This window comes from Papaver somniferum, chromosome 4 (genome assembly GCF_003573695.1).
Source record: "Papaver somniferum cultivar HN1 chromosome 4, ASM357369v1, whole genome shotgun sequence".
NCBI classification, from domain to species: Eukaryota; Viridiplantae; Streptophyta; class Magnoliopsida; order Ranunculales; family Papaveraceae; genus Papaver; species Papaver somniferum.
In genome coordinates this window covers 4,664,229-4,805,633 of record NC_039361.1, presented here as the reverse complement: position 1 = coordinate 4,805,633, position 141,405 = coordinate 4,664,229, and the positions used below count along the sequence as shown (strand labels likewise).

The window sequence follows — 141,405 nt, the reverse complement described above, 5'->3', positions numbered from 1 at the left end:
ACATATCTGAAGTAAAGGAAGAACAAGAGGAATCAATGGAGCATGAAGAAAACTGGAAAAGGTATGGTTTTCTTAAGCACTTCACCTGTTATATAACCTATCTTATGTGAAAAATGAAAGTTGTGAAAATTAGAAAATGATAAAGGTGACCAGAAAAAGGGACTTTAGATTTTTGTTATTCAGGCGGCCTATTTTTTTACATCTTATTGATATAATTTCAGGCGGCCTCTTATATGAAATTTCTATTCCTCGAGTATCTGTTTGAATTTTATGTGGCATTCCTAATCACTATTGTTGGTATTTAGGAAGTCAGGTGTATATGGCTTATAATTTGTCTCAGAGTCCTCCAAGTCGGTGGTGATGCTAGCATCAAAATTTGATCTTATAACTCTAATGAACACTAACCACTTAACATTTGAATTCTTGACTAATGTGGTTATGCTTTATAAATATCTTTGTTTAAGTACTAAGGTGTAGTCGATTACAAATCAAAATTTAATTCTGCATTGATGAATAAGTGGCGAAGCTTAGCTGTTAAAATTGTTTGATCCGCTTTTTAATTTTTATCAAAGACCAATGTCGTCATCACCAGCTACCTAGCAGTATACACATTATTTAGGTCCCCCTGCTACTTTGTTACTATGCTGCTACACCATTTGCACACATTACCATCTATTCTTATTCTGCTTTAAACCTTGTCTAGCACAGCAGTTGCTGGTACGTACTTGTGCTAATGTTTCATACTTTTAAATGCAATAGTTGGACTTGCAGATTACTGACGGAAGATCCAGTTTCGACAGTGGAGGTGTTGGGAGTTTTGTCATCGGACCACATATTGCCCAGGTCTTGCTTTTATGGATTTTGGTCTTTTCCCGTTGTTATTATTTTGGACGACATAAGTTTCCGGAGGAAAGGTGTCCTGAATATTGATATCAACTACTTGTTGGAATATCTAGTACTATACAAGATAACCGAGCGAGGTGACTGTGAAGACCGTAGCCGTGCATCTAGTGAAGATAAAGTCAAAGATATTTAGAAGACCAAGTCATTTTAATCTAGCTAGTACATCTATTTACTCTAGTGATATTACCTAGTCAAGATACGCTAAGTTTGTTATTATCTTCTAGGTTTTAGGGTTTACTAATAACCTTATCATTCCTATAAATAGGAATTACAATGTAAATGTAGAACATCTCAGTATCTACCGATGATCAATCTAATTTCACCTTAAAGGTACAGAGCAGAACCACTTTAATCGATGTCTTCCTCTATCGATCTATAATTTCCACTCTCTTATCATAAACCTAACATGGTACAGAGCAGGAAAAGATCCTTGCTTTTGTTTTTCTCATTGATGATATTTAGTAGTAAAAAAAAAAATCTTTTTTTTTTCCATTGCTTTCTCTATTCTACATAACAATAACATCATCATTATTATAATGTTTAGTAACAATCGCTTCCGCAATTTTCGTTTGTGTTTCATGGGTTTCAACCACTACACAAATCGTTAGCCATAGTTTCTTGGAGATTAGCTTCTCCAACAATGCTAAAATCAGTGTGTGTTACTGATTTTTCCCAATTTTTCTTCTCACATGACAAACCTTATTGGTTTTATGTCTATCTCATTTTTCATCAGCATTTGTTCAGTACGAGTAAAAGAAAAGAACAAATCATTATTTCTTTGTCTTCATTAGCAACAAGTTAGCATTGATTGTCAAAACAATCTTTGTTGCTCCAGTTCAGATTTTCCTGGATTGATCTTCATAAATATTCAGGATATGATTCTTGGATTTCATATCACATACGGTAACCACGTTAATTATCTAAGTCATTGTTGACCGATATTATGTTGGCAGCCAACATATTAGAACATTTGTATTCTATTTTATCGAATATTATTTGCTCATTATCTTCTCTTTAAGATCAGCATTATCTGATACATATATGTTCTAGTCCATTAATTTTCATGGACTCTGAACTGTTCCCTTAATAGGCGATCAGATTAATCACACAGAATGGTCCTGATCCCATTTTCTTTTCAAAATCCTAGTTGCCTGGCTATCTTTCATATAATTTAAATTAGGAAAACGATAAGTTTTCTGATATCCTCCCATTTCCGAAGATCACTTTTCATTCCAAATACGGATTATATTCCATATCTTCGAAATCTATTATATTTTTGGTTTTCTCGTTCAAACTCAGTATTTCGTCATTATGAGTTGTCAAGCGGATTTTATTGAATTTGTTGCCATATTGGAAATGGAATTTATTTCCAAAATAGTTTTCTTATTCCAAATATACGTTTAGTATATCTTATTAATTGAATCCCAATTCCACTAATTTCGTACTCATCCGTTTTAGCCTGTTTCTACGATGGTACTGTAAATGGTGGTCATCTTGCACAAGATGTTTCTGTGCTTGCAGCTTCATTATTGCACAAACTCATTTTTTTCAAAATAATTTTTTTTTGTTCGAAATATCGAATGTCATTTTTTACATGGTTTCCCATTCCAGAAACTCTATCTAATATTTATTTTTTTAAGAAATATCAATTCTGAATGTATGATTCCATCTTCGGGTCATCTTCTGAAATATCAATACACAGACCCTTCTTTTTATTTCCCACCAAAGATGGTTGTTCTCTTTTTTTATCGGTGCATTCCTCCAACTAATATTATTGTTGTTGTTGGTACACTGTAATTTCCCTGCATCAACAATTTCATTTTCGTCCAAGTCGGTAATCTTAGGTTTTTAAGATCAAAAATGTCATTTTCTTTGGGTATTTATCCGAAGTCAATTTTAAGACCAATTAGTCTTTGTGTTCTTATCAATTTAATATCTTGACGATCAAGCTTTCTAGAAAGTTTCTTGCTATTCTAGAAAACAAAGTATGGTCGATTCCTTTTATCGTGTTTTCTTTCTCCTAATCAGGCCAGTCCGTTGATTTTCATGTCGGATAAAATTTCAATTTTAATTCCTCGTTCAAGCTAAAATTAGCTTTTCAATCGATTCTCATGGGCATGTCTGTTTTTCCGAATCAAGCCCATCCAATCCATTATTGTTCAAAAAAAAAAAAAAAAAATTTAAGTAACTACTGTGGAGTTCTGTCGCCTGCATTGTCTATGCACATCATCATCTGGACAATGCTGAATGGTGGAGTTTAAGGCTTCTGCTACAATCAAGGTCCGTTAAGTCAACTTTCATACACCAGTGGTGTTGTGGCATCTCAAATAACTACTCTGATGATGTTCAAGTTATAAAGTGAAGACCGTATAGATGAAGAGAAGAAGATGATAAAGATTCCTTCGCATTCATCTACTTCAACAATAGTTCAAGTTGAACATTTCAATTCTCTCCATGTCCAACTTGAGGGGTGTGTTGGAATATCTAGCCCTATACAAGATAACCGAGCGAGATGACCGTAAAGACTGTAGCCGTGCATCTAGTGAAGATAAAGTCAAAAATATTTAGAAGACCAAGTCATTTTAATCTAGCTAGTACATCTGTTTACTCTAGTGAGATTACCTAGTCAAGATACGTTAAGTTTGTTATTATCTTCTAGGGTTTAGGGTTTACTAATAACCTTATCATTCCTATAAATAGGAATTACAATGTAAATGTAGAACATCTCAGTATCTACTGATGATCAATCTAATTTCACCCTAAGGGGTTTCTCAGTGGACGTAGGCGATAGTGCCGAACCATTTTAATCGCTATCTTCCTCTATCGATCTATAATTTCCACTCTCTTATCATAAACCTAATACTACTTAACCATGTAGCTCCTAAAAGCACTGCTGAATTTTGTTGATGGGTAAAACCTTAGTGTACCCAGCTTTTAGTACTTTTCTTTACCAGAATTGTGATGAAAACGGTTGTTTTTAACTGAACAGTCTTATTTTCCTCTGGAAAACTGGAATATATGCGATGAAAGTGTTACTTAAATCTGGGATTCCTAGCCAGTGTGTGCTAGTATGTACAACTCGTCCGTCATGCTTAATGATTCCAGCATAACCCTCAGTAATCAGTTACTAAAACAAAACTAGCAGCTAGTACTTGACTGGTTATCTCCAGAGGTATTGTACACTCCAGATTTCAGGAGGTTTCTCACCATCAAAATTCCGAAATTGAATTACCAAGGTGGAATAGCTCAGCTGGTTAGAGCATGCGGCTGTTAAATCAATATAGCATGTGCAAATTGTATTTGATGGTGATTATTACATGGAGGAATAGATTGTTCTGTTGAATTCAGCGATTAAGGAGTTTAAGAAAATATACATTCCACGAATAGGAAGAGGGCATTGATAAGAAGTTAGTTTTGGTTTGGTTATGATTACAAGTTGGTTAGAGTTGAAAGATTGAAGTTTATACTGACTGAGCTATGGAACTCAGTTACTTGAAAAGTAATGTCCTTCATTCTGCTTTGTTTGATGGAGTACAATCCAGATATTTCAGGCAGTTCTGACAACATCCATATCAGTATCTTCCTCCTAGCGTGTTCAGGGTAAGTAATGTGATCACGCATCACATTCTCAAGAATAAACATCTTACGAACGCCACGAGTCTCTTCATAAATCAATCCACTGATACGTTTCACTCCACCTTTTCATGTTAATTAGTCTTCTTTGCCGATCCTTTTCTTCCTCCTGACATTTTCTTAATACTATTATTATTTTTAAGGTCGAAGGATATCACTGTCCTTCGCTATCCATAATATCAACCTTGATGAATCTTCACCTTCCTCAATAGGTAGCACATCCACCTCAAAACGACGGAAAAAATAATCTCTATCTAGTAGAATGCCGCGGTATACAATTGTTAATGGGCTAAGATCAACGTAATACTTGATATTCCATCCTGTATAATCCATACGCATCTCCTAAATGTCAGCAGACTCAGCACGGGGCATAAGAAAGAAGCTATTAAACTGGACCGGAGAGACTAGATGGATGCGTGTCCACAGAATGTCTATAAGGCATTCGGGTAGGGTTTAATAGGATCATTACCGCTAGCTCTTAATTTCAAGTTAGGGTTTTACATAAGTTGCCTACAAAAAACAAAAAAACAATTTCTTCCTCCTCCCGCAGCAATGTCAAACTTACCTGAAGACATTCTACAAGAGATCTTCATCAGATTGCCGGTGAAGTCTCTTTGCCTATTTAAGTGCGCAAGTAAGGCTTTGTTTTCGTTAATTCATAGCCGTAATTTTATGAATATGCACCATAATCTTACAAGTAACATAGAAAACAATGCTAGTCTTCTGTTTTGGACGAACGAATGCATGTATTCAGCAGATTATAATTCGCTGTCATCGTTATTGCCGTTGTCAATGCCAATAACTGTCAATCGGATTGATTACCCTTTCAAATTGCAAGCTAATTATGAAGTTGATATTATATATTACTGTAATGGCTTGCTTTGCATATCTTGTAGTGATTGGAGTGTGAGTGTCAGTGGTGACCATAAAGATGAAATACATGTTTGGAATCCATCGACTAACGAATTCAAGAAAATACCGTCTGCGCCACAAAAAAAAAATTCGCAGCCTTGAGTTAGGTGTTTACGGGTTTGGTTATGATAACAATATGGGCACTTACAAATTGGTTCGGGTTATCGATTTTGATGGTCATTCAGATAGTTCGAAAGTTGATATATATACATTAGGATCAAACTCATGGAAAAGCATTCAAAACACACCTTACTATTTTGAGTATCACTACACATATCTTCAAGGGGTACTCTACAAAGGAGCTCTTCATTAGCATGCACGTACCATTGATGAACACTCAAAAGTTCTAATCTCTTTTGACATCACCAATGAAACTTTCAGGGAAGTTGCACCAGTACCGAAAGAAACTTCGGAAGATAATAAGTACAACGATATATGTACCAGTGTGTTAGGAGGTTGCCTTTGTGTACTTTTTCATTTTCATGATGTTCGGATTGATGTATGGAAGATGCAAGACTATGGCGTAAGAGAATCTTGGACCAAAAGTTTCTCCATCGCCCAAGAGAGTGTCCAGGTTCCTATTGATTGTTATTCTGCATCATTTTGGAGTTTCAAGAACAATGAGATTTTAATAAAAGGTAATTCGAGTTTATTGATATATGACACGAAGATTAAAAGATACAAGGAACTGATGCTACCTGACATATTAAAGGGAAGAACCTTTATCGTAATTGGGAAGTATATTCCTAGCCTAGTTTCACTTAATTAATGAAGGTACACAAGGGGGCAGAAAAGTCAGCGGTAATATGAGCAGAAGAAGCTTGAGAAGAAAATGGTTTGATGCAGAATCCAGAATTTAGTGATTTATCATAAGCATATGTTAGAACAACAAAGCTGGAATAGCTCAGCTGGTTAGAGCGTGTGGCTGTTAACCACAAGGTCACAGGTTCAATCCCTGTTTCTAGCGTTTTTTTTTTTATTTGTATTCTTTTTTTTTTTGGTTTTCCTTTTTGAAAATGCTACTCCAAACCCCTTCAGCAATATTTACACATTGGCGCAACTTAACTAACTTCTGGTGGCATATTTGCAGAGAATGCCAATCTTTAGTTTAAACAAGAGGACCTTAGCTACGCAATTGGATTCAATCCCTGTTTCTAGCGTTTTTTTTTAATTATTTGTATTTTTTTTTTTGGTTTTCTTTTTTGAAAATGCTACTCCAAACCCCTTCAGCAATATTTACACATTGGTGCAACTTAACCAACTTCTGGTGGCATATTTGCAGAGAATGCCAATCTTTAGTTTAAACAAGAGGACCTTAGCTACGCAATTGGATTCAGCTTTAAAAGGCACGACAAAGATATGCGCCGTGGCGTTTGGATCTGTATGATCTAACAATTTAATACCGGCTACTCCGCGTTTCAAAAATTCTTGCGCGGCTAGATAATCTTTGTGATTTTTTTCCAAATCTATCCAAGACTCGTAAATACATACGATGATTCATGCATACTGTATTTTGGTTGTTTTACCATAAATGACTTGCCATACAGAATGATTCTTGGAACCTTATATAAGGCCATTACACAGAAGATGGAATCCACAGCCTCATTGCATCTTCACATTGAAAAACTTCTCAGAAACCTTCTTACTTCATATTACAGTTTGCAACAAGTAGAAATCTAAAAACAAGAGATGTCAAGTCTTCCAACGGAGGTGGATCAAGAAATCTTTGTTAGATTACCCGTGAAATCTATCTTTCGATTCAAGTGCGTATGCAAACCTTGGTGCCATCTTTTCTCTTCTCCTCGTTTTATTAAAACGTACCGTGCCCATACTATTAAGAAAAACGACACTTTCCTTATGGTGCATTACAAGTACGGTAGTAATAAACGTAGAGCAATATACTCAATGGATTACAATTCGTTATCTTCAAAGTTATCATCTGCAGCAGGTTATCTTGTTGATGAGGCTGCAGAGATGGATTTCCCGAAGCTAGCTTCAGATTCTCTAACTCTTTTGGGTTCCTGTGATGGTCTGGTTTGCTTATCAGACTATGACAAATCCAGCAGTTATGGTGCGGATGACATTTGCATTTGGAATCCATCAACCAAGGAATACAAGAACATACCTACCCCGCCAAATTCTGAACACAGTAATATGGATCAGGGCTTGTACGGGTTCGGTTATGATGACAAGATTGCTGATTTCAAATTGGTAAGGGTTGCTGAAATTCCTAAACCTGTTGGTAGTTCTGATGGTTGTGAGGATGGGTCTGTAATGCAGATATTAACCTCAATTTCAGATACTAGTTCTGAAGTTAAGGCTTCTTGGGTCAGTTCACATTCAGTAGTTCAGATCTACACATTAGGGTCAAATTCGTGGAGAACTTGTCAGTGTCAAGACATGCCTTACTACTTTCCTGATGGAATAAAGCCTGGGGTGCTTGTTAATGGAGCTCTCCATTGGTATGCTGTTGATAAGCGTGAGTACTACGAAGCTATAATATCTTTTGATATGACTAACGAGATATTCAAGGAGGTTGCAAGAATTACAGGATCCATGCTACATCCTGTAGTTTGTGATTATAGTATTGACTACAATAATGTGAGTGTGTTAGGAGGGTGCCTTTGCATACTTCATAAAACTTATGGCGTTAAAGTCGACGTGTGGGTGATGCAGGAATATGGAGTAAAGGAATCATGGACGAAAAAGTTCACAATTACGCAGAAGTCTATTACTGAAACCGGTCGTTTGAAAATAGTATGTGAGTTTCAGAACAATGAAATTATTTTCGATACTGATACTTGTTTAGTTTATTATGATCCAAATAACAATATTGATAAGAGATTGAGGATCCATGGTGCCAGCATGTATCAAGGAGTGGAGCAATATGTGACCAGCATAGTCACACTAGGTTCTGGTACTTATGTGGAGAAGCCAAAGACAAGAAAAAGGAAATCAAGTGAAATATGAAGAAGATCGGCCTCATAGAGAGTCTTGGATGATTTATGATTCTTGTTATTTCTATGTGTTTGCTTTGAGTTTGATAACCTTGTCGAATTCATATTCGTTTCAAGTAATAATGGGATTTAGATTTGTGTTTTAATCTTTCTGTAGGCTTTCCAAGTAATATTTTTTTGTGTTGTTGCTTATTTCTGAAGGAACCTGTCAACCTGAAGAACCTTTCATGGAGATATAAGGTAAACTTTTATACATGTTTCAACTGGAATATGGAGTGTTCGTAATCCAAAGGACAAACTTTACACCGGCATATATGAAAAGGTGAAAAAGTAGTTGCAATTTACTACAGGATGGAGTGCTAATTCACGTTAAGTGCCACTGCAAGCTATAGCAAATAGCAACCTTTTTTTTTTAAGAAAACTTAGGCGGAGCCTAAGGATTTGGATTGCTAATAATGCAAGTGTGGTCATTGTTTAGACAAACATTAGACCCACTGCTAAGATTCTTACAAGTTATAGCCAAATTCAAAGCTTGGAGATTTTGGGTTCTATGTAACAGTTTAAGACCCAATAAAACAAAAGTTACAGGTTTGATATGTAATAGGGATTCTTCATTCGATGTATGTTTTTCCTTGTGGTAGTTTCTACTGAATCTTCTTTTGATTGCTTGGATGTAGAGAGTGTTGAAGTGCTCCAGGATTTCACTTGTTTCAGCATGTATTTCTATGTTCATGCGCTGCTTTTCCTCTTCCCAGTGAAAGGCTAAGTCTAGGGCTGCACATGGGACGGGACGGTACGGGTTTTTGCCTAACTCAGTACCTGTACCTCCCTATGGTCGGTACCTTACCTGTGTACTTGTACCTGTACCCGTGAAGTATGGGACGGGACGGGACCTGTACCTGTTTAACTCGGTACGGGACGGGACGGGACCGGTTTTTACCTATAACGTATGTAAAAAAAAAAAAAAATCTTGAAAGTTCTAAGTTTAACAACTTCCAACTATTAGGACCTGAATTCATACTTTAAAAACACTACAATAACAACACCAATACATCCATTGTAAACAATTTGTTTCATTTGTGTCAGCTTCAGCAATTTGTTTCAGATCAACACGACTTAACATGCAACCATTCCCATTTTACGCACTCAACAACACCATCAGCCTCCTTCCATATCAACCTTACCAGCTTCATGGCTCTATCTGTTGCGGCTCAATACTACCTGCAAGTCAGGTTCAATACTAGAATTAATTGCAGCTGCATAATTCCACCAGAACCCTGCAAACCTATATATTCATCTAGTCACAATTCATTTTTTTTTCAACTATCCAGCCTTGACAGCAAATCAATCTCAAACTGATGACCAACTCATTGTTCTCATAATCATGACCCTAACTGCAATGTCATTGGCTCCATCTCCTGAACCTGCACTTTCAGCTTCACACTCAAACCACAAAATCCATTGATTCTTAATCTTCTTCTCAAACCCTCAGCAACGACAACACAGATATCGCTCTAGATTTGCAACCGCCACCAATAGACCAATATCTCCATTCACCTGCCATATCACTCCCCTGCACTTGATCTAACACCACAAGCTGAACCCTTGATTTCAACATGAGAGATCCCCTTTTCTTCATTTCTGTCACAGTGAAACCAATCACACTCATGTTATTGAAAAAATTAGAAAACCCATCACTCAAAATAACAAACAAAATCAAACATAAATTGATTCAGCTCAGATGCATCAAAACCCTAAAATCAAAAATTAGATTCATCAACAGAACAAATCAGGACATGTGTCATGCATCAATAAATTCAATATTAATCTTTACCTGTTGTTGTTTGTTATTGACCAAACAATCATCCCATATGAATTTATGAACCCTGAACGATCAGTAATCTAAAGAAATATACAAAATTAAATAGAAATTGACAAAAACTAATTAGTTTTCAAAAACCCTAACTATTATTAGGATTAAAAATATCAAATCCTGAGAAGGCCACCTTTAGGGTTTATCTGGTGACGACGACTAGAAGATGGTGGCTGAGAAGTTGGTGGTAAATCTGGTGATAACGATTAGAATATGGTGGACGATGGTGGACGTATACGTATTTCTCTTCTTTGAGTGGAGAGGAGCCTGAAAGAGGGAAGAAGAAGAAGAAGGAAATGAGGAGAATGGGGGAGAGAATACGATGGATAGGGTATAGCCCCTACTATCAACGGCTGGAATTAATCCCTAATATCAACGGATAAAGATTCCCGGTACTACGGGACGGGACGGGAATAGCCTAGGACCGTTACTTGTACCTACTCTAGGCCCGGTACCAGTTTTTGTTACTTGTACCTGTCCCATATGACAACGGTTCCGGGACGGTACCGGTACGGTACCTTCGGTTCCGGTACGGTTCCATGGGATGGGACGGTTCCTGTGCAGCCCTAGCTAAGTCTGCTCCTCATGTGGCTCCTTCTGCTCCCCACTGTCCTATGTGTCCTCTGCTATCAACATAGTTTCCTGCAAAATCAGTAATAGTTAGTGCAGAGAAAAACTGATAAGTGTTGGGATCCTGAATAGTACGGATTTTGATTAAGAAACCAAAGCTCTGCTTGTGTTGTTGGATCCCAACAATAGTTCCAGGAGTAGCTATATGGGATTCATTCGCAATGATATGCCCCTGAGTATTCAAGGCATGGCAATGTAACTTGTGAATTCTGTTATGATCACAGAGATGTTGTTGAATGCTGAGAGTAGTATTCTTAACATTAGGAGAGATGTTTTGGAAAACTAGATCACATCTAGCCTTCCAAATGAACCAACAAGTGGTAGCATAGATGCAGACATTATGACTGATGTTCGCATTGTGAAACCAGTCCATGAAAACAGTATGGTGATCAAATAAGCCATGATTTCCACCTAACATTTGCTGCCAGACTTCAGTGGCGGCAGGGCAGTTGAGGAACATGTGTGTCATAGATTCCTCCCCACAGTTGCATAATTTGCATATGGGATCAATATAGTGGAGAATGCTTGCAGTTTTGACATTAGTTGGCAGAATTTCATGAGCACATTTCCAGAGAAAAATTTTGACAGTTGGTGCCACTTCCAAGTTCCATATAGCTCTCCAGTCTCTTGTTGTTTGATCATTTCTATAGAGATTCTCTATTTTGGCTTTGTATAAAGATTTAACAGAGAATTTTCCTGTGTTGTTGAGTTTCCAGTGAATATTGTCTTCTTCTCTGGGGTGAATATCAAGATTAATTATGACTTGAGAAGTGTCAGAGCTAAAGATTTGCTGAATGAGCTGAATATTCCATTTCCTTTGATTTTTCATTAGGTGAGCTAGCAGTTGGATATCATTGGAGCAATTAGCAGGTTTGATGAGTTTTTCAGTTGAAGTGGGTATCCAAAAGTCCTCCCAAATTTTTATTGTGTTGCCATTTCCTATTCTCCATTCACAGTGTTGCTGAATGTTCTGAACACCCTCTAAAACCCCTTTCCATATCCAGGAGTCTCCATCTTTAGCTTTGGTGTTCATGCTGAGAACATTTCCTCCCAATAAATATTTGGCATCCATCAGTTGGTACCAGAGAGAATCCTTGTCCTGCTCTAATCTCCATCCTATTTTTGTTATCATGGCACTGTTGAAAAGCTCCATATTCATAAAACCTAATCCACCAAGCTCCTTAGATTTGCAAATGGTTGTCCAGGATTTTGGGTAGTAGCCTGTGGGGTTTTCCAGGTTCTTTCCCCAGAAGAAATCTCTTTGGAGTTTGTTCATATCTTGACAGGTTTGCTTTGGGATTCTGAAACAATTCATTTGATAGATGCTCGTTGTAGAGGTGACAGATTTTATTATAACTTCTCTTCCAGCTGGGTTCAGTGGGGAATTCTTCCATCTAGACAGGTTTCTCTTCATCTTATCCACTCCTGGTTTGAAAGATTGGATCTTGCTTTTATGGGTAAATAAAGGAGAGCCTAGATACTTGTCATTTGTAGGTAGAATTTGAACTCCAAGCAGCTTGCAGATAATAGGCATAAGAGCTGGATCAGTGTCCTTGCTGAAGAAGACTCCTGATTTGCTGAAGTTGATGAGTTGGCCAGAAGTATATCCAAAAATGTTGAGGATATCCTTGAGATTTTGTGCTTCAATAGTGTTTTCCTTACAGAAAACCATACAATCATCAGCAAAGAGGAGATGATTTATGGATGGGGCATTTCTACAAATTTTTACTCCAGAGATGAGACTCAACTCTTCAGCATGAGATAAGGTTCTGGATAGAGCCTCCATGCAGAAAAGAAACAGGTAAGGAGACAGGGGGTCTCCTTGCCTGAGTCCTCTAGTAGGGTTGAAGAATTTGTCAGGGGAGCCATTTAGAAGGACAGCAATAGAGGTAGTGGATATGCATTGCATAATCTTGTTGCTCCATTCAAAGTTGAATCCAATTTTGACCATAATTGTATGCAGAAACTTCCAGTCCACTCTGTCAAAGGATTTAGCCATATCAATCTTGATCCTCATACTTCCTTTGGTGCCTTTAAGACCTCTTTTGGTTCTCATGTGGTGAATAATTTCATGGGCAATGGCTATATTATCAGTTATTTGTCTTCCTGGTATGAATGTAGATTGGTAGGGAGATATGATTTTGTTGAGGTATGATTTCATTCTTTGGGCTAGCAGTTTGGATATGATTTTGTAAGTGGTGTTAAAAAGGATAATGGGTCTGAAATGGCTGGGACTAGTAGGGTTATCAATTTTGGGTATCAAGGATATAAAGGTTGAGTTCATTTCTTTGAGAAGGTATCCTGACTTGAAGAAATGTTGGACCATTTTAACTAGGTCCTCTCCTATAATGTCCCAATTCGCTTGGAAGAAGTTAGGTGGGAAGCCATCTGGTCCTTGAGCTTTATCTTTGGCATGCTGAAGAGAATAACTTTTACCTCACTATCTTCAGGATTTCTATTGAGATTTTTGTTATCTTCAGTGGTTATGACTGTAGGAATGAGGTTAAGGATTTCAGTATTCATAGAAGGGGATTCTGAAGTAGCCATTTTTGAGAAGTGGTTGGTGAAGCATTGCTTTATGTCTTGGTATTTTTCAATCCAGTTTCCAGAACTATCTTGGATGGTATCTATCTTGTTCCTCCTTAATCTTCTTTTTGTAGTTTTGTGGAAATAACTTGTATTCTTATCTCCCAATTTGATATATTGGTCTCTGCTTTTGATTTTCCAAAAATTTTCTTCAATGTCTTGCCATTCTCTGAGAACTTTCATTGCAGTTTGTAAGGCCTTACTTATGTCCTGATTGAAGTAGTTTTCTTGTAGCCAATGTAGATGTTGCTTACATTCTTCAATGTTTGTCTTTATGTTGCCATAAACTTCTTTGTTCCAGATTTTGAGTTTCAGCTTGACCTCTTTGAGTTTTCTAGCGATTAGAAAAGCGCTAGAACCAGATAAGTTCTTCTGCCAACATTCAAAAATGATATCCTTACAATCCTTATGGTCTAGCCAAGGACCAAAAAACTTGAAAGGGATTTTACTAGTATTCCAGTGCGGATTAGTGTTAAGTAAAATGGGATGGTGATCAGAGCCAATAGCTAACAGATTAGTGATAGTAGAGTTTGGATATAGGAGGAGCCAGGACTCAGTGGCTAATCCTCTATCCAATCTCTGCTCAGTGAGAGCAGGCCCACTTCTCTTATTTTTCCGAGTGAAAGGGCAGCCAGTGCTGCCTAAATCATTTAGATCCAGATCAATAATCTTGTTGCTAAAAATGTTAGCTTCAGCATTGTCCAGTAGTTGGGTACTGTATTTTTCAAAATGATGTAAAATAAAGTTGAAATCACCAATAACCAACCAAGGGAGGGAGTTCTTGGAAGAAGTATACTCCAAAACTTTCCAGGAATTTAGTTTACACTGAGTATTATTAGAATTACCATAATAACTAGTGAAGAGCCAGGGAGGGCCACTAGTAGGCTGTATTTTAGCATTGATATGGTTAAAATAACAGTCTAGAATCTCAACATCAAGATTGTTCTTCCATATCATTACTAATCCACCAGCTGTACCACTAGCCCCACCAGGATTAACATGCCAAAATTTTTGGATATTAAGTTGTTTCATAGAATTTAAAAGTTTACCATGTTTCTGTTTGGTTTCAGATATGAAACAGATATCAGGATTAAATTTGGTCAGCATATCATTAAGATAATTCTTAGTATATTTTTTCCCTAAACCTTGGCAGTTCCAGGCTATAGAAGTAAAGAATTGCCAAAAATAGGATACAGGGGGGTATTTAGAGGTTGGTCTCCTAGCTATAGGATCATAGTAGCTTATGATGTAACAGTATGATGAAATAAAATGTTGGTTGCAGTTTAATCCAAGATAGAAGATTGAGAAGGAAATTACCTCAGGGGTTGGTGTTGATGAGCCAGAAGCACCATTAGTCATAAGGGGAAAGCTTGAAGCCAGAGGTTCAGCATAGTTTTCTGGGAATTCTTTGAGTCTTTTGTTGTTGTCAGTTTCATTGGTTTCCATAGTCTCTGCACCCTGAGTTGATTGTTTCCTTTTTGGCATGACTTTCTGCTTGTCCAAATCCTTAATACTGTCATTATCAGAGGGAGAATCTTCTTCAATGAAGACGTGAATTGTCTTTCTAGCTTTCCAGGCCTTCTTTTTGAACTGGACAGTTTCAGCATCCATTCTTTCCTTGATTTGAGCAAGAGTTATGGTGGTATGGGAATGGATGATTGGAAAGATACCAGTGGTGTCCATAGATTGGTTGGTATTAGTGTTTGAAGGATTTTTAGCTTTAGCTGCTTCCTTGATCTTTGTTTTAGCTTGGTGATTCCTGTAGTTGGTGGAGATTTTCCTTGAGAGCTCAAGTTTTCTGTGCCTTATTTGGATGGCAATGACATCCGGATGTGGGGAGTTGGGATCAGCTCTAGCAGAGGCTCCAAAAGTGAGGTGTTATGAAGATGAGGGGGCAAATTTAGCAATTGTTTTTTCCAATTCTTTCTGTTTTGCATTCCTCATCTTGATTCAAAGACTTGAGCAGCATCAGCATCAGAGTATCCTCTATGAATGATATTTCTTCCTTCTTGAACGGATTTTTGGCAGGCATTTTGGGGTGGTGGGAGGGATTGAGGTGTTTGCAGGCTTTTGTGATTTGAGTAGTGGGATTTTGAATGTGTGGGTGGGATGGGGCAGGGTGGGGATGGATGATCTAATATTCTACAAACTTTGCAGAATTTGATTCCATTGAGAGCATAAGCAAACTCCAACCAATGAGAGATTGTTGGGGTTTCAAAATCTTCTATACCAAACTTCAAGGGTTTGGTAACATCAATGGTAAGTTTAACTTCTAAATTTTTTCCAAATCTGTCTCTTCCATAAGGTTTCTTGGCAGTTTGAAAAACTCCAACAGGTTGTAGAATATTTTTGATATCTGGTATGATGTGAGATGGGATTCTTTTGATGAGCAGCCAAACCATTACCTTAGTAAATTGTTCTTCATGAATTAAGTCTGGGCCTCCAAGGGGGATACCAACAAGAACCATAAGTTTGTCAAAAACTCCTCTGGTTCCTCCATTCCTCAGTGTTGAGTAATCATCTTCATGAGTGAGTCTGAGGATGAAAAAATTCCTTCTTCTATTCCAAATATCAAGTTCAACTCTACCATTAAATTCCCAGTTGTTGTTGATGAATGTACTGATTCTGGATGTTTCATAACAGATATTGTTGCAGAGTTTTCCAATGAAACACCATTTCCAATCTAAAGGTTGCTTGGCTCTAATATTGTCAGGATTTAAGAAAACCTTAGGATAAAGATCTACTTCAGGCATATTAAGGGTTTTGTTCATCTGATCAACAAGAATTTCAATGGTTGGGTTGGAGGGATTTGATGAGGAAGCCATTTGTGGGTAGTAAACGAATAAAAACCAGTAGGTATATTTACTAAAGTGTATTCTAACAAGGCAGGACCAGCTATGGTAGTGTGGGGCATCCACCCAAGCTTTAATTTGAAAATGATTCTTGCAAATGTCAATAATGTTGGTCGTTGGAACATAGTTGTGTGTTGTACTCAAGTTAGTCCAAACTGGTTTTGATAAGCACTGATCTGTTGGTGTGGACATCACTTTGTAGTTCAGTTGGTGATAGTTGTTGCTGGCTCTCGTGACTAATGGGTTCTGGCTCATGTACCTGCATACAAGGACAATAAAAATGTTATTTAAAGTGTTTAGAGTCTTGCCTTGTCCTTCCCATTGGGGGTAGTAGATGGTAATTGTGTAGTCTTCATAATGACTGAGAACGACATGTCTAGCTGAATTTTGAAATGGTGACGCAAGTTGGATTTGTTCTTTGTCTTTGCTGAAGAGGTTGTCTTTGAATTGGTCCTTGGTATTGCAGTTGAAATGGTCCTTGTACTTGCGGCTGGAAGGATTTGAGTGGTTAAAGGTGTCTGAGTCATTTTGGAACTCATGTATCTGAGTGGTTAAAAATGTCTGAGTCATATCGAAAGTTTGAGGTAGTTTTTGTATCTGGGCTTGTCGGGTGGGAATGTTGCAGATCCAATTACTCAAAATCTGGCCCTTTGACGTGGAAGGAGAATTCTTTCCAGGTGTCTGTTGCCGCTTTGCATGAGCCAATGGTGGGTCTTTGCTTGTAGTAGGCCAAATAATAATGCCAGTAGGCTTGATCATGCGCCTCAAGTTGCAAGACCGGAAGTTACTGCTGCAAGTCTGGTAACTCCCGAGGATTTTTGACGGTTGTGATTGAGAGGCTGTTGCTCTTCTTAAATTGATTAAAACCGCTGAGATGATAATTTCAATCAGTTTCTTGATCAGTTTCTGCTGAAAGAAAAAGAGTGTTCCTGTGTAATCCTTTTGTTGAACAGCATTTCTAGAGTAATCTCCTCGTTTAAACCTCCAGGCAAAGAGAAGATGGATGCAAATATGCAACTCCTGAGAGATGAGCATGAGAAGCAGAGAGTTGCCGAAGTCGAGCCTCAGATAGGGCAGACTGTTGAAATCCCTCAGATAAAGCAGATAAAATTCTTTGTAAATCAAGCAGTTCTTGGGTGAGGTTTTAACTTCCATGCATTTAATCAATTTGAGTGTTATTTGCATCCTGATAATTGAATTTTGTAGGTTGAAACTGCAAGGATAAGTGAAGGTTTTTCTGGGTATAATATGCATGAATTGCATTATACTTCTGATGCAATGTATGGGAGAGCAGGTTCTGGTAGTAGGGTGTCTGGTTTTAGAGGTGGGAGAGCAGGCAATGGGGAAAGGGTTGTGTATGCAACTGCCAGGCGAGGGAGACCACCGCAACATGTCGAGCAAGGCCGAATTCAGAATGGGGAACTTGTGGGTGCAAAAGATGAGTGGGTTATTTTTGCACTGCACCCCACAAAGGGCCGCCGGGTGATAAAGGAAGACATTGTATTGGTAGATGATGAGCAGATTGTCTGTGGGGGGACTCAGCAGGGCTTCTTTTCTGCTCAAATACCAGATCCTGCCAAGGATCAGATTCGGATCAAAGCTACAATGCCACCTGAACCAGGTCAGATCACATTTCCCAATTTGTTCATTCTTGCTCCCACTCTCATGAAGATGGCTCAGGATGTGGCCGAGGTGTCTCAGACTGGTGCAGGATAAGTCACACATCCACTTGAAGTTCCTCGAGATGAGCATGTAACTCCTGGAGTTGATTCTAGGATTGTGGGTCAAATCTACAGATCTGCAAAGGCTAGTGCTATGCGAGGTGAGGAGCCCCAGCTTCCTGAGTTGCCGGCTGATGACACTTTGCCTCCTGAAGTAGATGCATGGGCTGTAGAGAGGGTGTATAAGGCAGTGATGGCCAGGGCTGTGAGAGATGTTGCACTTGAGTCTGAGGGCCAAAAGCAGACAAAATTGGTTAGGATTTGGCAAGCTGCACATGCTGAATTTAGTAGTACCAGACATTCTGAAATCTGTTCTTTTAGTTTGATACCGGAAAAAAATGATGCTACCATGTTTATGGAAATGTTTTATGCATACTTTGGAAATTTGTAGTACTATGTTTAAGTTTTTATTTCTATTTAAAGAAAAGGTAGTGCAATGTAGCTGATTCCTAGTTAAAAGCATGCTAATAAAGAAGCAATAATCCCAATAGAAAGGATCATGAATGCTAACAAGGTTCAAGCAATAGTCAGGTTTAAGGGACTTGGTAGTACTAGCAGGCAATAGAGAGCATATGCTATTGGAAAATAGTAGATAGATCAAATTAGGAGTAGAGGGTAGAGAAACAAACACTAAGAGAGTCAAGTACTCACCTCCAGAAGGTTTAACCAAACTAGCCAAGATAGTACACTGATACATACCAAGGGAAGGAGGTGTAGAAATCCAGCTGATTTCCCAAGGAGCTTTGCAACTAGAGAACCTCAGACTAACTGGTTGAGATTTCTGTCTCAAAAAAATTCCTTCCATTGCTAGAATAAAAATCTGGCTTTGAGAGCTTGAACAGGATAATTTAAATCTAGGCAATGGGAGTTTAGTGGCAAGTTGTTTTTGATAGGAATGTTCCAGTAAGACTGAAAGATGCTGAGATAGGCTAAATTGGGTATGTGTTTTTGTAAAATAACCCAGAAGAGCTTTTGTGTCGTAATAATCGTGAGATATGCCAGAATAGCCTTTGATGGTTTGGGCATTCATTCCTGTGTGATTCTTCAGATTGTAAGTTATGAATTCAGTGATTTGTGTGTTGTAAGTGATTTTTGAGCTTTTTATGATTTGGGTGGTATTTGTGATTTGTGTTGTGTAATTGATGCAATTGCAGTTGCAAATGTAAGGCTTGTGAGTAGTGTTCATGGATTGAGCTTGAGATTAGTTGAGAAGCATCAAAAGCAGAGATAGATTGGAGAATTCCGACAAAGAAATAGGGATCGGCGGCTAGAGAGAGCCGTTGGGAGAATGGGACAGAAAAGAAACGGTAGAAAGTAGCCGTTACCGAGAGGGAAGAAAGCTCAGGTGAAGGGGAGAGAGAGGAGAGAGGGGAGAGCCATTTTTTTTTTTAAGACTATGTTTAGCAACCAAATACATGTAAAATTACTGAAGCACCTACGGAAACACATAAAAGAACGGAAGACCTTTGGAACAATCCTTGCAGATGTAGAATCTAGAACACACAAAATACATGGCTTAGCTCACGGAGCTGGTCTTTTTTCTTTTTCTTCTTTTCCCGGGAAAAATCTTGTGCTTTACAGACAGACAGTAGGAGTATTATTGTAGCTTAGCCAGATCTGATTTCACTTTCTCCTCTGCTTAAGGATGTAGAAGCTAGAACAACCAGCGCATGGCCTAGCTCCCAGCAGTTGTCTTTTTTCTCCTTCGTGTTTTCCCTGGCAGTAGGAGTAGCTTTAAAAGTTAAATCCAGATTCTTGTGGCCGAACTAGTTCTGATTTCACTTTCTCCTCTAGCACCACCATTATTATTTAACAGCTCACAAAGTTCCAGCATAATTTATCAACTTGTACTACAATAAGCAAGCAATAGAAAGTATATGACTGAATCTAGTGGTCATTCAACTTCAAGATTCAACTTCAAAAACAGTGGCGTATTCCTTAATTTGTTTCAACTTCTGGTTCAAGGGGAAGCCTGAATCAGAGAAGAAGCATGGGATGATTAGCGAAAGGTTTTTGCTGTTTCGCTAAACAATTTAACACAAAACAATCTCGGCCATTGATATTTTAGTGGGTAGAGATCAATGGGCAGGAATTGTTGGCGCTAAATGGTTTAGCGCTTGGAATTCTTCTAACCACTAGACACAGTTTCCAATTCAAGCTGATGTGGGGATGGGTAAGTTGAATCTTGAATTGGATGACCACTAGACTCAGCGTAAGAACAGGTTCCTTTGTCGATTTCCCAATTAAGTTGAATCTTGAATTGGATGACCACTAAATGTTATCCACTCCTGAGTTAAGGTAGTTTTTCTCTATTTGCAGATGGCCAAGGAATTCTTGCATGACTAAAAACTAAACTTTTGGCAATGAGTTTTAGATATTAAGGAAGTATTCCCGGCTGTGTAAGTTCATTCTAGGAAACCCCAAAAATCTCTCTAGAAGATTATGACATTGTTAATGACAAAAAGTTTTTCTTTGCTGATAAATCAAACACGCGGAATAGGATTGAGTTCATTACCTTTATGTAGTGCAGACAGATATGTATTACACCAACTTCGGAGGTAATTCCAGCTGGATACAATACCAGAAAAGGTCCTACACCTGCATTAGCATCAGTCTAGTTAATGAAATGACGAAATAATTGGTAGAAGAAAAGAAGAAGGATCCTTCTCATGTTCAGAGTTGAAGAAATTACTATACCTGAGCCACAACCATGAAGGTTAAACCCAAGTGCTTCTTTTGTACCAAATAAAGAGTATTGGTAATCTACACTCAACATTATACAGTAGAAAATTAGAATGACTTGAAAGAAAAAGCACAAGTAAACTAACTGAATGAAACCATAAAAATTCTTCTTGCAAAACTAACCAAGTACCGCGGTGATATACCAGTTTACAACCAAAGGACTAAACCAATATTTTTCACACCAAAATAACCAAAACCAGAACTAATCATATGTTCAGATTTAGTTATTACACTAGCCTCTAGAATTCTTGGTGATGTTGTTAAGCCACACGAGATGTCTTAGACAGCACCCATTGAAGAAGTCGAGAATGAGTTGGGATTTTTCTTTCCCTTGGGTTGACATTGCGAAGTTTACATTGGTGTTGTAATTTCAAAAACTCCAATTTCTAGAATTTAAACAAAAATGAATTTCTGGATCTCGAAAAACAAAATCCATAAAGTTAGAGAGAAGCTTAAGTTTCGATGTTGAGCAAGAGCTGTCCAGGCAATCATTCTTCCATTATCCCCTATCCTGTAAGATAATTACTGAAGCACCTCAGGAAACACGTAAAAGAACTGAAACCTTTTGGATTAATCCCTACAGATGCAGAAGCTAGAACAGACAGAGCACGGCTTAGCTCACAGAAGCTTGGATCAGAAATTGTTTGGCTAAATCACTTTGCGCTTGGAATTCTTTTTAACCACTAGATATGGTCTCCAATTCAAGATGACATGGAGTAAACCAGCTAATAACCAAAGGACTAAACCAACATTTTTCGGACCTAAATAACTTTACAACCTTAACCCATTACCAAAATGAACATTTGAACTAATGCTAGCCTCTAGAATCCTCGATGATGTTGTTAAGCCACACAGGAAGTCAAGACTGTGTTGGGATTTTTCTTTCCCTTGGGTTCATATTGTCAAGTTTACATTGGTGTTGTTTTTTCAAAAACTCCAGTTTCCAGAATTTGAACAAAAACCCGTTGATTAAAAATGAAAGAAATTTCTGGATCTCATAAAACAAAACCCATAAAGTTAGACAGAAGCTTACATTTCAATTTTGAGCAAGATCTGTCCAGGCAATCATTCTTCCATCAGCCCCTATACCGATGCTCAACAACTGCTTCTGATATTAAGGAAGAAATGTTAATAGAGAGGGATCTCATATTTACAATGAGACAGACGTTGGTTAGAACATGTTAGTGGGAACCTAGGAACAGATGAAAAGGCATTATTATTATGAGTTGTAATGACGAGATGCTGCAGACTCGGTTTGATTGCGAAAATGACTCATTGGGGTACTCACCTATATCTGACTTGTTATTATGAGTCTTGACAGACTGCAGTCCAATTTTAAAGAATGCACATTCCCGTTTCTACATGGACACATTACCTTACTTTGATTTTTGAGCTAAATGCAGGGTAACCAGGAAATGATGGGACCAATACACCCAGGTTCGCTATTAGTTGAGAGACAAATTTATCTAGCTAAATGCAGGATAGCTAAGGGTCAAAAAGACACCACCAGCACGAAGGAGAAATCTATTGAGATAAATATGCGCTACTAAGGAATGAAAAGTTGAATCTGCAGCTCATTCAAATCCTAATAACCGAATTAGCTCAAAGAAAAATAGAAAATTTCTCACCTCCCTTGCAATCTCAATGGCATGAGACGAAGTTGAGGTCAAACGTTCACAAATCTGCTCAAACAAGTAGAAATTAACAGGCAGCAGGTTCCATCACCAACTATGTAAAATCTAAGATAATTCTTCTCCATCAACCACCAATTTCACACTAATCATACTAGTGAAACGAAATTCATCCTGATTAAAACCCATATCTTCAATTTCAAAACTTTTTTTTTTTTTTTGATCGGTAATTTCAAAACTAATTTTAAAGCTCAAACCCATCAGTATCACCCAATTCGAAAATTACAACCCATTGATTAAAATTGAAAAGTTAAAATTTAAAACTTACATTTCTATGTTTAGCAATTCCTTACCAGTTCTTCCATTAGCACCTACAATCCAAATTCAATCAATCAGAATAAAAATACAACCTTTATAGGAAATTTTTTATAATAGAGAGACATCAATGTAGAACCTTTAGGATTGACAACGAACACGGGCGAGGCGAGTGGCAGAAACAGTACTGCTGGTGCTTGTTCTCTGAGACATATTTCCATAATCAAAATAAATATCACTGTTATAGTCTTCAGAATGGAGAGACTGATGAGGAAGGAGATGGATTTTTCATCCCATTTTCTCATCAGACTAAAGAGAAACAGAAAGAAAGGAAAGAAATGAGCTTCGTGACAAACAATATGAAGCCTTGACGGTCAATGAAACGTGTGGCCCTCACCCACAAGGTCACATGTTATAATCCCCGGTTTGTATCTTTTTTCACTTTCGTTAGGGCCGGGGATTTTTGGATCAAGGGAGTGGTAAACTCGTACTTGACTCACCTCATACGACCTAGTACGAGTCGGGCAAAACAACCCCTTTACAAGACCCGTTTCAAAACAAAAGATAACCATCGTCTTTTTTTCTTTTTCTTTTGTTATTATTATGTAAAAACTACAGACAGACTCATTTTACAGATTCTTTCCACTGTGAAACCCATGCTCAAAAAAACACAGGCGCGCACCCATTTTCTACGACAAAATATCTCCCAAACTCATAATTTCTGAAATTATGTTTCAGTCTTTTTTCTTCTTCTTCTCTGATTCGTATCTCCCTACTGTTTTCGTCTCAGTTCTTCATTGGAGCTTCAATTCACGGGTAAATCTCAACATCTTCGTATTTGGGGGTTGAAAGGGGATCTGAGCATCATTTTGAGCTTCTGCAGTTGAACTGAAATGGAGACATGAAGGATTGATTGAAGCAGCGATGACGAGAATGGATCTGTGGTGTTTGGGGGTTGAATTTCAAGCCAATTGCTTCAATTCTCTCAACAACAACGATTGAATTTGGGTGTGATTGCTTGTGGATTGATTGCAGGTGGTATAATTTGGGGTCTGTTGATTGAAGAACTGGTGTTGTTCGATGATTTGACTTAGGGTTTCTTCCATTGATTCATGGATATATACGAGAAGTTTAAGCAACAGATTTTGGGGATTTTTGAAGTTAACTGAAACGGGTTTTATAAGGAGTTGTTGGATAAATGAAATGGATCTGTTGGGGTTCAGTGTGGTGCTCGATTGAGAGACAAATTATGAAGGTAATGGTGGTGTTTGCAGGTAAAATTGGTGTTGATTTCCGTCGAGTGTTCTCTGGATATAGACAGAGTTTGGTGGAGTTTTGGTTATGCCAGAAAACCAGCTGAAATAGATGCCACTGTTGTTGTCATCTGGGGTTTTGCTGTGGCCTGAAATTGGAGGTTTGTATTTGAAAAATCAACAGTACCTAGCAGAAACTAAAATGGGATTCTGGGGAATTCTGGTTTTGAACCGAAATTGGGGGTCTTTGGTTAATTGAATCGATTCCGTGGAGATGGGTTCTTACCCATTTTTTTTCTTGATAAAATAATGGTTGTCGACTTGTCGGGCAGAATTGCAGATACAAATGGAGAAGACTCGAGCTTCAAAGCCACTGGTGGTTGTGCTAGACAGATCTTTAGACGTTGTGAACACGGGGAGTTGAAAAAGATGGTGTCTGTCCTTCTCTACTACATTGCTGATGGAGACTGGAGTGAGCAACGAAGAGAGACTTCGGCATTTCTGTGCTTCAGAGACCAAGTCGAAGATGCAATGAAGCTGTAGCGACTCGATGGGTGATTGCAGGCAGCAGTGGTCTACAACAACAGCAACAACACAGATTTGCGGAGGATTTTTAGATGTGGATTAAAACTGGGTTCAATTGAGAAGTGGAGGAATGTGATGATATGAGTGCTACAGCAAAATGTATATGTTGTTAGCTATAGATTGTATGGATGAGTTGTGAAGAAGGTTTAATTGCAGATGATGGTGTAAATACATGAAAGAAGATGATGGTGTAAATACATGATTTTGACCAAGAGCCCCCGAATAACTGAAAGATAATGGTTTGCGTGGGAGTTAATGAAACATGAAAGAAGATGATGATGTGGTTATGACTGCATAACATGTCATTCAGTCGAGAAACTGTCTGCATAACATGTTATGCATTTGTGAAAATGGATGCATAACCTGTTATGCATCTACAAAATTTGTTGCATAACTTGTTATGCAGTCCAGAAAACCTGCGTAACCTGTTATGCAGGTTTAATTGCAGATGATGGTGTAAATACATGAAAGAAGATGATGGTGTAAATACATGATTTTGACCAAGAGCCCCCGAATAACTGAAAGATAATGGTTTGCGTGGGAGTTAATGAAACATGAAAGAAGATGATGATGTGGTTATGACTGCATAACATGTCATTCAGTCGAGAAACTGTCTGCATAACATGTTATGCATTCGTGAAATGGATGCATAACCTGTTATGCATCTACAAAATTTGTTGCATAACTTGTTATGCAGTCCAGAAAACCTGCATAACATGTTATGCGTCCGAAAATATGGCTACATAATGCATTATGCATCGAGAAAATAGATGCATAACCTGATATGCATCCGTAAATATGGATGCATACTGCATTATGCATCAATTTTTTATATGTACGGCTAAAATCAACCAAAACAATGGTTACATAACTTGTTATAGATGCATAACTTTGTTATGCAGATACATAACTTGTTATGCAGTCGAAAATTCGTAATGGCACGGGCATCATCAGTATCACCCAATTCGAAAATACAACCCCTTGATTAAAATTGAAAACTTAAAATTTAAAACTTACATTTCTATGTTTAGCGATTCCTTACCAGTTCTTCCATTAGCACCTACAATCCAAATTCAATCAATCAGAATAAAAATACAACCTTTGTAGGAAATTTTTTATAATAGAGAGACATCAATGTAGAACCTTTAGGATTGACAACGAACACGGGCGAGGCGAGTGGAAGAAACAGTACTGCTGGTGCTTGTTCTCTGAGACATATTTCCATAATCAAAATAAATATCACTGTTATAGTCTTCAGAATGGAGAGACTGATGAGGAAGGAGATGGATTTTTCATCCCATTTTCTCATCAGACTAAAGAGAAACAGACAAAAAGGAAAGAAATGAGCTTCGTGAAAAACAATATGAAGCCTTGACGGTCAATGAAACGTGTGGCCCTCACCCACAAGGTCACACGTTATAATCCCCGGTTTGTATCTTTTTTTCACTTTTGTTAGGTCCGGGGATTTTTGGATCAAAGGAGTGATAAACTCGTACTTGACTCACCTCATACGACCTAGTACGAGTCGGGCAAAACAACCCCTCTACAAGACCCGTTTCAAAACAAAAGATAACCATCGTCTTTTTTTTTTCTTCTTTTGTTATTATTATTAACCGCGAAAAACACTTATAAACCTTAAAATCCAATTTCATCTACGATTGGTGTAATGTCAAACCATCGGGATTTTGAACATCATCACCAGAACTATATCTTCGAAAAAGTCTCAACGACAATGATGGGTGAGTATTTAGATTATGAAGGTTCGGAACAATTTGCAAAGTGAAGAAAATAGAATGAAACATTTGTCGCGGCTGAGATTTGTCTAGGAGGGATAAATCTACGGTCGTGGTTTTTTCAACTAACCATTATAAATACTTTGTTAATTAGTGTCCTATTAATTGCTCATGATGAATGAATAATTAATTTTTCATGATAAATGTTCATTTAATGAATCTAATAAATATTTTTTTTAATAAATAAGTTTATTAAAACTTATATACATATATTGATCGGTAAAAAATTTGGTGCTGGCGAGTTTCGAACTCAGGTAACTGGTATCATCACGCAATGACTTTACCACTTTACTACAGTGACCCCGGTTAAAAATTATATTAATAATTTTTAATGGTGGTAATGAAAGAAGCAGTGGGTGGTGGAAAAAATGGCGGTATTTGTGAGTGGTGGAGGTGGTAACATTACTGGTGGTGGAAAAAATAGTGGGTGTGGATAATTTTTACGTATGGTGGTGGATGTTAGTGAGTAGTAGTGGACAATAATACTTTTGTGTCTTTACAAAATGGGAAATATTTTATTGTGATAGATGTAGTTGGCTATTTTTAGCACAACTGGTAAGGATAACACAAATATTTTGAGGAGGATATTAAATAATATAAGACAATATGATCATGACCGCTAGATCACCCAAATGGGATCCCAGCTATTTATAGTACCGAATCGAATAAATCACGGTGTTTAGTATTAAAATAAAATTGATTACATTTCCAGAATACAAAACAAAATTTGGACAAGTTAGGCTAGATAAAGAACGACCGAATTTATACTTGCAGAACATAAATCTACCAGTATAAATGATCACGTTTAATTAAAATTTAATAATAACTGTTCTATTGATATTTAATAATAAATTTATTTGATATTAACCATATCAGTAAGCACTTATGGTGGTTGTGATGGTGGGAAGTGGTGGGGATAATGGTGGTGGGTATTGGTGAGACTGGTGGAGTAATGAGGATAATATGGTGGTGGAAGAAGTAGTGGTAGTAGGGTGAGAAAAGGGGTCCTAAGATGGTAAATTAAGCACTAACGGTGGTTGTGATGGTGGATCTGCGGTGGGGGATAATTGTAATGGGTATCAGTGAGACTGGTGGAGTGGTGACGATAATATGGTGGTGGAAGAAGTAGTTGTAGTAGGGTGATAAAAGGTGTCTTAAGATAGGTAAATTATTTAGTCACCCTTGGTTAATTTTTATTTGTTTTGTTTTAATTTTATTTTAGTTTTCAAATTACTTTTTTTATTATTTTTTAAAATTAAAACAATTTTTAAAGGCCAGATTTTTCCAAAAATGAAGATGTTGTGATTTTAAGATTCGTCGAGTAGGGGACAGGAAGAAAAGTGAAACTTATAAAAGAAAATTGACCAAACACAAGGCTACATGCGAATTAATTGTAATCGGTTCAGTTTATCACATCTCTCTTTATTCCCCTTTTTTGTCATGGTTTCTGTTTCTGTCATTATTTCTCCCCTACTTCATGGGGATTATCACTACACCAATAACAGACGATTTGGGACGGATATAGGTGTTGCAGTGAATTTAACAACGCCTATATCTGTTGGTAATATGGCGTAGCAAATTTCTGTGCAACGCCAAAATCGGTTGCATAAATTAATTTGTACGACATATATAAAAGTTGCTCAACCTGTTTAGCAACGTTTTATTTTTCAATTTGAGCAACGAATTCATAAATTTGAGCAACGCTTGCCTTAATTTAACCAACGTATTACACCCATTTGAGCAACATTTATATTTGTTGCAAAACTATTTACAGGTAAAAGAAAAAATCCGACGATAATTCCGGCAGACTTCTGCAGAATATATAATGAGAATCAGGAAAAAATACAGAATTTCAAAATATGTATATTTTATTGTGTATTCTCGTATAAAATATTCCTATTAAAAAAAGTACTACAAAAACTTGCACTAGCTACATTGTCGGTGAAATGAAAAGAGAACAACCCAATATACCCGAAGAAGAAGGCTAAATTAACTTAGAAATGCTTAGTTTCTTACACCGGGATTGTCGGTATGTGTAGCAACAATCTTCATGTCCTGTGGCAGCTTCCTGATCCTGTTGACCTGAAAAGTGAACAACTAGTAGAGACGATAAGCACATAGATTGAGATGGTTTAAACCAACATTTTATACCATCCACATTGAGCATAAAAACAGAAGTCAATGTACCCTACAAAACTAAAAGAAGTATTTCGTAGAAACGACAGAAGTGTCACAAACCTCTCCGAGATGAATAACTGTTACTGTATTTCTTGACAAAGGGGAGACCGCTTCCTCGTCGAACTGATAACACAAGAAAGTAAGGCATTACATAAAGCATGAGAACAATGTTCATGAAAAATGTGATCTTTATACTTATACGCGTGGATGGCATAATGATTCTAAGGTAAATACTTCATGCATAATTCTACAGGACACAAAGATCAAATATACTGAGTTGAGCTTTAAGCCTTAGTTGCGCCTAAAGAATTTAAGCTTCATTCTGCTGTTGATCGAGTACTGTGCATACCTAACCAATTATCAAGTATACATACATAACCAATTAGCATTGAGAATTGCACAGGTGATCTAACCAAACTAAACACATATAGTAATAACCAATACTGAAAGTCACCTGAAATTGGTGATACAAGCAGAGCGAATTCCAACATCTGCAGCTGCCTGACATGCAATAGGAACAACATCCGACACATATTTCCAAAAAACACCAAAGAACTCATATTCAAGCAACATAGGAATGTAAATTCATATTCAAGAAGGTGGTATGCAATATAGAAAGATTCATGTTGTTATGCAACAAGGAGCAGATGTCAAATTCAACATTGCTAGTATTTTGAAACAAAATAAATAAGGACTCACTGAATCAGCATTGATTTAGGTAATCCACTCTACTTGTTGCCAAAATAGAAGCCCGAGGCAAGACTACAGTCTGTGAATACTACATTATCCAACAAACAGAGAAGAATAGATTAGTCGAGAACATTGAAAAAACAAGAAATGAAAAACACAAAGGAAGTTACACATATACTTATCATAACCAAGCAAATAGCAACAAAATTCAGGTGATTGACATTTAACAGCAAATTCTGACTAAATCTTAACCATACTTCTGTACTGAGTAAAGTATTCAATTTGTACCTTCTCTAGCGAAGCCATAGGATCCACTGATAATGCATCTGCTTGAACAACTCCACAATCTAACAAGACCTTCCATATAAAGAGTCTGGAAGATTTAAGTTCACAAGAAAAAGATAAGGACATGTAACTGCTCGAATCCGCTAGAAATGTAGTCCAAAAAACTATTGTGTTTTCTGGATAAACTTATCCACAAATAGTTGACCGTTCAGCTTCTGCAGAAGAACAAAAACGAATGAGCGAATTTTGGACACGAAACCCTATCCTAGAAGTGGTTGTTATGAACATGTTTATACAACTATATGTGTACCTTTATATTTCCCTTCCTGGAAGATTTTTCTCCATATACTGTATCCTTCTAAATCACGTCCTACTTTACACAAAACACACATCATTCAATGCTCACAGGACCATGGCTAATAGATGCACAGACTAAAGCATACTACTTCAGTTACGGCAACACTTGGTTAGTGCTCAGCTTACGGACCTCCTAGCAACTCCAGATTCCAGCCAAGGTTAACTTATTTTCCCTCCTTGCCTTCAAAACCAGCTCCAAACTCCGTAAAACAGACCACCTGCGACATGGCAAACAATCCACCATCTCATGGAAGCAACACAATATCAAAACTCAACCAAAACTCCCGCAAATTCCAGTAACTTTGCTGCCATTTACACACCCATGATAGCAATGACATAAACCTCATTGTCTTTGTCTAAATTACTCTCTTCTCAACTGAGTTTTAGTAAACTCCACCGGACTGCCACAAGTTTGAATCACAGCTCCACTACGGATAGCATCACACATCAACTCTCCTTGGTTGATTTGACTTCACAGAACAAGCTCAAACCAAACCGCCCTTTTCAGATTCAAAAACCCATTTCAGCTCAGTTGTCCTTCTCTGTATCGACTACGAATAACCCTCTTCCTTCTTACCAACTTCTAAGACTCAGCTCAATCCAGTGCAGACACCAGAATATAAAAAGCAGCCACACAAACCATTGCAGCAACAACCCTTGCGGACAGATTATTGGGTGACAAGAAGATGACGATTCGGGCCTTTTATCGAACAACCAATGTGACATTCTCATCTTGTTGTAGCATTTAATTTCTATAGCTTTTAAACTCACCCAAACACCTGCAAATTCAATTCACAGTAAACCCATAATTCAGAAACCATTTAACATTCATATGTATTCACATCAGGTCCTCATTTAACCACCGGCAGCACCATAAAATTCTCTAGTTCAATCTGCAATCTCGAGTTACAACCACTACGCAATCTCGAGCTACTGATTCACCCCAAATACCTAACGGAATCCATGTCTTCAACAACTTCTCTCGACTGATTCTTAACTCCAGCATATGACCCAAATCTCCATTGAAATCTGTAGCACAAGCCACACCACCAACACCTGCTACCACCACCAAACAGTTAAAACACCAAAAAACTGAAATCAAAAGAAGTACATGCTTTAAAACTACATCAAATAGCAAAAGGAAAGAAAAATTGCAAAATCTTTACAAAATACTACTTAAGAAAAGACGTTATTCACAAAATCAAGCAATGATAACAAAAATAGGTAGAAGAATAGGGTTTATACCTGGTGCAATGTTCTTCTTGTACTCTCAGCTCTATAGGGTTGCTTTGATTTCAGGACAAAATTAACTAAATCTATGGTTACAAAATTAGGGCATATAAAATTCTGATTATGAGATGGGTTTTGATTCAAAGATGCGGTTAGGATTAGATTTCGAAATCAGGCGTGATTTGGTGATGAGAATTGTATGGATATGAAGGCTATCAATCTCCCTCTCATACAGAAAACAAGTTAGCTGAAATGAGATAATGTTTTTGGTTAAATCCAGGGTTATAAAAGAGGGTTTTTCTTTTAGATCTGATACATGGGTTTGATATTGAGATGGGGTTTGGATTAGTCTTTGATTTTTAAGAGTTGAGATTGGATCTCTGAGATTTTCAGAAGGGAGTTTAGGAGGAAGATAAGAAACAGAAAAAGAGATCCGCAAAAAATCTCTTCTCAAATCTAACAGGGTGTTAGTCCTCGAGGGAGTTGGGTGTAGTTGTGTTTTTTTCCGTCGTGAGGGAGTTCGAGGGAGTCTCTTAAAATCCCCGTTATTCGTGGGAGAGTTTAGAAGAATCTTCCCAACTCCCTAGAAAACCCCGTTAGTCGTGGGGGAGTTTGAAAGAAACTCTTAAACTCCCTGTTAGTGGTAAAAATTAGAATGATATGGAGTTTGTTTTTTCTGGGGAGTTCTAGGGAGTTTATAGTGTATTTTTGTCTCACTCCAAATCTCTCAAAAAAGTAGAGATTTTGGAAGAGTCTCTCAAACTCCCTACACTCAACACACCAAACTCTCTCAAACTCTCAATACTTTCTTACACTCCCTCAAAATCCCCAAGATTCAAAATACATTAAACTCCCTCCAACTCACTCGTGAACTAACCCCTGTAAATAAAATATTTTGAAGTTAAATAAAAAAACGGATAAATAAATAAAACCCTTGAAAATAACCCAATTTAGAATAACCCTTGGATCGCAACATATATCAAAGGTGCATAAATTACTCTCAATTATTATGAGTTAATTTATAAATGATGCAACAGATATTTTATTGTGCAACGTATATTATCGTTGCTATGTCTACAAAGTTTATATCCGTTGCACATCAAAAAATTTGGGCATTGCAAATACCAGGATTTGGTGTAGTGTATGCAAGGTTACGCGTGAATTAATTGCAATCGATTCAGTTTCTCACATATCTCTTTATTCCCCTTTTTTGTCATGATTTATATTTTTGTCATTTCTCCCCAACTTCGTATAATTATGCATGCTTGAGAAATAGTTCATGCTAATAGGTAAAGAGACAAGAAAAGAAATGGATCAAGAATTAAATATTATTATAAATTTAATGAAAATGAATAAACACAAATTTATGTAAATTGGGAACCCAACAATTTATATCAAAGAGAAAAATTAAATTCTAATGCTAACAAATTTTGCAAGATTAATCTAATCGATCTTAAAGTAATTTTAGGTGTTTTTAGTTTTATTACAAGTTTGGTGAATGACGTTTGATGATATTTTTTTGAAGTAGTGAACGAAGTAATGTTCTACTTCCCATAGGATTTGCTATAACGATTAACTATGTTTGTCCCAAAGGGTTGTATGACTTACATACACAATATTAAAAGATTCGAAGATAAGGACATGTTTATTAACCAATTCATCAAAACATTTAGACCTGGATCGATCGGTTCGATTCTTCTCAGACAATTACGACATGTATGAATCGATGGATACATTTGAAACACATATCCTTGCCCGTGCCGTTACGGCAGGGGTTGAGACCTAGTATCTTTATAAAAAACAAAAATGAGTCTATAAAACCTTTGTTCATTCATACGAATAGAAGAGAAATAAATCATTCACTTTCTCTTTACGGAACATAATTACCAAATTTCTCTACCATGCAAATGATGGGAAAATGTAAGATTTCACTACCAAAGAATGCCGGTGAAAATACAGTAAAGTGTTTTTTAATATTATGGTGGTGGGAATCGTTGTTATATGATAGAACAATAACTCGTTGTCTAAATCAGCTAGATCATCTACGATGAAAAAGAATTGGGGATCGGATACTGACAAAATTCCCACAAGTTTTGAGCATTGCATGTAGTAGAAATAGTTAGAATGCAAACTTTTAAATGTGATTTCTTTTTTATTCCCATTTTATACCTATTAATTTGTGTACCGTAATCACATCCTCGGCTTCATGGTGGGATTAGTGGAGTTATAATTAGAGTTAGACAGTTGTCGAAGGAGTTAATTATTCTTCACCATGATTTATGGGTCACTATCAAGTTTACGAAGAATGGGTAAAACTTGCAGGTCATTGTATTCCTAAGCACGTTAACGTACAGGTTTTTCTATTGATGTCATAGAAAGCTTGGTTTTGCAGAAATCAACAACTCCTGACGATCAATTATTTTTCATAGATAAGAATTAAGACAACAACAAAGAAGAAAACATACACAAGTTGTTGATGATAACTCCAAATTCAGATTCACATTCACACTTTTCTGACGAGACAAAGAACATGGGATATCCAAATGTTACTTTTTCAGAGATTCTGCATTGCGTAGTGAGGAGTTCACGAATGCTGGTGTTGTTCATGGTACCATTTTCGTGAATGCTAACATGACAACAGTAAACAAGTAATATTACAAACCCCGGTTGCAATATTCAATGTAATGTATGCATATTTTGTACCTTGAAAGACAACACATATTCGTTCACCCTGGATAGCGTGGTATGTTGGTTTCTCGTTTTCCAAAGTGAACGAGAATTCAAGAAGTCCCTGGAATTTTTACTGAACTTTTGAAACTCTTTTGCCCAAAATCTGCACAATGTTTTTGCTTAATGAAAATGCTTTAAGCTTGAAGCTCGTAAGAAACCTTTTCCAATTTATTATTAGACCTTGAGGAATTTATATTATGAACTTTGGGTGTATGATATCAGAATTTGTAGGTTTTGCTACATGAGAATTAAGATTATCAAGTGACAAGACAAACCTTGGTTAGTTTGCATCAATGGATTTCAATTGCTTGTTTTATGTTGTATGCCCATGCAGTGATGTTGCAAAATCACAAAATGTGATGACCCGACCTAAGACCTTCTCCAATTCATCAAAGTAAATAAGATTTGTTGTGATTCTTGTTGAACCAAACTACTACCAAGGTGAGTATGTTGGTGTACTAGTATCAATATCCCTTAGTGGCTTAATGTACTTAAATTTCAATATGTTCGAAGGACACATAACATAGCAATTGGAAGGGCGAATTCTTTAATTCTTAGGAAGAATTTCTTCATTCCCAGGGAGAATTGCAATTGGAATAACTTTAAGTGAACATCAATTTAAGGGTAAAATTAGTAAGACTAACCAAACAAATGATAATGAAATGCAGCCTTCACCATAATATGGTGGTAGGGAAAGGTTACATTTCACCACTACTATGTTGATAGTGAAATGTTGTGTTTCATTTCCCTCTATACGGTAGAGAAATTTACAATTCACGTTCCGAATTATTAACGTGAATTTTTTGTTTCTCTTCCATCAATGTGAATGAACCTAGGTTTTACATATTGATACTATTTTTTATCCATACCTAGAAAGAAGAGATATTCTTGACTTAAACGTTTGGGTTCCTCGGATTCTTCATAATTTCCGACAAACTCAAATGCATTTTCAAAACAGAAAATCACAAAATTTTACATTTGATTCTCTTAGCTTTGAAAATGGAAAAGGAAGTATTAAAGGTTTAACTCTTTTTGATTTTACATCTAACGATCATAGATGATCAACACTAAACATAACTCATTCATGTATCTATACTATGGTTTAGGGTAATTTTAGTGAGTCGGCCTTCAAGGATTTTTTGGTTCAAAAAATATTGAAATTTGACTCATTGATAAATCAGTGAGTCAACTACGAGATTATCATTCCCTTGATCCAAATGCCCCCTCCCTATAACAAAAGTGTTTTCTTTTCTTTTTTTGTTATTTTTGTGATTCTCAAGTTTTTCACTTTTGTATTCTCAAGTGGGTATGGCTACTTATCTTCTTTTGCAATGACCGTTTGCAGTTGTTATATGTTTTCATTTTTTACCCGGTTGTTCTTCTACGGTTACACCTCAACACTCTGTTACTGTATGGTTGCAAGGATGGAGTGATTCAGACACTACTTTTAACTTCAAAGATTTCCTAAAATAATTTTGTTGTAGTTATTTTGTGGCATATTTGCTTTGTATGGTTCCTTAAATAGTGTGTCGTGGATTGACAAGTCTTTGTTGTTAGCTTGTTGTAGTCTCTTAAATAGTTTTTCTAGTGTTTTAATTCAATATTTTGGTCGATCCCAAAATAAAGCAGCTAATACACTTGCTAAGTCTGCTAGGTATGATGTTAGTACTATGCAATGGTGGTATGCTCCACCTAATGTTATTATCAGGTACTTGTTTCGAAGGTATCTATAATATATTTGAGTAAGAATGAAAGTTAGTTTTTCAAAAAGAAGAAAAAAATCAATCCCCGGTTAATTTGTATATTTAGCGTTCCTCTTTTTGTATTTGTTTTTTATCTCATCTTCTACGAACAACAAAGTTGGAACAGTTCGACTTGTTAGAGCATGTGGTTTCTATATTAGTCCCCATGTCACAACTCAATCCATGTTTGTAGCTTTTTGGTTCTCTGGTTTAATCTTTTTTTTTTTTTTTTTTTTGAAAATGCCACGAACTTACAATACTCACTTATTTGTGCAACTTGTAGTGGAATATACTACAAAGAATGCATATGTTTAGTTTAGAAAAGAGGAGTATGATGACCAGTAGTGTTGTCGACACACGCGGTCTCATTGTTAACCAATAGGTGAAATGGACATTGAAGTCATCATCTACAAGAATGTTGGAGGACTGGATATCACCGTGAATCACAGAGGGATTCCAATCATGGAAGCCGGTCCCTTGGCATTTCCGACTAATGTATTTAATCTCGTGCGCCAATCAGGCTTCCCTTGATTTTCAAATCTTGATACAAAATATGCAAACTAACTGTGAAGAAGATCTCTGGGGGAACCCTTCGGCATGTAATCACATAACAGTAAATTCCCATGGGACGAGATTAAGTATCAAAATAAGTTTACCATATTTTGGTGTTTAATGTTGTTCCTCACTCCAAATTCTGACACAAATTCCATCGTGTTGCGGAGATGCATATGATAGAGAGGCATAATATCAATATGATCTTGGAGTTCTTCAACACGCATCTATAGGAAAAAAATACACAAATATAAGTACAAACCGAAAAAAAAAAAAAAAAACCGAGCAAATTGAGAGATGGAAAATAAACCAAATCTCTTACGGAAAGTGAAACACTTTCAATACTATTTAGTTATTCAAACCTATAATGGCAGGTAAAAAAATTTCTAATATGCAAAAAAAAACTTCGATTAAGCTTTTAATACAATCGTGTTTTTAAAAGCTGAGATACAATTTCATTGATTTAGTATTACCACAGAAAGTAAGTAATTACGATATTACAAAAGCATAATCATTTTTTAAAAATAATTTTTGTAATGCTTTATTTATTACACGTACACTATTTTTAAATAATCATAAACAAAACCAAACTTTATATTATAAAAGAAAACTTACATTCAAAACCACATCCATTTGTATATTATATTCAAAATAAAAGTATCCACCATAAAGTTCGTGTATATATAAATTAAAATCCAATATATCATTTTCATTTCAAAAATATGAAAATAGCAATCCATAAGCCTGTAAACAAACTTAATTGGAAACGGGTAAATGCTTTGAAAAATGCGGGTAAATGCTAGTTTGAAAGAAGTTTAATGTGTAAATACATGTTTAAAGTTTACAATATAGGTAAACGCATGTTTGATCAACATTGTATTGTTTTATTTTATTCTTAAAATCCTTGTTTCCTTTTATCGATGTTTCTAGCGTTTTTCTTTTTCTTCTACTTTTTTGGGTTTTAAGTACTAACTAATAAATCCAAAATATAAACTGAAGAAAATTAAAATATGAACTTTAAGATCATACAACTTCAAACTTTCTTTGGAAAACATATATCTTTGATCTTCTTCTTCACCACCACTTGATTCTTGTCTTCTTGATTGCTTTCATACTTTGTAATAAATCAAAAGTCTATGAAATCAGAAGGAAAATAAAAAACCCAAAGAACAACAACATTTTGACAGTGGGCTTGTGAAGAAAAACCAAACCTTCTTCAGAGAATGAAGAAGATACCACAAGTGATATTAAGCTCAAACACAAAAAGAAGAAGATAAATCTGTTCATGGTAAGAGATTATGGGGCCACCATATAACGCCGAGCGACGAACGGTTCGGCGCTTTAAATCTCAGCCGTTAGATCAGAAAATTTTCTCCCAGCACTGAATGGTTCAGCGTTTAGACCACTTTTTGAGCGTTGAACGGTTCAGCATTTCAATATCGCTGATAGTTGGACTGCGAGCAACTGGTAGGAGAGAGAACTATCAACTATCACTGTTAACTTTTTTCCAACACTTATTTTTTGATTTGCAACACTTTTTGGCCAATCTAGCCTAAGGCTAACCCCTATGGGCTAGATTGGAGTGCTAGATTGGCCAAAAAGTGTTGCAAATTAAAAAATAAGTGTTGGAAAAAAGTTAACAGTGATAGTTGATAGTTCTCTCACCTAGCAAGTGCTCGCAGTCCAACTATCAGCGAGATTGAAACGCTGAATCGTTCGGCGCTGAAAAAGTGGTCTAAACGTTGAACTGTTCGGCGTTTCGCGAATATTCCCTGGAATCTCTGCCGAACCGTTCGGCGTTTACATAAACGCTGTTCCATTCGGCGTCCTATTTCAACGTCGCACCATGCGACGCTTGACTGTTTTTCCTCCAACGACTATTTTTTTACAGAATTCGATTTTCTAAATTATGAGAATTTCCAAATGATTTTCCAATTTGTTCCAATGGTTGCTTGTTTCAAATTTGAGAATTTATCAAAGTAAGGGAAATTTTTAATTACATTGCAAAACGGTTACAATGTTTTTTGAAGAAATTGAAAAAAATATTAAAATTAAAATAACTTAGAACATAAAAAGATATATTGAAATTGAAATTCTACAACTTAGAACACAAAAAAAATACATTGAAATTGAAATCCTACTTCTAAATAACTTAAAACATAAAAAAAAAGTACATTGAAATTGAAATCCTACTTCTAAATAACTTAAATTATTACTAATATATCATTTTAATTTAGGGGATAAGTGGTAATCCATGACGGGCTAAAATCTCGTTCTTCCATATTTTGTAGACGAGTTTCTCCCATTCTTGTAATTCATCCAAGGGTTGACGTAGGATCTTCATGTCCGATTCTCTTTGTTGCGTTTGTGCCAAAATTGAAGAGTTTTCCATGTCCTTCTTCAGATACTCTTCCTCTGTTTCATATCTTCATGTCCCATTCTGATAATACTTTTCAACATCTTTCAAACTACCTCTAAAGCTCACACTGCGAGAGTCTTTCATAACATCTTGACATACATGTCTATCACAATTCTTTGACGAAACTATATCCAACCGGTCTAGCAATTCATCCATACTCGTACTACAATCAATAACAAAGATGAAAAAAAAATATCATTATCATTCATTTTCATCCATACAAACTAAATAATCACATTACCAATTCATCCATACAAACTAAATCATCATTATCATTCATTTTAATCATACAAATTATCATTATCATTATCATTCATAATCGTATAAATTTACCTACAAACAAACTAATCATACAAATTAATTCATTTTTATCACAAAAAAGAAACCATTTTTTGTTCATCACACATAATCAAATTAAATCCCCAAAAATGAAAATCATCACAAATAATCAATTTAAATCATACACATATCATCTACATCATCTAAATACCAAGTATCAATCATCAATTTGAATGAAATCGTATCAAAAATCAAAAACCCTTAAAAATTCAACCTAAAACTTAAATTTCTTACCTCGGATGACGTCGTGGATGGAATCGCGCCAAACCACCTTCAATCGATCACAAATCCAATGAAGCACAAACCCACGGAAGGAATTTGAGAAAAAATTTCTAGAACTCAAGATATTTGAGTTCCATTTTCGAGAGAGAAAGAAACCATTTTTGTGAAGAAATGAAAATGGAAGAAAGGTCGAGCTTCTGTTGAATGTATCGACTCTCCTCCACGCCGAACAGAGCGGCGCGTCAACTTTGTTGACTAAGGTCAAACGTTGTTCCATTCGGCGTTGGGGTAACGCTTCATTGTTCGGCGTTTAACGCCGAACTGTTAGGCGTTTCGCTACTAGATTCGCCACTCCATAGGGATTAGGAGGTTGTCCAATCTGACGTGGATGACCAATCTAGCGGCTAAATATCTATCCCATAGAACTTAGCCTTAGATATTTATTGAAAGTGGTGGTGATACAGAGGCGGAGATTACGATACGTTTTTCTTTAGAGCATCTCCAATGCTAGGGGTGAAGGTAATCCTAGGTGGAGGTCCTATTAATACCTTTTTGCTGTGGGTCATTACTATGTGGCTAAAAAAAATGAAAGTTATACTTTCTACCTCAAATTTCATCTCCAATGCCAAGATATTACTACCCTAGAACTTAGAGACAAATTAATTTTGGAATAAAGAATTGATTATGTGTCAAAAGACCTTGGGTCATGGAGAAGGTAAAGATATGACTTTCTCCTTTACCCTTTCTTATGAGATGGCATCCATGTCATGCTTTTACCTTACCTTGACCTTGGCATTGGAGATAAATTCTTGGTTAAAAAAGTGTTAAATCCTATGTGTCTTGTCTTTTTAAGACCTTCACCCCTAGCATTGGAGATGCTCTTAGAGAGTAGAGTAAGGGTTTTGTGTTTATCAATTTTATACTGTATTATATTAATTCAATATGTTTTTATTTTTTGATGACTGAATAGGCCACGTCGTCTGGCACTATTGGTAATGCTATCCAAATCAAAATTTCTCCTTTAAAATCCAAATGCCAGAATTTATTTTATTTTATTGAAGAAAAATAACTCAACCACGAGAGTAACTAAAATGAAAATTACCGCCATGTGTCAATCACCATGTCGCAATCTTATACAGCTAAAAAAATTCGTACAACAGTCTACAGAATAATTTATTAACCTACAACACCATAAACAATTGAGGCTACACTATTTGTGCTAGCTGGTGTTGCTGGACATGCCTGTCATGTCATGTCTAAGACTTGGATCTTTAGGATTTTTACATTCTACTAATCCTAAAAACTTTACTCAAACCGCTTGGATCTTGAGGTCGTGATGTTTGCGCCACACTGATTTCTCCTCTGGATGTCTCCACCATGAGCCAAGCTAAGAAACACTTATTTCTTTGCCATTGAAGTCGCGCTTGTAGACTCGTCTTAATACTTTGTCGTGAAATTCTTGTTGGAAAACGATTAATAAAAAAATAATTTTTTAAAGTTTTAATGAAAAAATTATAATTTATTGTTTTATTTTGTGAATGAAACTTTTTAATCCCACATCGTGGAGTTTCCAATTTTTAGTAGTTTTAAGAAACTATATAAAGCTTTTAGTCCCACATCGGGGAGTTTTTCTTCTTAAGTTGTATTTGTCAATTATATAAAGAAATTCACTACTTTTGTAAAATCTATGGGAAAGGGGTTGCTCTATATTTTAGAGGGACCCCTAAGGGAAAATATTTTATAGCGGTTTTTAAGCATTCGCGATTTTCCTTAACGGTTTTTTCGGAGTTGCCAAGCTCAAGTTGAGCATCTACTACTACATATGCTAGTAGTAGGTGTATTAGGGTGTTTTATCCTGGGGATATCCGTCCTGTGAGGGCTATAGCATCACTCTTGAGTGTAGCCGGGCGCTAATGTCTTAAGGACAGCGTGTTGAACACGTGACTCACTCTATTTTCCAAAGTTTTGCCTTGTTGCTGTTGCGGAGATACGGGGAGCTTGTTCGTTTCGTCAAAGCAATCACTTCCATTATAAAGGAGCTAAGTATCAATAACTTTTGCTTATTTGATTTTTCTTTGTTTTTGATTATTGCACCCAACAATCTTAAGACATTAGTATTTGTAATAATCGAAAACGATTGATTGGTTTGTGAATCATGGATGTTAATTGTGGAGTGAAAACCAAAAACGAATTTCTGGTCAGCTGTAGAGTTTCAATTTTATCTTTTAATATAGAAGGAATTTCGATGAACCCTTTTTACACAACGTAGTAGACATCCTGGTAGTTACCCGCGTAAAATTTCAGAATTTTTGGAGTTGTACAAGTATTTGTTTGATATTTTACAAAACAGAAAAACGTTTCTGAAAAATTCTGACGAGCAGAAAATTGTTGTTAACTAAATTAATTTTTGTGGGGGTAACCATGAGTTTTTTGAAACGCTGATTCAAACGAAGTTTGTATATATAGATGTTATCTTCAAAACTCATATTTTACTTTCTGATTTGGAATTGTGATTTGTTAATAAAGGTGTCATCTCCGAGGGACATGGCTAATAGCCGCATGTGGTTGGAAACAAATCTTCCAAAGATGGCAAAGGTGAGAACATCGAACGCAACTATAAGCATGGTCTTCATGATAAAGGTATATTTCGTAAACCTGAATCCAGAATTACTTTAGTTAAGGGTGAGTGTTATGTTTGTAAAATTCCTGGCCACGCGGCAGTAAATTGTAGACAACATAAAAACCTTAATAAGTAGAAAGTTAATGCTAATTTAGTTGAAACAAACTAGAACGAGTTTGCTGGCGTGATGTCGGAAATTATTTTAATAACCAATGTGAGAGACCAGTAGGTGGACTCTGGAGCCACCAAGAATGTTTGTTGAAACAGAGACCTGTTCACCTCCTATCATAGGATAGGGGATGTCGAGAAACTCTTATTGAGTAACTCATATGCAATAGAGGTTGCATAAAAGGAAAAGGTCGAGCAGAAGCTCATATCTGTAATATTCTCACATTGAATGAAGTTTTCATGTTCCGAGCATATGCGAAAATCTTGTATCTTGTTCTGTTGTAGATGGAAAAATATTTAAGATCTTAATTGAATCTGGAAAACTTGTTGTAACTAGGCAGTGATTTTTTAAGCAAGAGTTATAGGACTTTGGGTCTATATAAGCTTAACGGAAAAACTGATGATGTGAACGTAGTTGATTCTTGTGATATCTTTGTGTGATTGATTGTTTTACGTGGTAGACTTGGAACCGTAAACTTATAAGTCAATGCTTAACTGGCTAGCATAGGCTTCGTACCCAAATTTAGTTTGGATTTTGAACACAAAAGTGAAATCTGTGAAGAATCAAAATATGCTATAAAATCTTTTAGCACAAATGTTCAGAGTAATTAAGCCTTTAGAATTAATTCAGTTAGGCCTAGTTGACATGAGTTCAACCCAAAACCACTGTGGTAAAAGATGGTTATAACTTCCGTAGATGATTGTACGAGGTACTATCTTGTATACTTGCTTAGGATAAGGATGACGCCTTAGAAGCCTTAAGATGTATAAACTTGAAGTTGGAAACCAATTAGAAGCCTTGAACATAACAACCGTATCCTTAAGGAGATGATAATTTCCATGTTGATTAGTTCAGGATTACCTGCGGCCTTGTGGGGGGAGGCAGTCCTCTTAACTAGTATATCCTGAATAAAGTACCCTTTTAAGAATCAGATGAAACTCCATATGGTTTATGGAACGGTAGATGACCTTCTTATGAATGTGTCAAAGTGTGGGGGCGTTTGACTAAGATTGTAATTCCTCTTCCTAAAAGAACTAGATTGAAACCAAAAATGTTGATTGTGTTTTCGTATAGGGTATATTGAGTATACTTCTACAAATAGATTTTTGGTTGTGTGTTCTGATTTTTTCTGACATTGGTGTGAATATTATTACGGAATCTAGGGATGCTGAGTTCTTTGAACATGTTTATTCTAAACCTGTACCTCATTAGAGATGTGTTGTTGATCCCCTAGATTTATCTTCAAATAGTCAGAACTTATTTTAAAGGAAGATGAAGTTGATGTTGAGCCTAAGAGAAGTAAAATAATTAGACTTGAGACTTCTTATGAAACCGACTTCATAACATGCCTAGCTTAGTTGAGCCACAGACTTGTAAAGAAGCCTTAATCTACTGAAACCCCATTCTGGTAAGAAGCTTCATTTAGTGAAATGGACTCAGTCCGTTGGAACCAGACTTGGGAGCTTGCTAGTTTACCTCCAGGTTGTAAGACCATGGGATGTAAATGAGTCTTTAAGAGGAAACGATAGGTAGATGAAACTGTGGAAAAATATTAAGCTAAGTTGGTAGCTAAAGGCTATAAACTAAAAGAAGGTGTAGATTTCCTTGATTCTAATTCAATTGTGACGGAAATTACTTCCGTTGAGATACTAATTGTTATTGCTGCCATAAAGAACGTAGAGATACATCAGATGGATGTTAAGACAGCTTTTTCTAAAACCGTGAATTAGGTAAAGAAATTTACATAGATCAACCTGAAGACTTTGTAGTGAAAGGTTGTGAATACAAAGTTTGTAATTTGAAAAATCTTTGTATGGTTTTCAAATAAGCACGTAAACAGTGACATGGAAAATTTAATCATGTGATAATGGATAGTGGATTTAAATTAATGAATCTGACAAGTATGTTACAAGTAACTTGTTAAGGATGTCTGTGTAATTGTATGCTTGTATGTTGATGATATGCTTGATACAAACATAGATGTGATCAATTCCACTAAAAACATGCACTGAATGAGAACATTGACTTGAAAGACTTGGGCCCTTTTGATGTAATCTTAGGGATGAGGATTAGAAGATAATCAAACATTTATAAGTCTTAGTCGTTCTCATTATGTTGAGTTGTGCTTAAGAGATACAATCAGTCTGATTGTAAACCTGCTTGTACTTCGTACGATTATTCTTGTAGTCTCAAGAAAAATAAGGGTAGTGGAGTATCTTAACTTGAATACTCAAAAGTTATAGGATGTCTGATGAATTTAATGAACTGTAAGAGTCCAGACATTGCCTATATTGTGAGTAAGTTAAGTGGATATAATTGTAGTCCAGAGCAAGAGAATTCAGATGCACTGAGTAGAGTATTATGGTACCTAAAATACTCTTTTGATTTATGAAAGGTATCTTGTTGTCCTTGGGACTTTATGATGCAAACTGGATAGTTGACTCAGAGGAGTCTAAGTCTACGAGTGGATATGGTTTCACTCTAACATGTGGGTTTGTTGTTGGAAGATTTCCAAACAAACATATCGCTCAATTCATTATGGAATCTGAGAGTATTGCGTTAGATAAAGCATGAGAGGGGGCCGAGTGCCTAAGATGATTTTTAGAAGACATTCCTCTTTGGCATAGGCCTGTGCCAGCTATATCTATACATTGTGTTAGCCAAGCTATAATAGTTAAAGCTAAGAAATAACTAATCTCAATCGGCGTTATTTCCATTGATTGGATAAAGTCCAAGGAGAATATCGCGCAATCTTTGACGAAAGGTTTGTACAAAGAGATAGTTAAAAATGCATCGAGGGGGTTGGGGCTTAAGCTCATATATTAAACTTGCCATGAAGGATACTCAACCTTGCTGACTGGAGATCCCATGATCAAGGTTTCGAATGAGACAACTAATTTGTGGTGGGTAAAGGTAAACACTATCAGAGATTTTCATTCTCTGTCCCTTCCCTATGGTGTAGACGTGATAGTGTGACTGCATGTGGAGGATGACTTTTTAATAAGTCTTAATGAGTTCTATAGTTTCAATTTAAGATTGAAGTGGGGTGTAGCAGTAACACTCTTTATGGAAACTCACCTATCTGAATGAGGAAGTGGGTCGCTTCCTGTGAGAATATGAGCTGATTCTCTAGAGCATTCTGAGAAACAGGATACGTCCAGGGCCAAAACGGACAAAACGGCACGAGCTTGGCAGCAATCTTGGAGATATCACCCGTGGTTGTTATCACGAATTACATCAAATGCTAGCAGTTCAAGACATAGTTCACTGTCTCTAGCAAGTAATTCTGGTAATATCTCACTAAGCAAAGGTTCAAGACCTCATGGACACCTCTGCCTAAAATGGTATTTCCTGCGTTTTTTATGTGATTTTCATTTTGATGGTTTTGGTATTACTGGAACTTAGGACCTAAAGGTCACTAAGGGTTCACTAGTTCATGCTTTTTCACTTTGGTGAAAGATACCTATAGTCTCACCATGTGAGAATTAAAGATGAAAGCTCTCAATACTATTATGATTTATGCAATCCATAGTATGACCCTGGGGTCAACACACTTTTGTGTGAGGGAGAGGACGTAGAAATGACTAGTATGATTTCAACACTTGCACGATCAGTCTGTTTGGATCGTGAGGTTGGGATGTTTATTTACCAAGATCTATCTGTGTTTTCATGTTTTATTGAGTTTTCATTCATGTGGGGGATTGTTGGAAAACGATTAATAAAAAAATAATTTTTTAAAGTTTTAATAAAAAATTATAATTTATTGTTTTATTTTGTGAATGAAACTTTTTAGTCCCACATCGTGGAGTTTCCAATTTTTAGTAGTTTTAAGAAACTATATAAAGCTTTTAGTCCCACATCGGGGAGTTTTTCTTCTTAAGTTGTATTTGTCAATTATATAAAGAAATTCACTACTTTTGTAAAATCTATGGGAAAGGGGTTGCTCTATATTTTAGAGGGACCCCTAAGGGAAAATATTTTATAGTGGTTTTTAAGCATTCGCGATTTTCCTTAACGGTTTTTTCGGAGTTGCCAAGCTCAAGTTGAGCATCTACTACATATGCTAGTAGTAGGTGTATTAGGGTGTTTTATCCTGGAGATATCCGTCCTGTGAGGGCTATAGCATCACTCTTGAGTGTAGCCGGGCGCTAATGTATTAAGGACAGCGTGTTGAACACGTGACTCACTCTATTTTCCAAAGTTTTGCCTTGTTGCTGTTGCGGAGATACGGGGAGCTTGTTCGTTTCGTCAAAGCAATCACTTCCATTATAAAGGAGCTAAGTATCAATAACTTTTGCTTATTTGATTTTTCATTGTTTTTGATTATTGCACCCAACAATTCTTCGACGGCTTTCGCGGTTGATATAATAGCATTGCACAGTTGATGCCTCGTGTTTCTTCCTATTTGTACTCGAATTTGATTCTCGTACCAAGTCGTTCTTCTCCAATGTTTGTCTTGATGATTATTTCGCATTGTCCTTCTCGTGTTTATATAACTCCCTCTCTTTATTTCCTCACGCCTTCGTGCATCATTCCATATTTGTTTATTTAATCGTGTCGCCCTTTTTTTTTCTTTCAGCAATTTCTCTTTCTCTGCGAGATCTTTTGTAATTCTCTCCATACTCTATCTCCAAGTCGTATTCCCGCACTTTTCGTATTAGATTATGATTCTCTATCCAAAGTCGTCCATGCTTGATTGCGATCTCTACTCGTTCTGCGGTTAACATCTTCTCTTTTTCCCTCCATTGTGTGAGCTTCTTCTCATATTCTCGCATGGGGATCATTGTTTCCCCATCTTGGTTCATATGATTGATTCCCTCTCCTTTCATTTGGTCATTAGATCGTTCAGATCTCCCTTTATCTCCTTTTCTGATTCATCGCATGTTTCTTTCAACAAATGTTTCTTCTGGCATCTCCTTTTCTTTTCTCTTGCAAACGTTTACTTCCTTTTTTCCCCTTGTATAATTATTTTGTGGTAGGGTTCTGACCATCTGATCTGCGGGAAGGGATTTTGCTGATTTTACGGCTAGAGAAGACAAAGAAGGTGTTTGAGGAACTTTCTCCCTGAAAGTAAAAGGTTTTCTAGGAAATCTTCTTCAAATAAGATAAGGGGATGGTGTGTTGTTTATCAGGTTTTCATGGTGGAGAGAACAAATGATGGTAATGAAAATAACAAACTTCGAAAGATGATGATTTCTAGCTGATAACTAGCAGGTGAGGATAAATTCTCCCTGTTTCTAGCGCCAAAATGTAGTTGCGGAAAATCCCACAACTACATCCGTTGTAATGATAATAACACAAAACTTAAGTCATATGGATCAACTCAAGCATTAATGATACTATTCACCACTTTGACACTAATATGATCTTCTTGAATACTTTGTATTGACTGTATGAAGTTCTTACAACGATCACAAGATAGATTTTGTATGCAACGAAGAAATACAAGATGTAAGCAAAGTTCTAATGGTTACTTTCTATTTCTCTTGATGGTTTTCTTAACATTTCTATCTCAACTGGTCTCTCTCTCTATCATTTCTGAGCCCTTAAATAGGAAAATATGACAGTAGAAGACCATTATGATTCACATGCAAGATCTATGTTGACCGATACTCTTACAGTTTGTGTTTTTTTTAATTTAATTGAAATCTTTAAAAGTTAAGTATTATATTTCCTTCCTAAAATGCCATGATATCTAAACAGGTGTTTATGGGTGAAAATCATTTCTGCCGATTTTGGTAATTTCGGTAGGTGAGTGAGAAAAAATCTAAACCCTAAACAAATGTACTGCACGGGAGTAATTTAGATTCGAGAGATCAATCTGTACAACTCCGTCCTAAACCAAGAAATGGCCGTTCCGGATTTGCTTCGGTCACAAAGAGGAGGAGAAGGGCTGGTTTAGAGAGGGAAGTGAAGAGAGTGTTGAGACCAGAACAGTTCTGGAAGAGTAGTACTTGACTTGTATTAGAAGGTGAAGGCTTTTGGGAAACCTAGCAAAGTTGCCTTTCTGAGTATTGTATTTCTCCTGACCAAAAACTTGTTGTTTTGGTGGAAATAGGTAAGACCTATTTATACAAGTCTAAGTGAAACGTACTCTGGCCTCGTAAGAAAAAGAAACAGATGAGTTAAATGGGAAGAGGTGGTAACGCCTGGTATTGATGGAATTTGATGGAATTGATGTTCCATAATGAAAGAGCGTTTCACCATTACTTCCTGCATTTACTAACCGTTTTATTCTTAATACACTGTCTTGAAACGGGCATTTGTGTATGCCGCACGTTGTAAGCCGCCAAACCAAAACCCTAAAGAGCATCCCCCAGTTTGTGACATGTATTGATGTCTCGAGTTTTTTCGTGGAAAACGTGTAGCATGTCGCTGGTGTTTGATAAGTTGAGCTTGAGAGATGTGCCGACTCAGTGGCGACCTTCGACGGTCCATATTTTGCATCTTGAGAGGAATCGTGGTCTTTGATGTAGGCGCGGCATGCCAAAGTGCAAGGGTTGCATGGCATGCGCCAATGGCTTGTATGGAATGCCTTGGCTGTAGGTTGCGCATCGGGTGCAGGTGGCAATGCCAAAATGCAAGTGTTGCATGGTATGTGCCAATGGCGCGCGTAGCGGCTTGGCCCTAGGTTTGCATGGCTTGCCATGCTAGGTCACAAGCGTCACTTGGCATGTGCCAATGGCGCGTGTGGCGTCTTGGCCATAGGTTTGCACGACTTGGCATGCTAAGCGTCGCTTGGCATGTGCCAATGACGCGCGTGGCGGCTTGGACCTAGGTTTGCATGGCTTGGCATGCTAGGTCGCAAGCGTCGCTTGGCATGTGCCAATGGCGCGTGTGGTGGCTTGGCCCTAGGTTTGCACGGCATGGCATGCTAGGTCGCAACCGTTGCTTGGCATGTGCCAATGGCGCGTGTGGCGGCTTGGCCCTAGGTTTGCACGGCTTGACATGCTAGGTCGCAAGCGTTTCTTGGCATGTGCCAATGGCGCGTGTGGCGCAATGATTGTGCAGCTCGAATTTGGCACGGTTGTCGTGAAGCGAAATGATTGTGCAGCTCGAATTTGGCATGGTTGCCATGATGCGCAGCGATTGTGCGGCTTTGGTTTTGGCATGGTTTCCATGATGCGCAGCGATTGTGCGACTTTGGTTTTGACATAGTTTCCATGATACGCAACGATTGTACGGCTTTGGTTTTGGCATAGTTGCTATGATGCGCAGTTATTGTGCGGCTTTGGTTTTGGCATAGTTGCCATGATGCGTAGTGATTGTGCGGCTTGGTTTTGGCATGGTTTCCATGACGCGCAACGACTGTGCGGCTTAGGTTTTGGCATAGTTGCCATGATGCGCAACGACTGTGCGGCTTAGGGTTTTATGTGTCGAAACCCTAGTTTAGCATTTGAAAAAAGATACCCTGGTAATTTTTTACATAAGTGCATTAAATGTTCTAATAAATCTGTTTAGCATCACCGGTGACGTCATGCTATGGGTAAGGTTTTACGATTTTACCCCTTGTCTAAAAACCACCATCAACATTAAGTCCCCTGCTTAGCTTGGAACAGGGGCCTTGTTGTAAGGTAAGCATAAGATGGTGACAGACGAGGATAAAACTGAGACAGTAAGTCGTGAAAAAGGGCTAAGGAGACTTGTCTGACCTTTTTCGAGATGTAAGTAGAATTCGCAATCCTTGCATCTGGTAGCTTTGTATAAATCCCAGTCGTTTATATGTCTTTGTGGTCAGGCTTTGGAGCGCGAGGCGGAGCTGCTAGCATATACTGGGTGTGATAGGGACTTGTCAGTATTAATGAGCCTGGAATGGGCGTAGGCCGTTTGGCAGAGTATGGCGTTGGAAAGCATGGTGTGGAGCAGATTGGCAGTTGGCGCGGATTGGTAGCTGGCTCGGATTGGGAAGCTGGCGCGGATGGAAAGCTGGCACGGATGGGAAGCTGGCGCGGATCGGGAAGCTGGCGCGGATTGGGAAGCTGGCGTGGATGGAGTGCTTGGTGGGACCGGTGTTATCAAGGAGGGTGCGTGCGTTTTTGGAAGTGACCAAGCTTGCTATTGCGGGCTCGGCTGCCTTTCTCCACGAACGGCTTTGAAAAGGGAATCATTTCCCTATTCGAAGTCCCCTCAATTATCATGCCTATATATAAGAAGGGTGTTCTCCTTTCATCTTGTACCTTTTTTCTTCCATACCTTCGCGTTAGCGGCGTAGTGACAAGGAGAGTCAGCATTCCAGGTATGTCTCCCGACGCTTCTTCTTTAACTCTTTATATATATTTTTTGTGTGCTAGTACGAAAACTCTTAGTTGTATATACGTTTCGTATGAACCCATAGAAAATATTGTTCTTACATGTCTTCGTAGAATCGAGTCATAAGTGTGATTCTTATGAACCCATAGACTTTTCGTCATGAATACTTCGACAGTATGTTTATGAAAACCTAGTTGCTTAGGGTTTTCTTTGGCTATGTATGGGAGATAATTTCTTCTCGTCTTCCCTTTTTGGTGCAGATATCTTGTTACCAAAGCACCCTAAGAAACTCCGACAAGATGTCACCTGAACAAAATCTTGCTTCACCAAAAGACGTTTGTAACTCCAAACCAAACACGGATGATGACTTCTTCACAAAGCCCCTTGCCGCAGCCCGGAAAAATCATCCAAATTTCGTGCCAATTCTCTTGACCGGTTCGGAGGATGAAAGGAGGACTCGTTCAGTCCGACCAGAGAGCATAATACGGTTTTGTCTTCATAAAGGGGTGTACTCTGCTTCCCATATTGATTTCAGAATGTGTCAAAGCCCGTTGCGCTCCTTTGATAAATGGATTGAGTTTATGGTGAGCCAGGAACATATAAATGCTAATTTGACTCGAGCACAAATCATTGACGCTGTTAGGGCTTCCGAAAATCTTCAAATTAGGAAGGACATCCCTGGTTTAGTTGTTTTTATCTCCAGATGGTGCCCGGATACTCATACAGTCGTATGCATGTGGGGTGAAATGACCTTCTCCCTAGAAAGCGTGGCCCTTCTGCTGAATCTTCCCGTAACAGGAAACCTTAATATCCAATTGTCAGAAGATGAAAAAAATATGCGAGATGATCTTGTTGCGAAGTCGAAAGATTTCGTTCGAAAAGAGAACGAAAAGTGTTTCTACGGATGGTGGGTGTCCCAATGGTTCCCGGATGAGCTGGAACCGAGTCAAAAGAGTAGTACACTTCATGTTGCGACATTCTTGGCTCTCTGGTTGTCTAGGGACGTTTTCGATGATGGTTCCGGCAAGAAAGAGATAAGACAAGAGCTTCTGGCGATTGGCGTAAGGTTAGCGAGAGGTGAAGTTCTTCCCATTGGGAGCCTGTTCTTTGGTTCTATGTATACACATTTGGATCACTTGGTTGCGGATATGCGTGTTTCGAACGGTTTTATGAAAGTGGACTCGTATGTCCATGTTGTTTTCCTTCAAGCGTGGTTATGGGAGCATTTCGAGAAGTATGCTCCAAACCGTTACCTTCGATTCCCGTGATCTGGGGTGGCTCCAGAATACTCCGATGGGCGACCAGGTGCCCAAGAGCTGGCTTGAACTTGGTTGGGTTCCTTGATAAGTTGCATGAAGTCGGTTTTCTCCCGTGGGCCCCGGTGCATGCGTCCGTAGTTCAGGTTAACACCTTTGCTTACACTCCGAATATGGCTTTGCTTTCTGAAGATAACCTGAGTGCTGGTGAAGATTTGTTTATGCGGAGTTGCATGCCCAGTTATATGACGTCTTTCTTTAGGGGATCGTTCCAAGTAGCTTCTTATAATATTGATCGTGTTGCTCGTCACATGGGTTTCGACCAAGGGGTCCCTCTTGCTCGTCAGCCGGTCGTTCCCAAGAATTCGTTGCTTGTTGCTCTTAATGCCAGCGTTCTTGAACCGGGTACGCGTCTACCCTTCTTGCCTTCGGAAAGAGTTCCTTCGACGACTTTCAAGTATAGTGAGTTCTGGCAAGATGAGTTCCTTACTATCTGTGGTTTTGTGAACCATATGGTGGCGAATGCCCGTTGTAGACCCACTCCTGAGGTTTTGGCAAAGCATTCAATGTTGAGAAATCCTCCTGCAACTAAGCGAAAATCGCCTGGTAATGTGGACAGTCCCCAGGTGAAGGAATGGAGGACGAAGAACCGCGCTGGTGGATTCCGGTCGGTTTTGACAAACCCGAAGACTCCCGTGTCTTTCAACTCCTCAAATATTCAGGTAGGTGTTTCCTCTTTGCTGGTTCAACTAAAACGTGTAGATTTTTATTTCGTTTTTGAATTTTGCATCTTGTTTCCTCCAGGGTTTCGGTGTTAACGCCTTTACTGCACTTGCTCGTCGTCAATCAGGAGACAACAACTCTTTCAAAAGAGGTCGACAGTATTGAGCCCTCTCGTGATTGGGAAGAGTCAGAGAAAGAGAAGAGTTCATAAGATGAAGGAAGTTCTTCTAACAGTGCCACTGGATCTTCTTCGGGAAGTGGTTTGGTAAGTCTTGCACACGTTTTTCTTCCTTCTCTTATTTTTTTTTTCCGAAGAAAAACGTCTAACTCAAGATTGCAGGAAGGATCTGAGGAAGGGTCTGATTCTGGAGACAATTCTGAGATAGAGGTTCGTGAAGATTTGCCTCAAGCTGTGACTGCTACTGGCGCCTTAGATATGGAAGTTGATCAAATGAAGATCATGGACACGACTCGAACAGCGGAGGATTTTCTGATGACTGTTAATGCAAGAGTGGAAGAGAACCCTTCGCCAGTCGTGGGTCTAGTTGCAGGTGCCCCTTTCTATCCCCCGTACTTGGTTCCTTACCCAGGTCATGTGCTGGTCGGAGGATTTAGTGTGCTAGCTAAGTACGAGGTGTTGTATACCAAGATCTGGGAAATACATGGACACATTTCCACGCCCAGGAAGATCACCAGTCGATTCTCACTGGTCAAGCGTGTGGAAGAAATCCTGTCTTCAGTCGAGGACATGTGCGAGGTGACTGGCCATACTGTTTCTAAGGACTTCATTATCAGTTGGAAGTATCATCATGATATGTGTGTAGAGAACGAGTTCAACGTTCCATGGTTCGTTAAGGGCTACGCTGAGATCTAGAAATTGAAAACCGCAGTAGTCGAAAGTCTTTCTACGGATGAAATTGCATAACAGGAGGCAGAAATCGAAGAAGTTTCCAAGACGTTGACTCTGAAAAGAGCGGCTCTCGAAGATGCAAGGGTGGCTTTCTCAAAGAAGAGAAGACCCCTGTTGTAAAACTTTCCCTGAATATTTCTCTGTCTTTTTTCAAACTTTCGCTTAGTTTTTTTTTTTTTTTTTGAAAGGCACACAGGGTGTCTGGTTTGAAGTTTGAATGATTTTTGATAGACGGTTGGTATTTTTTGAGAGTACCGGATTATTTTTGAAATGAATGGTTTTAATAGTATTGTTATGATTATAACTTGAGAAAAGGATATCTTATCTATGAAAGTGTGTATCGGTAATTGTCACAAGATAAGCACAGTATGACGGTTTTCGTCGAGAATCCTAAAAGAATAAATTGTATATTTCGCCCAATATAGACTTACTCAGTTTTCTGGGTCTCCTGATGAAAAAGGGATCCTCCGTGTGTAAGATCGAGTTTTGTGGGGAAGCACCACGATGTTGTGGAAAGTCCCCTGTCGTTTTGATTCACTTGATGACTGGATCGTTTGCTTTCGGTTTCTGTGAAGTCCCCAGTCGTCTCTTGCTGTTTGTGACTGGTAACCAGGTTATCTGGTAGTCGAGTTGTGGATCCCTGAACAGATCACTTTCTTCTGCTGTCCTAATGCCTGGATCGAAATATGAGATCGAGGATTGAAAACTGACATTGTAACCGAAAGATCAACCCTCACACTGTGGTCGCCAATTGTTTATGAGTGAAAATCGTTTCTGCCAATTTTGGTAATTTCGCTAGGTGAGTGAGAAACAATATAAACCCTAAACAAATGTACTGCACGGGAGTACTTTAGATTCGACAGATCAATCTGTACAACTCCGGCCTAAACCAATAAATGGTCGTTCCGGATTTGCTTCGGTCACAAAGAGGAGGAGAAGGGTTGGTTTAAGGAGGGAAGCGAAGAGAGTGTTGAGACCAGAACAGTTCTGGAAGAGTAGTACTTGACTTGTATTAGAAGGTGAAGGCTTTTGGGAAACCTAGCAAAGTTGCCTTTCTGAGTATTGTATTTCTCCTGACCAAAAACTTGTTGTTTTGGTGGAAATAGGTAAGACCTATTTATACAAGTCTAAGTGAAACGTACTCTGGCCTCGTAAGAAAAAGAAACAGATGAGTTAAATGGGAAGAGGTGGTAACGCCTGGTATTGATGGAATTTGATGGAATTGATGTTCCATAATGAAAGAGCGTTTCACCATTACTTCCTGCATTTACTAACCGTTTTATTCTTAATACACTGTCTTGAAACGGGCATTTGTGTATGCCGCACGTTGTAAGCCACCAAACCAAAACCCTAAAGAGCATCCCCCAGTTTGTGACATGTATTGATGTCTCGAGTTTTTTCGTGGAAAACGTGTAGCATGTCGCTGGTGTTTGATAAGTTGAGCTTGAGAGATGTGCCGACTCAGTGGCGACCTTCGACGGTCCATATTTTGCATCTTGAGAGGAATCGTGGTCTTTGATGTAGGCGCGTCATTCCAAAGTGCAAGGGTTGCATGGCATGCGCCAATGGCTTGTGTGGAATTCCTTGGCTGTAGGTTGCGCATCGGGTGCAGGTGGCAATACCAAAATGCAAGTGTTGCATGGTATGTGCCAATGGCGCGCGTAGCGGCTTGGCCCTAGGTTTGCATGGGTTGGCATGCTAGGTCGCAAGCGTTATTTGGCATGTGCCGATGGTGCGTGACCCTAGGTTTGCACGGCTTGGCATGCTAGGTCGCAAGCGTCGCTTGGCATGTGCCAATGGCGCGCGTGTGGCGGCTTGGCCCTAGGTTTGCACGGCTTGGCATGCTAGGTCGCAAGCGTCGCTTGGCATGTGCCAATGGTGCGTGTGGCGGCTTGGCCCTAGGTTTGCACGGCTTGACATGCTAGGTCGCAAGCGTCACTTGGCATGTGTCAATGGCGCGTGTGGCGCAATGATTGTGCAGCTCGAATTTGGCACGGTTGTCGTGAAGCGCAATGATTGTGCAGCTCGAACTTGGCATGGTTTGCATGATGCGCAGCGACTGTGCGTCTTTGGTTTTGGCATGGTTGCCATGATGCGCAACGATTATGCGGCTTTGGTTTTGGCATAGTTGCCATGATGTGCAGCGATTGTGCGGCTTTGGTTTTGGCATAGTTTCCATGATGCGCAGTGATTGTGTGGCTTTGGTTTTGGCATAGTTGCCATGATGCGCAATGATTGTGCGGCTTGGTTTTGGCATGGTTGCCATGATGCACAGCGATTGTGCGGCTTAGATTTTGGCATAGTTGCCATGATGCGTAACGATTGTGCGGCTTAAGGCTTTGTGTGTCGAAAGACTCGAAATCCTAGTTTAGCATTTGAAAAAAGATACCCTGGTAGTTTTTTACATAAGTGCATTAAATGTTCTAATAAATGTGTTTAGCGTCACCGGTGACGTCATGCTATGCGTAAGGTTTTATAATTTTACTCCTTGTCTAAAAACCACCATCAGCAACAGGGAATTTCATGTTGGCCATTAGTGACGGCATATTATCTTCTTCCGAAATTTCATTGTCGAAGGTTGGTCTCGTTAGAGAGTAAAGATTGACTAGATTCAGCAATAGAGGATTGAATGTCTTTGGCACCAGATGACTTAGCGCGACAATAATGAATCTTCAAGATTTGATGGAGTCGATTCACATCTAACGTTGACATCATTTAAGCCAACCAATGGAGGTCAAAAAACAAAATAAATAAGACAGTTAAAAAAAACAAAAAATTAAGTAGTATCGTAGGTAATTGGGTAGAGAGATCAGAACCATTTCAATTTAATTTATCTAACTAATTTAATCTTTTTTAAGCCAAAGAAGATGTGATACCATTTTAATATAACTTATGTGAATGCTTTTTGGTTTAATGAAGTTTTTCTACGATCAGATCGGGTTTAGTGGAGTTTGTCGACGATGAAATTGACACTCAAGATGATTTCCTAAATAGTCTCATCAAATCTTTTTTTCTATCCAATCATCAATGTGCCGTTTTCTTTTTAGATTTTTGACAATGATATGTATTGTTTTGTATGAACATAGTAATACAATTTTCATCCGACGCTCATGAATATGAATGGTGATTGTCATAATAGTTAGAATCTAAATTCTACCATTACACATGGCTAGAGTTTACCTGAATTACCTAAGTCTTGTTTGATATCTTTCTTTTTATTTTGAAGGAAAAGGCAATGCCTCATAATTTCATTATATGAAAGTTTGGTTACATCATGATTAATGACATCATAAAACAGAAACATAAGAGGTAGTCCTAAATTTACAAATTTCGAACTTAAAGAAACGGAAAATGAAATTGTACTAAGATTTTACATCTGTTGAAGAAATTGACATTCTTATAATGGTTTCAAACCATTTTATTTCTTGATTTTTTGATCTTGACCATTGATATCATACATGTCGATGCTTCCACAAAAAAGAAGTAATATGCCTAAATTGATATCAAAGCGATCAAAATCGGTCTTATTTACCGAATTAGATTGTTTCTTTCAAAACATATTTGATTATAATGCAGCACCACCACCAGAGAACGCCATTAAGGCTATTTAATAACACATCTTGATAGCATAGATATGGCATCAGACCCATCAAAAGATAAAACCTAAAACCTAAAATCAAAAAATTGTGATTTTTTATTGAAATCATTTAATATATTTACACAAACAAATTTTCCCGGAAATCTGATATCCGGATTATATCAGAGCAAATCTAGGTTTGGAGATTAAAAAAATTGAAGAACATGAGTTTTAGATAATTATTTGGAAAAATTGGTTATGCAAAAAGCCCACAACCAAGACAGGTTTTGTGGACTCTGGGGACAACTGTGGATGAAATTAGTTTTGTTTGATATCATATCCACTGTATTTTAGGCTACAAAATATAGTGTTATCCTATTTTAAATTTAATTGAATTAAAACAAAACAAAAAGTGATTTTATAAGCCGTTGTAAGGCAACCAATCAAAACAATTTGTTTTATGCACATTCTTTAAAGGAGTGTGCACAAAATTGGACTATACTTTCTTCTAGTATGATCTATGTTGTCGTTGCATTTTCTATTACCTTTAGTTTCGATTTTCGTTTTCCACCTGTACCGTTTTAATCTTTCTCTCATGAAACTTCTTTCTTAATTTCCTTAACTCTTATGAGTGATCCTCTTCTTACCTTATCCCTCACCGCGTTGTAATACTGTTCCGAAACAGAAAATGGACCATATGTTACTGGGAGTTGTAATTGAAACATACAATTTCCTCATTTCTTTTGGTTGCAGGCTAGATCTTCCAGCAACTTGTAATCTTTCTTATGTTTTATTTGTATATACTAACACAGATTTGCCGATAACCCTAAAAAAAGATAATATATACTTACATAGCTTTGCCGATACCCTACAAAAGTAACAAATCGATCTTAAAAAACCAAAAGAAAAACAAAAAATCCAAAATTTGACTCAAAATTTATTTACCCTAGACTGGTGCTGTCTCCATCTTCTAATCATGGAACTTAGAAGTTCTTATATGAAGTGATGTTCGACTTTAATAATTACTTTCCCATTGACTGATCTGTTTAACTACTGTCAAATATATAACTTTCCTTAAAGAGTCGCTACGCAACCAAACAATTTTGTTGCCTGAAGTATTGCGATTCCATTTTGTCACTATGGAAAGGTGTCACTTTCCCACTATTACATAAAGCTTGAATAGCAAAGGTTTCCTAGACCTGCGTTCTTGTAAATCCATTGAGTTTTAGTATCCTTTCGTAGATCTCAAGTTTACTAACACTAATGTCCTTTAAAAGTAAACTGTATTTTGTTCTGAAAGGATATGGTTAGCAAATAACAACAGTTTTTACCGAAGAGTCACTTTGGAGATGCTTTTGAAAGGACGTGTAAACCTTCCTTTTTGTTAACAGTAACGTCTTTTAAGATGTTGATGACATGGATATGTTTGTCAAGAAGTGATTACATGACTTCACCACAGATCTAAATGATTTGGGAAAGACATGTGGCTTCTTGGGGTCTCTTATTATAAGAAAGATGAGTGAGAGGTTCCTCCTTTATATTACCTAGTTTGCAACAAAATATCTTTCTGGTATTATGGCAGTAACTCTCACACCATTTGGAAGTATAGAGTGAGATGCATTTCAGAAAGCTTTTGATTGAGGGGTTATTTTCATTTCCCATATTTTGCTGCATGTTATTTCCCCTGTACAATTTATGTTTTTATATCGCATTAACAGTAAAATTACATGTGTTGCTTAAAGTCCAGTGAGGTACATCTTCTAAACCATTGTTAGGAATTTGTATCTTCCTTATCTTGTCTACAATAGTTCGGTCGAAAAAAACCTGTTAGTTTGTTAAATCCCATGTTTTATTAGTTGTAATCAAATCACTGACTTTAGTAATACCTATATTCCCTGTTCTAGTAATTTTTCGTTTGTTAACATCTGGAATCCAGTAATCGTCCCATATATTTACGTTTTCTCCATTTACCAACTCCCCAAAACAATGTTTCTTTAAATAAGCTATTCCTAGAAAATACCTTTCTATATCCAACTATCACTTTGTTTTGGAACAATGTTTATATGAAGACTATCACACAGAATAATACTTAGCTTTAAGACTTTTAGCCATTAGAGGATGAGTATTTTTGCACACTCTCCCACCTGTCTTAGCAATTGACATCTAAACATGCCATTAAGATACTGGGCCTTGGAGCCAATGTCAAACGCTTGAAACCCATTTCATTCATCGGAGAGAAACAAAATTGCACTAGTAAGAACCTATTTTATTTTATTCAAAACCCTCTCCCGAGTCCCTGACTCTCTGTCTCTCTCTTTCCTCCGGGGAATAAAATCAAGATTAATTGATCGGAGCATCATTTCATCACTTCATCTCTCTAATCTCCACTTCCATCTTCGAACATGCCATCAGTTTCTTGGTTTTCCATTCCAAAAGCAAACATAAACCCTAATTTTTCTTTTTCACTCTCTGAAATTGGAAGCAGAATCATGTCAAGCGTTCCTGAGGAGATCCACCATGACATCCTCTTAAGATTACCGGTAAATACTATTATTATCCTGTAAGTGCGTTTGCAAGAATTGGTATGCCCTAATTTCTTCCTCTGATTTTGTTAAAACCCAACTGTTCAGAAAAATAACCCTTTCTTCATGCTCGTTAGTATCATCAGTGTCTGAAATTGGCGATGAGGCTATTAGATTGGATTACCCATTCAAATCTGTAATGATGGTTATAGGGCCTATCTTTGGAACCCGGCTACAAAAGAATATAAAGAAATACCACACAACCACCAATTGAATTTATTAGATCCAATGTTAGTGGTCTTGGTTATGATCACAAGACTGATGATTACAAGTTGGTAGTAGGTGTAAAAGCTCATGCAAAACAAGGATACTCTAGTCCAAGTCTATAGCTTAGCATCAAATTCATGGAAAATTGCGCAAAACTATACCTCATCAGTTTCGTCATCCCCAAATATCTGGGGTGCTTGTTAATGGAGACCTTCATTGGTTAGGGAAGTGTCAATCCAACTTTTCCTTGCTCTCTTTTGATATCAATCACGAGACTTTTAAAGAAATGCAATTACCAGGAGAGTTTTGGGGATGAATAACGATCTGTGTCTGGGAGTGTTGCAAGGGTACCTTTGTGTACTTGTCAGCACATATCTTAATCCTGTCAAGATTCATGTTGAATTATGGGAGATGCGGGATTATGGAGTTCAGAATCTTGGACTAACTACTAAGCGTTATGTCATTGATCACGAGAGTATTATCTGCGACCATGAATATTTTAGGCTTGTTTCCTCTTTTAAGAATGGCGAGATTCTACTTGGGTCGCAATCGTTTATTTTTGTATGAACCAAAACTTGGAAGTGCTAGAGAACTAAAAATCGACAATGTTTCATTCTTCAATTTTGGTAATTGTTTTAAAGCTTAGTTTCTATGAACTCTGGTACTTATGCGGGGAAGAATCAACAGAAACCCGAAGAAGAAGCTTTATGAGTAGAATGATTGATTATGTTGCCGATAAAGAAAAAATGATTGGTTATGCTTATTATTTCATGATATTGATATCTTTGTTTGCATGGATCCATGTATTGTTTTTTCAAGTGAATTATGAAAGTGGATATTGAAATCAGAGATGATAAGATTAGAATGCTGCATTTCGGTTCTTTTTTCTAAGTCTTAAACCTTTCTACATCCCAAGAATGAAATTTTTGTATTATGTTCAATCTAGAGCAATATATCTTCCGATACAGACTGTTTTTCAATCCATATTAAAGTTGATTCGTTTAAATTTCTCCGTAAGTGTTAAAACTTAGACTCTGAACTCATGTTTCTTTCTTTCGTGTTACTGGGTTGGATAGGTTGTACTAAGCAGTACAATTTTCATAAAACTCAAATTTTTGAATTTGTGGTTGAGGACAAATTTTGGTTATTTCTTCAACATTTTGTTGTATATGGATGTTTAGTTATCTAAAGCTTCTTAGTAGATACTCGTCATGTGCTATTATATTTCTGTATTTTCATTAGTCAAGAATTGCTTGTTGCACACATGAATTCGGTTTACACAACTTAGTTAGGACCAAACAGAACAACACACATTCCTTTCAGTTCTAGTTAAATCGCACAATATTTTCAGCACGTTAGCCAATATATGTTAGCTCTGGCACAATATGATCAAGCAAGTGATTTTCAACATGAGTATCAATATGTATTCGCTAAATGTCTAGACTATGTATATCTGATGGCTATGCATTTATTGAGACGTAGAAATAGTTACACCTGAGCTGACTGTAGAAAAGTTTCATCTGACAGCTGTAACTCTTGTGGCATTTTCCTTTCGGTGAAATTTGAGGGAAACCAATCTTCTACTAGAAGCAGGCATCAATCGGCTATATGGGAATTTAGAATAAAAGTTAACTCATCAGAAAGTTAAATACTGTCATTAAGACAAACCCAAAATAAAAGAGGAAGTTGCAGAGTCCAGCAGGTCTCCTGTCAGAGTTTCAGGAAACAGACTGCTCAAGTCTGAACGTTATTCATGCCAAAGTGTTTTTACCAGCCTATCGGAAAGTCAAGCTGGTTGGATCTCCTTTGATCTTCAAGTGCATTTGTTTTTTGGTTTTTTTGCCAGTTTTGGCAGATATGTACAACTTCCTTTTGCTCGCTATTCTTTTAAGCTCCTTAATGACAGTATTAAAGTTTCACAAGAAGATTTTTCGTACAATCCTTGCAAATGCACTCTATCTTTACATGGCTGCTGCGAGCACTTAAATAGCTAGTTCCAGACTTCCAGTTGTTTGGGAAGTTGACGAGCCAAGAGGATCAACAGCTTTTTGCACATTGCAACCCACAACAAAAGCAGACACCCATGTTTGACAGCAAGTTCAAGGCCAGTCATTATTCCAAGGTAAAACTTAAATTCACTAGATCCATATACGTGCATACCTGTTTTACACTTTATAGTGTTGTTTATTTACCGATGGATTTGTTTTTGATTTGATTCGATTCTAACAGAAGTAATATTGTATGCAAAGAAGGATGTAAACTTGGCAAAACTTTCATTGATTCAAAGTTTTAAATCGAAGGAATATGTTGCTGGGACCCATTTCTATTGGTTTTTGACTAATGATGGTATTGAGTTTTGGATCACTTATTTGAATCTACCATCTGAGATTGTGCCTAATACTTTCTGCTCTAACTGGTACAGCACCACAGAGTTATCGCCTAGGTATTAAATATTTATGGTTTTTTCCAGTTTAAAGATCTATTCGTGAAGTGTTTTTGCATGGATACTCTTTAAGCGAAAATGTTTATGTTTTTTTACAGGTGGTTTAGACATGTTAAAAGTAGACAGGAATGCGTTCAGTTATGAAGATGGAATATTTACGGGTGAAGTAACTCGTCAGGCACATCAGTCTGTTACAGCTAAATTTAAATATTTTGAGGACATGGTGTTGGAGAATGCAAAAGAACATCGTGTTTTGCCCCGTACTGTTTTCATTGGTGACTCAGTTAGTGACTTGTTGTGCCTGCTTACAGCTGATATTGGCATTGTGATTGGGTCAAACAGAAGCACAATTAATGTGGGATATCACTTTGGTATTACATTTCTACCTCTGTATGCTGGTGTGTTCCAGGAACAGAAAAAAACGCTTCGAAACTGACAACCCTATTGTCTGGACAAAAGTGGTCGAAATTAAGTTCTGGAATGCAGAATTGGGTATGTACAGATGGTGCTCTACGGAGAGTTTTATTGAGGGCCGTGCATTGAAGTAGCGAAAACTGTCCGAGGGATGATGAAGATTTAGCCGAATAGTTTTGTTCTTACATCTGTTGTCTTTAGATTTTGGTATCTGTTCTACTTGCTTGTTTGAAATGGTAACATTGCAGGAGCAAGATTTGATACAGATTTTTGTTTTTGACTTCGACTGTCTAATATTGTGCATGTGTTTAATTTTTGATTTGATACAGTTATTTATGGGTTCCACAAAGTCAATTAGAGCGTTTGATTTGTAAAGAAATGCAAATTCAAAATACGACAACGCTGAAATAGCTCAGCTGGTTAGAGCGTGTGGCTGTTAACCACAAGGTCACAGGTTCAATCCCTGTTTCTAGCGAAAGCCCTAACTTTCTAACTTTTTCTCTACTTCCTAATAATGGATGACTGAAGAGGTGACATCCTCTGGTTACTCTTACTTTTGCATGCAACCTATGAAAAGCGACATCGTTGCTAGGAATAGTGATATTCTGACGAGAAAACTTGCTGAAGCTGAAAAATCAGGGTTGCTTGAGTTACTCGTAGAAGAACACCGCCGGCAAACTCATCTAAGATTATTACTAATAATGTCATTCTCCGAATCATAGCAAATTATACTACATGTTAGTTTCATCTTTCTTTTCAGCGTTTTCATAGGGGCTTCAGACTGTGACTGATTTGGTTGTGTCAAACTTTTCTTTTCAGGGTTATATATTAGAGTTATCGGGAGAATCTAAGTACTCTCTTTGGAATCCGTAAAAGACTCTCAGAGACCAAAGGATTCTTCCAATGTATCATTCCTGGGTCCAATGGTTATCAAAACTTCAATTAAGCCCTTACCTCTGAAACATGACATGCGTCTTCATAAAAACTTTTTTTTTTTATGTTAAATTTGCATTAGTCATTAGAGTATGACCGGTGACCAAAATATTTTTAGACCCTGTATATTCTTTTAAGAATAGCGAGATTTTACTCTTGAGTTGCCAATAGTCTATCTTTGTTGAACAGGGAGGAACCTAAAATCTTTACATTGTTGGAAAAGTTACTCATGATAATACAATCATAAAAAACCTGTTTTAATCATACAACAAAGCTGGAATAACTCAGCTGGTTAGAGCGTGTGGCTGTTAACCACAAGGTCACAGGTTCAATCCCTGTTTATAGCGTTTTTTCTGGGTTTTGGTTTAAAAAAAAAAAAAACAATGCACCGCATATTGCATAAATTCATGTTTGTAAAATTATACTACATGTTAGTTTCATCTTTCTTTTCAGCGTTTTCATAGGGGCTTGATACTGTGACTCATTTGGTTGTGTCAAGCTTTTCTTTTCAGGGTTATATATTAGAGTTATCGGGAGAATCCAAGTACTCTCTTTGGAATCCGTAAAAAACTCTCAGAGACCAAAGGATTCTTCCAATGTATCATTCCTGGGTCCAATGGTTATCAAAACTTCAATTAATCCCTTACCTCTGAAACATGACATGAGTCTTCATAAAAACTTTTTTTTTTTTATGTTAAATTTGCATTAGTCATTAGAGTATGACCGGTGACCGGTGACCAAAAATATTTTGAGACCCTGTATATTCTTTTAAGAATAGCGAGATTAATGTGCTCTTGAGTTGCCAATAGTCTATCTTTGTTGAAAAGGGAGGAACTAAAATCTTTACATTGTTGGAAAAGTTACTCCTGATAATACAATCATAAAAAACCTGTTTTAATCGTACAACAAAGCTGGAATAGCTCAGTTGGTTAGAGCCTGTGGCTGTTAACCACAAGGTCACAGGTTCAATCCCTGTTTCTAGCGTTTTATATGGGTTTTGGTTTTCAAAAAAACAATAATGCACCGCATATTGCATAAATTCATGTCTGTAAAATTATACTACATGTTAGTTTCATCTTTCTTTTCATCGTTTTCATAGGGGCTTGAGACTGTGACTGATTTGGTTGTGTCAAGCTTTTCTTTTCAGGGTTATATATTAGAGTTATCAGGAGAATCCAAGTACTCTCTTTGGAATCCGTAAAAAACTCTCAGAGACCAAAGGATTCTTCCAATGTATCATTCCGTGGTCCAATGGTTATCAAAACTTCAATTAAGACCTTACCTCTGAAACATGACATGAGTCTTCATAAAAACTTTTTTTTTTATGTTAAATTTGCATTAGTCATTAGAGTATGACCGGTGACCAAAAATATTTTTATACCCTGTATATTCTTTTAAGAATAGCGAGATTGTACTCTTGAGTTTCCAATAGTCTATCTTTGTTGAACAGGGAGGAACCTAAAATCTTTACATTGTTGGAAAAGTTACTCATGATAATACAATCATAAAAAACCTGTTTTAATCGTACAACAAAGCTGGAATAGCTCAGCTGGTTAGAGCGTGTGGATGTTAACCACAAGGTCACAGGTTCAATCCCTGTTTCTAGCGTTTTTATCTGGGTTTTGGTTTTAAAAAAAAAAAAACAACAATGCACCGCATATTGCGTAAATTCATGTCTGTAAAATTATACTACATGTTAGTTTCATCTTTCTTTTCAGCGTTTTCATAGGGGCTTGAGACTGTGACTGATTTGGTTGTGTCAAGCTTTTCTTTTCAGGGTTATATATTAGAGTTATCGGGAGAATCCAAGTACTCTCTTTGGAATCCGTAAAAAACTCTCAGAGACCAAAGGATTCTTCCAATGTATCATTCATGGGTCCAATGGTTATCAAAACTTCAATTAAGCCCTTACCTCTGAAACATGAGATGAGTCTTCATAATTTTTTTTTTTATGTTAAATTTGCATTAGTCATTAGAGTATGACCGGTGACCAAAAATATTTTTAGACGCTGTATATTCTTTTAAGAATAACGAGATTAATGTACTCTTGAGTTGCCAATAGTTTATCTTTGTTGAACAGGGAGGAACCTAAAATATTTACATTGTTGGAAAAGTTACTCCTGATAATACAATCATAAAAAACCTGTTTTAACCGCACAACAAAGCTGGAATAGCTCAGCTGGTTAGAGCGTGTGGCTGTTAACCACAAGGTCACAGGTTCAATCCCTGTTTCTAGAGTTTTTTTCTGGGTTTTGGATTTCAAAAAAACAACAATGCACAACATATTGTGTAAATTCATGTCTATAAAATTATACTACATGTGAGTTTCATCTTTCTTTTCAGCGTTTTCATAGGGGCTTGAGACCGTGACTGATTTGGTTGTGTCATGCTTTTCTTTTCAGGGTTATATATTAGAGTTATCGGGAGAATCCAAGTACTCTCTTTGGAATCCGTAAAATACTCTCCGAGACCAAAGGATTCTTCCAATGTATCATTCTTGGGTCCAATGGTTATCAAAACTTCAATTAAGCCCTTACCTCTGAAACATGACATGAGTCTTCATAATTTTTTTTTTTTATGTTAAATTTGCATTAGTCATTAGAGTATGACCGGTGACCAAAAATATTTTTAGACGCTGTATATTCTTTTAAGAATAACGAGATTAATGTACTCTTGAGTTGCCAATAGTTTATCTTTGTTGAACAGGGAGGAACCTAAAATATTTACATTGTTGGAAAAGTTACTCCTGATAATACAATCATAAAAAACCTGTTTTAATCGTACAACGAAGCTGGAATAGCTCAGCTGGTTAGAGCGTGTGGCTGTTAACCACAAGGTCACAGGTTCAATCCCTGTTTCTAGCGTTTTTTTTTTTGGGTTTTGGTTTTAAAAAAAAACACAACAACAATGCCCGCATATTGCGTAAATTCATGTCTGTAAAATTATACTACATGTTAGTTTCATCTTTATTTTCAGCGTTTTCATAGGGGCTTGAGACTGTGACTGATTTGGTTGTGTCAAGCTTTTCTTTTCAGGGTTATATATTAGAGTTATCAGGAGAATCCAAGTACTCTCTTTGGAATCCGTAAAAAACTCTCAGAGACCAAAGGATTCTTCCAATGTATCATTCCTGGGTCCAATGGTTATCAAAACTTCAATTAAGTCCTTACCTCTGAAACATGAGATGAGTCTTCATAAAAACTTTTTTTTTTTATGTTAAATTTGCATTAGTCATTAGAGTATGACCGGTGACCAAAAATATTTTTAGACCCTGTATATTCTTTTAAGAATAGCGATATTGTACTCCTGAGTTGCCAATAGTCTATCTTTGTTGAACAGGGAGGAACCTGAAATCTTTACATTGTTGGAAAAGTTACTCCTAATAATACAATCATAAAAAACCGGTTTTAACCGCTCAACAAAGCTGGAATAGCTCAGCTGGTTAGAGCGTGCGGCTGTTAACCACAAGGTCACAGGTTCAATCCCTGTTTCTAGCGTTTTTTTTTTCTGGGTTTTGGTTTTCAAAAAAAACAACAATGCACAGCATATTGCGTAAATTCATGTCTATAAAATTATACTACATGTTAGTTTCATCTTTCTTTTCAGCGTTTTCATAGGGGCTTGAGACCGTGACTGATTTGGTTGTGTCAAGCTTTTCTTTTCAGGGTTATATATTAGAGTTATCGGGAGAATCCAAGTACTCTCTTTGGAGTCCGTAAAATACTCTCCGAGACCAAAGGATTCATCCAATGTATCATTCTTGGGTCGAATGGTTATCAAAACTTCAATTAAGCCCTTACCCCTGAAACATGACATGAGTCTTCATAAAAACTTTTTTTTTTATGTTAAATTTGCATTAGTCATTAGAGTATGACCGGTGACCAAAAATATTTTTAGACCCTGTATATTCTTTTAAGAATAGCGAGATTAATCTACTCTTGAGTTGCCAATAGTCTATCTTTGTTGAACAGGGAGGAACCTAAAATCTTTACATTGTTGGAAAAGTTACTCCTGAAAATACAATCATAAAAAACCTGTTTTAACCGCACAACAAAGGTGGAATAGCTCAGCTGATTAGAGCGTGTGGCTGTTAACCACAAGGTCACAGGTTCAATCCTTGTTTCTGGCGTTTTTTTTTTCTGGGTTTTGGTTTTCAAAAAAAAAACAACAATGCACCACATATTGCGTAAATTCATGTCTGTAAAATTATACTACATGTTAGTTTCATCTTTCTTTTCAGCGTTTTCATAGGGGCTTGAGACTGTGACTGATTTGGTTGTGTCAAGCTTTTCTTTTCAGGGTTATATATTAGAGTTATCGGGAGAATCCAAGTACTCTCTTTGGAATTCGTAAAAAAACTCTCAGAGACCAAAGGATTCTTCCAATGTATCATTCCTGAGTCCAAGTGTTATGAAAACTTCAATTAAGCCCTTACCTCTGAAACATGACATGAGTCTTCATAAAAACTTTTTTTTATGTTAAATTTGCATTAGTCATTAGAGTATGACCGGTGACCAAAAATATTTTTAGACCCTGTATATTCTTTTAAGAATAGCGAGATTAATGTACTCTTGAGTTGCCAATAGTCTATCTTTGTTGAACAGGGAGGAACCTAAAATCTTTACATTGTTGGAAAAGTTACTCCTGATAATACAATCATAAAAAACCTGTTTTAACCGCAGAACAAAGCTGGAATAGCTCAGCTGGTTAGAACGTGTGGCTGTTAACCACAAGGTCACAGGTTCAATCCCTGTTTCTAGCGTTTTTTTTCTGGGTTTTGGTTATCAAAAAACAACAATGCACAACATATTGCGTAAATTCATGTCTATAAAATTATACTACATGTTAGTTTCATCTTTCTTTTCAGCGTTTTCATTGGGGCTTGAGACTGTGACTGATTTGGTTGTGTAAAGCTTTTCTTTTCAGGGTTATATATTAGAGTTATCGGGAGAATCCAAGTACTCTCTTTGGAGTCCGTAAAATACTCTCCGAGACCAAAGGATTCTTCCAATGTATCATTCTTGGGTCGAATGGTTATCAAAACTTCAATTAAGCCCTTACCCCTGAAACATGACATGAGTCTTCATAAAAACTTTTTTTTTTATGTTAAATTTGCATTAGTCATTAGAGTATGACCGGTGACCAAAAATATTTTTAGACCCTGTATATTCTTTTAAGAATAGCGAGATTAATCTACTCTTGAGTTGCCAATAGTCTATCTTTGTTGAACAGGGAGGAACCTAAAATCTTTACATTGTTGGAAAAGTTACTCCTGAAAATACAATCATAAAAAACCTGTTTTAACCGCACAACAAAGGTGGAATAGCTCAGCTGATTAGAGCGTGTGGCTGTTAACCACAAGGTCACAGGTTCAATCCTTGTTTCTGGCGTTTTTTTTTTTCTGGGTTTTGGTTTTCAAAAAAAAACAACAATGCACCACATATTGCGTAAATTCATGTCTGTAAAATTATACTACATGTTAGTTTCATCTTTCTTTTCAGCGTTTTCATAGGGGCTTGAGACTGTGACTGATTTGGTTGTGTCAAGCTTTTCTTTTCAGGGTTATATATTAGAGTTATCGGGAGAATCCAAGTACTCTCTTTGGAATTCGTAAAAAACTCTCAGAGACCAAAGGATTCTTCCAATGTATCATTCCTGAGTCCAAGTGTTATGAAAACTTCAATTAAGCCCTTACCTCTGAAACATGACATGAGTCTTCATAAAAACTTTTTTTTTATGTTAAATTTGCATTAGTCATTAGAGTATGACCGGTGACCAAAAATATTTTTAGACCCTGTATATTCTTTTAAGAATAGCGAGATTAATGTACTCTTGAGTTGCCAATAGTCTATCTTTGTTGAACAGGGAGGAACCTAAAATCTTTACATTGTTGGAAAAGTTACTCCTGATAATACAATCATAAAAAACCTGTTTTAACCGCAGAACAAAGCTGGAATAGCTCAGCTGGTTAGAACGTGTGGCTGTTAACCACAAGGTCACAGGTTCAATCCCTGTTTCTAGCGTTTTTTTTCTGGGTTTTGGTTTTCAAAAAACAACAATGCACAACATATTGCGTAAATTCATGTCTATAAAATTATACTACATGTTAGTTTCATCTTTCTTTTCAGCGTTTTCATTGGGGCTTGAGACTGTGACTGATTTGGTTGTGTAAAGCTTTTCTTTTCAGGGTTATATATTAGAGTTATCGGGAGAATCCAAGTACTCTCTTTGGAATCCGTAAAAAACTCTCAGAGACCAAAGGATTCTTCCAATGTATGATTCCTGGGTCCAATGGTTGTCAAAACTTCAATTAATCCCTTACCTCTGAAACATGACATGAGTCTTCAAAAAAGATTTTTTTTTATGTTAAATTTGCATTAGTCATTAGAGTATGACCGGTGACCAAAAATATTTTTAGACCCTGTATATTCTTTTAAGAATAGCGAGATTGTGCTCTTGAGTTGCCAATATTCTATCTTTGTTGAACAGGGAGGAACCTAAAATCTTTACATTGTTGGAAAAGTTACTCCTGAAAATACAATCATAAAAAACCTGTTTTAACCGCACAACAAAGTTGGAATAGCTCAGCTGGTTGGAGCGTGTGGCTGTTAACCACAAGGTCACAGGTTCAATCCCTGTTTCTAGCGTTTTTTTTCTTGGTTTTGGTTTTCAAAATAACAACAATGCACAGCATATTGCGTAAATTCATGTCTATAAAATTATACTACATGTTAGTTTCATCTTTCTTTTCAGCGTTTTCATAGGGGATTGAGACTGTGACTGATTTGGTTGTGTCAAGCTTTTCTTTTCAGGGTTATATATTAGAGTTATCGGGAGAATCCAAGTACTCTCTTTGGAATCCGTAAAAAACTCCCAGAGACCAAAGGATTCTTCCAATGTATCATTCTTGGGTCCAATGGTTATAAAACTTCAATTAAGCCCTTACCTCTGAAACATGACATGAGTCTTCATAAAAACTTTTTTTTTTTATGTTAAATTTGCATTAGTCATTAGTGTATGACCGGTGACCAAAAATATTTTTAGACCCTGTATATTCTTTTAAGAATAGCGAGATTAATGTACTCTTGAGTTGCCAATAGTCTATCTTTGTTGAACAGGGAGGAAACTAAAATCTTTACATTGTTGGAAAAGTTACTCCTGAAAATACAATCATAAAAAACCTGTTTTAACCGCACAACAAAGCTGGAATAGCGCAGCTGATTAGAGCGTGTGGCTGTTAACTACAAGGTCACAGGTTCAATCCCTGTTTCTAGCGTTTTTTTTTTCTGGGTTTTGGTTTTAAAAAAAAAACAACAATGCACCACATATTGCGTAAATTCATGTCTGTAAAATTACACTACATGTTAGTTTCATCTTTCATTTCAGCGTTTTCATAGGGGCTTGAGACTGTGACTCATTTGGTTGTGTCAAGCTTTTCTTTTCAGGGTTATATATTAGAGTTATCGGGAGAATCCAAGTACTCTCTTTGGAATCCTTAAAAAACTCTCAGAGACCAAAGGATTCTTCCAATGTATCATTTCTGGGTCCAATGGTTGTCAAAATTTCAATTAAGCCCTTACCTCTGAAACATGAGATGAGTCTTCATAAAAACTTTTTTTTTTTAATGTTAAATTTGCATTAGTCCTTAGAGTATGACCGGTGACCAAAAATATTTTTAGACCCTGTATATTCTTTTAAGAATAACGATATTGTACTCTTGAGTTGCCAATAGTCTATCTTTGTTGAACAGGGAGGAACCTGAAATCTTTACATTGTTGGAAAAGTTACTCCTGAAAATACAATCATAAAAAACCTGTTTTAACCGCACAACAAAGCTGGAATAGCGCAGCTGATTAGAGCGTGTGGCTGTTAACTACAAGGTCACAGGTTCAATCCCTGTTTCTAGCGTTTTTTTTTCTGGGTTTTGGTTTTAAAAAAAAAACAACAATGCACCACATATTGCGTAAATTCATGTCTGTAAAATTACACTACATGTTAGTTTCATCTTTCTTTTCAGCGTTTTCATAGGGGCTTGAGACTGTGACTCATTTGGTTGTGTCAAGCTTTTCTTTTCAGGGTTATATATTAGAGTTATCGGGAGAATCCAAGTACTCTCTTTGGAATCCTTAAAAAACTCTCAGAGACCAAAGGATTCTTCCAATGTATCATTTCTGGGTCCAATGGTTGTCAAAATTTCAATTAAGCCCTTACCTCTGAAACATGAGATGAGTCTTCATAAAAACTTTTTTTTTTAATGTTAAATTTGCATTAGTCCTTAGAGTATGACCGGTGACCAAAAATATTTTTAGACCCTGTATATTCTTTTAAGAATAACGATATTGTACTCTTGAGTTGCCAATAGTCTATCTTTGTTGAACAGGGAGGAACCTGAAATCTTTACATTGTTGGAAAAGTTACTCCTGAAAATACAATCATAAAAAACCTGTTTTAACCGCACAACAAAGCTGGAATAGCTCAGCTGGTTAGAACGTGCGGCTGTTAACCACAAGGTCACAGGTTCAATCCCTGTTTCTAGCGTTTTTTTTCTGGGTTTTGGTTTTCAAAAAAACAACAATGCATAGTATATTGCGTAAATTCATGTCTATAAAATTATAGTACATGTTATTTTCATCTTTCTTTTCAGCGTTTTCATAGGGGCTTGAGACTGTGACTGATTTGGTTGTGTCAAGCTTTTCTTTTCAGGGTTATATATTAGAGTTATCGGGAGAATCCAAGTACTCTCTTTGGAGTCCGTAAAATACTCTCCGAGACCAAAGGATTCTTCCAATGTATCATTCTTGGGTCCAATGGTTATCAAAACTTCAATTAAGCCCTTACCTCTGAAACATGACATGAGTCTTCATAAAAACTTTTTTTATATGTTAAATTTGCATTAGTCATTAGAGTATGACCGGTGACCAAAAATATTTTTAGACCCTGTATATTCTTTAAAGAATAGCGAGATTAATGTACTCTTGAGTTGCCAATAGTCTATCTTTGTTGAACAGGGAGGAACCTAAAATCTTTACATTGTTGGAAAAGTTACTCCTGAAAATATAATCATAAAAAACCTGTTTTAACCGTACAACAAAGATGGAATAGCTCAGCTGATTAGAGCGTGTGGCTGTTAACCACAACGTCACAGGTTCAATCCCTGTTTCTAGCGTTTTTTTCTGGGTTTTGGTTTTAAAAAAAAAACAACAACAATGCACCGCATATTGCGTAAATTCATGTCTGTAAAATTATACTACATGTTAGTTTCATCTTTCTTTTCAGCGTTTTCATAGGAGCTTGAGACTGTGACTGATTTGGTTGTGTCAAGCTTTTATTTTCAGGGTTATATATTAGAGTTATCGGGAGAATCCAAGTACTCTCTTTGGAATTCGTAAAAAACTCTCAGAGACCAAAGGATTCTTCCAATGTATCATTCCTGAGTCCAATGGTTATGAAAACTTCAATTAAGCCCTTTCCTCTGAAACATGACATGAGTCTTCATAAAAACTTTTTTTTTAATGTTAAATTTGCATTAGTCATTAGAGTATTACCGGTGACCAAAAATATTTTTAGACCTTGTATATTCTTTTAAGAATAGCGAGATTGTACTCTTGAGTTGCCAATAGTCTATCTTTGTTGAACAGGAAGGAACCTAAAATATTTACATTGTTGGAAAAGTTACTCCTGATAATACAGTCATAAAAAACCTGTTTTAACCGCACGACAGAGCTGGAATAGCTCAGCTTTTTAGAGCGTGTGGCTGTTAACCACAAGGTCACAGGTTCAATCCCTGTTTCTAGCGTTTTTTTTCTGGGTTTTGGTTTTCAAAAAAACAACAATGCACAGCATATTGCGTAAATTCATGTCTATAAAATTATACTACATGTTAGTTTCATCTTTCTTTTCAGCGTTTTCATAGGGGCTTGAGACTGTGACTGATTTGGTTGTGTCAAGCTTTTCTTTTCAGGGTTATATATTAGAGTTATCGGGAGAATCCAAGTACTCTCTTTGGAATCCGTAAAAAACTCTCAGAGACCAAAGGATTCTTCCATTGTATCATTCCTGGGTCCAATGGTTATCAAAACTTCAATTAAGCCCTTACCTCTGAAATATGACATGAGTCTTCATAAAAACTTTTTTTTCTTATGTTAAATTTGCATTAGTCATTAGAGTATGACCGGTGACCAAAAATATTTTTAGACCCTGTATATTCTTTTAAGAATAACGAGATTGTACTCTTGAGTTGCCAATAGTCTATCTTTGTTGAACAGGGAGGAACCTAAAATCTTTACATTGTTGGAAAAGTTACTCCTGATAATACAATCATAAAAAACCTGTTTTAACCGCACAACAAAGATGGAATAGCTCAGCTGGTTAGAGCGTGTGGCTGTTATTCACAAGGTCACAGGTTCAATCCCTGTTTCTAGCGTTTTTTTTCTGGGTTTTGGTTTTCAAAAAAACAACAATGCACAGTATATTGCGTAAATTCATGTCTATAAAATTATAGTACATGTTAGTTTCATCTTTCTTTTCAGCGTTTTCATAGGGGCTTGAGACTGTGACTGATTTGGTTGTGTCAAGCTTTTCTTTTCAGGGTTATATATTAGAGTTATAGGGAGAATCCAAGTACTCTCTTTGGAATCCGTAAAATACTCTCCGAGACCAAAGGATTCTTCCAATGTGTCATTCCTGGGTCCAATGGTTATCAAAACTTCAATTAAGCCCTTACCTCTGAAACATGACATGAGTCTTCATAAAAACTTTTTTTTTATGTTAAATTTTCATTAGTCATTAGAGTATGACCGGTGACCAAAAATATTTTTAGACCCTGTATATTCTTTTAAGAATAGCGAGATTAATGTACTCTTGAGGTTCCAATAGTCTATCTTTGTTGAACAGGGAGGAACCTAAAATCTTTACATTGTTGGAAAAGTTACTCCTGAAAATATAATCATAAAAAACCTGTTTTAACCGCACAACAAAGATGGAATAGCTCAGCTGATTAGAGCGTGTGGCTGTTAACCACAAGGTCACAGGTTCCCCTTACCTCTGAAACATGACATGAGTCTTCATAAAAACTTTTTTTTTTTATGTTAAATTTGCATTAGTCATTAGAGTATGACCGGTGACCAAAAATATTTTTAGACCCTGTATATTCTTTTAAGAATAGCGAGATTGTACTCTTGAGTTTCCAATAGTCTATCTTTGTTGAACAGGGAGGAACCTAAAATCTTTACATTGTTGGAAAAGTTACTCCTGATAATACAATCATAAAAAACCTGTTTTAACCGCACAACAAAGATGGAATAGCTTAGCTGGTTAGAGCGGGTGGCTGTTATTCACAAGGTCACAGGTTCAATCCCTGTTTCTAGCGTTTTTTTTCTGGGTTTTGGTTTACAAAAAAACAACAATGCACAGTATATTGCGTAAATTCATGTCTATAAAATTATAGTACATGTTAGTTTCATCTTTCTTTTCAGCGTTTTCATAGGGGCTTGAGACTGTGACTGATTTGGTTGTGTCAAGCTTTTCTTTTCAGGGTTATATATTAGAGTTATCGGGAGAATCCAAGTACTCTCTTTGGAATCCGTAAAAAACTCTCAGAGACCAAAGGATTCTTCCAATGTATCATTCCTGAGTCCAATGGTTATGAAAACTTCAATTAAGCCCTTTCCTCTGAAACATGACATGAGTCTTCATAAAAACTTTTTTTTTTAATGTTAAATTTGCATTAGTCATTAGAGTATGACCGGTGACCAAAAATATTTTTAGACCTTGTATATTCTTTTAAGAATAGCGAGATTGTACTCTTGAGTTGCCAATAGTCTATCTTTGTTGAACAGGGAGGAACCTAAAATCTTTACATTGTTGGAAAAGTTACTCCTGATAATACAGTCATAAAAAACCTGTTTTAACCGCACGACAGAGCTGGTTAGAGCGTGTGGCTGTTAACCACAAGGTCACAGGTTCAATCCCTGTTTCTAGCGTTTTTTTTCTGGGTTTTGGTTTTCAAAAAAACAACAATGCACAACATATTGCGTAAATTCATGTCTATAAAATTATACTACATGTTAGTTTCATCTTTCTTTTCAGCGTTTTCATAGGGGCTTGAGACTGTGACTGATTTGGTTGTGTCAAGCTTTTCTTTTCAGGGTTATATTTTAGAGTTATCGATAGAATCCAAGTACTCTCTTTGGAATCCGTAAAAAACTCTCAGAGACCAAAGGATTCTTCCAATGTATCATTCCTGGGTCCAATGGTTATCAAAACTTCAATTAATCCCTTACCTCTGAAACATGACATGAGTCTTCATAAAAACTTTTTTTTTTATGTTAAATTTGCATTAGTCATTAGAGTATGACCGGTGACCAAAAATATTTTTAGACCCTGTATATTCTTTTAAGAATATCGAGATTGTACTCTTGAGTTTCCAATAGTCTATCTTTGTTGAACAGGGAGGAACCTAAAATCTTTACATTGTTGGAAAAGTTACTCCTGATAATACAATCATAAAAAACCTGTTTTAACCGCACAACAATGATGGAATAGCTTAGCTGGTTAGAGCGTGTGGCTGTTATTCACAAGGTCACAGGTTCAATCCCTGTTTCTAGCGTTTTTTTTCTGGGTTTTGGTTTTCAAAAAAACAACAATGCACAGCATATTGTGTAAATTCATGTCTATAAAATTATACTACATGTTGGTTTCATCTTTCTTTTCAGCGTTTTCATAGGGGCTTGAGATTGTGACTCATTTGGTTGTCTCAAGCTTTTCTTTTCAGGGTTCTATATTAGAGTTATCGGGAGAATCTAAGTACTCTCTTTGGAATCCGTAAAAAACTCTCAGAGACCAAAGGATTCTTCCAATGTATCATTCCTGGGTCCAATGGTTATCAAAACTTCAATTAATCCCTTACCTCTGAAACATGACATGAGTCTTCATAAAAAAATTTTTTTTATGTTAAATTTGCATTAGTCATTAGAGTATGACCGGTGACCAAAAATATTTTTAGACCCTGTATATTCTTTTAAGAATAGCGAGATTGTACTCTTGAGTTGCCAATAGTCTATCTTTGATGAACAGGGAGGAACCTAAAATCTTTACATTGTTGGAAAAGTTACTCCTGATAATACAATCATAAAAAACCTGTTTTAACCGCACAAAAAAGATGGAATAGCTCAGCTGGTTAGAGCGTGTGGCTGTTATTCACAAGGTCACAGGTTCAATCCCTGTTTCTAGCGTTTTTTTTCTGGGTTTTGGTTTTCAAAAAAACAACAATGCACAGCATATTGTGTAATTTCATGTCTATAAAATTATACTACATGTTAGTTTCATCTTTCTTTTCAGCGTTTTCATAGGGGCTTGAGACTGTGACTGATTTGGTTGTGTCAAGCTTTACTTTTCAGGGTTCTATATTAGAGTTATCGGGAGAATCCAAGTACTCTCTTTGGAATCCGTAAAAAACTCTCAGAGACCAAAGGATTCTTCCAATGTATCATTCCTGGGTCCAATGTTTATCAAAACTTCAATTAAGCCCTTACCTCTGAAATATGACATGAGTCTTCATAAAAACTTTTTTTTCTTATGTTAAATTTGCATTAGTCATTAGAGTATGACCGGTGACCAAAAATATTTTTAGACCCTGTATATTCTTTTAAGAATAGCGAGATTGTACTCTTGAGTTGCCAATAGTCTATCTTTGTTGAACAGGGAGGAACCTAAAATCTTTACATTGTTGGAAAAGTTACTCCTGAAAATACAATCATAAAAATTCTGTTTTAATCGTACAACGAAGCTGGAATAGCTCAGCTGGTTAGAGCGTGTGGCTGTTAACCACAAGGTCACAGGTTCAATCCCTGTTTCTAGCGTTTTTTTCTCTGGGTTTTGGTTTTAAAAAAACAACAACAATGCACCACATATTGCGTAAATTCATGTCTGTAAAATTACACTACATGTTAGTTTCATCTTTCTTTTCAGCGTTTTCATATGGGCTTGAGACTGTGACTGATTTGGTTGTGTCAAGATTTTCTTTTCAGGGTTATATATTAGAGTTATCGGGAGAATCCAAGTACTCTCTTTGGAATCCGTAAAAAACTCTCAGAGACCAAAGGATTCTTCCGATGTATCATTCCTGGGTCCAATGGTTATCAAAACTTCAATTAAGCCCTTACCTATGAAACATGAGATGAGTATTCATAAAAACTTTTTTTTTTTTATGTTAAATTTGCATTAGTCATTAGAGTATGACCGGTGACCAAAAATATTTTTAGACCCTGTATATTCTTTTAAGAATAGCGAGATTGTACTCTTGAGCTGCCAATAGTCTATCTTTGTTGAACAGGGAGGAACCTAAAATCTTTACATTGTTGGAAAAGTTACTCCTGAAAATACAATCATAAAAAACCTGTTTTAACCGCACAACAAAGCTGGAATAGCTCAGCTGGTTAGAGCGTGTGGCTGTTAACCACAAGGTCAGAGGTTCAATCCCTGTTTCTAGCGTTTTTTTTTCTGGGTTTTGGTTTAAAAAAAAACAACAATGCACCACATAATGCGTTAATTCATGTCTGTAAAATTACACTACATGTTAGTTTCATCTTTCTTTTCAGCGTTTTCATAGGGGCTTGAAACTGTGACTGATTTGGTTGTGTCAAGCTTTTATTTTCAAGGTTATATATTAGAGTTATCGGTAGAATCCAAGTACTCTCTTTGGAATCCGTAAAAAACTCTCAGAGACCAAAGGATTCTTCCAATGTATCATTCCTGGGTCCAATGGTTATCAAAACTTCATTAAGACCTTACCTCTGAAACATGAGATGAGTATTCATAAAAACTTTTTTTTTTATGTTAAATTTGCATTAGTCATTAGAGTATGACCGGTGACCAAAAATATTTTTAGACCCTGTATATTCTTTTAAGAATAGCGAGATTGTACTCTTGAGTTGCCAATAGTCTATCTTTGTTGAACAGGGAGGAACCTAAAATCTTTACATTGTTGGAAAAGTTACTCCTGAAAATACAATCATAAAAAACCTGTTTTAACCGCACAACAAAGCTGGAATAGCTCAGCTGGTTAGAGCGTGTGGCTGTTAACCACAAGGTCACAGGTTCAATCCCTGTTTCTAGTGTTTTTTTTCTGGGTTTTGGTTTTAAAAAAACAACAACAATGCACCACATATTGCGTAAATTCATGTCTGTAAAATTACACTACATGTTAATTTCATCTTTCTTTTCAGCGTTTTCATAGGGGCTTGAAATTGTGACTGATTTGGTTGTGTCAATCTTTTCTTTTCAAGGTTATATATTAGAGTTATCGGTAGAGTCCAAGTACTCTCTTTGGAATCCGTAAAAAACTCTCAGAGACCAAAGGATTCTTCCAATGTATCATTCCTGGGTCCAATGGTTATCAAAACTTCAATTAAGCCCTTACCTCTGAAACATGACATGAGTCTTCAAAAAAACTTTTTTTTTTATGTTTAATTTGCATTAGTCATTAGAGTATGACCGGTGACCAAAAATATTTTTAGACCCTGTATATTCTTTTAAGAATAGCGAGATTGTACTCTTGAGTTCCCAATTGTCTATCTTTGTTGAACAGGGAGGAACCTAAAATCTTTACATTGTTGGAAAAGTTACTCCTGAAAATACAATCATAAAAAACCTGTTTTAACCGCACAACAAAGCTGGAATAGCTCAGCTGGTTGGATCGTGTGGCTGTTAACCACAAGGTCACAGGTTCAATCCCTGTTTCTAGCGTTTTTTTTTCTGGGTTTTGGTTTTCAAAAAAACAACAATGCACAACATATTGCGTAAATTCATGTCTATAAAATTATACTACATGTTAGTTTCATCTTTCTTTTCAGCGTTTTAATAGGGGCTTGAGACTGTGACTGATTTGGTTGTGTCAAGCTTTTCTTTTCAGGGTTATATATTAGAGTTATCGGGAGAATCCAAGTACTCTCTTTGAAATCCGTAAAAAACTCCCAGAGACCAAAGGATTCTTCCAATGTATCATTCCTGGGTCCAATGGTTATAAAACTTCAATTAAGCCCTTACCTCTGAAACATGACATGAGTCTTCATAAAAACTTTTTTTTTTTATGTTAAATTTGCATTAGTCATTAGAGTATGACCGGTGACCAAAAATATTTTTAGACCCTGTATATTCTTTTAAGAATAGCGAGATTAATGTACTCTTGAGTTTCCAATAGTCTATCTTTGTTGAAAAGGGAGGAACCTAAAATCTTTACATTGTTGGAAAAGTTACTCCTGAAAATACAATCATAAAAAATCTGTTTTAATCGAACAACAAAGCTGGAATAGCTCAGCTGATTAGAGCGTGTGGCTGTTAACCACAAGGTCACAGGTTCAATCCCTGTTTCTAGCGTTTTTTTTTCTGGGTTTTGATTTTCAAAAAAACAACAATGCACAGCATATTGCGTAAATTCATGTCTATAAAATTATACTACATGTTAGTTTCATCTTTCTTTTCAGCGTTTTCATAGGGGCTTGAAAGTGTGACTGATTTGGTTGTCTCAAGCTTTTCTTTTCAGGGTTATATATTAGAGTTATCGGGAGATTCCAAGTACTCTCTTTGGAATCCGTAGAAAACTCTCAAAGACCAAAGGATTCTTCCAATGTATCATTTCTGGGTCCAATGGTTGTCAAAACTTCAATTAAGCCCTTACCTCTGAAACATGAGATGAGTCTTCATAGAAACTTTTTTTTTTTTATGTTAAATTTGCATTAGTCATTAGAGTATGACCGGTGACCAAAAATATTTTTAGACCCTGTATATTCTTTTAAGAATAACGATATTGTACTCTTGAGTTGCCAATAGTCTATCTTTGTTGAACAGGGAGGAACCTGAAATCTTTACATTGTTGGAAAAGTTACTCCTGAAAATACAATCATAAAAAACCTGTTTTAACCGCACAACAAAGATGGAATAGCTCAGCTGGTTAGAGCGTGTGGCTGTTAACCACAAGGTCACAGGTTCAATCCCTGTTTCTAGCGTTTTTTTTCTGGGGTTTTGGTTTTAAAAAAAAAAACAACAACAATACACGGCATATTGCGTAAATTCATGTCTGTAAAATTATACTACATGTTAGTTTCATCTTTCTTTTCAGCGTTTTCATAGGGGCTTGAAACTGTGACTCATTTGGTTGTGTCAAGCTTTTCTTTTCAAGGTTATATATTAGAGTTATCGGTAGAATTCAAGTACTCTCTTTGGAATCCGTAAAAAACTCTCAGAGACCAAAGAATTCTTCCAATTTATCATTCCTGGGTCCAATGGTTATCAAAACTTCAATTAAGACCTTACCTCTGAAACATGAGATGAGTATTCATAAAAACTTTTTTTTTATGTTAAATTTGCATTAGTCATTAGAGTATGACCGATGACCAAAAATATTTTTAGACCCTGTATATTATTTTAAGAATAGCGAGATTGTACTCTTTAGTTGCCAATAGTCTATCTTTGTTGAACAGGGAGGAACCTAAAATCTTTACATTGTTGGAAAAGTTACTCCTGAAAATACAATCATAAAAAACCTGTTTTAACCGCACAACAAAGCTGGAATAGCTCAGTTGGTTAGAGCGTGTGGCTGTTAACCACAAGGTCACAGGTTCAATCCCTGTTTCTAGCGTGTTTTTTTTCTGGGTTTTGGTTTTAAAAAAACAACAACAATGCACCACATATTGCGTAAATTCATGTCTGTAAAATTACACTACATGTTAGTTTCATCTTTCTTTTCAGCGTTTTCATAGGGGCTTGAAATTGTGACTGATTTGGTTGTGTCAATCTTTTCTTTTCAAGGTTATATATTAGAGTTATCGGTATAATCCAAGTACTCTCTTTGGAATCCGCAAAAAACTCTCAGAGACCAAAGGATTCTTCCAATGTATCATTCCTGAGTCCAATGGTTATCAAAACTTCAATTAAGCCCTTACCTCTGAAACATGACATGAGTCTTCATAAAAACTTTTTTTTTATGTTAAATTTGCATTAGTTATTAGAGTATGACCGGTGAACAAAAAAATTTTTAGACCCTGTATATTCTTTTAAGAATAGCGAGATTGTACTCTTGAGTTGCCAATAGTCTATCTTTGTTGAACAGGGAGGAACCTAAAATCTTTACATTGTTGGAAAAGTTACTCCCGATAATACAATCATAAAAAACCTGGTTTAACCGCACAACAAAGCTGGAATAGCTCAGCTGGTTAGAGCGTGTGGCTGTTAACCACAAGGTCACAGGTTCAATCCCTGTTTCTAGCGGTTTTTTTTCTGGGTTTTGGTTTTCAAAAAAACAACAATGCACAGCATATTGCGTAAATTCATGTCTATAAAATTATAGTACATGTTAGTTTCATCTTTCTTTTCAGCGTTTTCATAGGGGCTTGAGACTGTAACTGATTTGGTTGTGTCAAGTTTTCTTTTCAGGGTTATATATTAGAGTTATCGGGAGAATCCAAGTACTCTCTTTGGAATCCGTAAAAAACTCTCAGAGACCAAAGGATTCTTCCAATGTATCATTCCTGGGTCCAATGGTTATCAAAACTTCAATTAAGCCCTTACCTCTGAAACATGACATGAGTCTTCATAAAAACTTTTTTTTTTTTATGTTAAATTTGCATTAGTCATTAGAGTATGACCGGCGACCAAAAATATTTTTAGACCCTGTATATTTTTTTAAGAATGGCGAGATTATACTCTTGAGTTGCCAATAGTCTATCTTTGTTGAACAGGGAGGAACCTAAAATCTTTACATTGTTGGAAAAGTTACTCCTGAAAATACAATCATAAAAAACCTGTTTTAACCGCACAACAAAGCTGGAATAGCTCAGCTGGTTAGAGCGTGTGGCTGTTAACCACAAGGTCACAGGTTCAATCCCTGTTTCTAGCGTTTTTTTCTGGGTTTTGGTTTTAAAAAAAAAAAACAACAATGCACCGCATATTGCGTAAATTCATGTCTGTAAAATTATACTACATGTTAGTTTCATCTTTCTTTTCAGCGTTTTCATAGGGGCTTGAAATTGTGACTAATTTGGTTGTGTCAAGCTTTTCTTTTCAAGGTTATATATTAGAGTTAACGGTAGAATCCAAGTACTCTCTTTGGAATCCGTGCAAAAATCTCAGAGACCAAAGGATTCTTCCAATGTATCATTCCTGGGTCCAATGGTTATCAAAACTTCAATTAAGACCTTACCTCTGAAACATGAGATGAGTATTCATAAAAACTTTTTTTTTTATGTTAAATTTGCATTAGTCATTAGAGTATGACCAGTGACCAAAAATATTTTTAGACCCTGTATATTCTTTTAAGAATAGCCAGATTGTACTCTTGAGTTGCCAATAGTCTATCTTTGTTGAACAGGGAGGAACCTAAAATCTTTACATTGTTGGAAAAGTTACTCCTGATAATACAATCATAAAAAACCTGGTTTAACCGCACAACAAAGCTGGAATAGCTCAGCTGGTTAGAGCGTGTGGCTGTTAACCACAAGGTCACAGGTTCAATCTCTGTTTCTAGCGGTTTTTTTTCTGGATTTTGGTTTTAAAAAAACAACAACAATGCACCACATATTGCGTAAATTCATGTCTGTAAAATTACACTACATGTTAGTTTCATCTTTATTTTCAGCGTTTTCATAGGGGCTTGAAACTGTGACTCATTTGGTTGTGTCAAGCTTTTCTTTTCAAGGTTATATATTAGAGTTATCGGTAGAATCCAAGTACTCTCTTTGGAATCCGTAAAAAATTCTCAGAGACCAAAGGATTCTTCCAATGTATCATTCCTGGGTCCAATGGTTATCAAAACTTCAATTAAGCCCTTACCTCTGAAACATGACATGAGTCTTCATAAAAACTTTTTTTTTATGTTAAATTTGCATTAGTTATTAGAGTATGACCGGTGAACAAAAATATTTTTAGACCATGTATACTCTTTTAAGAATAACGAGATTGTACTCTTGAGTTGCCAATAGTCTATCTTTGTTGAACAGGGAGGAACCTAAAATTTTTACATTATTGGAAAAGTTACTCCTGAAAATACAATCATAAAAAACCTGTTTTAACCGCACAACAAAGCTGGAATAGCTCTGCTGGTTAGAGCGTGTGGCTGTTAACCACAAGGTCACAGGTTCAATCCCTGTTTCAAGCGTTTTTTTCTGGGTTTTGGTTTTTAAAAAAACAACAACAATGCACCGCATATTGCGTAAATTCATGTCTGTAAAATTATACTACATGTTAGTTTCATCTTTCTTTTCAGCGTTTTCATAGGGGCTTGAGACTGTGACTGATTTAGTTGTGTCAAGCTTTTCTTTTCAGGGTTATATATTAGAGTTATCGGGAGAATCCAAGTACTCTCTTTGGAATCCGTAAAAAACTCTCAGAGACCAAAGGATTCTTCCAATGTATCATTCCTGGGTCCAATGGTTATCAAAACTTCAATTAAGCCCTTACCTCTGAAACATGACATGAGTCTTCATAAAAACTTTTTTTTTTATGTTAAATTTGCATTAGTTATTAGAGTATGACCGGTGAACAAAAATATTTTTAGACCCTGTATATTCTTTTAAGAATAGCGAGATTGTACTCTTGAGTTGCCAATAGTATATCTTTGTTGAACAGGGAGGAACCTAAAATCTTTACATTGTTGGAAAAGTCACTCCTGAAAATACAATCATAAAAAACCTGTTTTAACCGCACAACAAAGCTGGAATAGCTCTGCTGGTTAGAGCGTGTGGCTGTTAACCACAAGGTCACAGGTTCAATCCCTGATTCTAACGTTTTTTTTCTGGGTTTTGGTTTTCAAAAAAAACAACAATGCACCGCATATTGCGTAAATTCATCTCTGTAAAATTATACTACATGTTAGTTTCATCTTTCTTTTCAGCGTTTTCATAGGGGCTTGAGATTGTGACTGATGTGGTTGCGTCAAGGTTTTTGTTTCAGGGTTATATATTAGAGTTATCGGGAGAATCCAAGTACTCTCTTTGGAATCCGTAAAAAACTCTCAGAGACCAAAGGATTCTTCCAATGTATCATTCCTGGGTCCAATGGTGATCAAAACTTCAATTAAGCCCTTACCTCTGAAACATGACATGAGTCTTCATAAAATTTTTTTTTTTATGTTAAATTTGCATTAGTCATTAGAGTATGACCGGTGACCAAAAATATTTTTAGACCATATATATTCTTTTAAGAATAGCGAGAATTTACTTTTGAGTTTCCAATAGTCTATCTTTGTTGAACAGGGAGGAACCTAAAATCTTTACATTGTTTGAAAAGTTACTCATGATAATACAATCATAAAAAACTTATTTTAACCGCACAACAAAGCTGGAATAGCTCAACTGGTTAGAGCGTGTGGCTGTTAACCACAAGGTCACAGGTTGAATCCCTGTTTCTAGTGTTTTTTTTTGGTTTTGGTTTTAAAAAAAAACAACAACAATGCACCGCATATTGCGTAAATTCATGTCTGTAAAACTATACTACATGTTAGTTTCATATTTCTTTTCAGCGTTTTCATAGGGGCTTGAGACTGTGACTGATTTAGTTGTGTCAAGCTTTTCTTTTCAGGGTTATATATTAGAGTTATCGGGAGAATCCAAGTACTCTCTTTGGAATCCGTAAAAAACTCTCAGAGACCAAAGGATTCTTCCAATGTATCATTCCTGGGTCCAATGGTTATCAAAACTTCAATTAAGCCCTTACCTCTGAAACATGACATGAGTCTTCATAAAAACTTTTTTTTTTATGTTAAATTTGCATTAGTTATTAGAGTATGACCGGTGAACAAAAATATTTTTAGACCCTGTATATTCTTTTAAGAATAGCGAGATTGTACTCTTGAGTTGCCAATAGTATATCTTTGTTGAACAGGGAGGAACCTAAAATCTTTACATTGTTGGAAAAGTCACTCCTGAAAATACAATCATAAAAAACCTGTTTTAACCGCACAACAAAGCTGGAATAGCTCTGCTGGTTAGAGCGTGTGGCTGTTAACCACAAGGTCACAGGTTCAATCCCTGTTTCAAGCTTTTTTTTCTGGGTTTTGGTTTTTAAAAAAACAACAACAATGCACCGCATATTGCGTAAATTCATGTCTGTAAAATTATACTACATGTTAGTTTCATCTTTCTTTTCAGCGTTTTCATAGGGGCTTGAGACTGTGACTGATTTGGTTGTGTCAAGCTTTTCTTTTCAGGGTTATATATTAGAGTTATCGGGAGAATCCAAGTACTCTCTTTGGAATCCGTAAAAAACTCTCAGAGACCAAAGGATTCTTCCAATGTATCATTCATGGGTCCAATGGTTATCAAAACTTCAATTAAGCCCTTACCTCTGAAACATGACATGAGTCTTCATAAAAACTTTTTTTTTTATGTTAAATTTGCATTAGTTATTAGAGTATGACCGGTGAACAAAAATATTTTTAGACCATGTATACTCTTTTAAGAATAGCGAGATTGTACTCTTGAGTTGCCAATAGTCTATCTTTGTTGAACAGGGAGGAACCTAAAATTTTTACATTATTGGAAAAGATACTCCTGAAAATACAATCATAAAAAACCTGTTTTAACCGCACAACAAAGCTAGAATAGCTCAGCTGGTTAGAGCGTGTGGCTGTTAACCACAAGGTCACAAGTTCAATCCCTGTTTCTAGCTTTTTTTTCTGGGTTTTGGTTTTTAAAAAAACAACAACAATGCACCGCATATTGCGTAAATTCATGTCTGTAAAATTATACTACATGTTAGTTTCATCTTTCTTTTCAGCGTTTTCATAGGGGCTTGAGATTGTGACTCATTTGGTTGTGTCAAGCTTTTCTTTTCAAGGTTATATATTAGAGTTATCGGTAGAATCCAAGTACTCTCTTTGGAATCAGTAAAAAACTCTCAGAGACCAAAGGATTGTTCCAATGTATCATTCCTGGGTCCAATGGTTATCAAAACTTCAATTAAGCCCTTACCTCTGAAACATGACATGAGTCTTCATAAAAACTTTTTTTTTTATGTTAAATTTGCATTAGTTATTAGAGTATGACCGGTGAACAAAAATATTTTTAGACCCTGTATATTCTTTTAAGAATAGCGAGATTGTACTCTTGAGTTGCCAATAGTATATCTTTGTTGAACAGGGAGGAACCTAAAATCTTTACATTGTTGGAAAAGTCACTCCTGAAAATACAATCATAAAAAACCTGTTTTAACCGCACAACAAAGCTGGAATAGCTCAGCTGGTTAGAGCGTGTGGCTGTTAACCACAAGGTCACAGGTTCAATCCCTGTTTCTAGCGTTTTTTTCTGGGTTTTGGTTTTTAAAAAAACAACAACAATGCACCGCATATTGCGTAAATTCATGTCTGTAAAATTAAACTACATGTTAGTTTCATCTTTCTTTTCAGTGTTTTCATAGGGGCTTGAGACTGTGACTGATTTGGTTGTGTCAAGCTTTTCTTTTCAGTGTTATATATTAGAGTTATCGGGAGAATCCAAGTACTCTCTTTGGAATCCGTAAAAAACTCTCAGAGACCAAAGGATTCTTCCAATGTATCATTCCTGGGTCCAATGGTTATCAAAACTTCAATTAAGCCCTTACCTCTGAAACATGATATGAGTCTTCATAAAAAAAAAAAAATTATGTTAAATTTTCATTAGTCATTAGAGTATGACCGGTGACCAAAAACATTTTTAGACCCTGTATATTCTTTTAAGAATATCGAGATTTTACTCTTGAGTTGCCAATAGTCTATCTTTGTTGAACAGGGAGGAACCTAAAATCTTTACATTGTTGGAAAATTTACTCCTGATAATACAATCATAAAAAACCTGTTTTAACCGCACAACAAAGCTAGAATAGCTCAGCTGGTTAGAGCTTGTGGCTGTTAACCACAAGGTCACAGGTTCAATCCCTGATTCTAACGTTTTTTTCTGGGTTTTGGTTTTCAAAAAAAACAACAATGCACCGCATATTGCGTAAATTCATCTCTGTAAAATTATACTACATGTTAGTTTCATCTTTCTTTTCAGCGTTTTCATAGGGGCTTGAGATTGTGACTGATGTGGTTGCGTCAAGGTTTTTGTTTCAGGGTTATATATTAGAGTTATCGGGAGAATCCAAGTACTCTCTTTGGAATCCGTAAAAAACTCTCAGAGACCAAAGGATTCTTCCAATGTATCATTCCTGGGTCCAATGGTGATCAAAACTTCAATTAAGCCCTTACCTCTGAAACATGACATGAGTCTTCATAAAATTTTTTTTTTTATGTTAAATTTGCATTAGTCATTAGAGTATGACCGGTGACCAAAAATATTTTTAGACCATATATATTCTTTTAAGAATAGCGAGAATTTACTTTTGAGTTTCCAATAGTCTATCTTTGTTGAACAGGGAGGAACCTAAAATCTTTACATTGTTTGAAAAGTTACTCATGATAATACAATCATAAAAAACTTATTTTAACCGCACAACAAAGCTGGAATAGCTCAACTGGTTAGAGCGTGTGGCTGTTAACCACAAGGTCACAGGTTGAATCCCTGTTTCTAGTGTTTTTTTTTGGTTTTGGTTTTAAAAAAAAACAACAACAATGCACCGCATATTGCGTAAATTCATGTCTGTAAAACTATACTACATGTTAGTTTCATATTTCTTTTCAGCGTTTTCATAGGGGCTTGAGACTGTGACTGATTTAGTTGTGTCAAGCTTTTCTTTTCAGGGTTATATATTAGAGTTATCGGGAGAATCCAAGTACTCTCTTTGGAATCCGTAAAAAACTCTCAGAGACCAAAGGATTCTTCCAATGTATCATTCCTGGGTCCAATGGTTATCAAAACTTCAATTAAGCCCTTACCTCTGAAACATGACATGAGTCTTCATAAAAACTTTTTTTTTTATGTTAAATTTGCATTAGTTATTAGAGTATGACCGGTGAACAAAAATATTTTTAGACCCTGTATATTCTTTTAAGAATAGCGAGATTGTACTCTTGAGTTGCCAATAGTATATCTTTGTTGAACAGGGAGGAACCTAAAATCTTTACATTGTTGGAAAAGTCACTCCTGAAAATACAATCATAAAAAACCTGTTTTAACCGCACAACAAAGCTGGAATAGCTCTGCTGGTTAGAGCGTGTGGCTGTTAACCACAAGGTCACAGGTTCAATCCCTGTTTCAAGCTTTTTTTTCTGGGTTTTGGTTTTTAAAAAAACAACAACAATGCACCGCATATTGCGTAAATTCATGTCTGTAAAATTATACTACATGTTAGTTTCATCTTTCTTTTCAGCGTTTTCATAGGGGCTTGAGACTGTGACTGATTTGGTTGTGTCAAGCTTTTCTTTTCAGTGTTATATATTAGAGTTATAGGGAGAATCCAAGTACTCTCTTTGGAATCCGTAAAAAACTCTCAGAGACCAAAGGATTCTTCCAATGTATCATTCCTGGGTCCAATGGTTATCAAAACTTCAATTAAGCCCTTACCTCTGAAACATGATATGAGTCTTCATAAAAAAAAAAAATTTATGTTAAATTTGCATTAGTCATTAGAGTATGACCGGTGACCAAAAACATTTTTAGACCCTGTATATTCTTTTAAGAATAGCGAGATTTTACTCTTGAGTTGCCAATAGTCTATCTTTGTTGAACAGGGAGGAACCTAAAATCTTTACATTGTTGGAAAAGTTACTCCTGATAATACAATCATAAAAAACCTGTTTTAACCGCACAACAAAGCTAGAATAGCTCAGTTGGTTAGAGCTTGTGGCTGTTAACCACAAGGTCACAGGTTCAATCCCTGATTCTAACGTTTTTTTTCTGGGTTTTGGTTTTCAAAAAAAACAACAATGCACCGCATATTGCGTAAATTCATCTCTGTAAAATTATACTACATGTTAGTTTCATCTTTCTTTTCAGCGTTTTCATAGGGGCTTGAGATTGTGACTGATGTGGTTGCGTCAAGGTTTTTGTTTCAGGGTTATATATTAGAGTTATCGGGAGAATCCAAGTACTCTCTTTGGAATCCGTAAAAAACTCTCAGAGACCAAAGGATTCTTCCAATGTATCATTCCTGGGTCCAATGGTGATCAAAACTTCAATTAAGCCCTTACCTCTGAAACATGACATGAGTCTTCATAAAATTTTTTTTTTTATGTTAAATTTGCATTAGTCATTAGAGTATGACCGGTGACCAAAAATATTTTTAGACCATATATATTCTTTTAAGAATAGCGAGAATTTACTTTTGAGTTTCCAATAGTCTATCTTTGTTGAACAGGGAGGAACCTAAAATCTTTACATTGTTTGAAAAGTTACTCATGATAATACAATCATAAAAAACTTATTTTAACCGCACAACAAAGCTGGAATAGCTCAACTGGTTAGAGCGTGTGGCTGTTAACCACAAGGTCACAGGTTGAATCCCTGTTTCTAGTGTTTTTTTTTGGTTTTGGTTTTAAAAAAAAACAACAACAATGCACCGCATATTGCGTAAATTCATGTCTGTAAAACTATACTACATGTTAGTTTCATATTTCTTTTCAGCGTTTTCATAGGGGCTTGAGACTGTGACTGATTTAGTTGTGTCAAGCTTTTCTTTTCAGGGTTATATATTAGAGTTATCGGGAGAATCCAAGTACTCTCTTTGGAATCCGTAAAAAACTCTCAGAGACCAAAGGATTCTTCCAATGTATCATTCCTGGGTCCAATGGTTATCAAAACTTCAATTAAGCCCTTACCTCTGAAACATGACATGAGTCTTCATAAAAACTTTTTTTTTTATGTTAAATTTGCATTAGTTATTAGAGTATGACCGGTGAACAAAAATATTTTTAGACCCTGTATATTCTTTTAAGAATAGCGAGATTGTACTCTTGAGTTGCCAATAGTATATCTTTGTTGAACAGGGAGGAACCTAAAATCTTTACATTGTTGGAAAAGTCACTCCTGAAAATACAATCATAAAAAACCTGTTTTAACCGCACAACAAAGCTGGAAAAGAATTCGTTGCTTGTTGCTCTTAATGCCAGCGTTCTTGAACCGGGTACGCGTCTACCCTTCTTGCCTTCGGAAAGAGTTCCTTCGACGACTTTCAAGTATAGTGAGTTCTGGCAAGATGAGTTCCTTACTATCTGTGGTTTTGTGAACCATATGGTGGCGAATGCCCGTTGTAGACCCACTCCTGAGGTTTTGGCAAAGCATTCAATGTTGAGAAATCCTCCTGCAACTAAGCGAAAATCGCCTGGTAATGTGGACAGTCCCCAGGTGAAGGAATGGAGGACGAAGAACCGCGCTGGTGGATTCCGGTCGGTTTTGACAAACCCGAAGACTCCCGTGTCTTTCAACTCCTCAAATATTCAGGTAGGTGTTTCCTCTTTGCTGGTTCAACTAAAACGTGTAGATTTTTATTTCGTTTTTGAATATTTGCATCTTGTTTCCTCCAGGGTTTCGGTGTTAACGCCTTTACTGCACTTGCTCGTCGTCAATCAGGAGACAACAACTCTTTCAAAAGAGGTCGACAGTATTGAGCCCTCTCGTGATTGGGAAGAGTCAGAGAAAGAGAAGAGTTCATAAGATGAAGGAAGTTCTTCTAACAGTGCCACTGGATCTTCTTCGGGAAGTGGTTTGGTAAGTCTTGCACACGTTTTCTTCCTTCTCTTATTTTTTTTTTCCGAAGAAAAACGTCTAACTCAAGATTGCAGGAAGGATCTGAGGAAGGGTCTGATTCTGGAGACAATTCTGAGATAGAGGTTCGTGAAGATTTGCCTCAAGCTGTGACTGCTACTGGCGCCTTAGATATGGAAGTTGATCAAATGAAGATCATGGACACGACTCGAACAGCGGAGGATTTTCTGATGACTGTTAATGCAAGAGTGGAAGAGAACCCTTCGCCAGTCGTGGGTCTAGTTGCAGGTGCCCCTTTCTATCCCCCGTACTTGGTTCCTTACCCAGGTCATGTGCTGGTCGGAGGATTTAGTGTGCTAGCTAAGTACGAGGTGTTGTATACCAAGATCTGGGAAATACATGGACACATTTCCACGCCCAGGAAGATCACCAGTCGATTCTCACTGGTCAAGCGTGTGGAAGAAATCCTGTCTTCAGTCGAGGACATGTGCGAGGTGACTGGCCATACTGTTTCTAAGGACTTCATTATCAGTTGGAAGTATCATCATGATATGTGTGTAGAGAACGAGTTCAACGTTCCATGGTTCGTTAAGGGCTACGCTGAGATCTAGAAATTGAAAACCGCAGTAGTCGAAAGTCTTTCTACGGATGAAATTGCATAACAGGAGGCAGAAATCGAAGAAGTTTCCAAGACGTTGACTCTGAAAAGAGCGGCTCTCGAAGATGCAAGGGTGGCTTTCTCAAAGAAGAGAAGACCCCTGTTGTAAAACTTTCCCTGAATATTTCTCTGTCTTTTTTCAAACTTTCGCTTAGTTTTTTTTTTTTTTTTTGAAAGGCACACAGGGTGTCTGGTTTGAAGTTTGAATGATTTTTGATAGACGGTTGGTATTTTTTGAGAGTACCGGATTATTTTTGAAATGAATGGTTTTAATAGTATTGTTATGATTATAACTTGAGAAAAGGATATCTTATCTATGAAAGTGTGTATCGGTAATTGTCACAAGATAAGCACAGTATGACGGTTTTCGTCGAGAATCCTAAAAGAATAAATTGTATATTTCGCCCAATATAGACTTACTCAGTTTTTCTGGGTCTCCTGATGAAAAAGGGATCCTCCGTGTGTAAGATCGAGTTTTGTGGGGAAGCACCACGATGTTTGTGGAAAGTCCCCTGTCGTTTTGATTCACTTGATGACTGGATCGTTTGCTTTCGGTTTCTGTGAAGTCCCCAGTCGTCTCTTGCTGTTTGTGACTGGTAACCAGGTTATCTGGTAGTCGAGTTGTGGATCCCTGAACAGATCACTTTCTTCTGCTGTCCTAATGCCTGGATCGAAATATGAGATCGAGGATTGAAAACTGACATTGTAACCGAAAGATCAACCCTCACACTGTGGTCGCCAATTGTTTATGAGTGAAAATCGTTTCTGCCAATTTTGGTAATTTCGCTAGGTGAGTGAGAAACAAATATAAACCCTAAACAAATGTACTGCACGGGAGTACTTTAGATTCGACAGATCAATCTGTACAACTCCGGCCTAAACCAATAAATGGTCGTTCCGGATTTGCTTCGGTCACAAAGAGGAGGAGAAGGGTTGGTTTAAGGAGGGAAGCGAAGAGAGTGTTGAGACCAGAACAGTTCTGGAAGAGTAGTACTTGACTTGTATTAGAAGGTGAAGGCTTTTGGGAAACCTAGCAAAGTTGCCTTTCTGAGTATTGTATTTCTCCTGACCAAAAACTTGTTGTTTTGGTGGAAATAGGTAAGACCTATTTATACAAGTCTAAGTGAAACGTACTCTGGCCTCGTAAGAAAAAGAAACAGATGAGTTAAATGGGAAGAGGTGGTAACGCCTGGTATTGATGGAATTTGATGGAATTGATGTTCCATAATGAAAGAGCGTTTCACCATTACTTCCTGCATTTACTAACCGTTTTATTCTTAATACACTGTCTTGAAACGGGCATTTGTGTATGCCGCACGTTGTAAGCCACCAAACCAAAACCCTAAAGAGCATCCCCCAGTTTGTGACATGTATTGATGTCTCGAGTTTTTTCGTGGAAAACGTGTAGCATGTCGCTGGTGTTTGATAAGTTGAGCTTGAGAGATGTGCCGACTCAGTGGCGACCTTCGACGGTCCATATTTTGCATCTTGAGAGGAATCGTGGTCTTTGATGTAGGCGCGTCATTCCAAAGTGCAAGGGTTGCATGGCATGCGCCAATGGCTTGTGTGGAATTCCTTGGCTGTAGGTTGCGCATCGGGTGCAGGTGGCAATACCAAAATGCAAGTGTTGCATGGTATGTGCCAATGGCGCGCGTAGCGGCTTGGCCCTAGGTTTGCATGGGTTGGCATGCTAGGTCGCAAGCGTTATTTGGCATGTGCCGATGGTGCGTGACCCTAGGTTTGCACGGCTTGGCATGCTAGGTCGCAAGCGTCGCTTGGCATGTGCCAATGGCGCGTGTGGCGGCTTGGCCCTAGGTTTGCACGGCTTGGCATGCTAGGTCGCAAGCGTCGCTTGGCATGTGCCAATGGTGCGTGTGGCGGCTTGGCCCTAGGTTTGCACGGCTTGACATGCTAGGTCGCAAGCGTCACTTGGCATGTGTCAATGGCGCGTGTGGCGCAATGATTGTGCAGCTCGAATTTGGCACGGTTGTCGTGAAGCGCAATGATTGTGCAGCTCGAACTTGGCATGGTTTGCATGATGCGCAGCGACTGTGCGTCTTTGGTTTTGGCATGGTTGCCATGATGCGCAACGATTATGCGGCTTTGGTTTTGGCATAGTTGCCATGATGTGCAGCGATTGTGCGGCTTTGGTTTTGGCATAGTTTCCATGATGCGCAGTGATTGTGTGGCTTTGGTTTTGGCATAGTTGCCATGATGCGCAATGATTGTGCGGCTTGGTTTTGGCATGGTTGCCATGATGCACAGCGATTGTGCGGCTTAGATTTTGGCATAGTTGCCATGATGCGTAACGATTGTGCGGCTTAAGGCTTTGTGTGTCGAAAGACTCGAAATCCTAGTTTAGCATTTGAAAAAAGATACCCTGGTAGTTTTTTACATAAGTGCATTAAATGTTCTAATAAATGTGTTTAGCGTCACCGGTGACGTCATGCTATGCGTAAGGTTTTATAATTTTACTCCTTGTCTAAAAACCACCATCAGCAACAGGGAATTTCATGTTGGCCATTAGTGACGGCATATTATCTTCTTCCGAAATTTCATTGTCGAAGGTTGGTCTCGTTAGAGAGTAAAGATTGACTAGATTCAGCAATAGAGGATTGAATGTCTTTGGCACCAGATGACTTAGCGCGACAATAATGAATCTTCAAGATTTGATGGAGTCGATTCACATCTAACGTTGACATCATTTAAGCCAACCAATGGAGGTCAAAAAACAAAATAAATAAGACAGTTAAAAAAAACAAAAAATTAAGTAGTATCGTAGGTAATTGGGTAGAGAGATCAGAACCATTTCAATTTAATTTATCTAACTAATTTAATCTTTTTTAAGCCAAAGAAGATGTGATACCATTTTAATATAACTTATGTGAATGCTTTTTGGTTTAATGAAGTTTTTCTACGATCAGATCGGGTTTAGTGGAGTTTGTCGACGATGAAATTGACACTCAAGATGATTTCCTAAATAGTCTCATCAAATCTATTTTTTCTATCCAATCATCAATGTGCCGTTTTCTTTTTAGATTTTTGACAATGATATGTATTGTTTTGTATGAACATAGTAATACAATTTTCATCCGACGCTCATGAATATGAATGGTGATTGTCATAATAGTTAGAATCTAAATTCTACCATTACACATGGCTAGAGTTTACCTGAATTACCTAAGTCTTGTTTGATATCTTTCTTTTTATTTTTGAAGGAAAAAGGCAATGCCTCATAATTTCATTAATATGAAAGTTTGGTTACATCATGATTAATGACATCATAAAACAGAAAATAAGAGGTAGTCCTAAATTTACAAATTTCGAAACTTAAAGAAACGGAAAATGAAAATTGTACTAAGATTTTACATTCTGTTGAAGAAATTGACATTCTTATAATGGTTTCAAACCATTTTATTTCTTGATTTTTTGAATCTTGACCATTGATATCATACATGTCAGATGCTTCCACAAAAAAGAAGTAATATGCCTAAATTGATATCAAAGCGATCAAAATCGGTCTTATTTACCGAATTAGATTGTCTTCTTTCAAAACATATTTGATTATAATGCAGCACCACCACCAGAGAACGCCATTAAGGCTATTTAATAACAAATCTTGATAGCATAGATATGGCATCAGACCCATCAAAAAGATAAAAACCTAAAACCTAAAATCACAAAAATTGTGATTTTTTTATTGAAATCATTTAATATATTTACACAAACCAAATTTTCCCGGAAAATCTGATATCCCGGATTATATCAGAGCAAATCTAGGTTTGGAGATTAAAAAAATTGAAGAACATGAGTTTTAGATAATTATTTGGGAAAAATGGTTATGCAAAAAGCCCACAACCAAGACAGGTTTTTGTGGACTCTGGGGGACAACTGTGGATGAAATTAGTTTTGTTTGATATCATATCACTGTATTTTAGGCTACAAAATATAGTGTTATCCTATTTTAAAATTTAATTGAATTAAAACAAAACAAAAAGTGATTTTATAACTGCCGTTGTAAGGCAACCAATCAAAACAATTTGTTTTATGCACATTCTTTAAAGGAGTGTGCACAAAATTGGACTATACTTTCTTCTAGGTATGATCTATGTTGTCGTTGCATTTTTCTATTACCTTTATTTTCGATTTTCGTTTTCCACCTTGTACCGTTTTAATCTTTCTCTCATGAAACTTCTTTCTTAATTTCCTTAACTCTTATGAGTGATCCTCTTCTTACCTTATCCCTCACCGCGCTGTAATACTGTTCCGAAACAGAAAATGGACATATATGTTACTGGGAGTTGTAATTGAAACATACAATTTCCTCATTTCTTTTGGTTGCATGGCTAGATCTTCCAGCAACTTGTAATCTTTCTTAATGTTTTATTTGTATATACTAACACAGATTTGCCGATAACCCTAAAAAAAGATAATATATACTTACATAGCTTTGCCGATAACCCTACAAAAAGTAACAAATCGATCTTAAAAAAACCAAAAGAAAACAAAAAATCCAAAATTTGACTCAAAATTTATTTACCCTAGACTGGTGCTGTCTCCATCTTCTAATCATGGAACTTAGAAGTTCTTATATGAAGTGATGTTCGACTTTAATAATTACTTTCCCAATTGACTGATCTGTTTCAACTACTGTCAAATATATAAACTTTCCTTAAAGAGTCGCTACGCAACCAAACAATTTTTGTTGCCTGAAGTATTGCGATTCCATTTTGTCACTATGGAAAGGTGTCACTTTCCCACTATTACATAAAAGCTTGAATAGCAAAGGTTTCCTAGACCTGCGTTCTTGTAAATCCATTGAGTTTTAGTATCCTTTCGTAGATCTCAAGTTTACTAACACTAATGTCCTTTAAAAGTAAACATGTATTTTGTTCTGAAAGGATATGGTTAGCAAATAACAACAGTTTTTACCGAAGAGTCACTTTGGAGATGCTTTTGAAAGGACGTGTAAACCTTCCTTTTTGTTAACAGTAACGTCTTTTAAGATGTTGATGACATGGATATGATTTGTCAAGAAGTGATTACATGACTTCACCACAGATCTAAATGATTTTGGGAAAGACATGTGGCTTCTTGGGGGTCTCTTATTATAAAGAAAGATGAGTGAGAGGTTCCTCCTTTATATTACATAGTTTGCAACAAACATATATTTCTGGTATTATGGCAGTAACTCTCACACCATTTGGAAGTATAGAGTGAGATGCATTTCAGAAAGCTTTTGATTGAGGGGGTTATTTTCATTTCCCATATTTTGCTGCATGTTATTTCCCCTGTACAATTTATGTTTTTATATAAAGCATTAACAGTAAAATTACATGTGTTGCTTAAAGTCCAGTGAGGTACATCTTCTAAACCATTGTTAGGAATTTGTATCTTCCTTATCTTGTCTACAATAGTTCGGTCGAAAAAACCTGTTAGTTTTGTTAAATCCCATGTTTTATTAGTTGTAATCAAATCACTGACTTTAGTAATACCTATATTCCCTGTTCTAGTAATATTTTCGGTTGGTTTAACATCTGGAATCCAGTAATCGTCCCATATATTTACGTTTTCTCCATTTACCAACTCCCCAAAACAATGTTTCTTTAAATAAGCTATTCCTAGAAATATACCTTTCTATATCCAACTATCACTTTGTTTTGGAACAATGTTTATATGAAGACTATCACACAGAATAATACTTAGCTTTAAGACTTTTAGCCATTAGAGGATGAGTATTTTTGCACACTCTCCCACCTGTCTTAAGCAATTGACATCTAAACATGCCATTAAGATACTGGGCCTTGGAGCCAATGTCAAACGCTTGAAACCCATTTCATTCATCGGAGAGAAACAAAATTGCACTAGTAAGAACCTATTTTATTTTATTCAAAACCCTCTCCCGAGTCCCTGACTCTCTGTCTCTCTCTCTTTCCTCCGGGGAATAAAATCAAGATTAATTGATCGGAGCATCATTTCATCACTTCATCTCTCTAATCTCCACTTCCATCTTCGAACATGCCATCAGTTTCTTGGTTTTCCATTCCAAAAGCAAACATAAACCCTAATTTTTCTTTTTCACTCTCTGAAATTGGAAGCAGAATCATGTCAAGCGTTCCTGAGGAGATCCACCATGACATCCTCTTAAGATTACCGGTAAAATACTTATTATCCTGTAAGTGCGTTTGCAAGAATTGGTATGCCCTAATTTCTTCCTCTGATTTTGTTAAAACCCAACTGTTCAGAAAAATAACCCTTTCTTCATGCTCGTTAGTATCATCAGTGTCTGAAATTGGCGATGAGGCTATTAGATTGGATTACCCATTCAAATCTGTAATGATGGTTATAGGGCCTATCTTTGGAACCCGGCTACAAAAGAATATAAAGAAATACCACACAACCACCAATTGAATTTATTAGATCCAATGTTAGTGGTCTTGGTTATGATCACAAGACTGATGATTACAAGTTGGTAGTAGGTGTAAAAGCTCATGCAAAACAAGGATACTCTAGTCCAAGTCTATAGCTTAGCATCAAATTCATGGAAAATTGCGCAAAACTATACCTCATCAGTTTCGTCATCCCCAAATATCTGGGGTGCTTGTTAATGGAGACCTTCATTGGTTAGGGAAGTGTCAATCCAACTTTTCCTTGCTCTCTTTTGATATCAATCACGAGACTTTTAAAGAAATGCAATTACCAGGAGAGATTTTGGGGATGAATAACGATCTGTGTCTGGGAGTGTTGCAAGGGTACCTTTGTGTACTTGTCAGCACATATCTTAATCCTGTCAAGATTCATGTTGAATTATGGGAGATGCGGGATTATGGAGTTCAAGAATCTTGGACTAACTACTAAGCGTTATGTCATTGATCACGAGAGTATTATCTGCGACCATGAATATTTTAGGCTTGTTTCCTCTTTTAAGAATGGCGAGATTCTACTCTTGGGTCGCAATCGTTTATTTTTGTATGAACCAAAACTTGGAAGTGCTAGAGAACTAAAAATCGACAATGTTTCATTCTTCAATTTTGGTAATTGTTTTAAAGCTTAGTTTCTATGAACTCTGGTACTTATGCGGGGAAGAATCAACAGAAACCCGAAGAAGAAGCTTTATGAGTAGAATGATTGATTATGTTGCCGATAAAGAAAAAATGATTGGTTATGCTTATTATTTCATGATATTGATATCTTTGTTTGCATGGATCCATGTATTGTTTTTTCAAGTGAATTATGAAAGTGGATATTGAAATCAGAGATGATAAGATTAGAATGCTGCATTTCGGTTCTTTTTTCTAAGTCTTAAACCTTTCTACATCCCAAGAATGAAATTTTTGTATTATGTTCAATCTAGAGCAATATATCTTCCGATACAGACTGTTTTTCAATCCATATTAAAGTTGATTCGTTTAAATTTCTCCGTAAGTGTTAAAACTTAGACTCTGAACTCATGTTTCTTTCTTTCGTGTTACTGGGGTTGGATAGGTTGTACTAAGCAGTACAATTTTCATAAAACTCAAATTTTTGAATTTGTGGTTGAGGACAAATTTTGGTTATTTCTTAGATCAACATTTTGTTGTATATGGATGTTTAGTTATCTAAAGCTTCTTAGTAGATACTCGTCAATGTGCTATTATATTTCTGTATTTTCATTAGTCAAGAATTGCTTGTTGCACACATGAATTCGGTTTACACAACTTAGTTAGGACCAAACAGAACAACACACATTCCTTTCAGTTCTAGTTAAATCGCACAATATTTTCAGCACGTTAGCCAATATATGTTAGCTCTGGCACAATATGATCAAGCAAGTGATTTTCAACATGAGTATCAATATGTATTCGCTAAATGTCTAGACTATGTATATCTGATGGCTATGCATTTATTGAGACGTAGAAATAGTTACACCTGAGCTGACTGTAGAAAAAGTTTCATCTGACAGCTGTAACTCTTGTGGCATTTTCCTTTCGGTGAAATTTTGAGGGAAACCAATCTTCTACTAGAAGCAGGCATCAATCGGCTATATGGGAATTTAGAATAAAAGTTAACTCATCAGAAAGTTAAATACTGTCATTAAGACAAACCCAAAATAAAAGAGGAAGTTGCAGAGTCCAGCAGGTCTCCTGTCAGAGTTTCAGGAAACAGACTGCTCAAGTCTGAACGTTATTCATGCCAAAGTGTTTTTACCAGCCTATCGGAAAGTCAAGCTGGTTGGATCTCCTTTGATCTTCAAGTGCATTTGTTTTTTGGCTTTTTTTGCCAGTTTTGGCAGATATGTACAACTTCCTTTTGCTCGCTATTCTTTTAAGCTCCTTAATGACAGTATTAAAGTTTCACAAGAAGATTTTTCGTACAATCCTTGCAAATGCACTCTATCTTTACATGGCTGCTGCGAGCACTTAAATAGCTAGTTCCAGACTTCCAGTTGTTTGGGAAGTTGACGAGCCAAGAGGATCAACAGCTTTTTGCACATTGCAACCCACAACAAAAGCAGACACCCATGTTTGACAGCAAGTTCAAGGCCAGTCATTATTCCAAGGTAAAACTTAAATTCACTAGATCCATATACGTGCATACCTGTTTTACACTTTATAGTGTTGTTTATTTACCGATGGATTTGTTTTTGATTTGATTCGATTCTAACAGAAGTAATATTGTATGCAAAGAAGGATGTAAACTTGGCAAAACTTTCATTGATTCAAAGTTTTAAATCGAAGGAATATGTTGCTGGGACCCATTTCTATTGGTTTTTGACTAATGATGGTATTGAGTTTTGGATCACTTATTTGAATCTACCATCTGAGATTGTGCCTAATACTTTCTGCTCTAACTGGTACAGCACCACAGAGTTATCGCCTAGGTATTAAATATTTATGGTTTTTTCCAGTTTAAAGATCTATTCGTGAAGTGTTTTTGCATGGATACTCTTTAAGCGAAAATGTTTATGTTTTTTTACAGGTGGTTTAGACATGTTAAAAGTAGACAGGAATGCGTTCAGTTATGAAGATGGAATATTTACGGGTGAAGTAACTCGTCAGGCACATCAGTCTGTTACAGCTAAATTTAAATATTTTGAGGACATGGTGTTGGAGAATGCAAAAGAACATCGTGTTTTGCCCCGTACTGTTTTCATTGGTGACTCAGTTAGTGACTTGTTGTGCCTGCTTACAGCTGATATTGGCATTGTGATTGGGTCAAACAGAAGCACAATTAATGTGGGATATCACTTTGGTATTACATTTCTACCTCTGTATGCTGGTGTGTTCCAGGAACAGAAAAAAACGCTTCGAAACTGACAACCCTATTGTCTGGACAAAAGTGGTCGAAATTAAGTTCTGGAATGCAGAATTGGGTATGTACAGATGGTGCTCTACGGAGAGTTTTATTGAGGGCCGTGCATTGAAGTAGCGAAAACTGTCCGAGGGATGATGAAGATTTAGCCGAATAGTATTTTTGTTCTTACATCTGTTGTCTTTAGATTTTGGTATCTGTTCTACTTGCTTGTTTGAAATGGTAACATTGCAGGAGCAAGATTTGATACAGATTTTTGTTTTTGACTTCGACTGTCTAATATTGTGCATGTGTTTAATTTTTGATTTGATACAGTTATTTATGGGTTCCACAAAGTCAATTAGAGCGTTTGATTTGTAAAGAAATGCAAATTCAAAATACGACAACGCTGAAATAGCTCAGCTGGTTAGAGCGTGTGGCTGTTAACCACAAGGTCACAGGTTCAATCCCTGTTTCTAGCGAAAGCCCTAACTTTCTAACTTTTTCTCTACTTCCTAATAATTGGATGACTGAAGAGGTGACATCCTCTGGTTACTCTTACTTTTGCATGCAACCTATGAAAAGCGACATCGTTGCTAGGAATAGTGATATTCTGACGAGAAAACTTGCTGAAGCTGAAAAATCAGGGTTGCTTGAGTTACTCGTAGAAGAACACCGCCGGCAAACTCATCTAAGATTATTACTAATAATGTCATTCTCCGAATCATAGCAAATTATACTACATGTTAGTTTCATCTTTCTTTTCAGCGTTTTCATAGGGGCTTCAGACTGTGACTGATTTGGTTGTGTCAAACTTTTCTTTTCAGGGTTATATATTAGAGTTATCGGGAGAATCTAAGTACTCTCTTTGGAATCCGTAAAAGACTCTCAGAGACCAAAGGATTCTTCCAATGTATCATTCCTGGGTCCAATGGTTATCAAAACTTCAATTAAGCCCTTACCTCTGAAACATGACATGCGTCTTCATAAAAACTTTTTTTTTTTTATGTTAAATTTGCATTAGTCATTAGAGTATGACCGGTGACCAAAAATATTTTTAGACCCTGTATATTCTTTTAAGAATAGCGAGATTTTACTCTTGAGTTGCCAATAGTCTATCTTTGTTGAACAGGGAGGAACCTAAAATCTTTACATTGTTGGAAAAGTTACTCATGATAATACAATCATAAAAAACCTGTTTTAATCATACAACAAAGCTGGAATAACTCAGCTGGTTAGAGCGTGTGGCTGTTAACCACAAGGTCACAGGTTCAATCCCTGTTTATAGCGTTTTTTCTGGGTTTTGGTTTAAAAAAAAAAAAAAACAATGCACCGCATATTGCATAAATTCATGTTTGTAAAATTATACTACATGTTAGTTTCATCTTTCTTTTCAGCGTTTTCATAGGGGCTTGATACTGTGACTCATTTGGTTGTGTCAAGCTTTTCTTTTCAGGGTTATATATTAGAGTTATCGGGAGAATCCAAGTACTCTCTTTGGAATCCGTAAAAAACTCTCAGAGACCAAAGGATTCTTCCAATGTATCATTCCTGGGTCCAATGGTTATCAAAACTTCAATTAAGCCCTTACCTCTGAAACATGACATGAGTCTTCATTAAAACTTTTTTTTTATTTTAAATTTGCATTAGTCATTAGAGTATGACCGGTGACCAAAAATATTTTTAGACCCTGTATATTCTTTTAAGAATAGCGAGATTGTACTCTTGAGTTGCCAATAGTCTATCTTTGTTGAACAGGGAGGAACCTAAAATCTTTACATTGTTGGAAAAGTTACTCATGATAATACAATCATAAAAATCCTGTTTTAATCGTACAACAAAGCTGGAATAGCTCAGCTGGTTAGAGCGTGTGGCTGTTAACCACAAGGTCACAGGTTCAATCCCTGTTTCTAGCGTTTTTTCTGGGTTTTGGTTTAAAAAAAAAAACAACAATGCACCGCATATTGCGTAAATTCATGTCTGTAAAATTATACTGCATGTTAGTTTCATCTTTCTTTTCAGCGTTTTCATAGGGGCTTGAGACTGTGACTGATTTGGTTGTGTCAAGCTTTTCTTTTCAGGGTTATATATTAGAGTTATCGGGAGAATCCAAGTACTCTCTTTGGAATCCGTAAAAAACTCTCAGAGACCAAAGGATTCTTCCAATGTATGATTCCTGGGTCCAATGGTTATCAAAACTTCAATTAAGCCCTTACCTCTGAAACATGACATGAGTCTTCATAAAAACTTTTTTTTTATTTTAAATTTGCATTAGTCATTAGAGTATGACCGGTGACCAAAAATATTTTTAGACCCTGTATATTCTTTTAAGAATAGCGAGATTGTACTCTTGAGTTGCCAATAGTCTATCTTTGTTGAACAGGGAGGAACCTAAAATCTTTACATTGTTGGAAAAGTTACTCATGATAATACAATCACAAAAACCTGATTTAATCGTACAACAAAGCTGGAATAGCTCAGCTGGTTAGAGCGTGTGGCTGTTAACCACAAGGTCACAGGTTCAATCCCTGTTTCTAGCGTTTTTTCTGGGTTTTGGTTTTAAAAAAACAACAACAATGCACCGCATATTGCGTAAATTCATGTCTGTAAAATTATACTACATGTTAGTTTCATCTTTCTTTTCAGCGTTTTCATAGGGGCTTGAGACTGTGACTGATTTGGTTGTGTCAAGCTTTTCTTTTCAGAGTTATATATTAGAGTTATCGGGAGAATCCAAGTACTCTCTTTGGAATCCGTAAAAAACTCTCAGAGACCAAAGGATTCTTCCAATGTATCATTCCTGGGTCCAATGGTTATCAAAACTTCAATTAAGCCCTTACCTCTGAAACATGAGATGAGTCTTCATAATTTTTTTTTTATGTTAAATTTGCATTAGTCATTAGAGTATGACCGGTGACCAAAAATATTTTAGACCCTGTATATTCTTTTAAGAATAGCGAGATTGTACTCTTGAGTTGCCAATAGTCTATCTTTGTTGAACAGGGAGGAACCTAAAATCTTTACATTGTTGGAAAAGTTACTCCTGATAATACAATCATAAAAAAACCTATTTTAATCGTACAACAAAGATGGAATAACTCAGTTGGTTAGAGCGTGTGGCTGTTAACCACAAGGTCACAGGTTTAATCCCTGTTTCTAGCGTTTTTTCTTGGTTTTGGTTTTCAAAAAAACAACAATGCACCGCATATTGCATAAATTCATGTCTGTAAAATTATACTACATGTTAGTTTCATCTTTCTTTTCAGCGTTTTCATAGGGGCTTGAGACTGTGACTGATTTGGTTGTGTCAAGCTTTTCTTTTCAGGGTTATATATTAGGGTTATCGGGAGAATCCAAGTACTCTCTTTGGAATCCGTAAAAAACTCTCAGAGACCAAAGGATTCTTCCAATGTATGATTCCTGGGTCGAATGGTTATCAAAACTTCAATTAAGCCCTTACCTCTGAAACATGACATGAGTCTTCATAAAAACTTTTATTTTTATGTTAAATTGGCATTAGTCATTAGAGTATGACCCGTGACCAAAAATATTTTTAGACCCTGTATATTCTTTTAAGAATAGCGAGATTGTACTCTTGAGTTGCCAATAGTCTATCTTTGTTGAACAGGGAGGAACCTAAAATCTTTACATTGTTGGAAAAGTTACTCATGATAATACAATCATAAGAAACCTGTTTTAATCGTACAACAAAGCTGGAATATCTCAGCTGGTTAGAGCGTGTGGCTGTTAACCACAAGGTCACAGGTTCAATCCCTGTTTCTAGCGTTTTTTCTGGGTTTTGGTTTTAAAAAAACAACAACAATGCACCGCATATTGCGTAAATTCATGTCTGTAAAATTATACTACATGTTAGTTTCATCTTTCTTTTCAGCGTTTGCATATGGGCTTGAGACTGTGACTGATTTGGTTGTGTCAAGCTTTTCTTTTCAGGGTTATATATTAGAGTTATCGGGAGAATCCAAGTACTCTCTTTGGAATCCGTAAAAAACTCTCAGAGACCAAAGGATTCTTCCAATGTATCATTCCTGGGTCCAATGGTTATCAAAACTTCAATTAATCCCTTACCTCTGAAACATGAGATGAGTCTTCATAATTTTTTTTTATGTTAAATTTGCATTAGTCATTAGAGTATGACCGGTGACCAAAAATATTTTTAGACCCTGTATATTCTTTTAAGAATAGCGAGATTGTACTCTTGAGTTGCCAATAGTCTATCTTTGTTGAACAGGGAGGAACCTAAAATCTTTACATTGTTGGAAAAGTTACTCCTGATAATACAATCATAAAAAAACCTGTTTTAATCGTACAACAAAGATGGAATCGTGTGGCTGTTAACCACAAGGTCACATGTTTAATCCATGTTTCTAGCGTTTTTTCTTGGTTTTGGTTTTCAAAAAAACAACAATGCACCGCATATTGCATAAATTCATGTCTGCAAAATTATACTACATGTTAGTTTCATCTTTCTTTTCAGCGTTTTTATAGGGGCTTGAGACTGTGACTGATTTGGTTGTGTCAAGCTTTTCTTTTCAGGGTTATATATTAGAGTTATCGGGAGAATCCAAGTACTCTCTTTGGAATCCGTAAAAAACTCTCAGAGACCAAAGGATTCTTCCAATGTATGATTCCTGGGTCCAATGGTTATCAAAACTTCAATTAAGCCCTTACCTCTGAAACATGACATGAGTCTTCATAAAAACTTTTTATTTTTATGTTAAATTTGCATTAGTCATTAGAGTATGACCGGTGACCAAAAATATTTTTAGACCCTGTATATTCTTTTAAGAATAGCGAGATTGTACTCTTGAGTTGCCAATAGTCTATCTTTGTTGAACAGGGAGGAACCTAAAATCTTTACATTGTTGGAAAAGTTACTCATGATAATACAATCATAAAAAACCTATTTTAATCGTACAACAAAGCTGGAATAGCTCAGCTGGTTAGAGCGTGTGGCTGTTAACCACAAGGTCACAGGTTCAATCACTGTTTCTAGCGTTTTTTATGGGTTTTGGTTTTAAAAAAAACAACAATGCACTGCATATTGCTTAAATTCATGTCTGTAAAATTATACTACATGTTAGTTTCATCTTTCTTTTCAGCGTTTTCATAGGGGCTTGAGACTGTGACTGATTTGGTTGTGTCAAGCTTTTCTTTTCAGGGTTATATATTAGAGTTATCGGGAGAATCCAAGTACTCTCTTTGGAATCCGTAAAAAACTCTCAGAGACCAAAGGATTCTTCCAATGTATCATTCCTGGGTCCAATGGTTATCAAAACTTCAATTAAGCCCTTACCTCTGAAACATGAGATGAGTCTTCATAATCTATTTTTTTATGTTAAATTTGCATTAGTCATTAGAGTATGACCGGTGACCAAACATATTTTTAGACCCTGTATATTCTTTTAAGAATAGCGAGATTGTACTCTTGAGTTGCCAATAGTCTACCTTTGCTGAACGGGGAAGAACCTAAAATATTTACATTGTTGGAAAAGTTACTCCTGAAAATACAATCATAAAAAACCTGTTTTAATCATACAACAAAGCTGGAATAGCTCAGCTGGTTAGAGCGTGTGGCTGTTAACCACAAGGTCACAGGTTCAATCCCTGTTTCTAGCGTTTTTTTTTCTGGGTTTTGGTTTTAAAAAAAAAACAACAACAATGCACCGCATATTTCGTAAATTCATGTCTGTAAAATTATACTACATGTTAGTTTCATCTTTCTTTTCAGCGTCTTCATAGGGGCTTGAGACTGTGACTGATTTGGTTGTGTCAAGCTTTTCTTTTCAGGGTTATATATTAGAGTTATCGGGAGAATCCAAGTACTCTCTTTGGAATCCGTAAAAAACTCTCAGAGACCAAAGGATTCTTCCAATGTATCATTCCTGGGTCGAATGGTTATCAAAACTTCAATTAAGCCCTTACCTCTGAAACATGAGATGAGTCTTCATAAAAACTTTTTTTTTTATGTAAAATTTGCATTAGTCATTAGAGTATGACCGGTGACCAAAAATATTTTAGACCCTGTATATTCTTTTAAGAATAGCGATATTGTACTCTTGAGTTGCCAATAGTCTATCTTTGTTGAACAGGGAGGAACCTGAAATCTTTACATTGTTGGAAAAGTTACTCTTGATAATACAATCATAAAAAACCTGTTTTAACCGCAACACAAGCTGGAATAGCTCAGCTGGTTAGAGCGTGTGGCTGTTAACCACAAGGTCACAGGTTCAATCCCTGTTTCTAGCGTTTTTTTCTGGGTTTTGGTTTTAAAAAAAACAACAACAATGTACCGCATATTGCGTAAATTCATGTCTGTAAAATTATACATGTTAGTTTCATCTTTCTTTTCAGCGTTTTCATAGGGGATTGAGACTATGACTGATTTGGTTGTGTCAAGCTTTTCTTTTCAGGGTTATATATTAGAGTTATCGGGAGAATCCAAGTACTCTCTTTGGAATCCGTAAAAAACTCTCAGAGACCAAAGGATTCTTCAATGTATCTTTCCTGGGTCCAATGGTTATCAAAACTTCAATTAAGCCCTTACCTCTGAAGCATGAGATGAGTCTTCAAAAAACTTTTTTTTTATGTTAAATTTGCGTTAGTCATTAGAGTATGACCGGTGACCAAAAATATTTTTAAACCCTGTATATTCTTTTAATAATAGCGATATTATACTCTTGAGTTCCAATAGTCTATCTTTGTTGAACAGGGAGGAACCTAAATCTTTACATTTGGAAAAGTTACTCCTGATAATACAATCATAAAAAACCTGTTTTACCGCAACACAATGCTGGAATAGCTCAGCTGGTTAGAGCGTGTGGCTGTTAACCACAAGGTCACAGGTTCAATCCCTGTTTCTAGCGTTTTTTTCTGGGTTTTGGTTTTAAAAAAACATCAATGCACGCATATTGCGTAAATTCATGTCTATAAATTATACTACATGTTAGTTTCATCTTTCTTTTCAGCATTTTCATAGGGGCTTGAGACTGTGACTGATTTGGTTGTGTCAAGCTTTTCTTTTCAGGGTTATATATTAGAGTTATCAGGAGAATCCAAGTACTCTCTTTGGAAAAAAACTCTCAGAGACCAAAGGATTCTTCCAATGTATCATTCCTGGGTCCAATGGTTATCAAAACTTCAATTAAGCCCTTACCTCTGAAACATGACATGAGTCTTCATAAAAACTTTTTTTTTTATGTTAAATTTGCATTAGTCATTAGAGTATGACCCGTGACCAAAAATATTTTTAGACCCTGTATATTCTTTTAAGAATAGCGAGATTGTACTCTTGAGTTGCCAATAGTCTATCTTTGTTGAACAGGGAGGAACCTAAAATCTTTACATTGTTGGAAAAGTTACTCATGATAATACAATCATAAAAAACCGGTTTTAATCGTACAACAAAGCTGGAATAGCTCAGCTGGTTAGAGCGTGTGGCTGTTAACCACAAGGTCACAGGTTCAATCCCTGTTTCTAGCGTTTTTTTCTGGGTTTTGGTTTTAAAAAAAACAACAACAATGCACCGCATATTGCGTAAATTCATGTCTGTAAAATTATACTACATGTTAGTTTCATCTTTCTTTTCAGCGTTTTCATATGGGCTTGAGACTGTGACTGATTTGGTTGTGTCAAGCTTTTCTTTTCAGGGTTATATTAGAGTTATCGGGAGAATCCAAGTACTCTCTTTGGAATCCGTAAAAAACTCTCAGAGACCAAAGGATTCTTCCAATGTATCATTCCTGGGTCCAATGGTTATCAAAACTTCAATTCCCTTACCTCTGAAACATGAGATGAGTCTTCATAATTTTTTTTTATGTTAAATTTGCATTAGTCATTAGAGTATGACCGGTGACCAAAAATATTTTTAGACCCTGTATATTCTTTTAAGAATAGCGAGATTGTACTCTTGAGTTGCCAATAGTATCTTTGTTGAACAGGGAGGAACCTAAAATCTTTACATTGTTGGAAAAGTTACTCCTGATAATACAATCATAAAAAACCTGTTTTAATCGTACAACAAAGATGGAATCGTGTGGCTGTTAACCACAAGGTCACAGGTTAATCCCTGTTTCTAGCGTTTTTTTTTGGTTTTGGTTTTAAAAAACAACAATGCACCGCATATTGCGTAAATTCATGTCTAAAATTATACTACATGTTAGTTTCATCTTTCTTTTCAGCGTTTTATAGGGGCTTGAGACTGTGACTGATTTGGTTGTGTCAAGCTTTTCTTTTCAGGGTTATATATTAGAGTTATCGGGAGAATCCAAGTACTCTCTTTGGAATCCGTAAAAAACTCTCAGAGACCAAAGGATTCTTCCAATGTATGATTCCTGGGTCCAATGGTTATCAAAACTTCAATTAAGCCCTTACCTCTGAAACATGACATGAGTCTTCATAAAAACTTTTTTTTTTATGTTAAATTTGCATTAGTCATTAGAGTATGACCGGTGACCAAAAATATTTTTAGACCCTGTATATTCTTTTAAGAATAGCGAGATTGTACTCTTGAGTTGCCAATAGTCTATCTTTGTTGAACAGGGAGGAACCTAAAATCTTTACATTGTTGGAAAAGTTACTCTGAAATACAATCATAAAAAACCTATTTTAATCGTACAACAAAGCTGGAATAGCTCAGCTGGTTAGAGCGTGTGGCTGTTAACCACAAGGTCACAGGTTCAATCACTGTTTCTAGCGTTTTTTATGGGTTTTGGTTTTAAAAAAAAAACAACAATGCACTGCATATTGCTTAAATTCATGTCTGTAAAATTATACTACATGTTAGTTTCATCTTTCTTTTCAGCGTTTTCATAGGGGCTTGAGACTGTGACTGATTTGGTTGTGTCAAGCTTTTCTTTTCAGGGTTATATATTAGAGTTATCGGGAGAATCCAAGTACTCTCTTTGGAATCCGTAAAAAACTCTCAGAGACCAAAGGATTCTTCCAATGTATCATTCCTGGGTCCAATGGTTATCAAAACTTCAATTAAGCCCTTACCTCTGAAACATGAGATGAGTCTTCATAATCTATTTTTTTATGTTAAATTTGCATTAGTCATTAGAGTATGACCGGTGACCAAACATATTTTTAGACCCTGTATATTCTTTTAAGAATAGCGAGATTGTACTCTTGAGTTGCCAATAGTCTACCTTTGCTGAACGGGGAAGAACCTAAAATATTTACATTGTTGGAAAAGTTACTCCTGAAAATACAATCATAAAAAACCTGTTTTAATCATACAACAAAGCTGGAATAGCTCAGCTGGTTAGAGCGTGTGGCTGTTAACCACAAGGTCACAGGTTCAATCCCTGTTTCTAGCGTTTTTTTTTCTGGGTTTTGGTTTTAAAAAAAAAACAACAACAATGCACCGCATTTCGTAAATTCATGTCTGTAAAATTATACTACATGTTAGTTTCTTTTTTTCAGCGTTTCATAGGGGCTTGAGACTGTGACTGATTTGGTTGTGTCAAGCTTTTCTTTTCAGGGTTATATATTAGAGTTATCGGGAGAATCCAAGTACTCTCTTTGGAATCCGTAAAAAACTCTCAGAGACCAAAGGATTCTTCCAATGTATCATTCCTGGGTCGAATGGTTATCAAAACTTCAATTAAGCCCTTACCTCTGAAACATGAGATGAGTCTTCATAAAAACTTTTTTTTTTATGTAAAATTTGCATTAGTCATTAGAGTATGACCGGTGACCAAAAATATTTTAGACCCTGTATATTCTTTTAAGAATAGCGATATTGTACTCTTGAGTTGCCAATAGTCTATCTTTGTTGAACAGGGAGGAACCTGAAATCTTTACATTGTTGGAAAAGTTACTCTTGATAATACAATCATAAAAAACCTGTTTTAACCGCAACACAATGCTGGAATAGCTCAGCTGGTTAGAGCGTGTGGCTGTTAACCACAAGGTCACAGGTTCAATCCCTGTTTCTAGCGTTTTTTTCTGGGTTTTGGTTTTTTTAAAAAAAAAACAACAACAATGTACCGCATATTGCGTAAATTCATGTCTGTAAAATTATACTACATGTTAGTTTCATCTTTCTTTTCAGCGTTTTCATAGGGGATTGAGACTATGACTGATTTGGTTGTGTCAAGCTTTTCTTTTCAGGGTTATATATTAGAGTTATCGGGAGAATCCAAGTACTCTCTTTGGAATCCGTAAAAAACTCTCAGAGACCAAAGGATTCTTTCAATGTATCTTTCCTGGGTCCAATGGTTATCAAAACTTCAATTAAGCCCTTACCTCTGAAGCATGAGATGAGTCTTCATAAAAACTTTTTTTTTTTATGTTAAATTTGCGTTAGTCATTAGAGTATGACCGGTGACCAAAAATATTTTTAAACCCTGTATATTCTTTTAATAATAGCGATATTATACTCTTGAGTTTCCAATAGTCTATCTTTGTTGAACAGGGAGGAACCTGAAATCTTTACATTGTTGGAAAAGTTACTCCTGATAATACAATCATAAAAAAACCCTGTTTTAGCCGCAACACAATGCTGGAATAGCTCAGCTGGTTAGAGCGTGTGGCTGTTAACCACAAGGTCACAGGTTCAATCCCTGTTTCTAGCGTTTTTTTCTGGGTTTTGGTTTTTAAAAAAACATCAATGCACAGCATATTGCGTAAATTCATGTCTATAAAATTATACTACATGTTAGTTTCATCTTTCTTTTCAGCATTTTCATAGGGGCTTGAGACTGTGACTGATTTGGTTGTGTCAAGCTTTTCTTTTCAGGGTTATATATTAGAGTTATCAGGAGAATCCAAGTACTCTCTTTGGAATCCGTAAAATACTCTCAGAGACCAAAGGATTCTTCCAATGTATCATTCCTGGGTCCAATGGTTATCAAAACTTCAATTAAGCCCTTACCTCTGAAACATGACATGAGTCTTCATAAAAACTTTTTTTTTTATGTTAAATTTGCATTAGTCATTAGAGTATGACCGGTGACCAAAAATATTTTTAGACCATGTATATTCTTTTAAGAATAGCGAGATTGTACTCTTCAGTTGCCAATAGTCTATCTTTGATGAACAGAGAGGATCCTAAAATCTTTAAATTGTTGGAAAAGTTACGCCTGAAAATACAATCATAAAAAACCTGTTTTAACCGCACAACAAAGCTGGAATAGCTCAGCTGGTTAAAGCATGTGGCTGTTAACCACAAGGTCACAGGTTCAATACCTGTTTCTAGCGTGTTTTTTCTTTTTGTTTTTGAGAATGCGTGGTAAGTGGGCCAACTATAATTTCTATAAGCCCTTTACCGCAAAGAAAACCCTAACTTTCTAACTTTTTCTCGGGGATCCATAATATGCTTTCCGGTGAAGATGAAGGTGGTTGCGGCGGTGCTGCAACAAATGTGGTTCAAAAATCTCCCTCAAAGATTTGATTAAAAGGGTGATTGAAATCCTTCCAAAACTGTTAGACATGATCTAATCCATGATGTTGGCGACATATGGAGTGCAAGAGAAGCTAGAGCACATATTTCAATCATGAGAAAACTACTTCCTAATAAATGGATGACCGAGGAGGTGACATCCTATGGTTATTCTTACTTTTGCATGCAACCTATGAAAAGCGACATCATTGCTAGGAATAGTAATATTCTGACGAGAAAACTTGTTGAAGCTGAAAAATCAGGGTTGCTTGAGTTACTCATAGAAGAACACCGCTGGCAACTCATCTAAGATTATTACTAATAATGTCCATCTCTGAATCATAGCAAATTATACTACATGTTAGTTTCATCTTTCTTTTCAGCGTTTTCATAGGGGATTGAGACTGTGACTGATTTGGTTGTGTCAAGCTTTTCTTTTCAGGGTTATATATTAGAGTTATCGGGAGAATCCAAGTACTCTCTTTGGAATCCGTAAAAAACTCTCAGAGACCAAAGGATTCTTCCAATGTATCATTCCTGGGTCCAATGGTTATCAAAACTTCAATTAATCCCTTACCTCTGAAACATGACATGAGTCTTCATAAAAACTTTTTTTTTTTTATGTTAAATTTGCATTAGTCATTAGAGTATGACCGGTGACCGGTGACCAAAAATATTTTGAGACCCTGTATATTCTTTTAAGAATAGCGAGATTAATGTGCTCTTGAGTTGCCAATAGTCTATCTTTGTTGAAAAGGGAGGAACTAAAATCTTTACATTGTTGGAAAAGTTACTCCTGATAATACAATCATAAAAAACCTGTTTTAATCGTACAACAAAGCTGGAATAGCTCAGTTGGTTAGAGCCTGTGGCTGTTAACCACAAGGTCACAGGTTCAATCCCTGTTTCTAGCGTTTTATATGGGTTTTGGTTTTCAAAAAAACAATAATGCACCGCATATTGCGTAAATTCATCTCTGTAAAATTATACTACATGTTAGTTTCATCTTTCTTTTCAGCGTTTTCATAGGGGCTTGAGATTGTGACTGATGTGGTTGCGTCAAGCTTTTTGTTTTCATGGTTATATATTAGAGTTATCGGGAGAATCCAAGTACTCTCTTTGGAATCCGTAAAAAACTCTCAGAGACCAAAGGATTCTTCCAATGTATCATTCCTGGGTCCAATGGTGATCAAAACTTCAATTAAGCCCTTACCTCTGAAACATGACATGAGTCTTCATAAAAACTTTTTTTTTTATGTTAAATTTGCATTAGTCATTAGAGTATGACCGGTGACCAAAAATATTTTTAGACCATATATATTCTTTTAAGAATAGCGAGATTTTACTCTTGAGTTGCCAATAGTGTATCTTTGTTGAACAGGGAGGAACCTAAAATCTTTACATTGTTTGAAAAGTTACTCCTGATAATACAATCATAAAAAACTTATTTTAACCGCACAATAAAGCTGGAATAGCTCAACTGGTTAGAGCGTGTAGCTGTTAACCACAAGGTCACAGGTTCAATCCCTGTTTCTAGCGTTTTTTTTTGGTTTTGGTTTTAAAAAAAACAACAACAATGCACCGCATATTGCGTAAATTCATGTCTGTAAAACTATACTACATGTTAGTTTCATATTTCTTTTCAGCGTTTTCATAGGGGCTTGAGACTGTGACTGATTTAGTTGTGTCAAGCTTTTCTTTTCAGGGTTATATATTAGAGTTATCGGGAGAATCCAAGTACTCTCTTTGGAATCCGTAAAAAACTCTCAGAGACCAAAGGATTCTTCCAATGTATCATTCCTGGGTCCAATGGTTATCAAAACTTCAATTAAGCCCTTACCTCTGAAACATGACATGAGTCTTCATAAAAACTTTTTTTTTAATGTTAAATTTGCATTAGTCATTAGAGTATGACCGGTGACCAAAAATATTTTTAGACCCTGTATATTCTTTTAAGAATACCAAGATTGTACTCTTGGGTTGCCAATAGTCTATCTTTGTTGAACAGGGAGGAACATAAAATTTTTGCATTATTGGAAAAGTTATTCCTGATAATATAATCATAAAAAATTTGTTTTAACCGCACAACAAAGCTGGAATAGCTCAGCTGGTTAGAGCGTGTGGCCCTTAACCACAAGGTCACATGTTCAATCCCTCTTTCTAGTAAGAATTGATCACCATTTAGTAACATATCTCGGTGTTTGTGCAAATGGAGCCCTTGATTGGTTTGAGATGTCGAATAGTAAAATCGTAGCTTTTAGCTTGACAGATGAGAAGTTCCGATTGATCCCATTTCCACCACTATTACCATTGGACGATATAATTTATCTTAAATTGTTGGGAGGGTATCTGTGTGTTGTTCATATAGGTGAAGGAAAAGAAGATAAATTTGTTGACATATGGGCATTAGAGAAAAACAAAAAGTTTAGCAGTTATGACAAGAAAGAGCATGAGTTCAACGAGTTTTGGAGATGGAGCAATAAATTTAATATACCATGCCCCAAGAATATGAGATACATGCCGTTTGGGGTTACAAAGAGCAATCAAGTTCTAATGTCGTCCATTGAAAGTATGTTTTGTTATGACTCAGAAACTAGAATTTTAAGAAAACTCTGGGGTGATGGCCCAGGGATGATTCTTCGAGCAATTCCTCACGTGAACAGCCTTGTTTCATTCGAAGCATTAGGAGAAAAATCCAAGAGAAGAAAATAGTTTTAGGTAAATTTCGCTTTCCTTTCAGTTAAACACTGAAACTGCGGATGCCCTGAAGGTGGGTGAGCTGCAGCTGCTTGGAGAAAGGGGATTCTGTTTCCTGGCTTCCTTATTAAAGGAGGTGGTTGACTCCCACGATGTTTTCTAGAATCATGGATGGAGATTGATGCTGAGTTCATGCGTGGAAGCCTTCTCAACAATATTCTGTCTTTTGATTTCAACATTTCTCATAATATTTGTTGAATTTGAGAGTTAGAGTTCACCTGTAGGATGTATTGTGTTGATTTTAAATGCTCAAAGTTATTTATTTATTGATTCTCAAGAACAACAAAGCTGGAATAGCTCGGCTGGTTAGAGCGTGTGGCTGTTAACCACAAGGTCACAGGTTCAATCCCTGTTTCTAGCGTCTTTTTCTATTTTTTTCTCTCCTTCTTTGGTTTTTGTTGCTGCTCCAAACTCTACTGCAATGCAATACTCACTCATTTTTGCAGTGACATATACTACAGAGAATGCACTTGCGCTGCTTTAGTTTAAACAAGAGGATTCAAATGAACCGTAGTTGGGATATCGAATTAAGATATATAGGACATGATTTCTTTCTAAAAAAAACCAGTGCACCGCGAATCTCGTAGATTCATACATTTTGTAAATTTATGAAGGCATGACTCAATATCTTTGCCTCTGCAACTAGAAAATCTCTTTGATTTCTTTCCTAAAATCGACCATCGAGATCGTCTGTGCCACTGCTTGTGTGTGCCCTATGTGCCACACCAATAAAATTACGCCAAATCATTCCTCTCATTAACCATGACTAACTAAATAGATTTATGGTATAGTGGTAATCTCTTTTTTAGTCCATAATTGATTATCTTTCCTAAATGACTGCTGTTATATATAGAAAATCTAGTTAGTTAGTTAGTCATGGTTAATGAGAGGAATGATTTGGCGTCATTCTATTGGTGTGGCACATAGGGCACACACAAGCAGTGGCACAGACGATCTCGACCCTTCGTAAATGCGGTGATACATGACACAATCTTGTTGTTTTACGCATTATTTTTTTTTTTTTTTTATGTATACCAAATTTGGCTTGCCATACAGAATGATTCATGTAATCTATATAAGACCATGAGACTGAAAGATGGAATTCACAACTTTATTGTTTCTTCCCTTCACAAAACTCATAGAAATCTTAAGAAGAAGAGAGATGTCAAGTCTTCCAGAGGAGATGCAGCTAGAAATCTATTCAAGACTACCCGTGAAAACTGTCTTGCGGTTCAAGTGCTTGTGCAAAACTTGTTGCAGTCATTTTGGTGAGCCTTCTTTTGTTAAAAAGCACCGTGATCATGCTATTAGTAAAAATACTTGCACTTTTATCATGTTGCATTATGAGGTTGGTGTTGGTAAAAGCAACCCAATGTACTCAGTGGAGTATAATTCATTATCTTCAAAATTATCATCTGGAGCACATAACCCTCTTAGCGAGGCTGTTGAGATGGATTACCCAATCATGCCTTCAGATTCTTTTGAAATTTTGGGTTCTTGTGATGGTTTGCTTTGCTTATTAGACACTAGTGACCCAACTAGTCAGAATGACATTTTCCTATGGAATCCATCTACTAGGGAATACAAGAAGATACCTGTTCCACCAAATTTCGAAGACAGTAGTACTATTGATGGCTTGTACGGGTTCGGTTATGACGACAGCATTGATGATTTTAAATTGGTAAGAGTTGCCGAAATTTATGATTCTGATTCTTCTGATGATGGGTCTGGGTTTGGATCTGGCTTTGGGATTTGGTCTGCAGTTGATATCTATACATTAGGGTCAAACTCATGGAGATCCTGTGAATGTCATGAGATGCCTTACTAGTTTCCTCGTGGAATGACACCTGGGGTGGTTGTTAACGGGGCTCTTCATTGGTGTGCTGAGCACAGGGCAGGTGAATACTATGAAGCTATAATTTCTTTTGATATGACTAACGAGATATTCACAGAGGTTGCGAAACTAGAAGGGCCCATGGTGCATCCAGTAGTCTCTGACAATGACACTGTCACTTATCTTGATACCAATGGTGACACTTATCTTCTTGATGACAGTGATTTTAATACCAATGATGTGGGTGTTCTAGGAGGGTGCCTCTGTGTACTCCATAAAACTTATGGAGTTAGTGTTGACGTCTGGGTGATGCAGGAGTACGCTGTTAAAGAATCATGGACAAAGCGTTTCTCAATCACGCAAGAATCCATTACCAAAACAAGTCATCTGAGGGTAGTATGCGAGTTTCAATACAATGAGATTCTTTTCGAAACTGATGAGTATTTAGTTTATTATGATCCAACGCATAATACAGCTAAGATATTGAGGATGCGTGGTGTCAAAATATCATGCGGAGCAGAGAAATATGTGAGTACCCTCGCTTCACTTGATTCCGGTACTTATTGCGGAAGTAGCCAAGTGGAGAATAAAAATAAATATTGGTTTACAAGCATTTCTTATGACGTTTGTTTTAAATTTCAAAACCTTGTTTTGTATTTGTTTCGGGTAATAATGGATGAGACTTGGACTGGTGTTTTTATTATATGTTTCATGGTAGATTCTAGTTAAACATTTGTTGTTGCAGTCTAATTGATCATGGATCCTTCATGCCCAAATTCAAACTTGTTTCCTGTAAACCAGAGGTAAAAGGGTGCAACATAAAACTTGCATTTCATTAGTGTTGATCAATATTTGCACTTGCTAGAGTTTAGAGGACCCATTCCTGAAAATCAGCGAAGAAACAGTGTCCCCAAATTTTCCCGAGAATTTTCCAGCAGCAGTGTCAAGCATTCTTAAAGATATATATCAATACATCCTTGTGGGATTACCAGCAAAAGCATTCTCAGTGCGTTTCCAGCTCTGATATTATTAAACTGCACCAAACACATGAAAGTACTGAGAATCTCTGGTAATGATCAAAATATAAATGCTAATGGTGAATAATAGAAATTGACAAAAACATGGAAGAAAGAACCCTAATAGAATTTCACCAATCTGTATGGTAACTTGACAGAGTTGCTAAGAGTTTATTTTGAAAAAAGAAGAGCAAGTCAGAACCGGTGTATTGTTCAGAAATCATAACTTGGTATAACGTTAACACCAAACTGAAAAAGATGAAGAAAACTAAAACATAAAGAAAATGAGACTCTGGATATAGATGATAACCTTATAGTAAGCTCTACTGGTCTCTGTTCATTTCAGGTATCCTCAAACTTGTGCTTGTGTCACTACCAAAAAAAAAAAACTTAGCTGGGTCACCGAACTCAGTCCCTCCTATGCTGAGGTGGTGACAGGAATGCTCAAGTAGCAGACACTGTTCCTTGTCTATGGCAGAGGCATAACTTAGAAAACTGCACTCTCATTATCACACCGTTCATAGGCAAACACGCCTTACCATTTACATTTACCATGTGAATAGCACATCCAACGTGCTCTACTGCTAAAGTACCAATACACGCTTGACCAATTTCAGCAACCTAAGAAGGACAAGTTTAACTGCCAAATTCAATTCCTTCTACTTCTAACTCAGGGGTTACCCTAGTAGGAACAGTGTGAACGAGTTTATTCACTATTAAAAGTGGAGTTTAGGATTAAGGTGTCTGTGACTGGCATATTTGTTCAAGGAGGAGGAAATATGTCCTGAAGGAATTGTTAAGACATTTTAACCAGTAGCTATAGGAATTTAACAAATTTGAAGAAACTCGAAAACGCCTACAAGACAATTTAGATTGAGGACAATGACATAACTTCATGCACCGCTGGCAGACATATACAGCTATGTGGAAGAATAGTCATAAGTTGGTTTTAGCTAGAGAAAAGATTAGGATTCTCAAAACCTCAACAGAGAAGAAAATGAAGCGGCTGATACACATCAAATTTACATGCTTGTTAAAGAACCCATGATATGTGGGGTACTTTCTAGGGATTTCAAGCAACAAGTTCCTTTCATGTATTCCTTTAAACTTAGCTTAACTTGACTCAGTTCGTATTAAGCATGATATAACCACAATTAGCTCAAATTAATATGACGTTAATTTTCAATAATCCTCTATCATCGACAAGAGTAATGCGAACATAAAAAAGAGAGATATAAATACATAGGGTGGACATGGAAGTCGGAACACAAATTCAGGCTATAAGTTCACTTATCTTTCCAAAAGACTAATTCATAACTCACTCGGCCTCATGGCGATTTAGATACAAAGACGAATACATATGACAAATTAAACAGAAATATATGTATCTCTTCCAAGGGATGATACAACAAACCAAAGAGACGACTCAGGATTAACAGCCATACATAAAATTTGAGAAAGATACCTTTTTAAGCTTTGGCCAAGAACTCTTGAAACTTCTCAGTGTTTGCCAGAAATATGCTTCTGCAAATATAAAAAATATATCATGTTAAGTACATTGGCGTCACTATTCGTAATAATACCCATCCAAGGATCTCAAATGCATGCCCTCAACGAAATACTCAATACATTTAAAAACAATAGTTACATATTCTTAACCACAATAATTCCTAAAAAACAACTTCTCTAAGCTATGAGAATAACAGAATCACCACATTTTGTTCTCTTTCAAATCAAATCAAGCATGAACTAGAACTAAAGCTGAAAATTAACATGATTTTGAAACCAAAAAAAAAAAAAAAAAAACTACTGACCAAATTATACAGAATCATATTTTCCCTAGTTCTTCTTATTTGCTTAATCACAAATTTTTGCATAATCTATCCCCTCAATCAGATAACCAATTAAAATATGTACCAACCAGAACCAACAAGACAGAGATAATTGAAATCACATACCATAGAGAATCCAATGCTCATCATCATCATAATCTTGGACCTCTGATCATTCAATTGCATGAATAGGTCTGATTGATCAGCTTAAACTGTCAACAATTGCATTAAGTGTATCAGACATTTCTGGTATTTGGTTTTCCTCAGAAAATATTTCATAAAGAGATGGAGCGGGGTCACGATTCAACCGAGGAGTCACTGTGGCATTTTAATCTCGCCACTATCGACTTACACTCGGTTGCACCTATGGTTCAAGGGTAAGGAAGCTCGGATCATGAAGCATTGAAGTTGCCAAAGCCAGATTGCAGTCAAATTTGCCAGACACGCCAAACTGGAGGTCAAAGTTACTAGAAATCCAAGCTCGACATGAGGACAAGTTCACTAAAATACGAAGCTATAAGCTAATAGGTTAAAAATAAGCAGCAGATGATGTTCGCCAATCTTCCTGCTCGACACACAAGTACTGTCATCTCAGTTTTCTCAACGCCAAAATATGAAAGTACTGAGAGTCTCTGGTAATGATCAAATATTAATGCAAATGGAGAATAAGATAATTGACAAAAACATGGAAGAAAGAACCCTCAAAGAATTTTACAAATGTCAAAAAAGATAAGGGTAAAACCACACCAAATCATGCATCATCATTAGTTAATTTCTCAAGCGGCTTGGTTAACTAGGTAGACCACCATATATCACATTTATCAGCAATCTGAATGGCAACTTCACAGACTTGCCAAGATTTTATTTTGAAAAAAGAAGAGTAAGTCAGAACCAGTGTATTATTAATCTGAATGGTATCGCGTTGACACCAAATGGAAAAAGATGAGGAAAACAAAAACATAATGAACATGAGACTACGGATAAGTCATAAAGATGATAAAAAAAACTATCCTTATAATAAGTTCTACTGGTCTGTTCATTTCAGGTATCCGTGTTTGTGTCAAAAAAAAAAGAAGCTGCCGCCCTGAACTCAGTCCCTCCTATGCTGAGGTGGTGGCTGAAGTGCTCAAGTAGACGGCACTATTCCTTGTTTATGGCAGAGGCAAAATTCAGAAACTGCAGTCTCATTATCACACAGGTCAAAAGAAAACACACCTACAATTTTACATTTACCATGTGAATAACACATCCAACGCGCTCTACTGCTAAAGTACCAATATATGCTTGACCAATTTCAGCAACTACAAAGGACAAGTTTAACTGCCGAACTGGTTTCCTTCTACTTCTAACTCACAGGTTCCCCCTAGGAACAGTAAGACGAGCTTATTTACTACTAAATGTGGAGTTTAAGATTAAAGTCTGCCATTGGCATATTTGTTCAAGGAGGAGGAAATATGTCCTGAAGGAATAGTTAAGACATTGTAGCGAGTAGCTAAAGGAATTTAACAAGTTCGAAGAAACTCGAAAACACCTAAAAAAAAACAATGATATAGATTTCATGAATAGCTGGCAGACATATACTGCTATGTCACAGAATAGTCATAAATTGGTTTTAACTAAAGAAAAAGAATTAAAATCTCAAACCCTCAACAGAGAAGAAAATGAAGCAGCTGATACATCAAATTTACATGCTTGCTAAAGAACCCATGATAATGGTACTTTCTAGGGATTTCATGCAACAAGTTCCATTTATGTATTCCTTTGACACTAAGCCTAACTTGACTCAGTTCGCATTAAGAATGAATGATATAACCGCAGTTACCGGTAGCTTTACAATAATCCTCTATCATCGATGGAAATGATGCAAACATAAAAAGGAGAGATAAAAACACCACAAATTCAAGCTATAATTTCACTTATCTTTCCAAATGACTAATACATAACTTACTCGGCCTCATAGAGACTCAGTTACAAAGATGCATTAAAATTTGAGAAAGATACCTTTTCAAGCTTTGGCTACGAGCTCTTCAAACTTCTCAGTGTGTGCCAGAAATATGCTTCTGGGAATATAAAATAGGATATCATGTTAAGCACATTGGCATTACTATTTGTAATAATACTCATCCAGGGATCTCAAACTCATGTTCTCGACGAAATATTAAACAAAAAATCATACTCTTAACCACACTAATCCCTGAAAACAACTTCTCTAAGCTATAAGAATAACAGAATCACCATATCTTCTTCTTAGTAGTCTTTCAAATCAAGCATGAACTAGAATTAACATGAATTTGAACAAAAAAAACCACTAACTGAATTATACAGAAGAATCAGATTTGCCCTAGTTCTTCTGAATCAAAAATTTTTGCCCTAATTTATCCCCTAAATCAGATAACCCTTTAAAATGTGCCCCGACCGGAACCAACAAGACAGAGATAAATGAAATCACATACCTAATCAAAGAGGTAGAGAATCCAATGCTCATCTTCATCATCTTTAACTCGATCATTCAATTGCATGAATACCTAGGTGTTCATCATCATCATATTCAGTTGCATTAAATCTATCAGACATTTCTCAGAATACATCGATTCATCAGAACATGGGTAAAAAAAATGATCATCAGCATCTACACTTTGAGCAGAAATCGGAGGTCTTCTTGGGTTTATCTCAGAATGGTCAACGGAAGTAGGATTTGTGGTTTCTGTTAGGGGTGTGCAACTTACGGACGGTTGGGAATTAGGGTCACCCGCAACCAAACCGTCAAAGTTGAGGATTTGGAAAATTGAACCGTGACCGGCTCAATCACCCGCGGATTTGACCTTTGCGGATCATCGGATTCTACGGGCCGGTTGCGGACTAACCGCGGACTAGGGGTAAGAAAAAAAAGTAAAAGAAACAAAAATACCAAGTTTATAAACTAAATTAGTGCAGCGGATGATCAATGTGCTGGCCAAGATACACATTCTAGGGACTTCGCAGCGGATGATCAATGTGTTGTGTAGTGTGTTCGACGCTACATTGCAGTTTGTAGAAAAGCCCATTGGTGTGTCCAGGTAGCATGCTTCAACTGCCAATGCCAATATGTCGATGAAGCTTGTCCAACAGCATGGTTCGATTGCCGATTTGTCAACGAAGCTTACCAGAGAGAAGAGTCCGTCTCAAAATTCACCATATGAAGCTTACTGACACATGGGCTTTTCGTTGTACTCGATCTTTATACCCGAGCATGAAGATATAACTTAGCTGGGTTTAGTGATCATCTCGGGCTTATGTTACTCAAATGGGTGCGGGTGAATCCGCGGTTTTCAATATTCAACCGCACCCAAACCGCTAAAACGTGAGGTTTGAGAATCACATCCGTGTCCGGCCCATACGTCTTGCGGTTTGGACGAAATCCGTAATTTTGCGGACGGAAACGGATAACAACCGCGGTTACGGTTTTTATGCTCACCCCTAATTTCTGTGCTCCAAAGAAGAATGAAGAGGCGAGAGATGTTTGGAAAGTTTGTGTTGGGCCCGCCGGGATGAAATGCAAGTGATTGGATCCACTTTCTCGGGCCTATCGGTTTTTACTTAAGTCTTGCAAGTATTTTGCTAATAGGCTAATAGCGGTAGGATTGGACATGGTAATAATTATCCGCTAAAACCGATTAGAAGAACACCGAACCGAACCATTTACTAATGGTTGGTTTTTGTTAAAAAAGATAAAAACCGAGAGTAACAGTTTCGATTTTGGTTTGATGTGAAAACCAAACCTAATACCAACAATAAAACCGATTAGTTTTGATGTAATTAATATCAACTATTAGATCTACCTTTAATTAACTATATTTAATTTTATCCGTAGATTTAAATTATATATGTCAATCTACAGGGACTTCTGGTGGGTAAAAACAATGAGACCAGATGTTTTTACATAAAATGTTGGGACTTCTTATATAAATCTATCAAAAGGAGAGGCCTAGGTTTTCAGGAGGCAAATAAAATGACATGATAGCCAAACTGACTTTGAGGCTTATAACTCAACCAAATTCACTTTGGTCTTCTATCGTGAAAAACAAATATTTTCGCTATACAACAACTTTTTATGCAAAAAAACATTACAATGAATCTTGGCTATGGAGATGTATTCTGCATGGAATCTTTTTTATACATCAGTATAGTTGTTGGGAGGTAGATGATGGTAAAATGATAAATGTACGGTCAGAAAACTGGCTTTTGGATATTTCAGGAACACTTTTATCTTACTTGTCTCTGAACTCATTGATTTAGATACAGAGAAATGGAACTCGGAGAAAGGTAGAAATAACTTGCCCCTATAATATCTGACAAGATCCTAGGCATAAGAATTTTTCCTGATATTGATGGCATGTCAACAGTTGATATGCTCAGGTGTTTGCTTACTACCAATGGGGAATTTTCAGTTAAATCTCTTTATGAAAAATTGAAAAACCTTGCAGAAAATAATCCGAACACTTAACATATAGCTTCCTTCTGAAATCTTTTTGGAAACTTATAACATATCTTAAAGAATCAAAAAAAATTATGGAAATGTATACATAATGCATTCTACCAACTAAAAGATATAGATTTACATTGCGTTTCTTATAGTAACCCTTGTGAATCTTTTAAACATCATTTATTTGGATGCTCTTTCGCCAAATATGTATGGTGCTTACCCGTAAGAGTAGACCTGAACATTAGTACGAATATAGAATCATCATTTCTAGAAGTTTACCCAAAATGTTGGATTTAAGAACGACGAGGAAATTGGTGGTAATTGTGAGATGGGTTTGCTGGAGATGATTCAAGTAATGAATTATTGAACAACCAGATGAATAAGAATTACAGCTGCCATTGTTTATACCAGTGAGAATTAGGGCTTTAAGCTGGGTTCGATTTCAGAGATTAACTGAGGTGATTCTGTGGATGACTTCAGAGTAGAAAGAGCAAGGAAGGAATGGTGGATCTGAAATGGAAAAATTGATGTTGTCTGATTCATGGGTCTGTGTTGGACTTGATGGTGATGAACTCATGGAAGAGAGGGTAGTGAATGTTTACAGATGATTGAACTTGGGGTCTGAGTTGAACCAGATGGTGGTGACCATGGCAAGCTGCAATGGACTGATATAAATGAACTGCAAGAGAGCATTGCAGGTAGAGTCAAAATGGTGTAGTGGGACTGACCTGGAGGAATTCAATGAGGAATTGAAACTGCAGTGTAATCTGAGTTGGGTGGATGTTGTTGCAGATTACATGGATGCAAAGGATGGTGTTGTTGCTGCAATGGGTTGCAGATGAGCTATAAGGTCTGAAGTGAAGACACTGGTGTATATGTTCAGGTGATAGCAGAGAAGAGCACACTGGTGGTCTGAATTGTGCAGGAATTGACTAGATGAATGTTAGGACTGAAGTAAAATTGTATGTGGAAGTGTTGGTGTTGAGATGGTACTGCTATGGGCAGGTGGTATGACTAGGACAGTGGTTGTGATGGTGAGCTGGTGAATGAATGCAACTGTTCAGGTGATGGAAGAGAAGACTGATGTTGCAGATGAGAAGCTGAAATGTATGCTTAGATGAATGATAACAGGGTATAAATTGCAGCTGCAGAATGGCAAGCAGTGAAGATTTGGTAGTGTTGTTTGTGGTGTTGGCTTGTTGTTGTCATCAGTTTTAGGTAGTGGTGCAGTGTATGGCTTTGATCTCATGGTAGCTGAACTGGAGAAGCTGGTCATAGCAGTGCAGGTGCATATGGAATGAATGACAAAATTGGTTTTGTGGACTGTATTGCAGTTGCAGGATTGGATGGAGCTGAACTGAGGTGCAGGGAGTGATGTTAAACTGGGATTGCAGTCAAGAATATAAGGGAAGGCTGGATGAAATGGAATCATGATGCTGCAGTGAGATGAATTGGGCACTGTGTGGAACAAGCAGAGATTGGTGAAGCACCATCATGGTGCACCACAAGATTAGGCTGAAGGAGCACTGCTGAAGCACAATGATTGTGCAACAGAGCTCAGGCCTGTGCAAGATGGCTCAGGCTGTGCAACAGTTTGGACAGGTCTAGTCATTTGCTGAGTTAGACTTTGACTCAGACCACTCAGATATTGACTCAGTTCACTGAGTTTGACCGTTAGTCAGTCGTTAACTTTAACGGTTGACTGTTAGCTTTGACCGGTGACCGGACGGACTTTGTTGGTCACCTGAGATGTTTTCCGGTCAACTTCCAGCCAATTTCCGGCACCGACACCAGTTCTCCGGCAACATATTTTTGGCAGAATTTTTACGTGGGTGTTTCTCTTATATCTCTTATATGGGCTTGGTGAACTTCTTGGTGATGGGCTTTAAGACTTGACCTAAGAAGAGCTACAAAAAAGAAAGTTTTCTACTTTCTTTGGAGGACGTATTTTTTCTACTTGGAGTTTTGGAGAGCGGCAATTAGGGTTTGCTTTCATTTATTTTTCATCTTCTTCAATTTATTTTTGATTATGATTATGATGAACACAAAGATTATGAGTAACTAAACTCAATTATTGGTTATGGGATAAAAGTTGATTTCCAACATGTTATTTGATTCAATGAATTAGTTTTGTCTCATTACTTTATTGTTTATGTTTCATTATTAATATTGTCATATGATTTGAATGTTAGTTTGGTTGAGTCCGGAATCAATCCGATTTACTTTCATCTCTATTGCTAGATTAGGGTTTTCAATACGAAATAGTTGTTTATCCCTGATTCTAAGTAGCATAATGTGAGTAGTGCTTGTAGTGATATATCCTACTGGTCACATATGAATCATAACCTTTGTTAAAATGAATTAGTGCTTTTACACGTTTGTTTGCATTGATTAGTCTTATTTCATAGAACTTAATGCTCTTAGGAAGTTAAACTTAATTGTACTTTTACACTTTAGGTTGCTTTCTAGGTAGATTTCACAATAGCATCCTTTAATGTTGTTTGTGATAAAATCGGGAAATAAACGGGATACTCTTGCGATCAAGGTATCCTAGGACTTTTAATAAATGAGAGATTAAAATATCAATTCTAGTCATTGATGAAAATACATGTTTGTGAATGATACTATCTCGTGACCAATATCTTCCTCTTATTGATTATTCAAATTATTTTATTGCTTTCAATTAATTTTATTGCTTTGCTAAAAAAAAAATCCCCCCTTGGTTACTAAGAAACTGAAATTTGCATAACAACAAAAGCCTCTCTGTGGGAACGAACTTTTTCTTATCACGTACTATATTTATATCTAGTTGAGTGAGAAAGTGAATTATTTTTGACGCATACGACAGCGATCAAGAGGCCACGACATCACAAGGAAAGAACACGCAAGTAACCCAACCGGCAAAACCCATACCATCAACCATGCAAAACATGCAAAAGGAACTAGCAGGAGTTCAAAGACTGGATCACACAAGCAGTAATAGTAGGACAACGCATTCCCAGAGGAAAGACGAAGGGCGAGGAGTACAAAGACGACGAGGCAATGGCGATGTCAGGAAAAGAAATAGCGAAGTACTTGGAGAAAAATTATCACGTGGTGAAACAAGACAATCACTGCCGCGTAATACCCATACCCGATGGATATCCGAAAATATCAATACCCCGAAGGCTACACTTCTCCAAAATTCAAGAAAAATGACGGACAATAAAACGCCCGAGAACATCTTAGCCGATTCCTATCAGCAATGAATGATAGGGTCTCCGATGGAAAATTATGCCTAAAAGAATTCCCCAAATCGCTCACAGGCACGACATTCACTTGGTATGACAAATTAAAGGCCGAAAGTGTAGATTCATGGCCAACCATGTCCACGCTCTTCCTTCGGAAATTCTACTCATCTAAGAGGAAAATCACGGAGATATATTTAAGCAAGAATGGACAACAGATGGGGGAAGAAATAGAAAAGTATATCTCACGGTTCCGGCACTAGATTGTCATGAAGAGACACTCGTTGAAATTTGTGTACAGGGAATGATCCCAACCTTTAAGGGTAATTTGATCAACTTCAGATTCCAGACCTTTGTCGAGCTAGAGGAAGCAGCTGAAAGGATTGCCGATTGTGTAGAAGAAATACACGTAGACTCTACTTGGCGCCATACGGTCAATACCGCATCCGAGGAATCGCGCAATGTAAGACCCAACACTAACAGAAATATGAGAGATCAATTCCGAACTGGAGGAAGGGGCGAAGGATGGAACAGAGAGACTAGGCGCGATTTTAATCCACCACCTCCTGTCCCTTGCAGTAAAGAGCGCGCTGTCGAATTTCTTAATCAGTGGGTCACTAGAGGAGAAATCCAGCTCCCCCCGATGGTAGTAAACGTCAACAAAATGGATCAAAACTCATCCAGGTACTGCCACTATCATCGAAGATTCGGACACCCAACAGAAGAATGCCTCGCTATAATAAGTATATTTGAACATAAGCACGCCTCTGGAGAACTCGGGCCAGCCAAGCAAAAAATTGAGCATGACCCATTCCCTCTCCATTGATGCGAAAGAGAGGAGAAGAGGGAGAGTGTGAGTAGTAACACCAAAATTGTAAACAACCTCTTTTTGTGGTAAGAACAATTTTCCCTATCAACAACGAATAGACATCTACAAAAGGTCTCAGGTCAGCCAAGGGCGCCTGGTTGACTGGTAAATTTACAAAAGGTCGCAGGTTAGCCAAGGGCGCCTGATCAAATGACAAATCTACAAAGGTCGCAGGTCAGCCAAGGGCACCTGATTGACTGAAAAATCTACAAAAGGTCTCGGATCAGCCAAAGGCGCCTGATTGACTGACAAATCTACAAAAGGTCTCGGATTAGCCAAGACAAATCTACAAAAGGTCTCAAGTTAGCCAAGGGTTCCCGGTCGACTGACAAATCTACAAAGGGTATCAGGTTAGCCAAGGGCGCCTGATCGACTGAAAAATCTACAAAAGGTCTCAAGTCCGCCAAAAAAAGGTCTTAAGGCAGCCAAGGGCGGCTGATTGACTGACAAATCTACAAAAGGTCTCAGGGAAGCCAAGGGCGCCGAGTTGACTAAAAAATATACAAAAGGTCTCAGGTCAGCCAAGGGCGCCTGATTGACTGACAAATCTACAAAAGGTCTCAGGTCAGCCAAAGGCGCCTGATTGACTGACAAATCTACAAAAGGTCTCGGGTCATCCAATGGCGCCTAATTGACTGACAAATCTAGAAAAGGTCACAGGTCAACCAAGAGCGCCTGGTTGACTTGCAAATCCACAAGAATCTTAGGAAAGCCAAAGGCACCTGCACGACATAGTGGGCGCCTCACACACCATCCAATAATAAGAGAGGAGAAATATAAACAGCCAAAGCAATTAATCAAGGATAATAATATACCAATAACAAAAACAATTAATCAAATACCACAAAAATATCCCACAATCCAAAACAAACAAACAACAAACATGGCACCTGAAAGACAAGTTCAACAAAGGAATATGAAGGGAAAACCAACACAAGGACGAAGCACTTCATGCAAATTAGAGCCTATCCAACTATTGTCTCTTCTTATCAAGCTCAATGCGAACTGTATATTTTGCGGTCTCAGCCCGTAACACCTCGTCATTAGCCATACCAACATCAGCAAGTAACAGATTCAACACCACCTTCTTGCTAGAAGTTGTCTCCGATCACATCTTCAGCTCCCCCTCCAACTGAAAAATTTGACTCGTAAGGCGACCACGAGGGTCATTGCGACCCTTTACCTGTGCCAGTAGCTCCTCCAACCACACTATCAGGAAGTTAACATTAAGAGCAGATTGCACAGCAGTTTCCTAGCCATGTAACGTCATTGCATCAACAGTATCATCTCCTACGCGCGTAAGATGGTCCGCAACTTCCAAAAGATTCCTAGTCATATAACACAAAATGTGAATGTCTAGAAGACCCTCACCGCACTCGACGATGTCCCTATAGGCGGCACCAAAAACAGTTGGAACCCAGAAGCCATGGACGAAGGTGTGGGTATAAGGGTCTACTATAGCCTCGGCGATGCTCACCACCAAAGGGAAACAAAACCGCGCGTCTTCAGAATCTTCTGACACAACGGGGATGGTTGGTATATCAGAAGCAGGAGCATCAGTTTGATTCTCTGAAGGGGTAGACAAGCCACCACCATCCATCCTAGCGCGTTTAGAAGACCCATCGTTGTTGGGGACTACGAGCCGCACGCCATCTGTGTCAGGCTTAACAGTCTCCTTGCGCTTCTTACCCATATCCTGGCGCCAACGACAATATGTCAACAAAAGAAAGTAACTATAAATAAGGGAAGGGGCTAACCTCGGGAATTGATGAATCTGGCGGAATATCAGCGGCTTTAGGGCGATAAGCGGAGGAACTAGAAGATGATTCAGAGTCACTAGAGGAGCCTGATAAATGAAAAATAAGCATCATTGCAAAAACAACTTAGAAGTCACCTGCAAGATCATTTACGGTTAATGCCACGTGGGATGAGGACCCACCAAAAACCGATCGGCTGGACGCAGATGGGCTCATTGATTTCGGAACAATACTGGGAGACACCTGAGGTTCGCCCCTGCCACGGACGGTTTCAGACCGAAGAGGATGAACTGACGATACATGAAGGAGCGGAGATACCCAACCGGCTCCTTTGGTAAGGTTGACCCCTAGATTCCTCAACTTGTTTACAAATGAAGGGGTTGGACTGCTACTTGCACCCACAGGAGGCTGTGAAGCGCTCCTCCGATAGCTTTGCTGAGGCTGCAAGGACGAGGTATTAGTATAAGAACAAGGGCGCGGAGTAGACAACTGGGCTTCCTCTCGCCTGACTTTCTTCCTTAAGGCTCCTCTCAGTCCAGTCACATTCATGCATGTTCAGGTATTCTTCCATCAAGTAAGAAGGGGGCTTCCACTCTAGGCGATTGGAAAGAGGAGCTTCTTGAGAAAGTAATTCTCGTCACTCATTTCATCAAAACAAGGGGGTAGGCGTAACAATGGATAACGAAAATGCGAAGCAAAAGAGACAACAAATACATGTGGCGCTAAAGGGCTAGCAGACGATCTCACATCTATTTTCGGAGGCGTAATTCTCGTGACCCTCAGGAGGAGCCCAAGAAGTCACTAAGGGCTCTAAGGAGCGACCTTTATTGGCTGGAACAAGATGATGTTCAACAGCTACAACATCATCAAGTTTAATTCGACCAGATGCATGAAGTGCTCGAAGGTCCTGAACTGACAAGTCACGAGGAGGAGACGATTCGCGCAAAAGAAAATTCAAAGCTCGGCGTCGTAAGATACCATGGTACTCGTGGGCCCTTTCAGTAACCGCTAAAGGACGCACGGGGGTAGGCTGCTTGAATGTAAATTTGATTCCTCGGTCAAACAGACGTTTCGCTCGTTTGAAAACATAATGGTCGAAGCTAGCGATGGCATCCCCAATGTCAGAGCTTTCCGAAGGAGGAAACTCATGGGGAATCCCTTGGTCAAGCCCAACTTGCCGAGCTGCATGATCATGGTTGCAAGACATAGCAATGAATTTACCAGCATAGAAACCGGGGAGATAACCAGGCAGCACGACCATCGCCGAATCAAAGTCTTCCTCTGACAAAAGCTTTATCCAATCCAACTCCGCGTCAAAAGGTGAAGTGAAATCATAATGCGATGGACCCGATCGACCGTCTTGGTAAGGAAATGGTTCAAAATCCTTAGTCACGTCCAAGTGCTTTCCAAGGTCGCCCTTAGGTATTTTACCCTTCAGATTCCAAAGACCCATCCATGGGTAGCCGTAAACAATGGGAATCCTCTTGACCGAACCATCGTCTTGCCTAACATCCTCCTCACGATGAATAGCTAACTCATTAGGATCAGGCGCGCATGGAGGAACATGATCCCAATAACACGCTTGCATGAAGGAAGCCGAGATATAGGTCTCAATCTTGTGAGATGAACCTACAGTCTGAAGGTCCTGACAGAACAAATCCATATGACAATATTGACTACCTAAGAACATTGGTGCAAGCGGGAAAGAAACACCGCGGGATAGCAAGACCGCCATGGGAACGATCTCGCCTTTAATAGTATTCTGGGGATTGTATTCAAACACATCGTGACAAAACCAAAATAAGATGAAAGCGGTTAATTCTGCGCGATGGTTTTTCTCTTTTCGCTTAGGGGGAAGAACTTTCCCATCAACCATACGCGAAGCCTAATACTTCAACCAAAGAAGAAAAGAAGCACGACGATTGTTTTTAATGACCCATTCAGGATCAGCTTCTGTTGGAGTCGATGAGACATGAATCGCCTCATAGGCACGGATAGATCCAGATAGTAGTCGCTCGCCTGTTGGACGCGTCAAAGGAACTTTCTTCTCTTCAACCCACTAAGCCTTCCCCTTCACAGCGGACGAAGACCCCCCTTTCTTGTCTAAGCCGACAACCTTCTTGATATCACTTTGCCTCTGCGGAACCTGGTATTTCCGTACCAGTTCACGACAAGAATCATCGTTACATATCAGCAAATAAGTGCACAACACTTTTTCCTCGTCGTTAAGCACCCCATAGACTGCCGTATGAATGAATACCATGGATTGGTAGCCCTGTAAGGGCGACTACATCCTCTAAGACGATGGTTGCTTCTCCCCATGCTGTAAAAGGGTATGAACGAGAGGAGCCCAATGACAAAAGAGTCGTGTGATGTCACGTATACACCTCTTCACTTCCGGTTTAAGAGATGAGTACGTCTGTAGCTTCATCAATGCCCTCTCTACGAAGAACATCCGCGTGACTAGGATTGGAGCGTATACGGATGCCCAGTGTGGCCACACGGGATGAGTTTTGATTTGGACCAGATATCGATCAGGGGAAAATCATATTCTCCACGATGAATGGCCATCTGCGACACCGTTTTGAACGCAAAGGCGTCCATAGCCTCCGATTCGGGTCGCATGAGTCATCCGGGGGAGGAAGGATAAGGTAATACATGAGGATTTAGAAGGCGAGGAATTAAGATATCATCAAGAGGAAAAAAACGCTTACAATCCACGAAGATCTATCAGTCTCAGCGCACGTTTCAGAGCAGAACCGCTTGTAACTCCGCGATTAAGTATGATCTACCATCTGCCGGGGCAGGTAAGAGAATCTCATCTTGATCCGAGTACTCAGTCTCCTCGGAACCTGCGTTCATGGTCCCTTCAGATTCACTGGACTAGTCTCTTCAGACGAACTATTGGTGGAATTGCTAGACATGGCGAGTGTATGGGTATGTTCGAGATAAGGGAAAGGGAGATAAAGAGGAAACAAACTGATACCCATATATATAGAGAACTTTAGGGACTGAACGTAGCGGTTATACAGGGGGAACGATAACCGGCAGAAATCGAAATCTGCACGATGGAAGGCTAAATGTCGCCCATGATCATAGGATTAATAAAATAATAAAAAAGGACCTCATCTCAACTGTCTGCAAAAGGAGAGGCGCCCAAAGAAGATTTTTTATGACTATTGGGTCATTTAACAATTGACCCAACAGTCATGGGACTAATATTAATACATGAAAAATACTACCCCTTAGCCGGGCTAGTGTGCCCTCAAAAGGAGGCAAACCAACATGAGACATGGGGACTAAGGCCCAAGTCCACCAAGAAAGTATCCATAAGATGGAGAGGACAAGGGAGGAATTAAGAGGAAAGAATGAGGTTTATTAGAGAAGGAATGACATTAGTAATAATTAAAGGAGTTTACAACACATGGCATGATGTCATAAAAGGAATGGGCTTTTGGAAAGCCTATATAAAGAAGGAGAAGGTACAATGGAAGGACAACTATCTCTCTTACTATCCTTGGTAAAGTGATGTCATTTCGCTAGATAGGACGGAACCTCAAACCTAAAATCACCTCTCAACACATACATATCAAATTAATTTTCCCATGATGTACATACAAATATGCATATCACACAAATCTGAAAATCAATATATAGATACTCCGCTACGTGTACGAATACATGTAATACGGCTTCATACATATAACATTTTTTCCAGTTTGTAAGACTGATAACACTATCTTGTATTCCGAATATAGTAGTTCTATATTTCTCTAAATCAATTCGAAACATTCCTGAGTAACAACAATGACACTTATCACTGTTCCAGTCTATTTTTGAATGATGAACTTGAATCAATATTTGGTTCCGAACAATAAATTTTTTCCACCGAATTTAATTAAGTATGAACAAATGTTCATTAAGCTTAGTCATTATATCTCGAGAAATTAGTAAACTAAATAATTAGTTCTCGACTAGAAATTTTTGTCTATGCAAGCTAGTCTAATTAGTTATGCGACAATAATCTCAAGATAGAAAAGTGAATATAACTTGAGAAATGGGTGGTTTAGTCTTCACTTACCTTTTGTTGATGAATTTCTCCAAAAGCTTCGGTTGATCTTCGCCTTCAAACGTTAGAACGCAAATGTTGACTGGCTCATTTCTCAACTACCCGTATCCTAGACCGAGACTTAATTAATTGTATACTAGAAATAAAGATATAGTTTTGACATATAAATTTGACAACTATATTGATATAGCAACACTTGTGAGTTCGACCGAGCAGTGCTCTAACAGTATTAGAGGGGGGAGATCCGCTCAAAATGCTTCCACATATGATTTTCATCGATATTTTTCGGGCTAATCTTCAATAGTAGTCTGTTTTTATTTATGGATCGGCAATTATTAATATTTTTTTATCAGATTATCATCGAATAACTCTTCCCTATTCTTTATTCTCTCGATTTATTTTACATCAATGAATGTTTTTCTGTCAACAGTTGGTTTATAACCCAGATTTTTAGTTTAAGGAAAGTTATAACTTTGAGTTAATTAATGTTTGTGTTTTTTTCTTCAGTCAACTGATTCCATCTTTACTACGGGTCATAAAATTATTATCTATATGCTAGATTTATTTCTTTCATGATTCCATTTTTTTGGCACCGTGATTCATCACATATTGTGATTTCGTGTCAACAAATTTAACCATCATATTTGTTTTTGATGTTCTCATTTAATCTGCATGAAAACTCCAAGAATACGGTAGCATGTTACTTATATTTTCTATCCACTCTATAAATAAAGAGTGTCATTGTAATTATAAATTATCCTAGTATAATCAGTGCGGAGATCAATATTATTCACCCCACTAATATTGATCATCCACTGGTGATGTAAATCCTACCTAATACTAGGATAATTTACCTAATACTCCATAAATAAAGAGTTCATCGTGTGGACTGCACGTGTAATTAACTAGAGAACAACATTTTCGCACGTGTAAACTGGTGTTTGTTTCATTCCGTTATTGATTTACATGGTGTACACTGCACGTGTAACTGACCAGAGAACAACATTTTCCCTTCAGAAACATTAAACATGACTAGTGGCTAAACAAGTTCATCGTGTGGACTAATGATGAGTGCTAAAAAGTGCATATTTCTATATATTTTTCTTGGCATTTAACTCATCTTTTGTGCATTAGTTCTACATTTTATCTCATATTCTGTATTTTCTTTGTTTTCAAGAATAAATATTTTTATTAATTAATTTTGCATTTTTAGGTTGTAAATAAAGTTTGGATGAATTGTGGAGCGAAAAGAGAAGAAAAGTAATGAAAAGTCGGGAGGAGTTACACAAAGAAGCCGCGAAGAATGTTGTGCACAAGACCAAAAGGATAGAAGTGGGCTTGAAGAGGAAGAATTGTTCTTAAAGAAGATATGGGATTGGCATACCCAAGGCCCAAAACCCTCACCCAAATCCATTTCATATATCCATACCCGTTTCCTTTTCTAGCCGTCAGATTGGATCATCTCAGCATCCTATGGTCGCAGCATCGCCAGTACATCAAAGTCTGAAGCTCATGTCTAACACTACAACACCTAACTCCATCTTGAGCCGTCAGTTTCGTTGTATCACGCATCCGACGGTCGATACCAGCCTCTTCACTTGTAGCCGTTAGATCTATCTATCATTTCCGCATCCCACGGCTCAGCTTTGCTGGACATCGAATTGGCTACACCCTCTTCACACTGTAACAACCTACACCTATACCCATCGCCAAACACTACCCTCCTTCTTTCCATCGAACCCATCTTCTTCCCCCCACTCCCTCTGCAACTACTCCACTGTCACCACCTTCTGCATCATCGCCACCACTCCCTGACACCACCAAACCACTCTATTCCACCCTAAAAGCGAAACCCATCATTTCCCCCATCTTTCTAGCCTCCTACTTCATCAATCTCGCACCTTTCCTATCTCTGAAACCCTAGGTTAGAGATTGATGAATTAGGTGAAGCTAAAGAAGAAATTGAGGCGTGGGAATGAAGCAGTGAAGTCAGAGGAAGAGGAGCAGCTGCAGTCAGCATGGGCAAGATTTGACCCATCAAATTAGGTAATTGTGTAACCCTAATTCAACTGCCCTGTTTTGAATTTGGGGGAAATGTCTGTAACCCTAATTCTGTATATTGTAACTATAAATATGGGTTGTGGGTATTGTGTTGAAGATACGCCTGGGCTAGCCAAAGCTTCACCCAAGAGGACTGGACTAGCCAGTTCCTCAACTGTCCTGTTTTTAGTTCAACTGTTTTGTGTTATTTTCAATTGTTTTGCACTGTCAATTATGTTCTAACCGGTTCTGCTAGGGTTGAGATGAAGCCCTAGCTTATTGCTTGTTATTCATGCTCTTGTCAGTAGCCATGATGTGTGTAAATGCTCATAGTGAAACTCCATCTTAGGGATTCAACACTAGTCTTTCACATTGGATGTCAGGCATCCATTGTAGTTAGAATCATCTAGTGTTGCTGAACTGCAACTCATGCTTAATTTTATATATTGTTCTTTTGATTAATTGTGCTTTAAACAGACAGTTAATACTTAGGGAAGATACCTTAGTTGTGATAGGAGATTTCATATCAAAATGACCCTTGCTATATAGAGGATTGACATCCCTCTTGCTGGTGGTTATAGAAAAACAATGTTACTATCAGTGATGAATAATCAGTGTGAGTTAGAGGTGGATTCAAAGACCTTGGTATTTTGTTTACATTTGTTTCCAAATTCTTGCTTCACTGTTTGCTTCTAAATTCTATACTTCACTGCCTTTGGCCCATTGCCATTGTAACTGTCATTTGCCACTGTCACTTTTTGCTTCATTAGTTCACTGCTCAAAGAATTAGCTTAGGAAATTTCAACTCACACCCTAGTCCCTGTGGATTCGACCCGTATTTGCACAAGCTACAACCGACACCGTGCACTTGCGGTTTAACAAGTAGGCTTTCTTTTACTCTTATTTTCTACATCTTTAAGAGCCTACCAACTAACCATTGAAAGGGTCTTCAAAATAAGATTACCTAGCAATTCCTAATTTTTGAATAAATAATTATTTAAAAAAAAATTAATGTAGCATGATGGTTGGGTGAAAAACAACAATTTTGATGTTAATGGTGTACTTCCGAATGTTTCTTCAAAAACCTAAGCAATATTATATGGTGAGTTAATCTCAATTCTCAAACTTATTATTCAACGGAACTCTGCAGATCATGTGAATTTTTTTTCTGGCAGGATAAATTGTTAGAAGCACTATTTGGCTAACTTATTTCCTACTCTCTACGGGATGTATATCAAGAAATAATTTTTCTTCTATAAGATACATATAGTGGTTCATAACAATGGTATCCCTTCTTTGAATTTCAAACTCACTATAACCTTAGAGACCTTAATTAGAGAAGCTGAAGTGTGAATGGCCGCTGAACTGTAACTAACATCATATAATACTAGTGAGAGATTGAAGGATCAATCAAATTCCTTCGTAAGGTCCTGTAGGTACACATTTCATCTTCCGCCACGTATCCACAAAGACACACGTGGAGTACATGCGGCTAAGAGCATCAAGATATGATATCACATGTGGACAGTCAAGAATAACTTTAACCTATCTCTAGAAAGATCTAAGATCTACAGGTTGGGGATAGTCAGACTGACACAGACAAGACAGGGGCAGAGGACAGCTATCTACCGTGGACAGACATCTCAACTACCCGCATTAAATGCCCTCAAATAGCATACGTGTCAGTCAGCCTGTGTAGGAAGCGTAGATAACACTGCGTATCCAGACAGAACACGCAGATGCAGCCAAGAACACGAAGACTTTTGCGTGAGTGGCACAAGACACAAGAGGATAAGGTCGAGGCAGACAACAACATGGTCGTTCAGATGAATTCAGACGAAGATTTGGAAGTATAAAAGGTTAAATCTCTTAGTGTTATTCCTCATAAAACACCATTGACTAGTTCTCAATAAGTGGAAAATATCTGCAAGTTTGTTGCGCTTTTAGGAGCTTCCAATGGGTGTTCGGAAGAGGGAAAAAGACAAATCTTCGACGAGTTAAATGAGAAATATCAGAAAACTAGGAAAGAGGGGGAAATGGAGAAATTAGGCTGGAATGGTCATCTTACCAATGAACAGCTCGGAAGGGGCCAAAGGAAATCCATTGAGAAGAAATAGTTCTTATTTTTGTTAGTGTTGGGATACCGTTGCTTTGCTGCTTGTATGAGCTTAGTCTTTATTGTTTGAGCTTAACATTTGGCTCTTGTTTGCACTGTTAAGTGCCTTTTCTTTTCTGTATGCTCTCTTTTTTCTTTTTTTCTTTTTTCAATTTTCAATATATTAACCTTTCTACTCACAAAAAAAAAGAAAAAAAAAATATACCAGAACCACCCAATGAAATTGAAAGATTTGAGACCCTTATTTATGCGTTTTGTTATGATAATAAAATTGATGATTACAAGTTTTTAATAGCTAGCAAATCACTAGCCTTTGGGGGAACTCGGTGAAGATACTTTATGTTTCTTTAAGGTCTTAAGAACTGTCTTGTTAATAATGACGCTAATAGTGGTTTTGATAGTTTTATTTTCCATTGATTAGGCATTGTTATTCAAAGAGGGGTTGGTGTCCAGCTTGTTATTAGGTTGCCAACCACTAGCTCTGTATGATTTGTTTCATTACCGTATTGTACCTGTTCTTAAAATAATCCTCAAAAAAAAAACCTCAATTATCACCATGGAAAAAATAAGGAAAATTTTAATTTTCACCGCAGATGATTGGTGAAGATTTCAATCTTTAGTGATAACTTTTTGAAAATTGATTATCATAGGATGTTGAAAATATCTATTTCCACAATTTAATGTGTTTTTTGTGTAGTTTCTCTAGATGAAATTTCTAATGATGAATCCAGTGAGCAACACCTAGGGGTGTCGACGGGTCCGATCCGGTAGTACCGGAACCGTTAATTTTAATCGGGTCCGGATCCTAACGGTTGGCAGCCCTAGCAACACCTTGATCTCAATCAATAGAAGTGAAGCAATAGAAAATATGGCTCCATAGAAACGAACAACGAATTAAAAGAGGTGTAATTTATTTCTTAATTAAGAGTATACCAAATAACGAAGAAGATTTATTTCTTAATTAAGAGTATACCAAATAACGATGAAGAGAAAGTAATTGGCGGGAGTGAAATGAGGCCCGAGATGTCCTAGCTAAGCACGAATCGCGTGAGAAAAAAAAGTAGCACAATCTTTCATTTTCCCGATTAATGAGAATAACTTTGGCCGAAAGTTAAGGAAGTAATATTTGTTGCGAAAAATATGGTAACAAATTTCATTGACGAGTAAAATATTTATAGTAGTAATTCGCAACTAATTAAGGTTAATTTAATCTACACAAAATATGAAAAATTTGAATTCAATCTAAATTACTAATCTCAACCGTAGATTTTGTATATTGGGCTACACATACATATATACAATTTTAATGATGCATTCCTGTAAGATAGATATACTGAATTTGGGTTCCTGAAAAAGTTCCACGTAAAAATTGTCTCGTAGAAATCTCAAAGCAGTGATCTGTAACCATATATTATTGTATTATAAAGTTTGTTTCATGCTTTTCATGATAGCTTTCTGGGTTGACTTGTTTTCAATAGTTGACCAAAACCTTAAGCTGATTGCTTGTTAAAACACGACTTCACCGGGATCGATCCCAGAATCTCTAACTGGTTCAAGAGGGAAAACTATAGAAGCATTTTGGAGAAAAAGAACTGGGCTACCCAGTATAACCGAAGCAATAAAACTATAGATACTTTTTCTGTTGTTAATCTGTTATATCGTTTTGGGGCACCTTCGTACTTTGCCAACTTGCCATCGTATTGGTTGTCTATATAAGGAAACTTGCCATCGTATTGGTTGTCTATATAAGGGACTGCTGCGCTGCATTGTAGGGTTTTGGAGTTTAAACCTGCACAGATCTTATAGCAAAACCATGGCGGCCGAGTGCGGATGGGTGACTTGTTAGCAGACAGGAAGAGATCTAAACAACAGGTGAGTTGTTAGAATGGTGTGTGACTTATTATTAGCTTTGTGCATATTGAATTCATAAGATGGAGAAGTTACCTACTGACGTAATCCCAAATATAATATCTCGGTTACCTTACGAAGGCATGATCAACTGCAAACTAGTTTGCAAACCCTGGCGACATACTGTATCAAGTATTTTCAAGGTCTTTTTAAGTTTGGGTGGAACCCTGATTCGAAACTCTGTTTTGGAGGAGAGGAATACAATGATATCGTTAAGAATGGGCATTACTCTTACAAGAAACATGTGGAAATCGATAATCATCCGTCTCTTGAGCATGAACCTCCTTTGTCTGACATGGTTGGTTCATGCAATGGGTTGGTTTGAGACTTGGTTTTAGCAGATAAAATGGAATCGATAATTAGATATATGAATCTGTAAGGACACAATGTTGTTACAAGTCTAAATTTAAGACTAATGTTTTCGTTCTTTATGCAGACAAAGATTCATATAAAACTCTCCTGAAGGCCTGCAATCTAGCGTAAATAAAAATGTAAATGAGACAGCGCTCATGGGTATTCACCAAAGTGTGGAACCAAGTTAGCTGCATCTAGCTAGGTAGTGCAGCGGCACTGCTTGTCCAATTAAATTGAAACTGGGTTCAATCATGGGCATCTCTGATAATAGCAGTGGAGCCTGGCAATTCATTTTCGGGAGACTTGTGCCTCACCAGAACTTCAAGCATAAACGAGTACTAATTTTTGAGTGAAATTCTTCTAGCAGCTGTTATTTTGGTAGAGATTGACATCTGCTCTGTTCTAGATGCAGCTTGCTTAATCCCGCGCCATAATCTTGACCTGAATGGTTACTATCTCAACTGGATTTTTACTCATGCTAGACTGAAACATTTTTGATCAATTGATCAAATATAGCAAGTGTTATGGTCAAGACTCAACAAAGCACACAAGACAATTATAGAATGAGCATGAAAAGACCGTTGTATTGCTATAGCCGTAACCCAAAAGACAGCACAACCACCCAAATATCAACAACTGTACTCCATGACTGACGGAGGGACTCAAAAACTCCCAAAAGAACAGAAAAGACCTAACTTTTTTAACAGATAGAAAGACTCCTAGCATGACCCGCTGATTCTTTAATCAACTTCCTCCATCTTGCTCTCTTCAGCTGCATCTTCCTCCAGCGCAGGCATTTCAGCATCATCACCAGCAGCTTCTTCCTCTTCCTCGATGCTCAGGCCTAACTTCAACATTCTGTGGATCCTCGCTGCAAAGGTGTTTGGCTCCTCCAGGCTGAAACCAGAAGTCAGCAAAGCAGTCTCAAACAACAGCATCACCAAGTCTTTAACGGATTTGTCGTTCTTATCAGCCTCGGCTCTCTTCCTTAACTCCTCCATAATTCCATTG

The 141,405-nt window shown here is 37.1% G+C and overlaps 5 protein-coding genes, 4 long non-coding RNA genes and 40 other non-coding genes across 64 annotated transcripts in view; 45 read left to right on the top strand and 4 right to left on the bottom strand.

The window, feature by feature from the left end:
- LOC113271848 (F-box/kelch-repeat protein At3g06240-like) overlaps window positions 1-15 on the top strand; it is a 3,146-nt gene extending 3,131 nt beyond the window's left edge. The window contains exon 3 of the mRNA XM_026521772.1: window positions 1-15. This exon is cut by the window's left edge and continues 716 nt beyond it. Within this exon, the coding sequence (XP_026377557.1) occupies window positions 1-15 (15 nt within the window).
- A 6,326-nt stretch (window positions 16-6,341) lies between these two features.
- On the top strand, window positions 6,342-6,415 carry TRNAN-GUU. Its single transcript has one exon. It is a non-coding gene; the product is annotated as a tRNA-Asn (tRNA).
- Window positions 6,416-7,353: 938 nt separating this feature from the next.
- On the top strand, window positions 7,354-8,418 carry LOC113271847 (F-box/kelch-repeat protein At3g06240-like). Its single transcript, XM_026521771.1, has one exon. The coding sequence runs from the start codon at window positions 7,354-7,356 to the stop codon at window positions 8,416-8,418; it is 1,065 nt and encodes a 354-aa protein (XP_026377556.1).
- An 11,023-nt stretch (window positions 8,419-19,441) lies between these two features.
- On the bottom strand, window positions 19,442-25,762 carry LOC113274627. 13 transcript variants are annotated; one of them, XR_003323117.1, is made up of 7 exons: window positions 25,737-25,762; window positions 22,769-22,811; window positions 22,438-22,491; window positions 21,843-21,917; window positions 20,765-20,830; window positions 20,583-20,665; window positions 19,442-19,783 (listed from the first exon to the last, which is right to left on the bottom strand). XR_003323117.1 is itself a non-coding variant. In XM_026524020.1 (5 exons), the coding sequence occupies exons 1-5, from the start codon at window positions 23,058-23,060 to the stop codon at window positions 19,691-19,693; spliced, it is 426 nt and encodes a 141-aa protein (XP_026379805.1). In that variant the 5' UTR covers window positions 23,061-23,067; the 3' UTR covers window positions 19,442-19,690. The 13 variants fall into 13 exon arrangements, 3 of the variants coding, with proteins under 3 accessions (XP_026379805.1, XP_026379806.1, XP_026379807.1); XR_003323120.1 differs by having other exon boundaries at window positions 22,794-22,811; window positions 25,737-25,751; XR_003323122.1 differs by having other exon boundaries at window positions 21,843-21,911; window positions 25,737-25,749.
- A 2,308-nt stretch (window positions 25,763-28,070) lies between these two features.
- Window positions 28,071-31,566, bottom strand: LOC113274626. Of its 4 annotated transcripts, XR_003323113.1 has the most exons (7): window positions 31,142-31,566; window positions 29,850-30,952; window positions 29,543-29,754; window positions 29,019-29,342; window positions 28,625-28,687; window positions 28,403-28,468; window positions 28,071-28,197 (listed from the first exon to the last, which is right to left on the bottom strand). It is a non-coding gene; the product is annotated as an uncharacterized LOC113274626 (long non-coding RNA). The 4 variants fall into 4 exon arrangements; XR_003323112.1 differs by lacking the exon at window positions 28,071-28,197 and having other exon boundaries at window positions 28,273-28,468; window positions 28,625-28,913; XR_003323111.1 differs by lacking the exon at window positions 28,071-28,197 and having other exon boundaries at window positions 28,273-28,468.
- A 29,430-nt stretch (window positions 31,567-60,996) lies between these two features.
- On the top strand, window positions 60,997-62,447 carry LOC113273452. The gene is made up of 3 exons (XR_003322406.1): window positions 60,997-61,546; window positions 61,654-61,867; window positions 61,966-62,447. It is a non-coding gene; the product is annotated as an uncharacterized LOC113273452 (long non-coding RNA).
- A 235-nt stretch (window positions 62,448-62,682) lies between these two features.
- TRNAN-GUU lies at window positions 62,683-62,756 on the top strand. Its single transcript has one exon. It is a non-coding gene; the product is annotated as a tRNA-Asn (tRNA).
- Window positions 62,757-64,124: 1,368 nt separating this feature from the next.
- On the top strand, window positions 64,125-64,198 carry TRNAN-GUU. Its single transcript has one exon. It is a non-coding gene; the product is annotated as a tRNA-Asn (tRNA).
- Window positions 64,199-64,748: 550 nt separating this feature from the next.
- On the top strand, window positions 64,749-64,822 carry TRNAN-GUU. The gene has a single exon. It is a non-coding gene; the product is annotated as a tRNA-Asn (tRNA).
- A 556-nt stretch (window positions 64,823-65,378) lies between these two features.
- TRNAN-GUU lies at window positions 65,379-65,452 on the top strand. Its single transcript has one exon. It is a non-coding gene; the product is annotated as a tRNA-Asn (tRNA).
- Window positions 65,453-66,004: 552 nt separating this feature from the next.
- TRNAN-GUU lies at window positions 66,005-66,078 on the top strand. The gene has a single exon. It is a non-coding gene; the product is annotated as a tRNA-Asn (tRNA).
- A 559-nt stretch (window positions 66,079-66,637) lies between these two features.
- Window positions 66,638-66,711, top strand: TRNAN-GUU. The gene has a single exon. It is a non-coding gene; the product is annotated as a tRNA-Asn (tRNA).
- A 1,191-nt stretch (window positions 66,712-67,902) lies between these two features.
- TRNAN-GUU lies at window positions 67,903-67,976 on the top strand. Its single transcript has one exon. It is a non-coding gene; the product is annotated as a tRNA-Asn (tRNA).
- Window positions 67,977-69,163: 1,187 nt separating this feature from the next.
- On the top strand, window positions 69,164-69,237 carry TRNAN-GUU. The gene has a single exon. It is a non-coding gene; the product is annotated as a tRNA-Asn (tRNA).
- Window positions 69,238-76,999: 7,762 nt separating this feature from the next.
- On the top strand, window positions 77,000-77,073 carry TRNAN-GUU. Its single transcript has one exon. It is a non-coding gene; the product is annotated as a tRNA-Asn (tRNA).
- A 557-nt stretch (window positions 77,074-77,630) lies between these two features.
- On the top strand, window positions 77,631-77,704 carry TRNAN-GUU. Its single transcript has one exon. It is a non-coding gene; the product is annotated as a tRNA-Asn (tRNA).
- A 552-nt stretch (window positions 77,705-78,256) lies between these two features.
- On the top strand, window positions 78,257-78,330 carry TRNAN-GUU. The gene has a single exon. It is a non-coding gene; the product is annotated as a tRNA-Asn (tRNA).
- A 1,184-nt stretch (window positions 78,331-79,514) lies between these two features.
- Window positions 79,515-79,588, top strand: TRNAN-GUU. The gene has a single exon. It is a non-coding gene; the product is annotated as a tRNA-Asn (tRNA).
- A 555-nt stretch (window positions 79,589-80,143) lies between these two features.
- On the top strand, window positions 80,144-80,217 carry TRNAN-GUU. Its single transcript has one exon. It is a non-coding gene; the product is annotated as a tRNA-Asn (tRNA).
- Window positions 80,218-80,775: 558 nt separating this feature from the next.
- Window positions 80,776-80,849, top strand: TRNAN-GUU. The gene has a single exon. It is a non-coding gene; the product is annotated as a tRNA-Asn (tRNA).
- A 555-nt stretch (window positions 80,850-81,404) lies between these two features.
- TRNAN-GUU lies at window positions 81,405-81,478 on the top strand. The gene has a single exon. It is a non-coding gene; the product is annotated as a tRNA-Asn (tRNA).
- A 554-nt stretch (window positions 81,479-82,032) lies between these two features.
- Window positions 82,033-82,106, top strand: TRNAN-GUU. The gene has a single exon. It is a non-coding gene; the product is annotated as a tRNA-Asn (tRNA).
- Window positions 82,107-82,661: 555 nt separating this feature from the next.
- Window positions 82,662-82,735, top strand: TRNAN-GUU. The gene has a single exon. It is a non-coding gene; the product is annotated as a tRNA-Asn (tRNA).
- Window positions 82,736-85,799: 3,064 nt separating this feature from the next.
- TRNAN-GUU lies at window positions 85,800-85,873 on the top strand. The gene has a single exon. It is a non-coding gene; the product is annotated as a tRNA-Asn (tRNA).
- A 554-nt stretch (window positions 85,874-86,427) lies between these two features.
- TRNAN-GUU lies at window positions 86,428-86,501 on the top strand. The gene has a single exon. It is a non-coding gene; the product is annotated as a tRNA-Asn (tRNA).
- A 553-nt stretch (window positions 86,502-87,054) lies between these two features.
- TRNAN-GUU lies at window positions 87,055-87,128 on the top strand. The gene has a single exon. It is a non-coding gene; the product is annotated as a tRNA-Asn (tRNA).
- Window positions 87,129-88,934: 1,806 nt separating this feature from the next.
- Window positions 88,935-89,008, top strand: TRNAN-GUU. Its single transcript has one exon. It is a non-coding gene; the product is annotated as a tRNA-Asn (tRNA).
- Window positions 89,009-97,385: 8,377 nt separating this feature from the next.
- LOC113274625 lies at window positions 97,386-101,098 on the top strand. Its single transcript, XR_003323110.1, has 3 exons — window positions 97,386-100,019; window positions 100,127-100,340; window positions 100,439-101,098. It is a non-coding gene; the product is annotated as an uncharacterized LOC113274625 (long non-coding RNA).
- A 60-nt stretch (window positions 101,099-101,158) lies between these two features.
- TRNAN-GUU lies at window positions 101,159-101,232 on the top strand. Its single transcript has one exon. It is a non-coding gene; the product is annotated as a tRNA-Asn (tRNA).
- A 1,360-nt stretch (window positions 101,233-102,592) lies between these two features.
- On the top strand, window positions 102,593-102,666 carry TRNAN-GUU. The gene has a single exon. It is a non-coding gene; the product is annotated as a tRNA-Asn (tRNA).
- A 550-nt stretch (window positions 102,667-103,216) lies between these two features.
- On the top strand, window positions 103,217-103,290 carry TRNAN-GUU. The gene has a single exon. It is a non-coding gene; the product is annotated as a tRNA-Asn (tRNA).
- Window positions 103,291-104,462: 1,172 nt separating this feature from the next.
- On the top strand, window positions 104,463-104,536 carry TRNAN-GUU. The gene has a single exon. It is a non-coding gene; the product is annotated as a tRNA-Asn (tRNA).
- Window positions 104,537-105,692: 1,156 nt separating this feature from the next.
- Window positions 105,693-105,766, top strand: TRNAN-GUU. Its single transcript has one exon. It is a non-coding gene; the product is annotated as a tRNA-Asn (tRNA).
- A 547-nt stretch (window positions 105,767-106,313) lies between these two features.
- TRNAN-GUU lies at window positions 106,314-106,387 on the top strand. The gene has a single exon. It is a non-coding gene; the product is annotated as a tRNA-Asn (tRNA).
- Window positions 106,388-106,943: 556 nt separating this feature from the next.
- TRNAN-GUU lies at window positions 106,944-107,017 on the top strand. The gene has a single exon. It is a non-coding gene; the product is annotated as a tRNA-Asn (tRNA).
- A 543-nt stretch (window positions 107,018-107,560) lies between these two features.
- Window positions 107,561-107,634, top strand: TRNAN-GUU. The gene has a single exon. It is a non-coding gene; the product is annotated as a tRNA-Asn (tRNA).
- A 542-nt stretch (window positions 107,635-108,176) lies between these two features.
- On the top strand, window positions 108,177-108,250 carry TRNAN-GUU. Its single transcript has one exon. It is a non-coding gene; the product is annotated as a tRNA-Asn (tRNA).
- Window positions 108,251-109,391: 1,141 nt separating this feature from the next.
- On the top strand, window positions 109,392-109,465 carry TRNAN-GUU. The gene has a single exon. It is a non-coding gene; the product is annotated as a tRNA-Asn (tRNA).
- A 549-nt stretch (window positions 109,466-110,014) lies between these two features.
- TRNAN-GUU lies at window positions 110,015-110,088 on the top strand. The gene has a single exon. It is a non-coding gene; the product is annotated as a tRNA-Asn (tRNA).
- A 550-nt stretch (window positions 110,089-110,638) lies between these two features.
- Window positions 110,639-110,712, top strand: TRNAN-GUU. The gene has a single exon. It is a non-coding gene; the product is annotated as a tRNA-Asn (tRNA).
- A 562-nt stretch (window positions 110,713-111,274) lies between these two features.
- Window positions 111,275-111,348, top strand: TRNAN-GUU. The gene has a single exon. It is a non-coding gene; the product is annotated as a tRNA-Asn (tRNA).
- A 551-nt stretch (window positions 111,349-111,899) lies between these two features.
- On the top strand, window positions 111,900-111,973 carry TRNAN-GUU. The gene has a single exon. It is a non-coding gene; the product is annotated as a tRNA-Asn (tRNA).
- A 1,021-nt stretch (window positions 111,974-112,994) lies between these two features.
- Window positions 112,995-113,068, top strand: TRNAN-GUU. The gene has a single exon. It is a non-coding gene; the product is annotated as a tRNA-Asn (tRNA).
- A 551-nt stretch (window positions 113,069-113,619) lies between these two features.
- On the top strand, window positions 113,620-113,693 carry TRNAN-GUU. Its single transcript has one exon. It is a non-coding gene; the product is annotated as a tRNA-Asn (tRNA).
- Window positions 113,694-114,246: 553 nt separating this feature from the next.
- Window positions 114,247-114,320, top strand: TRNAK-CUU. The gene has a single exon. It is a non-coding gene; the product is annotated as a tRNA-Lys (tRNA).
- An 878-nt stretch (window positions 114,321-115,198) lies between these two features.
- TRNAN-GUU lies at window positions 115,199-115,272 on the top strand. The gene has a single exon. It is a non-coding gene; the product is annotated as a tRNA-Asn (tRNA).
- Window positions 115,273-116,007: 735 nt separating this feature from the next.
- On the top strand, window positions 116,008-116,739 carry LOC113271846 (F-box protein CPR1-like). Its single transcript, XM_026521770.1, has one exon. It carries the CDS (start codon window positions 116,008-116,010, stop codon window positions 116,737-116,739), a length of 732 nt encoding a protein of 243 aa, XP_026377555.1.
- Window positions 116,740-117,220: 481 nt separating this feature from the next.
- LOC113273451 lies at window positions 117,221-122,263 on the bottom strand. The gene is made up of 5 exons (XR_003322405.1): window positions 122,047-122,263; window positions 121,595-121,653; window positions 119,720-119,805; window positions 119,227-119,285; window positions 117,221-117,779 (listed from the first exon to the last, which is right to left on the bottom strand). It is a non-coding gene; the product is annotated as an uncharacterized LOC113273451 (long non-coding RNA).
- An 18,695-nt stretch (window positions 122,264-140,958) lies between these two features.
- LOC113274624 (heat shock protein 83) overlaps window positions 140,959-141,405 on the bottom strand; it is a 3,092-nt gene continuing 2,645 nt past the window's right edge. Inside the window, exon 3 of the mRNA XM_026524019.1 lies at window positions 140,959-141,405. This exon is cut by the window's right edge and continues 1,286 nt beyond it. Within this exon, the coding sequence (XP_026379804.1) occupies window positions 141,135-141,405 (271 nt within the window). The 3' untranslated portion in view covers window positions 140,959-141,134.

What these genes read in the sequence shown, in the direction of transcription:
- LOC113271847 (XM_026521771.1), top strand. Translation starts at nt 7,354, where the DNA reads ATGGATTACAATTCGTTATCTTCAAAGTTATCATCTGCAGCAGGTTAT.
- LOC113274627 (XM_026524020.1), bottom strand. Translation starts at nt 23,060, where the DNA reads ATGAGAAAATGGGATGAAAAATCCATCTCCTTCCTCATCAGTCTCTCC. An exon ending in CCTTCATGGTTGTGGCTCAG is followed by an intron (nt 20,666 to 20,764) that starts GTATAGTAATTT and finishes ATGCTAATGCAG; the next exon opens with GTGTAGGACCTTTTCTGGTA. An exon ending in TCTGTCTGCACTACATAAAG is followed by an intron (nt 19,784 to 20,582) that starts GTAATGAACTCA and finishes TCCTACTGCCAG; the next exon opens with GGAAAACACGAAGGAGAAAA.
- LOC113271846 (XM_026521770.1), top strand. Translation starts at nt 116,008, where the DNA reads ATGGAATTCACAACTTTATTGTTTCTTCCCTTCACAAAACTCATAGAA.